Source organism: Ciconia boyciana, chromosome 1, assembly GCF_034638445.1.
Source record: "Ciconia boyciana chromosome 1, ASM3463844v1, whole genome shotgun sequence".
NCBI classification, from domain to species: domain Eukaryota; kingdom Metazoa; phylum Chordata; class Aves; order Ciconiiformes; family Ciconiidae; genus Ciconia; species Ciconia boyciana.
Window position 1 is genome coordinate 153,138,007 of NC_132934.1, and position 144,179 is coordinate 153,282,185.

General features: G+C 40.7%; 5 protein-coding genes across 9 annotated transcripts in view; 2 read left to right on the forward strand and 3 right to left on the reverse strand.

The window, feature by feature from the left end:
• The first annotated feature begins 15,751 nt into the window (after positions 1–15,751).
• GRTP1 (growth hormone regulated TBC protein 1) lies at positions 15,752–54,423 on the forward strand. Its single transcript, XM_072853504.1, has 8 exons — positions 15,752–15,935; positions 17,836–17,987; positions 24,275–24,433; positions 31,493–31,617; positions 34,853–34,949; positions 51,114–51,286; positions 51,406–51,591; positions 53,637–54,423. The coding sequence occupies exons 1-8, from the start codon at positions 15,898–15,900 to the stop codon at positions 53,724–53,726; spliced, it is 1,020 nt and encodes a 339-aa protein (XP_072709605.1). The 5' UTR covers positions 15,752–15,897; the 3' UTR covers positions 53,727–54,423.
• Positions 54,424–55,933: 1,510 nt separating this feature from the next.
• On the reverse strand, positions 55,934–76,324 carry LAMP1 (lysosomal associated membrane protein 1). Of its 2 annotated transcripts, XM_072849841.1 has the most exons (9): positions 76,126–76,324; positions 66,544–66,659; positions 64,974–65,187; positions 64,707–64,868; positions 60,783–61,000; positions 58,968–59,090; positions 57,939–58,008; positions 57,598–57,768; positions 55,934–56,944 (listed from the first exon to the last, which is right to left on the reverse strand). In XM_072849841.1, exons 1-9 carry the CDS (start codon positions 76,292–76,294, stop codon positions 56,805–56,807), a joined length of 1,383 nt encoding a protein of 460 aa, XP_072705942.1. In that variant the 5' UTR covers positions 76,295–76,324; the 3' UTR covers positions 55,934–56,804. The 2 variants fall into 2 exon arrangements, with proteins under 2 accessions (XP_072705942.1, XP_072705943.1); XM_072849842.1 differs by lacking the exons at positions 66,544–66,659; positions 76,126–76,324 and adding an exon at positions 65,741–65,870.
• Positions 76,325–80,937: 4,613 nt separating this feature from the next.
• CUL4A (cullin 4A) lies at positions 80,938–121,896 on the reverse strand. The gene is made up of 20 exons (XM_072849849.1): positions 121,645–121,896; positions 120,776–120,891; positions 116,707–116,810; positions 114,497–114,566; positions 112,629–112,702; positions 110,956–111,118; positions 108,363–108,452; positions 106,943–107,025; positions 103,671–103,738; positions 100,666–100,784; positions 97,837–98,029; positions 96,306–96,410; positions 94,468–94,578; positions 94,043–94,128; positions 92,908–93,015; positions 91,530–91,643; positions 90,242–90,347; positions 83,829–84,001; positions 82,801–82,953; positions 80,938–82,502 (listed from the first exon to the last, which is right to left on the reverse strand). Exons 1-20 carry the CDS (start codon positions 121,823–121,825, stop codon positions 82,407–82,409), a joined length of 2,313 nt encoding a protein of 770 aa, XP_072705950.1. The 5' UTR covers positions 121,826–121,896; the 3' UTR covers positions 80,938–82,406.
• Positions 121,897–122,270: 374 nt separating this feature from the next.
• On the forward strand, positions 122,271–139,395 carry PCID2 (PCI domain containing 2). 4 transcript variants are annotated; one of them, XM_072849847.1, is made up of 15 exons: positions 122,271–123,130; positions 123,582–123,672; positions 125,601–125,687; positions 126,122–126,195; positions 126,992–127,057; positions 127,600–127,641; positions 128,132–128,186; positions 129,899–130,002; positions 130,757–130,832; positions 130,953–131,094; positions 132,196–132,296; positions 134,339–134,412; positions 134,583–134,708; positions 134,918–135,041; positions 136,108–139,395. In XM_072849847.1, exons 4-15 carry the CDS (start codon positions 126,176–126,178, stop codon positions 136,195–136,197), a joined length of 1,020 nt encoding a protein of 339 aa, XP_072705948.1. In that variant the 5' UTR covers positions 122,271–123,130; positions 123,582–123,672; positions 125,601–125,687; positions 126,122–126,175; the 3' UTR covers positions 136,198–139,395. The 4 variants fall into 4 exon arrangements, with proteins under 4 accessions (XP_072705948.1, XP_072705945.1, XP_072705944.1 ...); XM_072849844.1 differs by lacking the exon at positions 125,601–125,687 and adding an exon at positions 125,470–125,559 and having other exon boundaries at positions 122,271–123,171; positions 136,108–139,394; XM_072849843.1 differs by lacking the exon at positions 125,601–125,687 and adding an exon at positions 125,470–125,559 and having other exon boundaries at positions 122,272–123,130; positions 136,108–139,394.
• PROZ (protein Z, vitamin K dependent plasma glycoprotein) overlaps positions 137,595–144,179 on the reverse strand; it is a 17,112-nt gene continuing 10,527 nt past the window's right edge. The window contains exon 8 of the mRNA XM_072849848.1: positions 137,595–138,106. Within this exon, the coding sequence (XP_072705949.1) occupies positions 137,595–138,106 (512 nt within the window). The remainder of the gene's footprint in view (positions 138,107–144,179) is intronic.

The following is a 144,179-nucleotide window of genomic DNA, read 5'->3' on the forward strand; positions in this document are numbered from 1 at the left end:
TGGGACCAACCTCCTCCTCCCACACTGCCCATAGAGTGGGGGTGGCCGGCCAGGGCTGCATGACCTGACGTGACTTCCTGTCTTGCTTTTGCTTGGTGATGGGAGTGATTAAATGCACTCCTGAAACAAACCTGGTGCCATGGCAGGGCTGGATCAGGTTTGGCTATCCGTGATCCACGGCTGGCAGGAGAAGCCAGCAACCTGGTGACCACATTAGTGTGTCAGAGCTGCAGAAAGGCCTCAGGCAGCTACTCCTTCATATATAACCTTTAGGCAAAACAGCATTTCTGTTGAGATTGCCAGATGCTGTCCCCTCCCGAACATGAAACTGGAGCAAATCTGAACCCTTGAATATGGAAATACGGTTACCCACAGAGCGGTCCAGGATGACCTGCGAGCGGTCCAGGATGACCTGCGAGTGCTCCAGCCCTGCCTGCTGCTTGACCGGAGTAGTCAGGCAAACCTGGGGCTAGCCTGTGGGAGCAAACCCTGGGGAGACCCCCAGCCCTTGCCTGAGCTAGGCATTTCTTCTGCTCTTGCAAACACTGGTGAAGGGAAGAGAGGGATCTTGCTGAGGGTTCACTCCTGAAACATCTGAAGATGTTTTGGAGGAGCCAAGTTCAGTTCTGTTCCTCCTTGTCACAAATTCTCTGTGCAATTGTCAGCACTTAATTCGTCTGCACGTCCCACCTGCAAAACAGAAGACATACTCTGCAGGCAGCGGGGAGCTCGGGTGCCAGCTGTGGCCAGGGTCCAGCAAGCACCCAGCCTGGATCCACCACCTGGATGTGAGCAGCACAGGGGAAACCAGGACAGAGGCTGCCCACCCACGTTCACCGTTGTCCTGTGCATCTGACTCCTCTTCCAAAATCACTGCTGCTGATCCTCACCTCCTCTTTGGCTCTTCCAGTGTTAATTCTCCAGGGGACATGTGTAGGTGAGATGGCCGCTGAGCAGAAGATGTACGGTGGAGAATGGGCAGAGCTGCAGTGGGAGACAACCCACATGAGCACGCAGATTATCAGAGTGATCCCATACACAGGCAATGTTTTTTCAGCTGTATATTTAGTCAAGTTGCAACTCCCCTCTTCTTACCCAAACCAATGCTAGCAGTTGCTTTGGGCCTTCTGATGTTCCTCTGGTGTTCTTCTTCACCAGCTCATACAACCCATGTTTGAAAAAGGCACAAAGGGTGCATGTAAAGTGTGTGGGAGCGCGATTCCCGGGAGGAGTGAGTATGAAGCTGAATGTCACTAAGAATTAGAAGAAACAGATTTATGCAACTACCACATGGAAGCAAGCACTTAAGCACAAGCTGTTCCTAAGAAAATACAATGAAAATATAGGTAAGTTTTGACACCCCCCCTGCATACAGTAAGTCTTTCTGATGTCAAAAGAATCAGCTTCTTTCTATGCCTTGCTTCTCCATCTGCGTAATGGGAATGAATGACTTTTTCCCTCACCTTGGTGCCTGTCTTTGTGTACATGATATATAAGGTCTTTGGGTAATGGCAGTCTGCAACAAGTGTATGTATGTGGATGTACCACCTATCTGACTGCAACTAAGAGCTCACTTGAAGTTTCCAGGCAATGTGAAAACTCAGACTGAAGATTACATTTATTATTTTCTATTAACTTCAGTCCCTCATTTTCATAATTCACTTGGAAGCAGACATACGGCACAGGCGCAACCTCTGTGTGTTCCTTTCAAACAAGCTAACACTGAGCCTTAGTTTTGTATTAAAAAATTGGGTCACTGATTTTTTTAAATATCTTTTTAAAATAAGTGGCCACTGCTCTCCAATGTACACCACTGCCGCCCAAGTCTAGGCAAACAGAAATGCAAAATCAGGTCTTTCTTTATGCTTTCTCCTTTAGAAACCAAGGTTTAAATGAAAAATCAGCTGTTTGCAAATCTCAGGGGCTAAACTACGATGAGATAATTGTCCACTTCCCAGGGGCTGAAGAACAGTTCAGCTTCACTTCTGAAGGCCATGAGATCATGACAGCCTCCGTGAAGATCGTTAAAATTCCTCTTTGAGTGCCCTGTGACTGATGAAGGATTGTAAGAGTGTATTAAGTCAACCAGCACCAACAGGACCCCGAAGCTTTGACGGGCTCACTGGGCAGCCCCTCGCCCGGTGGCTGCCCTCCTTGTAACCCTACGGCAGCCGAGCAGCTCCATCGACAGCAGAAGCTCCAGGTAGGACAAGACTACCACCAAACCTCTGATAAGAGCCAGAGGAGGCCATGGCAGACCAGCCTGGGTCTTGCTCACAGTTGCTAGGACCAGTGGGGCCAAATGCATGATGAATTATGGGCAGGAGGCATAGCAGTAACAAGGCACCGCTGTTTCTCATTAGTGTGCACCATGATGGTATTTAGGACACAGTTTCCAGGGCTGGCAAAGGCAGAGCTGCAGATTCTCTGGTTCCTCTGTAGTGCTCACAAACCCTTCTGTTGCTGGTGGAGCTGACTATGTGCCTTTTCCTTTTGGCAGCTTTGAGATATAGCTTTTATTCAAAATGGGGTGAGGCTGAGGTTGCCTCAGTCTCCTCTTGATTTTTTTTTTAAAGGGATGAATGGAAACAATATTACAAAAATGAAACATTTTCTTTTGGTTTTGACTTTTTACTGTTAATTGGATGTGACTGAGATTCCTGAGCACTACGAGACAGTCACTGAAATAAGGTAACTTTTCTCCTTAAAATTTATATCAAATAGAAAAATGCATTCCAATAATGAATTGGAATTCCTCCAGCCTGACAAAGAAAGCTCAAACTTCCTGAAACACCACGTTTTGGTATATTTCAAAAATAAAACATGTTCTTGTGGAAAAAAATATGCTTAAGAAACAGTATGTTCCAATCAAAACCTTGTTTCATGAGGAAGCCATTGCTGATTTCTAGTAGCGGGGGGAGGATGTTAAGACCTGGGCTGGGAAGCCGAAGGGGCAGGAGCCCTGCAGTGTGCTCTCTCCTTGCAGCTGAGACACTGACCAGGCATGAGGAGACTGCTAGCAAGGGTAGAAGCAGCCTGCTGCAGAACATCAAGTCTATTTTTTTTTTTTTTTACATTTTTTAAACAATCCACTGGGATAGGATTAAGCTCCAGAGACAGACACTCTAAACTGCTTTGGGATAACAGCCAAAGGGCAATTTCCTTTTGCTAACTGGTGCATAAAAGAAGAGGAAATCCTAAGACCACCATAAGCAAGGTGGCCCTGAGCTTGCGAGGCTGTTTTGTTCCCCGGTCCTTGTGAGTGGTCTTGCTGGCCTGCAGATGGCGAGTTTGCCATTTGGAGATGGGGAAAAGCCCTGCATCCTTAAGGGAGTCTGAAAAGCAAATACCGTGTGAAGATGATAGCTAAGAGTTAACTCTTTACCCTCCCTAATGCCTCTTCCATGATGCTTAATTTTGCGTGCATGACCAGCTGTTTACTAGGCATGAGGATATTGCCCTGAAGATGGTAACATCAGTACTTTGGCTGAACATTAAACATCATTATTATTTGCAATGGAAATGAGGAACTTCACCACCCACTTCAGCAGCAGTCGCAGTCCACAGCAGAAAATTATTAAGATTGCTCTTCCAGGAGGCAAAGTAAAGATATATGATGATCATGCTATCATTTTCTCGTTCCCCCTATGTTCTTTAGTAATACACTGACATGAATTAAGAGACACCCATATTGATTGATTGACTCCAAAGGTCCCACAGCAAGATCCAAGACTAAGACTCAAGCAATGACTTGCAGCGTTACTGATGTCTGTGCCACCATGAGCCAAAGTCTCCAAGGAGGTAAAAAATTTTGAGTCTGGGCCCCACAGAATCATCACATACTTTTAGGAAAATATGTTTCCCATATCTATTTTTCAAAATCCATATCTGTGTTTTAAACTCCTCTGGACTCCTTCACCAATTCACAAAAGCAAAAATATGAATACTTCACAAAAGTAAAAATATGACGTTGAAAAGAATACTTTTAATAGACACAAGAATACATGTTTTTCCCTGACTGCCCACATGGAAACTCCACTAAGCTCATCCTGTGACACACGCATTTCCTATTGCTGGCTTCCCTCTCTTCCTTTCCACTTTCCTACCTTTCCCCTCACATTTCTGTCCTGTCCAAGGGCTATAAAATGAGGCTGGAATATGAATCATGTGTTTCCAAGAAACATAGAGAACTTGCTCTGTGGGTCAAATTTCCCATTTATTTTTCAATAAAGATTTCTGAGCCCTCCTGAGAGCCATATGAGTAGAAATGTCTTTCCAACATGCAGCTGCTCATTAATTCCTGGGAAAACCCCTAAAACAAACAGAGTTTTCAGTAAGGTAGTAATCTTTCCATTTTGAAGCTTCATTGCTATTTTGTTAAAGCAAGCACTCACAGCCATTCAAAAAACCATTTTCAATGCGCTATTTTGATCAGCTACACAAATGCACACGCATACTGCATTCTGGCTGCAGATCTCAAATTTGCTGACAATTTGGTGCCCAAATAACTAAAACATCTGGGGGGGATTTTTCCACCCCTCCTGCTCTCCAGCGCAGTACCCACTCCTCCCTGGATAGCCTCTTGCCCTCTGCCACCACCCCAGCTGCAGGAGGAGCCTGGGGGGAGGAAGGCAGGGTGCTCTGCACCTTGGAGCCCTGGGCAGCACAAGGGACAGGCAGCTGCTGCTGCTGCCAGTATTGCTACCAAGCAGGTAGCAGCACCCCCTCCGACATTTCCAGCGTTGCAGGAGGGTGCTGTCTCAGCTATCGGACCATAAATGCACTGCAAACAAGCCAGGCCTGTTATATGCGCACCAGGGCTGAGCTCTGCCATCGTGTTCGGCCCTACGAGCCGCAAGACCAGATGAGCTGCCTGCTGTAACGCAGCGCTGATTCGAAACCTCATGTAAACACCAGCCTCCCCTTGCTCTGCCACCACCACTGCTGCCCCCACTCGCCCACAGGGAACGGGTGGGTTTTGCAAGAGCCTGGACACACATGTGAGTGTATTTGCCCACGGCTTTTCCGCTGCACACCCAACACCCAGCGCTGCAGGGCTGCTGCCGTGACTGGAGCTGTTTCAGTGCTGCTGCAGGGATGCTCTCTGAGCCGGCAAGGGGCTGTGGAGCGCAGAAGAGGGTGGAGGCTTCCTACAGTACCAGGAAAAGAGAAATGCACAGCAAAGGCTGAGTGGTAATAAAGAGGAAAACTCCTTGATTTTTGCTCAGGAGAGCATGTTGCTGGCAAAGAGCAGCACTTAGTACCTCATTCCTCCTGCTGCCCACAGACTCTACTTCATTTCTAGCTCGTAACAGCTTGCCTCTGACCCCACAACAGTTTGTGGGCCATGTGGGCTGAGCTAAGGGGACCAGAGGCAATACCTCACTAGCATATTTCACTAGCCTGGCGGCATTCCCTTTGCACGCACAGCGTTTTTTGGCTGAAAAAAGCAGCATTTTTGGCTGACTAAACCTCCTTGCCTTGCTGCAAGGCTCCCTATGCCATTACCTCTGCCTTTGCCAAAGCACACAGGGCTTCCAGGCTCAGCTGAGAGTGAAGTTGCTACAGAGTCCTTGGAGTATCGGAGCACTGGGGTCTTAAAGCCCCATTACCACTTGGCACAGAGCATCCTTTTATATCTTACAGGATGGAAACCATTCAACTGCTGCCCCAGATTACTGCTGACAAAAATAATCCCAGGGTTTGCTGTCACTTAGATGACGTGGTGGTGCAGGCCTGAGAGGAAGACTGCACCCCTGGCAATCCCTCTCTAGCAAGAGCACCAGCTCCTTCCACCCCACACAAGTAATTTTGCAGGGTCTGCCCCAGATCTCTGCAAAGTCCTGCCACTCCATGGCAAAGCATTTTGATGTCATGTCTGCAGTGGGCTCAGCAGCTGAGCTGAGCACAAACAAACAGCACAGTGGCTCTGCCTATCTGGAGCCCCTGCGCTGTATAGGATCTAGCTCTTTCTTTCCTTTTTCCAGACTTGAAAAGGTCTGGAGGGTGTTTTGCTGAATTCAACAATCAAATCCTCCATGATTTGCTTCAAGGCCCTTTTGACATTCCCCGATAATGTCTGCACAGTGATTTCTTTGGCTGTTTTTCTGCTGCAGGCGTAGATCGAAGTGCTCTCTCTGACCCCCCACCGCATGCCATTCAACTTGCATTCCCCAGCCACCACTGCTAGTCAGAAGCTTTTTTAACAAGGCTGCTTTATCACTTATGAATATTATCATTCGGCACTGCGGGTAAATCTGTGAGCCAACAGCTTGCTTATAGTAAATGGCGATAAGAAAGCTGCCCTTGGCAAAGGCAGAAGGAATATTGCCCTGCGGCAGCTCCCTTATTCTGGGCCAGCTCAGGACGCCCCTCTGACAGCTGAATGTGGGTTTATATGGCTGTTCTCAGGATTAAGTAATGAGGGAGACGAGTTTCTCAGTAGGGATTGTCTTGCTTCCCAAAATGTTAGAAGCACCACAGAACAGCAATAACAGAAGGCAACAGGAAAACACAGTAACCATCCATAAAACAAAAAACCCCAGAGTTTTGTAGAAAAGCTGTTCACTCCATGAAATAGTGTGAACAAAAGGCTGTAAAATTATGGAGGTAAAAGGTAATGATCAGAATTCAGGTAATTAAACTACTTCCACTTCACACTTTAAAGGCACCACCTAGGACTGCCTTTGAATATTCCAGTAGGGAATACTCATGGGGAAGCAGTGCTCTGACTGGTATCTTTGTGATACACCTTCCTACCCTCCTCGATCAGATTTAAATGTCAATAGTTGTAATTTCTCACCCGTTCTGTGCAGTCAGATCTCGTACTCAGTTGAACTGGCCCAGCCTAATGCCCCCTGAGCCACCCTTCCCCTTCCCCTTGCACTCCACACACCCTCGCTCTTGGGTTGGCTCCACATCACTCATAAAATCTCAGGCTAATTTTGCTCGTGGATACCTCTCAGGCCATACTTTGCAAATCTTTTGTTCCACACAGTTTTATTTTTAAAAATGGCAACCCGAAGGGAAAGAGAGATAAAAGAGAAGCATAATTCAATTTGATAGAAACAAAAAGAATTCATTACTTAATGCCTACTTGGCAAAAACATGCTTTAGCTAAATCCTGAGATGTGCACACGATGTCGCTGGCTCTAGGAATGTGGTTGTCTCTGCTGGCAGTCATTAGTGTTGTTGGTATGTACAACAGGTCCTCTAAAAATAGCCATGTTCAAATTAGAGCTGCAAGAACCCTGATGCAGTGATTCTTTGTGGTGTCTTGCCTCATCTCTTCTCACACTCATCAAAGATGGATTTTGCCTTACCTTCTTCTAAACTACTTTTACCCGTCTTTAATAGTACAGACCATCAACTCGATTACTGTATTGAGGTACGTACGTTCAGGGAGGAGATCCCAGATGCTTTTGGTCAGCATAGGTTTCTGGTTTAATTAAAAGTAAGTGCTAAAACAGAAGTGGCAAGATATGCATCTTGCATGTCCTTATTACCAACATTTCAGCATTCACAGCTTTGCTCTTTGCAATCACCTGCTGCAAATTTCTCAAATATTATTTGATGTTACTCCACTGGTTTTCGAAAGCATTTAGGGAGAAACCTTAAATGCAGTCCAGACCAGAACATCTGAAGATAGCTCTGTCGTCAGGGAAGTGCAAGTCCCGTTACGCAGAGGAGGATGTATTTACAAAAGATATTGAAGCATCCTCAAGCAGAAAAACAGACCATTGAAAAGCTAAAACCAACCATTGATTCTTATGTAAGAGTTACCTAATCGTTATTTCTTCCCAGAAAACAGTCCATCAGAGCTGTCTTGTTTCATCACAAGTGTCCCCTTTGTGAGGACCCTTGACAGCAACTGTGAGGTTTTTAAGTACTGTTTATTGTCACCACATAAGCTTGACTGCAAGGTTCAGTGTTAGCTTTCTCCCCTGGGAATATGAATGGTACTGCCAGCGACACACTATCATTGCTGTGGGAAATGCAACACCTTGCTAATCTGGCATTTGTTTCATACTAGAAACTACACTGTGAACACTAACCACCCCTTGTAGTAACCACACATCAGTACTCTGCAATGCAGCCACTGCCATCAAAAAAGCCACTAGTGTTTTTCCACACAGAGTAAGTCCCAGTCATGCTGACGAATACTGACGGTGCACTTTGAAAGGCTGAGTCCTCCCTAGAAGAGGACTTCTAAGAGTCTCCTTTAGAAACTCTCTGGTTTTTTTTTCTTTTCTGAAGCACTGGGTGGGTCTGAGGAAGTTCTCAGTAAGTTATCCATCTTCCTGGTATCCGACCATTCGATTCTCAGCTTGCATATAGGTGCTAGACTTGCAACTTTGCTGTGAGCTGTATTTGATCCTGTGATGTGCAGGGGGAAAACTCCCCTGTGTTCTGCGCATATCCAACACACCAGCATTTTCTCTACTAGATGGAAGGCTGAACTTGCTTTCTCTCTATTTGCAGCTCCTTCATGTTTGCTTTCCCCGACTACTCAAATGTGAAGTAAAACTGTGGCTGTACCTTCACATTTAAGAGCTGGCCTGCTTTAACGTACAGACCCCAGCCTCTATTTTTTTGTAACGCAAGCAAAGAAATGCCATGTGAGAGACCGAATAGCCATGTGTAATATATTTTGTGAGAGTCAGGTGGTTCCTTCAGGCAGAGACTGGATATTTCTGGCTAGAAGGAGTGCTAAAGCTTCCCAGCAGCATCTCTCCCAGCTCAGCAATCCCACATGGAGCACTGGAGAGAGAAATCATCTTTTTTGCTTGGGTGAAGGCCCGAGTGATAGTTTTTCACACTGGACGAGAATCATCTCCTCTCCTTGAGTGATTCGTACACTCTCTGGTCCTGCACTACCACAGCTGTTTGAACCCTGAGGACTGGGACAGGCTGAAAAAAAGAACTGAAAATGATTAAGAGAGGCACGATGAACACTCAGCCCCTTCCCCCCCATACTGGTGACTTCTGTGGGATTGAATCTGAGCTTTCTTTGCTGAAAGTTGTTTCATTTACGCAAACTAATCTGTTGCACACATATAAAGAACCATTAAATACTTGAAGTCTGTAACTCTCAGCAAATTTTATACAGGGCATTTATGCTGCCATCGAAATGCAAAAAGCTATGTCTGATAGATATTTACAGAACAGCGTAGTTAATAGAATTGCAGCTGGAATTACTTATAGACTCATTCTTTGGAATGCAAAATGGTTTCATCACATGTAGGTATCATGGGCTAAACTCTAACTGAGGGGGGCAGAGCACCAGGGCCCCTACAAGGCATGTCCACAGCAGGCAAGACTGTAATGGTCTAACATCTAAGTATTACTTACATATTTTGGCGGATTGATTTGCATCTACATACAGATTATGACTATGGTCAATTTTCCATCAACATCTAACAAGAAGACGCTTCCACTTCGGCAACCATGTGAAAAAATGACTTTGCATATAGCAGGAAAGATAATAATTATCATAAAGCTTACTTGACTGTGTTCAGAAATTTATCAATTGCTCATGAAGGGCTGGTGGTGACAAGATATCATGTAAAAGGAAATTATTATAAAAATAATACTATTGGAGTTTCTGAGGAGAAAATTATTGAAAAATGTGTTGTTGAGAAATATGAAAATACAGAAATAGAAGGTACCTGTTGCAGAAGCAATGTAAATGTGCAGCACTGGCATACACAATGATTGCTATGGCTCACTGGATAATAACGGCAAATTAAATTGCATAATTTTCATAAGTTCACACATAACAAAAATAAAATTTCTCAGTCAAAAAAATGTCTGGTGTATTGTAGACATGTGAGCTACACTTTCAATGCAAAAAAAGAATCAAACAGCTGGCTGAGAACATATTATTTTTGTAACCACTTACGCAGCAAACCATGGAAATACCAAAATGTTGCTGATAGTTTTCAGCGCTACACATCCCTCCTCAATTTACTTTAAGACAGGAAAGAACAGTGTCAGCAATACCTGAAATAAAAAAAGGAAATTTAAATTAAATAATTTAAATTTTGACAATGTATCAGCTAGTGAGAACATTAGTGTTTAGGGGACATTTATCTGCAAATTAACACAGAATTAGAATTGAATTTTTCCTCCAGTATTAGTTATGTGATATAATCTGTTACCTGACAAAGTAAGCCAGAGAGAAGTCATAATTTGATCCTAGATGTTGCAATCAAAGTTTCTTACCTTTCAAAGGAATTTTAAAATAACATGATACTTCATCTGATACCTTGATTACGTGTAAATACTGAGGCACATCTGTACAGATGGTTGTTGCTACAACCCTGGAGGTGAAAGAAGCGTCAGCCGCTCTTGCTGTCAAACCCAAGTTTGGGTTTTCACAAAACTTCTTGGTTTTCTTTCAGCCTGTGAGTTTGAAAAATGTGCAAGGAATAAACATGCAGAAAGCTACAGTGAAGAACAACCTCCTTGGGAGCACATTAACTTTGTGGAGTTCAATGCTCCAAAGCTGGGAACTTACAGAAAGGGAATTTGCTGAGCTGACCTAAACTCAATGCCCTTGTACCTATGCATTATGAAACAGTATTTAATTACACAAACTTAAGATTAGCTGTGCTCCTGGAAAACTCCTGCCTTATTCCATGTGAAGAATGGATGTATCTTCCTGAATGGGTAGCTATACCTTCTTCTTTTTATACCAAACTGTCATTACTTTAAGGATTTTTTTCCTTAATGTGTGATTTTCAGAGAAACCCTTAACTGCATAGAGACAATTAAGTGAAATAGATAATGTTATTCACAGCTAACACTATGTATTTACATGCAATGATTGTATTTAAATACCTGTAATGATAACTCTGCCTGCTCCTTATGGAATAGGATATGGCTTGAGATGATTGAAATGAGAGTCCTTGCAGGAGTCCTAACACAGAGGCAATCGAAGGCCAGGAGAAGGTTTGCCTTCACTTTTCCCAACTAGGCCCAAATGTAAAATCATAGTAGACAGCCAGAGAACATCCAGGTTAAACCTCATTCCTAATCAGTAGATCTTGGAGCTGCCAGATTTGCTAGGCATGATACCTTCACAAATAGGGACAAGAAAGAAAAAGGGGATGGGAGAAGTAAGGAGAAGTTAATATTCTCCAATCTTGTCTGTCATCTCTCACTGAGAAATTTCAAAGTTCAGTTACGCACCTTGTACTCATGCAGCCAGGAAAGTAAACATCATCAGCATAAATTTAAAGTGCTTTCAGCATACCCCTCATGATTATTCAAGTAGATAAGGAAAAACAAAACAAAAAAACCCCAAAACAAAGCCATTTAGAAAATACTTCATTTTGTCAGTTAAAATAATAAACACGTTTTACAAAGTTGCAGCCTGACCTAAGCTAGATTCATTGACTAATTAGACACTATGAACCTCTCTTTTGGTTTGCTCAATTCCACACCTTTGGGTTACTGGTCTGTGATAGCTACTGACCTTTTTCTAAGGACATCCTTGTCTTAGGAACTCTTCTGGCTAATAATGCTCGATATTTTTTCCATATCACTTCTGACATATAATTTTGCTGTGTTTTTCACACAGAGAGCACTACCATATAATTTCTCTTTCCCTGCTGTTTCCAGCATTGTCACTTACAGCCTTGAGCCTTCTTTTCTGATGCAGCTGGAGGATGGCAGCTGAGTGCAAAAACCTTTCTGCAGAGATTTCCATGGGTAATGTTGATTCTCCAGGCGGCTGCAGTGGTATGCAGCAAGCTTTAGAGCTCCTTTTTATAGTTGCTCATATCAGTATGCTTTGACTCCTGGGGCCACAGTCATACTGAGAGTAATCAAAATACTGGCACTTCCCAGACTACACGTGGGTTTGTAACTTGTCCTACCAGCTAGTAACCTTCATAGACGTGAAGCTATGAAGCCTTCAGGGAATAGAGGAAATTCATTTTTTTAAATATATTCTGTCCTTGCTATGCAGTCTGTTCTAAAGTTCAGTGACTGCTTTTGGTCTAATCAGGCCTGCAGACTACAATTATGTAAGCACGACACAATTTTCTGGGACAAAAATATGGAGCAAGTTCAGCATTTCATTACCTGTCCAGAGCCTCAATCCATACATAGGCGAAGGTTGACTGAACTTGGTAGGTAGCTGGTTGTAACGGGAACCAAAGGCGTCTGGATGTGATGGTGGCATTCCTCAACCTCGTTAGCTGGATGAGTTGTCTAGTCCTGGAGCACATTGGGCCTAGGTTAGAATATAGACTTGCAGTGATTAAAATATATCTATATATATACACACATATGTTTACTTCTTACTGGATATTTCTATACTGCCAAATCTGCTTAATCTAAACTGTTTTCCCCAAGTATGGAGTAGCAGGGTTTTTTCAGCTCATGGGAAAGCAGCTCAAGCCAAATGGATGCAGAGTAGAGCTCCAAGAAAGCAGGGTACGCTTGTGAGGCATGGTTTACTAAGTACAGACACAAAGATGAGTGGCTGTATGACAAACCACACAAGCTAGGGAAGCCACGTATGCTGTGGGAATTTCATCGCTTACTTGGGATACTACAACACCCAGTCACTAGCAAGAATTTTCTTTTTATCTCTTCTCCAATGCTGCTGCATTCACATTTTCTAAACAGGGGCTATTCACCGTTTTGTGAGTGGTTAGGAGTTTTTTAAAACTTACTGCCTGGATCTGGAAAAGCAGAGCTGCTAGCTTTGCTGGTAATGGTGTTTCTTACTGGTATTTCTCAATGAACAGACTCACTCGTGCTGTCTTAAAAATAGTAGGCACACTATATCTACACACACCTTCTATATCCACACACACCTTATCCCTTTCTTGGTCCTATTGCACTTTGCTTCCCCCTAACAATTTATTTTCATTGACCTCCCTGCAGCCAGCAAAAAGAACCTCAGGCAAGACAACTGACACATTTATGATACACAAAATAATGAAGATATTTCTTCTATTCTCAGATGGATAGAGAATCCTTATGGCCCTCACAGGCAGCCGAGGAAATACTTTCAGGCACAGATATTATCAAAGGCTTTCTCCTGATGCTCCTTCCCCAGTTCTGGCCTAAAAGTAACAACAGGCTTGGGGGTGGTATGTGAGAAGCTGGACCACGTTTCAGCGCTGTTGATACACCAAGCGCACATGGTGTAGCACACATTTCACAGCTCTGGGAGGCATAAAGGCACCCCAGACTAATTCCTGATAAGGCTGAAAATTTTGCTGGTATTGTTATTTAACAGCAACTGCTCTGCAAACACAAGTAGGGAAGCCTTCCTCACTAAAATACAGGATATAAGACAAGCGAAGCTTTGACTGCCTCAGCCTGTGAAACATTTGCCTGCTGTCTTCGTCTGCCTTTGCAGGGAACACACCTAAATGCCTACCCTTAAAGGGAAGTCACTATTTTAAGGACTTACTCTGGCAGCAGCGGGATGGGAATTTCTACCAAACACGTTCACCATAATGTAAAAACTTCAGGGATAAGGTTCAGATGCAAAAAGGGGGGGGGGGGGGGGGGGGAAGTTATATGAGATACATTTCCTTTGTGCCAGGAGGCAGGTAGGAAGGCTGTGAGCCTCACTGGTCTGAACGTCACCAAAGTCTGCCCTCCTGTGCACTGCCACTGCCACCAACTCCTTCAGAAGTAAAGGATCAAAAGTAAATAGTATTCTTTTCTGCTGATCACAACACCAAGCACATGCAGTTTTCAGATCCGAGGGTTTATGCACTAGTTTCTTTGAATGCCTTTAAAAGCAGCATGATATAATCTGCCCAGAAAAGAGCAGCATTGATACCCTGTGAAGGACAACCAAGGTATTATCTATTGCCAGACAGTAGGCTGGTTCATATTATCAGTCACTGTATGGGGATGCAATTATTGTTACAAATTAGCACTGAAATTTAGGAATTATTTCTATTAATCGATTAACATTCTAAGTAGCTTCCTTAACAGGAGTTACGTCAAGTTTCTTAATAGGAGCCTTTGTGTGAAACAGGCATAAATCTGAGTGAACCACAAAGTTATTATGCTTGTATTAGAGCAACAGAGACTGTATATAACATTTAAGGCTTGCTGACAGTAAAAATGCACTGTGGCATACACAGGCTACCCTTGATGCACTGCAGATGTACCCTTAATTAACCACAGAAACAATCTGCTGTTTGCAGGGAACTTTTGGTGGATCCATTTTAAAAGGAACATGCACCAAAGAGCCTGACCTTGTCAGGTGAAGTATAACCCTGTTACCAAAGAAGCCTGCGGCTTCAGGATTTGGGGGAGAAAGGGGTATTCTGCCTAACTGAGGCTTCCTTCTTCTCTTCCGTGGGACAGCATCACCTCCTTCTATTCATAGCTCTGCCAAGGATTTTCTATGCGACTTTGACCAAGTGACTGGGGCAGAGCTGTTTGCAGAGCGTGCTTCTGCCTACGCTCTGCCAAGGCAACGCTGGCGGGATGTCAAAGCACAGGCTTGGCACAGGCACCGGCTGGCTCTCCCCAGGCTGGTTTGTAATCAGGTTCCAGTCCTGCCAGTACCCGAGCGTGCTCGTGACGCCGCACAGTAATTTGAGCAGGACCACCCTCCTGCAAGAGAAGCCCTACTCCTGCTGAAGCACAGAATTTTCCCACAAAAAAAAAATATATTATATTTTACTGAACAATCACGAACTTTTACAACCCTGTGATGGTAGTTAAACCAAGTACAAATCTGTATTTTTTTCCCTGCCATTGGAGCTGAACTACTTCCACATTTCTGTGTGGGTGATTGCCTTTGATCCTGCAGAGAGGAGGTAGCTTTCTTGAGGAGTGTGCTGGAAGGGAACAACTGTTGATCTCCCTTGTGAAATCCCATCTGTTGTCTTCAGCAACTCTTGGTTGCTGGCTGAACGAGATAATGTTTCTCCGGCAGTAGCTGTCATTTTCCAAGCACTTTGCTGGGTGCAAAGTCAGAACTTGATTCAAAAAGGACAAGCAGGGGTATCATTTCGCCCTCTCCTTTCTGTTACACAGTGTGTTACAAATTAGGCTGTTGGCAGTCAGGTAGGGCAGAGTCCGTGTGGGTTTTGGGGCTTGTTTGACACCTCCAAAGACAAAGAGCCATGTGCTAATGTTTGAGGCAGGTTCTGGAAATAGGGAAGCCTTTTTGGGTATTATTACTCCACTTTTTGACAACATGCTATTTACTACTTAAATCATATTTAAATGATTGTTAGTTTATGGTGGAAACTAAGTCGGCAGAAGCTAAAGTTGGGAATATTTCAATGTAACAAAGCATTGACTTTAATGAATTATTTGGGGAAATTAAATGGAAGAGTGACAGGATTTGGGGGAAAAAAGCCCAAACCAACCAAGTGAACTTAAACACTAATACAGCCACCTCTTCTCGTGGGTTATGGGGAAATTCCTTTGTTTCGAAAGGCCATACCTGAAGCCACTCTCACCCTATGTTAGTGAGCCATTGCTCAAACTAAAATATTCGCATTTTTTCCAAGATGTGACAGAAATGCGAAATACACAAATCTAAAGCAGTATCAGAACAGATCAACATCTGTTTGCCGCCGAGGTGCCCGGGGACCCCTGAGGCCCCACGCCCGGCGGCGCGGAGCGGAGCGGGGCCGCGCAGGTTAGGCGGAGCCGCGGCGGGGATGGGGGGAGGCCGCCTCGCCACCGCCCGTCCCCGCGGCCGCGGAGCTGCCCTGCCCGGCCCCGGGCGCGGGAGGCGGGACCCGGCGGCCGCCCCCGCCCCTCGGAGGGCGGCAGGAGAGTTGAACTTGGGAGCCGCTCCGCATGGGGCCGCGGCGCTGCTCGGCCTGAGGAGAGCTCGCCCCGCGGCCCAGGCGCCACGCTCCCCGCCGGGGGGAGGCCGAGCGCGGACGGCCGATGGAGAGCCGACAGGACGGGCGGGACTGGGCGTACAGGTAGGGCTGCTGGCGGCGGCGCTTCGTTTCCCCCGCCCCGGGCCCGTGTGGCGGGCGCCGACTCTGAGGCGGGTGCCTGGCAGCGGCCCCCGAGGGTCCGGCGTGCCCGCCCCCCCTGCCGGGACCGACGGCGGCCGCCTGCCCGCTCCCCCCTCGGCTCTCCCGGGGCGGGTTCACGTGTAAAAACACCGCTTTTACAACTTTCCTGTGAATGTGCAGCACTCTGAGGGAGGGAGCGAGCCGGGAGCAGGAGCGGTGACTCGCAGCGCCTTGCAGGGAGTTTGGGTTTTTTGGTAGTCCCTTACAATAGCCGTTCCCCCTGCTGGTGTCTTGCCGAGAAACGTGAAGGGCTGGGGCAGAGAGGAGCCGTGCTGGAGGGTGAGTTTGGAGCTGGTTAACCCGGGGAGAGCGAAATGTTCCTCCCAGGGCGCTTGGGGTTATGAGGGGGCGGCCGCAGGTAACGGCCGGGGGCGGCAGGGGGCCGGCGGGAAATGGCCGAGGGGGCTCCGGGGGGGGAAGGCCTCCTCCCTGGGGGAAAGCCCCGGCACAGACCGGCAAACGATGCGGCTGTTAACGTAAGGGCACCTAGGAGTAATGATAACCTTCACTGCCTGGAGGCAGGTTAGGGAAGGTAACTTCCTTAAAACCGTACTTGCTGACTCTTTATTTTCCCTTTCTACCTCAGGAATGGAGTTGAGCGTGAAATTAATCTGTACTTGCTGCCTGGGCAGTCGCAGTCGTAAATATGTGTTTTCGTAGAGGTGTTAGGATTTTTTGAGCGTTCTCATGTTCTGTGTCTTCAGCGAAACCTGTATCGGGGGTTTTGGTGGTTTTTACACTTGTGTTTTTTGTGTCAAATTTGAGGATTACATCATTACAAAGGTGACTCTTCTAACTGCCGATTAGGTAATACCAATTTGAGGTCTGAATATTAAAACGTTCCTCTTCTGATTCATGCTTTACTACCCGTGATGATCCCGTGAGCTGGAGTTTACCCAAGGCTGTGCCAGTGCCACTCCATGAGCAAACTCTTTCTCCATGAATGAAATGGGCAATGTTTTTGGAGTTAAGCCTCGATGTCTGTCTTGCAGACTTTTTTGCGTGGACAGACTCCGCTGCCTGTTTAACTTCTACGAAGCCTATGAGTGCTCTGTACTCGAGTGATAATCAGCAGGTGTAAAGCATCCTGGGAAGTTGCCATCAATCTAGTTTAGCAAGGTGACTCGATATATCAAGCTAGAACAGAATCAGATGTGCAGTTCTGAAACTCTATCAAGTGCCATGCTGCCTGAGATAATGTGATGTAACGTTGAAAAATTGTTACAGATAATAAAATAAGCATTTTTGATACTACATATGAAGAAGGTTGACACAAGGATTTGTGTTTTTTTCCAAGCTGTATACTTTCATAAAGATAACTTCAGAAATAAGCCCTTCTAAAAATAATCTTTGTAACTTGTTCTTTTTGTTGTGATTTTTCTGTACAGAACTGTGTGGAAAGTGAGCTCAGGTCATATTTGAGCTGCTGCGCTATACCTTCATACTTTTCAACTGTTTGTATTAGGGAGAAAAATACCTCCCAGACTTCTGTGTGGTCATAATTTGGGTCAATTTTGCACACAATGGATCCTTTGCTCTAAAACCCCCTTACTTCTAAAAGTAGTGAAATCTGTAAAACTGATTGAACAGTGCATGTTTAAATTCATTTACTTAAACAGCTTTGATATGCTAAATGGAGTGTAACAGTTTGTGTAAAGTAGGTTTTTGTTGGGAGGAGGGAGTTTTGAGCTGCTTTTAGAAATAGCAACTGGAAGTTATTTAAAGCATACTTGCACTTTTTTTTTTTTCCAGCTGTAGGTATGTAGAAACATTTGTACAATAATTCTTTTTTATTTTGTAGGGTTGATCCATATGGGTTTGAAAGGCCAGAAGACTTTGATTATGCATCCTATGAAGCATTCTTTTCCAGATATCTAGTGGTACTCACTAGAAGAGCAATAAAATGGTCCAAGCTCCTAAAGGGGAATAAAAGTATACAGAAGAGTTTAAAAGGTGAGCTGTATGTCTCTTTATAGGTAAAAAAGTACATTATGTTGGAACCAATATAAATCGTATTAAAATGGTTTGCGCTTTTGAATGTTAAATACTATTTTTGTCTTCAAATGAAAAACAGTAGTATAAACAGTAATAACACATAAGCAAGTATGCTGTTAAGGGGATCGTTGATTTGATTTAAAGCTTACAAAGCAGTAATCCTTCTTTGGCATACGCTATAGTATTTTATTACATCTGTAACCCAAAGATTATGGCCGCTGGCACTTCAAGATGCCGTTTTACAGCTGTTTGTTGTATTGCACTTCAAGATGCCGTTTTACAGCTGTTTGTTGTATTGCACTCTGCTCTGTGCTCTCTTTAAAAAGACATGAGATTATGTAGAAGACACTGTCTTGAACCACAGAGATGAGGATTTTAGGGCTCTCAGTTGCTAACTCTTTGACAGTTTTTTAGGTGGCTGAGATTTTCTAACTCTCCTTATCCTCCTTTTGTAAAATGACATTCACCTCACAGCTAAAAAGGTGTGTGCTAAGAACTGATGCTAAATGCCTTACAAAGTGAAGAAAGTAAAATTAATGCAAGAGCTAATGCAGCATTGGATAGAATGCTCATGGAACTGTTAATGGCCACTTTGAAAAGCAAGAAAACCTCTAGTAATGTTTTATCTTGCAAGAGAGACAGGGAGAAATAAATGGTGGGAGTCAGAAGGTGGCAGGGAATCCTGTGAAACTAGAGGGTGGGGGGTTTTCCTCCCACTCTTTCTCTGGGTTATTTTTTTATATAAGCATCCAAATTTTCCTCTTTGCTCTTAATGATGCTGTTCAGCTCGATTTCTCTTGGGAGTCTTTTGGAGTTGGGTAGAGTTCTGTATGTTAAAGAAAAGGTGAGTAAAACTAAGCAAAAATTAATCAGGCACTGACTGTAACATAGCTGAATATTTAGAGCTGTGCTTCAGGTGCAGACTTCGACTGCTAATTCTGGTGGTTTTGTTGTTTTGGGGTCTTTTTTTTTTTTTTTCTTGGCACCAAGAATGGGATGGTAACTAGTGAAACATTTTAAGTATAACAGTGTATTTAGTGTACGGATGTCTGTTTTAAGGCTGAGGAATCCCAGAAAATGTAGGTTTGAGCTATAGCTGTTAGATCATATGCTGCTAATCAGAAAGTAGCTACTTCTACTCTCTTCTTTTTCTTCCAAATGTAAAGAAGCTTTTGTTTAGGGTGTCAAGTTTGAATATAGCGATAACTGTGTGGTATTTTGAATTAGTGAGGATTTTGAGATTCTGCAGAACTTAGTCTTCTGTTGTTCTGGAAAAATAGTCTCAGGTTTTGATTCATCTCTGTCTTCTCTTAAAATGTGTGAACTGTGGCAGTGGCAGCTTTTAGCAATTTCTGTGAGTTCGTTACATTTCTCTTCCCTTGTGTTCCCTGTTCCAGCATTGCAGATGCAGAATGCTACTGTGATACAAACAGTGTGAATGCCTTTGGTCTTATTTTGGAGCCAAAAATTTGACCAAATCTCTCAACTTGTCCACCAAGCTTCAGTACTGATCGTCATGCTGCCCCACTAGCCATGTAATGGCAGTAACCATTAACGTGGTTTTAATTGTCTCTAACAGGCTACTGTTTGTGAAAAATGGGATACTATAAATCCAATGAGTGGACACAGGCAATGGCTCTTGACTGTAGTAAGCCCTTGCAGGCTGGTGCATCATCTTTGACGTTACTAACTTTTGCTGAGCATACTTGGATTTGTACACTATGCATTCTCATGTATATATAAAATATGTAATTCTAAGGGAGTGACTGGAATAAATAATGTTGAGGAAATGTAGTCTGAGTGTAAATTCAAAGTTGTTACAATAAGCCTCCATCACTGTCCTCAACTGATACTTCAGAAGAGGAGAGCAACAGGTTAACCTGTACAATTACTGATTTTTAAATACTTCCCTTCTTATATCAGTATTAAGATTGAAGTCTGTGGCATATGCACTTAGAATTATGTAAGCAGTTGTTTAGGCATGTGCTTTATCCTGCAAGATGATCCTGCAGTGATTTCCTTGCAGGCAGTTAGAGAGCAGGTCTGCCTGCTGATGCATTGAATTTCTCTCCTCCAGGACCTGCATTCATTGCTCTGAAGCTTTGCTCAGGAGCCGCTGGTTCTGATTAACTTTCCCTCTGCTGCAAGTTGGCCATAAGCTAGAACCGAGAAGAATATTTGATTTGTCACTTCCCCACCAATCGCAATAGCTGTTATCTGCGAACCCATATCCTTATTTTGACTTCTACTGGGGCCTTTTCAAAATGCATCCTGCTATGAGTAGACATGAGGGAAGCATTGTACGTGTGGTATCTCAGTAGCTCCACACCCATTTGTCTGTACACATAGAGAAGCTCGTAATTCCTGTCCGAGTGAACAGGAAGAAGTGATGACTTGTGTTAATTTTCCAGTTTGGAAATGTGGTGTGTTCACATGCTACCGTGTTTGCCTCACATCCAGGGTGGTATGTATGTATATAATTCTGTTCTACTGTAAAGAAAAATAATTAGACTGCATTTTAACAACAGTAATTAAGCAGTGTATCCTGTTGTTCTGGATTATGGCCTTCCGGCAGGGTGGGTCATGGGAACTTTGGCTGATGGTTCCTTTTGCTCATTCTCCAGTCTCTTCCTTTTTGTTATTTTCTGGTATTTTGTTTCCCCCTCTGCCTTTGTTATCTTCACTGTCTCCTCTGCACATGTGAATTTTCAGTCAGTGTTCAGTCACTTGCCTCCTCTCTCTCTCTGCCACTACTGAGATCTTCTTAATTTTTGCTTTTCTCCATTCAGCTGCTATCTTTATGGGACCAAAAGACAGCTTTCTGCTCTGGCTTGTTTACAGGCGGGCAACAAACTGTCTGACATAATTGCCCAAAGTAGCTTATTTCTGACCAAAAGCATGCTACGTGAAAGAATTTGGCTGTAAGTGGATTAGTCAAAACCAACAAGTAGTAGAAGGTGCTTTCTAGTCTTTGAGGCTGATAAAATACAGTGAAAGGTGAAAGTAATGGTACTAAACAGTGGTTATAACAGGAGCGCTTATGTTCCAGCCCAGGAGTTGAAGGAAGGAAGGAACATCTTAGAAAGTCAGTTTTCGTGTTTGACTGTAACTTGAACATTTACAGCACAGATCTGCTTTATTTCTTCTGTGGTGTATTCATAAAATAAAACTTTCAATTCCTTGTTGTATGCTGTTTTCAGCTCTTTTGTAGAATTTTTCTTCCAGGGTCCAATTTAGTTTCCTCAGCATTCAACAGTAATTGCTAATAACTGAAAAAGTAACTGAAAAGTGCAGATGCTTCTCAAAATCACACTCTTCTAATATTTTAGATGAGAAAACTCTTGTTTTTAAATTAGGTTTTCCTACATAAACTTAGTCTATGGTGTAGAGTGAAACAATGTTAATGGGGAGGAAAAGGTAAATACAACTTTATCTAGAAGCAAAAACCTCCAAAATTCTCATATTCTACCATTAAACAAGGACAGGCAGGTTTAAAGTGATTTACTTATTTTTAAATCTTGTTACTATAAGTAGTGCACAGTACTGGAAAATGTTATTTTCTGCATATTTTTCCTCTTGAAGTTACTTTGGGTATTTACCAGCACTTCTAGGCTACTACCCTATCATGTAGCTGTTTTTTCTTGTAACAAGAAAAACATTAATAAAGTGTGACTCTAAACCTGCAGAAACTGGCACTGGGTGTCAGAGGTAATAGAATTATGAAGACTGCTTTTATTTGCTTAAAAATTGATGTTTCATATTTTGTTCATGAACAGAGACAAAGATTGCACATAAAGATATTTCTTTGCTACACATGTTTTAAAGCTTAGACTGTGTTGTGTACACTGTGGTTGTCCTGGGAGTGATTCTGCGTGCAGATACTCAGGGCTTGGTGGTATTCAGCAGTGCTACTTTTGAGATCAAGCCCTTGGTTTACAGTTGGAGTCAGATGTATGATTGGAGAGACGTGCACAATCCGGCTTCATCTGTGGAAGCTTCTTAAATGTTACAGTGGGAGGATATTCTGCAGTGTGGACTGTTGTGGGCTTTTTAGTTCCTGAGGATAACATGGAAGAGGACCTATAGAAAAAAAATAAATACATATTTGTATAAAACAATACAATTTGGTGTATAGAATATGACATATAAATAATATATGTATACATAAAACATTAAATTGCAACTGTCCTTATTTTCAAAACTACTTGGCTGTTTCTGTATGTGAGTTTGCAGATCCTGGCAAGTATGATAATGGTGTGAGGAAGAAAAGCACCATGTAAAGGGCTTTTCCATTTCTCAGGGAGTGGGGGAGCTGGGGTAGGTAGTCATTTGGGGTGATACAAGCCTCTGGCTGTCTATTACTATGAGAATGATGACACTGAGTAATAATGAGTGTATGCTGTGCTGCCAGGCTGCTTTCTCCTTGTGCGAGTGTCAAAGGCTTGTCCCTGCTTTTCTTGAAGTTAATGTGTGTTGCTGGATGTGGATGTTGGCTATGCTTTCAGAATTCACAATTTTTTCAGAAAAAATACCATTGGAATTATATGTTAGAATATGATAATCTGGTAATTTAGCCAGTAAGTTTGCTTCTAGAGACATTCACAGGCTCATCTGAACATCTCTTCTTGTTGACCTAATTGGGACTGGTTCCTCATACTAATTCCTGCATTTTCTATGTCCATCTATAGGATTTCTTGAACGTTAGAGTTCAAAATCTTGTAAAAAAGATGAAGTAGGGATTGTGAAGCAACCATGGAAACAAGTAAATTATTGCCAGTTTGTCTAAAAGAAGGTTGTAGTTACTTTACAGCTAGAACAGTAGAGACTGTAACCCATAGTATAAATCCTCATTGAAAAGCTAAACAAAAACCGTACCCTGAAGACCAGGTGTTTATTGGAAATGTTAAGGGTAGGAGTGTTTCTTTGAGAGAAAGTACCAGATTTTAGATTGGTGAAATGCCCATTAGAGATGCATGGATCTCTCTGTTGACACTGGGAAAGCAGCTTTGGCTCCTAAAGGATAGGCAGCTGCAATTAGGTGGTATGTATTTAGAAGGTGGCTGGCCGAGTTGTTGTAAAACCTTGTTTCACTCTGCTGTTTTTAAGGCCTTTAATTCAGGCAGTGTTTATCTTGAGTTACAGATCTTCGTGATTGGATAGAACCAGATTAAGTAATGATGTTTTGTGTGTGTCTATGTATGGGGGGGGGAATAAAAATCCCTGCTATCATTTGAGTCCCATAGAATTTAGGGAGGAGATGTTGTACTCTAATTGATACAGTCTCATTCATTTAGTAAGGAACATCTGGTTCCTTTGGCAGTTTCTTCTCTCTGGAAAAAGCAGAAGGATCTCAAACATTCAGCTGCCTTTTTGGGTCAGACAGGGTAATGCTGATTTAGGATTATATACCAATGAGCAGCATTGGCTCCTTATTAGTATTTTTTCATACCATTCCCAGGAGGAAGCTGCTTTGGCTGTCATTAGCCTGATGCTTCTTCCTGCAATCTTGCATCCTAGTTATTTACACTGAATCATCTGCTTAAAAAAACCCCCAAAGCACACCCTGATGATGAATATGATGCAGGAGGTAAGAGCTACTTTAGATTTGAAAAGACTTCCCCAGTTATTTTAGGAAAAATCATCTGCTGCTCACTCACATCTCCAGTTCTTCCAGAGGCTCATTTAGATGGTAGCCACGTGTTTCATATTTCTCAGTTTCTGCTGTGATTTCAGTGGTTAGGTGCTAAGCTGAAATCCTAGGGTTACACTAATATAGCCATTTATGCTAGAGCATAACCAAGCAGACGGAAAGGGCTATCGTGTCTGAGGCCATTAGTAATGTAGGGAAAGAAGTCAGTGCTCATCTGAATGAAAAAGGACGAGGATCGAGGGGAAACTTTGCTGTTCATATCTCCATCCGGAAAGGCGGGAAGAAGAGGAAAGGATTCAAAATCCTCATGGGGGAACAGAGCAGGGTAGAAAGCCTGGGTCTGGAGATCTGTGTGGGGAGTCTGAGTGGCAAGAACTTAAGAGTGAATCTAAAATATACTGTGTATCTGAGAAGGAAATGCTTATCCTAAATGATAGCATAGGAGAGAAAGCACAATAATCTCTAGTCAAGAGTTTTCCTATGACTTCTCAACTTTCTGTTGCTCATTTCCAAAAGAATAATACAGCTGGATTTAAAAAAAAAAAAAAACAAACAAAAACAAACAAAACCAAACACCAAACTTCTTGTTTTGCAGTGAAAAGATATATCAGGAAAGGCATCCCCAATGAACACCGTGCATTGATCTGGATGATTGTGAGTGGGGCCCAAACCAACATGGAACAAAACCCTGGATATTACCACAGACTGCTTGAAGGAGAGAAGAATGACAAGCTGGTTGAAGCAATCAAAACAGGTTATTGTCTTGATAACACTGTTTATCTGTGTTTATCCATCCTATATCCTTAAATGTTAGAGATCAAGTTATGTCATGGAAAACTTACGTTTCTGTAGTAGTGGTTTAAGTGCTGAATTAACATGTAAATTAGATTATCCATAAGCTCTTTAACAGCACAGATCTTTCCAGGTCCATCATGTGGTCAAAAGCATTAAGGAAGATTAGAAATTATTTGGGAAGAAACAGAGAACAAACTAGAAAACATTATTATGTTGTCTTCTAAGTGATTGGAGAGTTATAACTTTGTACCATGAGACCTGCCTTTGGGTCTGTTTCTCCTTACTTCTGTCCTAATAGGACCCTGGAAGAGCAGCAGGGATGGTTGAAGATGTGGTACAGTGTCTGTATGAGGCAGGTGAAGTATGCTAGGATTCCAGCTTGATGAAAAAGACTGCTAAAAAAAAGTTGCTGATAGAGCTATATGAATTATAAATGGTGTAGAGAATGGTAAATGGTGAATGGGGAGCAATTGTTATTTGTTTCTTGTAACATAAGAACCAAGGACACTGAATGAAATTTGCCATGCTGAGGGTTTAGAAGAGCATATCACTGAATTGTGGGACTTGTTACTGGAGGGTGCTGCTGAGGCCAGAAGCATGAACTGGTTTAAAAAGGAGTTTGTCAAACTGAGGGGTGGGGAAATCCACCTGATGCATGAAATCCTAAACACTAAATGTAAATCCCTGAAGGAAGGGAAGTGTAGGAGAAGAAATGCCCCTCCTCTACTACTCCAGTTTTGTATGTGCTGTCTGCAAACGTTCATCAGTGGCCAATATTGGTGACAGGGTATTAGGGCAACCAGACCTTAAGCTGGCCCACTGGGTGTTTAAAAGAGGCAGTAGGGGAGGACAAGCAAGTAGAAGTTTGATGTAACTGATATTTGTCCTGAAACCTTTCAACCTGCTGCAGGAGAGCTTTTGTAGAGAAGCTGATATTGGCTGAATTGCCTAATTAATGAGTCAAGAGGTCAGGGTGTGCTTTGGATAAGCACAATGCTGAGGTTGTTTTGTTAGAATGGCAGGTGCAGTTGTCATCTTTTTCCTCTTGAAAAAGCCAGGTAATTAAAGTTGGGGCTTTATGGATTTTTATTTGAGTTGGATAACTTTCTGAACACTTTCTGGTTTATGCTGAGTTTCTCCTCCGCCTCTCCCTGCAACAGCAGCAGCAGCACTGTGGGCTTTTGGGACTACACACCTTAGTAAGGCATTTTGGAGCATAAACTTTCATGTTCCTACAAATATGAAGACTAGCCAGAAATCTTCAGGCTAATATCCTGCTCAGAACTAGAAACAGGAGAGCTCTAACTATGAATACAGAGGGAACTACTAAAATGACTTTCCAAACCCAGCCTTGGTAGGCACCTGGAGAAGGATCAAAATGCATTCAGTTGGGGTACAATTGCTGCAAGAGGGAGTTGCAAACAATTTATTTTCCAGTACTAGACAATGACATGAAGGGTCATATCATGACAGTAGGTGGCTTTTCACACAGGTTATACCATGAAATAAAAATACTTCTGTGGGGGAGGAAAAATAATGGAAGAAGATAAAGATCTATTTGTGAATTATGGAGGAAATAAAGTTTTGGAAGAGCTACTGCATTGATTGGGAAATTGTAGAAGAGAAAACTAACAAGGAGCAAGTGAGGGAAGGGGTAAAGAAAAATGGCTTGGAGGGTTTTATTGGAGGGGGGAAAAAAATAAAAAGAGGACCTCAGACTCCAGAGTGATAGATTTCCCTTCAGAAAGGAAGAAGCAATGTGAACATATGAGGGATGGAAGGAGCAAAGTACTTAAGGTGAACAGAAATTTTGTGTTTAATAAACTTAGTGCTCCTGTTGACTGTGCAAATTTTATAGTGGGCTTTAGCTGAGGCCTGTTTCAGTGTGAATTGTTGTCTGACATTGTTTCTGCCTGTGTTGTTTTCCCATCGCTGTAGTTGTTTTTAACAGTAAACTGAAGTCAGATGTGGAATCTTGCTGCTGTTCACTTTTCATGTCTGCAGTTTCCAAAATTTTCAGGCAATTGTGCTTTGTTTAGTCCTGCAGTCTAGCTGTAAAGGTACAGCCTAGGATAATGCTGTGGTTTAAGAACAAGAGAACAGCAACCACGCTTTCTTTTTTTTCAGGGGGAGGGGCAGGAGGACAAGGCCAACCAAAGACTTTATTTCAAATTCTATTTAAAACATGTGTAAAAGTCAACGTGTCCTGTTTTCTTTTACATGCCCAGAAGCTCCAAACAATTTTCATGTATGTTTGGAACTTATTTTCAATATGCGAATGTCTTTAATGGGATATAATCAGGTTAAAAAGTGCACTTAGACTGTGTAGAGAAATGGTCTAATCTTTTAAGGAAAAATTTGATTAGTAATAGCAATAGAAGTCTTTCAGCTAAATAAATCTAAACTGTCCTTTCACGATTTTTGCACTTTAACTTGCTGATTCTTAACTGATGGGCTTTATTGCTGATTTTGTTATATATGATATTTGCTGCTTGAACACAGGTTTTGTAGTCTGTTTGGGGTTTTTTTAAGAAAAATGTAGGAGAGAGCAGGCTTCTTACTCTAAACATAAAAATAAGAGCTTAAAGAATGCAGGTCTCTAAATTTTGATGGAAATTTTCATGGCTTAGTTTATGTATGCATTTAGAAGGGCACATTCCTACTGAGCTCTGTTGTTCGTGCCCTATTATAGTAAAGTTTAGTAGGACAAATGATGTTGGCAGGATAAAATGTGGCTGTCCTCCTAATGCAAAGGCTACGTGCTGGTTACAAGAAAGCTAGGGTGTAAGTTGATGTAGCTTCCTTGCAGTAAGCCTCCCTTTGGCTGGACCATTGAATTTCAGAGTAAGTATGCTTGTGTTTGCAAGTTCTCTTGCATGCACATACAGCTAATATCCACATTTCCACTCTTGCGTTTCACAAAGAGGAATTGTAAGTACTGTGAAACCAAGGGTCGGATACTTATCAGTCAGGCCCCTGATCCTGCGCTGCACTGCATGACTGCTGGCATAAGGATCTGACTGCGTGGATCGGGCAGTAGTTGCAGGATCTTAGTTTGTGATGGGTTCAGAAAAGTAATTCATACAATAGCCATTGCCACTTCCCTGGAGACAGTGAATATTTTACTATCAAAGCACGAATAAGCTTCTCTGAATAGGGCTAAACTATTAGTGAAGGTTGGGAATTTTCATGTGAGTTTAGGGCATTTAACCATGCAAGAGCAAGGGGAACAGCTGTGTCAGCTCTTCTGGCTCTCTGTAAGAGAAGCCATATTGGGTCATATCCAAACGGCTACCTCATCTGCTCTTCTATCTACCAGAACAGCTAAAGGAAGAAATGGAGGAGTAAAGTGTGTAGTGATACTTCCTCAGAACGTTTTTCCTAGTCTCCAGTTATCTGTGGTTTGGGGAGTTCCAGAGTCGTATGCTGCATGTTTCTAGTTAATAACACTGGATGGGGAAAGAATTCACAAAAAACCTCTGGTTGCTCCTTTTTCATGTCATTTACGTTGCTCATGATTTTGGAGATTTGTGCTGTCTTGCTCATAAGCATGTCCCTCCAAACTAAGGAGCTCTAATCCACCTTGTTTTATACTATGTATGGTAGACATTTCATACCTGTGATCTTCCTTGTTGCCATTCTCTTCTGCAACTTCTCCAATTCTGATATCACCTTTTGGAGATGAAGGGGACTGGAATTTATGTGGGTGCATCTCAGATTTATACAGTGGCATTATTGTCCTTTTGTAGGGAATCCTAACCCTGTTTGCTTTCTTGATTGCTGCAAGCTGTTGAACCGTTACTTGTTGTTGGGGTGGGGTATGTCAGGCTCAGTTTCACTGGTTTTAGTTAATAGCAAACTTGACCTTAAGTTAAAAAAAACTAACAAAACCCCCCCCCAAACCTCCAAAACAATTTCTAGTTCCAGGTGTTGCAGGGCATGAAGTCCTAGAGAAGATGAATCCTAAATATCCAGTTATAACAAATGTAAAATACCCTTTAAGTATATTATTTTTACAAGTTGTAATTGATGACCTAACCTCATTATTCTGGAGGTTTGCAGTAGAGTTTTTGAATGCTTGTAGTTGGCAGTTGAGGTGAATTTTTGTTCTGCTCTTTAAGTAAAAAAAAAAAAAAAGAACCAAAACAACAACAACAAAAAACTCCCCCCAAAACCCCACATCGGCTCTTAATAGCTTCCAGGCAGGTAAAAGTTACAGATGTAGCAGTAGCAAAGAAGTGAAGACTGGTACAAAAGCTTTAGTTTTCTGGACTGCACATTTAAATCTCTTTGCTCCAGAAATAGCATCAACAATTGTGATTCCAGGTATCAAAATAGATGTCTGTTTTATAAACTGAGGCTAATGTGGCTTTCTGCCTGTGTTTGTATTACTGAATGAGAAGTAGAAATACTGCAGACCTGTGAAAGGGAAGAAACAAGCCAATGGTCTTCTCATGGTTGCTACACGGAGATAAATCAACAGGAAAGAAAAGCTGTTGTTTTTGTTTTACTGCAGCATAACACTGCCACCTCACAGCACTGAAAGATCATCTAAAAAAATGCTGTTGGGATTTAATCTGAATTTACTGCAAAGGAGTAGCTAGTCTTTTCTTCATGGCCTTCTTCCTGGTCCCATGGCCCTATGGCTAGTTTGGTTATAGCCAGCAGATCTGCATACAGCCACAAGATGGTCATAGTTTTGGTGTTTATCTAGCAATATAAAGTTCTAATGTTCATTTCCCTGCTTGAAAACAATTCTGATGTTTTTTTTTCCCCAAACTGGACTAGTTGGAGGCTGTGTTCCTTTGGATGCTAATGTTTGTCAAGAATGAAGTAGGTTAATGGATAGCAGCTCAGAGGGTGGGCTGCACGGAGTGGGAGAAGGTGTTTGGATGTCTCCTCTGGGACAGGTGTAGTAAAGTAGGGGCAAGTGCTCAAGCCAAATGAACAGCTCTTGCCTGCTCCTGCCATTTGCGTCAAGTCATCTCTGGCAGTCATCTTGTAGTACGGTAAAACATATCGGTTTGTGTGTGCTTGGGGAGCGGGTTGGGGACTTCCCTCACCTTGCAGTCAGAGGAGCCTCAGAGCAGAAAGGGGAGGATGAAGAGGAAGCAGGCCCCCCCTGCTTTTAGTGCACTCAAGATAATAATCTGGCACAAGGAGTCCTGTGAGACCATGCCCCACCTATTAAGGGTAGAGACTTCTATCTGTTGTATCTTGTTTTTGTCCCTGTCCCCCCGTCCCCCCCCAAACTAAAATACTGTTACTAAATATAAAGAAAAGTTTTAAATCCTTCATAAAATTAGGGAAGACTTCCCCTAGTCCATGTGGGAAAAACATACTCTGCAATCAGAAAGCAAATGGGAGCTGATTCTCTCAACTGCAGGCCTTCCTCAGGTTGTGAAATTAAAGATGAGTTCAGTTTGAGTAGTCTCTGCTCTGTATGTGATTGGACTTATCATACTCCCCCCTCACCCTTGTTCTGCATAGCTGAGGGGAAGAGCCATAACTGAAATGTCAGCATTAATCTCTTCTATAACATCCATCATATACTTTAATAAACAACAAATTTTGATTATGCAAATACTATGCTGCTCTTCCTACCAAGAAGAAACACAACAAATTTCTTTATCCTATAACTGGCTGTTGCTCAGGTCCTTTTAAAAATTGTCTTTTTCCTTGTGTTTGTCTTTTCAGCTACATGAGAGGTGAAGTGAAATATTTTCCTGCCCTCCCATTTCTGTAAATAATTTGTTCACTTTAAAAGGAAGAAATAGTGATTAGTGGGATAACTTTTTAATGCTTGTGACTTCCATTATGCTACTCGTGATTTTGGGGAGCTTTCTTCCTTTGATTGCTTACAGCTCAACTTTGTGTCAAAGCTGCAACAGACTTCTTCCTTTATGCAGGAAAAGGCTGATAAGAAGTGATAACTCTTAGGACATAGATACCTGTACAGTAGTGCTGTTACTGAATTTTTTTTTTTTAACTTTAACCCAATTTTTTTTTGTTGTTAAATATAACCAAAACAACTATTTATATTTTATTAATAAGTCTTGGGTTTTGAAAATCTTCAAAGTTACTTTTGAATAGGATTTTTCTCCCCAATTTAAACTTCTAAAAATCAGATGCACAAGTCTGGACTAGTGACCTTGGGTTCCCTCTTTATAGAGTGAAGCAGGCCAAAAAATAACTCTGCCTGTTTCTTTCCAACAACTAAAGGGAGTTTTGGGTGACTAGCTCAAACTTGCGTGTCTAATTTTTAGACCTTTGTAAGGAGAGATGAGTCCTAGTATTCATGTTTGGTCTGGAAGAAATGAATGTTTTGAAATGTCAGAAATTGCATAGTCCTTACTTGGTTGAGGATTGAGCTTGAAGCATGTGGGATGTGCTCTGCTGCTTGGATATCAAAAATCACTCTCCTTCTTGGTGATCTTGCACCAATGAAGAAACAACTTTTCTCACGGTCACATCATGGAGAAACTTAAAAAAAAAACTTTAAAAAGGTGATTTAAGTGGAAGTCACCAGCTGCAGGAACAGGACTTTTTTTTTTAGCTGTTCGGGACTGTTTGGTAGAAGTTCGCTAAGTCAATTGAAAGTTCATCTGATTTGTTATGAGACTATGCTTTCCTAGAGGTGCAGCTCATTTCATGCCACTTGGCTAGATAAATTTGGTATGTTGTTTCTGTCAGTCTAAGTGTCTGGTTTGCTTTAATTTAAGCCTTTGCAGTCAGACATTGAGAGAGTCCAATCTGCAGGAGAATTTCTTTAGTCCTGCTTGAAATTGTTTTCTGTACACTAATAGGATTAATCTTTCTAGGAATAGATTATCCTTGAATGCAGATGGCCTTTTACCCAAAATGGAGGTAAAGCTGTTTCTTAAAATTAATCCACCAAAACTGCAGTTTAGTGAACCGTAGTGAAGTTTCAGTTGTACTTCAGAAGAGCTGTAAAAGTTTGTTTACAAAGTGAAGGAGGGAATGGCTCTTAATTTTGGTCTTTTTCCCTTTTGTCTAGACATGAACAGAACATTTCCAGATAATGTAAAATTCCGCAAAACTGCTGATCCCTGTTTGCAGCATACTCTCTACAACGTATTGGTAGCATATGGGCATCATAATAAAGCAGTAGGATATTGTCAGGTATGTAATCACTGTTTTTTAAACAATGCTGCATTTCACCAATGGTAATTGTTCTTGTCCATTTGAATGTGCGTTTTTAGAAGCAGATCCACAAACTTCTGTTTTTAAAATGGCCCTGGGGGCGAATTAATCGCTTCAGGCAAGTTCAAATGTCCTTGTGAGTTTCTCTGTGGCCTTTTTTGTAGCTAGCTTGATCATGTTTGATTCCATTTGTTAGCTGCAAAATAAATGTTTTATCACACATGGTTGTATCAAGATTAGTTGCTTTGGAGAGGAAGAGAAAGTGAGCTTGCCTTTCCTTCTTCCTGCCTCCTGCTGTCTTTCCCAAAACAGTCCTTGGTATGTACGAGGCATCATGAGATTTCAATTTCCTTTTTTTTCACTGTCACATTTTTCAAAATACAGGAAGACCAGCATTCATGCGACATCATGTAGTTGGAGGGGTGGTAGCATTTATTTGGTGCCATCTCCCAGTATGGGCGGCAGGCAAGTAGGAAGAAAATTTGTTTGAAATTCAACCTGATACTGCTTAGAAGGCAGCTCAAAAAAGCTCCTGTCATCACTGCCAAGTACGGTAAAGTTTCCTGTGGGGCACAAAGAAGATAAAAGTTGATTCATGACAGTCAAGAAAAAAGTGGCCATCTTTAAGGATTATAAAGAAGCAGGAACTGTCATGAGCAAAATGTGTTTTCAGTTCACTTAAGTCCTCTCCTCTCTCCTCCCCTTCTTCACCAATGATATGTGTGCTAACCTATACCTCATGTTAGTTGAGAAAGTTAGTACAGTAAATACAACTGTTCCAAAGTTAAAAGAATATTAATTGTATTTATTGAAATCTGGAGAGGAGAAGACATAGAGGGACTTAAACCTAGACTGAAGTCACTAAAAAAAATTCTTTTTGTGTATCCCAAACAGTTTTAGTACAGAAATTATTTGAAGAAAGGGAGTAAAAGATGAATGATTTTTATTATTTTCAGTATTACGTATTTATTAAAATATAATTTTAATGTTTTGAGAATAACAGAAGGGCTAGAATTACGAATACTCTCTCTTGCAAGTGTCAGGCTCCAGAGGTAGTTATACCCACAAACATATGCAACTTCTAAACCATTGTAGCTTCTACCCAAAATATATGTCCAATTGTTACTAAAAAGTTTTGGTACATTAACTGTTTAATGGGCTAATCTTTGCATTTTAACTTGGCATTATGAACACTGGAGATGAAAGACGATGACTTAAAAAGCCTTATGCGATTTCTTTTCACCTCTGGTCTCCTCACAGGATCAATGTTATCTTTTCTGGCTAAATAATTAGAAAATAAACCAAAGGTCAACATGTGCTTTCCAAGGCATGTTGTAAATCAAGCAAAGTTTCAGGAAATCACCTTTTCTGCTAGTGAAGCAGCAGACTTCATTAAGATAGATATAGTGATACCCACTGCATGATAAGAGAAACCCTGTAAATGCTAGAAAACTCGGAGTGAAAAATGGAATTTTTTTTTTCAAGTGTTTTGCAGAGCTTTTACTGACTGAAGGCTCTTCAGGGGACGTTTCCATAATGCTAGTGCATTTGTGGTACTTACTGGCATTAAGTCTCCCATTTGGGAGTGTATTAGGCTTTGCATTGTCATGCTGTGACAGTGGTACAGTGTTGCCTACCCTGGTATAACCAGCAAAATTCAGTGTCCTGTGAACATACGCTCCAGAGTAGTTTTTTGTGCATGCCACGTTAAATGCCAAACAGTCTCTTGTCACCATAGATGCAATTACTAAGCTAACTGTCAGCATGGAAACAAATAGTTGCCTTCCTAACTAGAAGGCCAAGCACCATGTAAGGCCATGCAAGGTCTATCCAAGCCATTTGTGTACCAACTGCTGTAGTGACTCAAAGCTTGAAAATGAAACATTGGAGAGGATGCAGTGTTCTAATATTTCCATGTTCTGGGAGTGTTGCAAGGCCTTCTGAGGTGGGACAGGTGAGTCAAATCTGTTGAATGCAAGAAACGAGATCTCAGTTCAGAGAGAAATCTGTTGCTTCCGGAGGCTGCAAGGGATATTCTTTTTGGTAGCTGTCGTCTGGCTCACAGCCATAATTGGTAGCATTGCAGGATACCCAGAGACAGTGGTGCTGCCTGCAGTGATAGACGTGCTGGAGAAGTGCAGCTCGAAGGGAGGGAGAACAAGGAGAATGCCAAAGAAAGGGATGAAACCAAAGAAGGCAGTGTAACCAACACCAGCCTTCATAGCCTGTAAATATTTAAAGATAACTTTCTGTTAGCTTAGGAAGACTTTGGGGGGACTTGCACCTCAGAGGCAGCTTTTGTATATTGTCATACTGATGTGCTGTCTGTGTTATTACAGTCATCAGCTTGTTTACAATGGAAAACACATACTTAAAATGCTTAAGGAAGTGGACTACTGTGCATGTAAATCGGTAATAAGGCCATAACTTAGCAGCGTTATGGTGGATACAAGAAAAAAAGTGCCTGAGACAGAGCTAATGTGTTTACAGGGAATACCTGTTCATGACCTGTGTGTTCTGTATGCCACTTCTCCAGTCAGAGAGTGTCAGTAATGGTTATGAAAATTGCACAGTTGGCATTTGGCCAGTCATGACTTGACTACTTTTCACAATTTTTCTGGTAGGTCTTCCAATCCCCCCACCTCCCGATGTTTACCTTCTGTGTGCATGTTGAAAGGCAGGAGCTACAGTGGTCAGTTATTGACTAGCACGTGGAGTACTGGAGGTATTATGGAAGCAAATGAGTTGTATACAGTCATTTGAGTTAAGCAGCAACAGCTTGTAAAATCTGCTGGAGCTGCAACTTTTTGCTAAAGAGTGTTTGGGTCAGGCATTCTCCTTCTGCAGCTGCCCTGTCTACCTGCAGGGGTGTTGTGTTTGTTACTGCACATCTAATACAGCTGTGTTTTGGTTCTGGTCAAAGCAGTCTTCAGTTACATTGGGACAGGGTTTGGGGATTTAAAAAAAAAAAATTGAAGATAAATTATAGACTACTAAGCTTTTTCTTTTAATTTTCCTCTCCTTGATCTTTGTTAATAATTCTTCTTAGCTGTCATCATGCAGGTTTAACAGCTTACTCAACCGGTGGCCTTTATTACTAGATTTTACTTAATATGCCCACTTCGTAGGACTGTAGTAATTTAGCCCTTAATCAAAAGAAATAAACTAGAAACTCTTAAGTGTATGCATCTTAAACCCTTTCTTTCTATTTCAGGGCATGAACTTCATAGCTGGATACCTGATTCTTATTACAAAGAACGAAGAGGAGTCCTTTTGGTTGCTAGATGCTCTTATTGGAAGAATATTGCCTGGTATGCTAAAAACATGTATAGTTGTATTTGTATATTGGAGCTTGGCTTTTATTTTATCTTTGCATTCTTCTCTGTTTTTAGAGGTTTTAGATGTTAAAATGGACTTGCATGGACTGAAGACTTTCTAGGGTCCTGGAAACACAGGACAAAGACAGCACACAGGCAAAACTTGTCTGTTTTGTAGTCAGATTTTAGTCTTGATGCAGTGGTTTATGTGTATGTTAATTTGCAGTCTTACTTCTCACTCCCTACTTGTTTCTGTTGGGTAGATGTCTTCCTATATCAGTATGATGCTGGGGAACAGGACTTGCAAAGGTGTCTGGGATTTGGCACTTCTGATTGCAGGAATATATGAGACACAGATGAAGCAGTGATTGCAGAGCAGAGTGAAGATGGGAGATGTGCACAGTTCGAGCACTGAGCCTGAAGTAGAAATTCCCAGTGGCTTGGCTGGAGGCAGCGTGAGGTTTCTTCAGAGGTATTTGGCAAGCTGGTGGTAGTTTCTGCTAGGCACGGTAGTTTCTGCTGTGTCCCCCACTTCTGAGCGGGGATATTTTTGGCACTTAACACATTGTGATTTTGCAACAAAGCAAACAAATGTCAAAATCCCTGTCTGTGTCTGTATGTGAAGTTCTTGTCAAAGCTCTGTTATGATCAATGGTGATCTAGCCAGGCTGGTCAATAGAGTCCAGACGGAAATTCAACACACCCTGAGCTACAGACAATATCTACATCTGGTCAGTTCAGTAGGTCTCGAGGTTCCCTTACTTGGATCTCTGGGTTTGCAGGAGGTGTTTACACACTGAATTTTGCCCCATGTATAAGCTGAATTTCACCACATGTGTGAAGTAGTTTAAAACCAGCAGCAGACATCAAGCACAGCTACGTTTTATACTTCTATGAAATACATTTGTGAATGTTCTTTCTTGGGATTTAATTATAAAGGAAGAATGGTTTCATGGTGAATTCCCATTAGCATTGCACAGGACTGACTACAGCTACACCCTTAATGTAAAGCCATCTCAAAGTGAAAGACTAATTTTTCTATAAGGAGGCTTTGAAATTCCCTATTGTCCCAGTTTTGCTTTTGAACAGATATTTATCCCAAATGGTTAGAGGCTGAATTCAGTATTACGGTGTCAGTTAACTAAGTGCTGGTGAAGGACATCAAGGTTGATAGTTTCATTTCAGCTTCTTTCTGTTCTTGTTTGAGATTAAACAAAAAAAAGTGTATAATTTTTGGTTCCTTATTGAACAGAAGGGAGAGACTTTGAGAAAGAAGGAAAAAGAGCTGAGGGAGTCTTTTAGAGCTTTTGAATGACTGTAAGAAATTATCTTTTTCACTGAATACACCCTGTAGGAACTCAGGTTTTCCTTGCATATGAGCAGAGTTGTTGGACTTCATTTGCAGATTGAAAAAGACAGGCAGGGAGTGCTATGGCTTGTTGATTCAATCTGCAAATATTTGAGGGTTTGCAGCCTTGAAGTTTACCTTCAAGCTATAAAAATAGTCTAAAGAAATAACTGTGTCTGTTGCTTTTGTTCAGCCTTGAGAGCTATAAGCTGTGCAAACAGGTAGGAGACTTGAGGGCTGCTGTCTGCCATGTGACCTGCCACTGGCTGACATCAGTGGATGTCTTTCCATTGACATCACTGTGTGAGGGATAAGGCCCTCAGTAAAAGGCAAGTTTCACTGCAAAGTGATGTGTGGCAACTTTTGCTGTTAACCTTTTTGATAGTCTTACATGTCTTTATTTGGGGCAAGGGGGTAGATTCAGAATTTTTTATTCATTGTTTTTGGTAGGGAGCTTACTTTAGTTTGTCATAAAACCTTTAGTTCTTGTATATCCTTCTTCTACACTTTGCTGATACCTAAATGACAAAAGTTGCTCCTATTTTTCCCTCTTAGTTGTTGAATTTATCTTATGCCAGTAGCATTGGTGATGAGAAGAAATTTGTAATGTGAAAGGCAATTACTGTGTATAATGGAGATGTACATTTACTTAAGTTATATTTATGGATATATTTTTACTACCCTGTAACAAGAGTCTTGTTACAGACTTTGGCCTGGGCTCAGCATATCCAATACAGGCATCCATCTGTGGTGCTGAAGTTGGAAACATGCGTGCTTATGTTTCTTTGATAGTCAGTGGGGAAGGGGATATCTGATCAGAATTGCTGATCTGAGTGTGCCCCTTTCCCCTCCACAGTCAGTTTTCAGAGAGCTTGAGGTGTCCCTTCCAGCTTGGGTCCCTCAACAAGAGCCCAAGTTAGGTAGTATGAACCTTTTATGTAGTAAAAATATTTGTATAGAGTAATACAAGGCTTCATTGTCAGAAAACTTGTTGCTGATGCTTCCCTCCCCCCCCCATTTTTTTAATTCCCATTTATTCCCATTTTTATTCCCCTTTTATTCCCATTGCCCTCCTATATCATGCTTGAATTCTACACTTATAAAAGTCAAAGCAACATGGATAAAATAACTGGCATAATTTCAGTGAAATATTGTGTGTGTATGTGTGAGAGAGAATCAGACAGACAGGCAGACTGTATCCATAAACAAACTTACTCAGGTAAGTAAGTACTGCCCTTCTGTTAATAGTGCAAGGTACAGTGCATTTCCGTTTAAAGCCCTATAATTATTTGTTGGGGAAGCAAAGAAATATTTTATACTCTCCAGATCTTCAGAAGGAAAAGTAGCAATCATTTTTTGTCGGATGTTAACAGTTTGATAAGTCAACACTTCTCCTTTAGTTTTGTTGCTGATGCTCTTTTCTTGATCTGTTTGCATTATAATCTACATGTTTTCCCCTTCATAGCAACAGATACGCCTCCAGGTCATGTCCTCATTTTCGAGTGTGTCCTGTCACTGCTAGTTAAATCGGTGATGATTTAGGACAATTTAGAAATCCCTTCTCTGCCGTGTCCCTGTGAGCGCTTCCTTCCCCTGGCCCACACGCATTTAATTACATTAAACAGCTGCTGCAGTACCTTGATGCTGACAGCATTTTTTTGGTCAGCAGATGAACCAAGCCAGCCACAGATCAATGTCATTGATTGAAAAATGTAGAATGTGACAGAGGGGAGCATTAGTGGCAGCTTTCTGGGGAAGTGACAGAGAAGGGCTCCCTAAGCTATGGCTCACCTCCCCATTTGTACTGTTTTTTAGGTCTAGGTTGGGGTACGTACCACAGGATATGGTGAAGGTGTGACTGCTCCACCCACTGACAGGAGGAGGACAACTTGGGAATGGGACCCCATCAGTAGAGGTTTTCTGGCTGAATTGTTCTGTTACACTCAAATAGAGTTAGCACAGCTGGAAGATCGAGCCAGCAAAAATTACAGTTTGGTTTGTTGGTATGTGGGGTTGTGTGCGTGCCATTCGTCTGGCTGAACGTTAGCACTGCTGGGTACAGCTGAGTGAGGCCAGAAAGATCCTGCTTCTGCTGAAGGCAAGCTCATGGTCTACTGCCTGTTGTGTCTGTCAGCTGCTCAGCCAGGGATTTGGAGGGATTAGGAGCATATCTCACTTAAACACAGCAAGGGGGAAGAGAATTATTCGTTTAACTGAAGTTTTGGGTGTTACTGAGATCTTTTATTCCCAGGTTCATTCAAAACAGATGGCTGGAGCAGACAGTATTGCTCACAAGAAGCAGTGTGGATTCAGTTTGAGCTCAGAGTGGATATGTCTGCAATTTGTATTCAGCATAGCTCTAGTGTTTCTGTTCTGTCCATAGCTCTGGTTCTTGTTGAGAAAATTTTTTGTTCTGTTGAGGAAATATTGGGGAGGTTGCTTTAGAAAGCATCAGGTAGGTGGGAACTTTTTAACTGTGTACTTTGGTATGTAATTTAAGGAGCATACTTGTCATGTTTTACATACTTGTGATTAAATGGTGAGTTTAAGAGAAGAAAAACTTGACAACTTGGACTCACTTTAGCATGACAGTTATCCTTATATATAGCAGAGCAATTCTTCCCCCCCCAACTTCAGTGGTTCTCAGTCTGAAAGTGGCAGTGTTTATCAAGCTATACTCTAATTAGTCTACTGGACTATTATACTGGAGTTATTTACTCTTACTGAAAACTCCTCCAATGGTTAAGAGAGGTCTTATGATTTCTGCACTAGCCTGTTCATGGCCAATTTTATATCCTTTTATTCTTGTGCCAATGCTGATTTTTGAGGGTAAAAAAGTCCCCCTCTCTCTTGTGCTTACCTTTTATGTATTTGTAGGATACAGTCAATTCATTTTACAGTTCTTTTGTATTACTAAGCTGCTTCAGTCAAACTCTTCTCTTGCATGAAACTCTTCTCTGTTCCCATTTTAGCCTAATAATTATTTTGTGTGCTTGTTCCAGTTTGACTTGATTTTTTTTTCTTCTTTTTTTAACTTGATCACATTGGCACCCTTTTTTTTCCAGTGGGAACCTTGCTAGTGCCTTGTGCAGTGGCATTATTTTTCTCTTTTCACAGCTGTAAGTGTTTTATTTGAGAGAGAAAAACTGTAGGATCTCCCTTGCTTTTTTTTTCCTTGTGGTGCTCTGGTTTTGATTTGTGATCTCAGTAATAATGCATATGCTATTGCTCTTCTGTCATTGTCAGCAGATGTTTTTTCCACAGCTTATAGGAATTCATAACACCTTTTTGCTGAACTTTATTTGCACATTCTTGTCCTTGTTATTTTATATCTCATCATGTCTCTCTTACTCCAGTCTTTTCACTATGTTACTCTGTTGTGCCTTGTGTATTGACATGGGACAGTATCTCTCAGTTTAGGATTGTTAACAAATACCAGCTTTTTCTTTTTCTCCAGCGTTGTTAATAAAAAAATCTTATATTAGGTGTAGCCTACAAGCATTCTTCAAGGATCAGTCTAACAACCTTCCTTCTGCCTGGTACTTTTTAGCCTTCTGTGTTTTAAAATTTTTTTTACCCACATGTACTGCCTGGTGGTTTATCAATAATTAAAAATAAGAACGGAGTTTTGAATGATAGTCACAAAAGTAGTAGACTGCACTGAACTAACTGGCATTAGCTGCAAGGACACAAGGTGCAATGCAAGGTACCACTTTGGTGGGTAGTTTAGCGACTGCCGGTTAAGGCGGATGTCTGCATGTTGAGATAATAGGTATCTATCACATTTCTGTTTTGAGCTCTCTATGGTCCTCAGTTCTATCAGCCATAGACTTGCAGGTACTGTTGCATAAGAGATTAGGCATAGTAAGAGACGTGAATATTTGAACTGAATAATAACATAGTTACATATCAAACTCTTGTATATCCTTCTCTTTCGGGTGATTCATGTAATAACATTCTTTAAAGTCCCATCATACAGACTTCCAAGTTTGAAGGGAACGGCCACCTGAGAAACACAGAATGCTCTACTAACTTCACAGTATTTCTGTTTAGACTGCTTGCTTTTAATTGCAGTTAAGCATGTATTTATTTCATTCTCGTGGCTGAATTTATTAATACCCTGATTGGGTATTGCCAGGGAACCTCTGAATGCAGAACCAGCTAGGCAGCTGTGTCTTAAGACCTGCTTCTCCAAAGGGGAGTGGAACTTTGTTTCACATGAAGCATTTTATTCAGTTGTGCAGGTAAAAGACAGTGCTAGAGCTGAATAGTAGTAATGTTGAGCTGAATTTGCAGCCTGTGAAGGAGACTGTTGTGAGGAAAAGCGTGTCCTCTCAGAAGATTTGAGCACCACAAGCACGTGCCTTTGGTGTGGAAAGCTCCTTGCAAGACTATGCATAACACGCATGACCTCATGTTTGCAAAGTAGCTTTTGATAACCAAGCTTTTTTTTATAGCACCATCAACTCAGAAAATTTTAGCAGATTGATCTGGGCTGTTTGCTTATCTTCCTCCTCTGGCAGCACCCAGCTACACGGCCATGAGCTGGCAGAGTTCTCGCTCATCCTTAGAGAGTTCCTCTGTGATTGCATGTGAAGCCGTAGCATTGCACACCTCTGGAGTACAACATCATGTCTACCACTAGGAGAGAGGAATGCTTGGCTGGTAGGCTGAATAATTAGGAGTTTTGAAATACGGCATTCCAACATGTTTTACTGTTAACCAGCAGCCATGATGAAAGCATTAATCTTTGAACATTAGAGGTCAGTTGTATTTACCTAGGAATTAAGCATGCAGTGTCCTGTTAAGCTGAAGGTGGAATGTAGGAGTCATCCTGTGCCTGTATTTAGAAACTGTGATAAGCTTGAAATGCTTATTACTTACAAATCTGAACTGCTAGGGGATTTGGGAGACTTAAGCAAGCAGGAAATGAATAACTGATGTTCTTCTTTAAAATGATATGTATATTTATGCTTTTGGAATAACTTATTTCCTGCATGTATCGTATGCCCCCCTCCAAATCACAAACCTCATCAGTAAAAGAACAATCTCAGTATTTAGTAGGTATGCTTTAGGTAGCTGGGTAGAAATCTTAGTTCTGTCTAAAATAGAAGTTTCCTGTATATGACAAGAATATACATGTTGTCAGCCTTACTTTTGTGAGGAAACATGCTAAGTTTCAGCTATGCAGCAAAAGGATCCATAGTGTTTAAAAATGCTGAAGAATATAGTGTTCCTTGATATGGCTGTATTTACACTGGAAGCAGGACCTAAATGACTTATTCCACCCAAAAAAGTCAAGCATGCCTCTTTCCTTCTGGCAAGTAAGCCTTGTATTAACATAATTTCATTATGTTGAACTTGAGGTATCTTCAGTAGGCCTTCTGTGGTACTCCTCTGGATGGGACTGCAGCCTTTGGCTATCTGTGCAGACAGTGGTATTTGCTTGTTTATGTATCTCCCCAGTAAATCAAAGTTTCAGCCCTTTCAAAAGCCAGCAGCAAAATAAACTTTTCAAATTAAATCTTAGTTCAGTTAGGACTGATCAAAGGCAGAATCCCCTGGCTGCGTACAAAGGAGAAAGGTAGGTAAAGTGGTAGAAACACAGAAGTGTGGGTTTGGGGGAAGAGGTCCCTTTTCTTTTTTGGATGTGTAAAAACCAATTAGTGGCCAAGCCTTTAGCATGCAGCACAAGGCTTGCTTAGTTTGTGCTTTTTATTTTATTGGAATAGCCATGTTGGAGGGATGTTTTATGGGGGTTTTTTTTGGTTTTAGCTAATGGCTTTAGTTGTGAAAGCACTAATGTGCACATGTGGTATTGAAACTATAGTTTTGACAGAGCTGTCTTCATGTTAAAGAGATTGTGCTGTTTTAACTGTGGAATTAAAGCAGCAGAGATGCAAAGCCAAAGTGAGTCGCTTATTTCATTCCTCATAGCATATATATATATATTTTTATTTTTTTTTTTACCCTCTAATGGTCAGCCAGGGCTCTGCATGTTCAATTACAATTTTAATAATGCAACCTTCTTGAATATGTCACTTTGACAGCAAGAAGCATAATATAATTGCTGACAAATGTATAATGGGGTTATAGGTGCTCAATGCAGATCCTAATATACAGCTTTGTGTTTTAACTTGTAAATCCCCATAAGATGTATTCATATACTTGAAGTAAACCGTGTGTTAAATATCAAGACTCATAAAACTGGAAATGTAACTGGATTTGGTGTACAAGAAGCCAGCTGAGGAAACGCTAGTGTTTCCTCCCATTCCCTCTGCAGCAGACTTGTTTGGCTAGAGCTTGTCTTTGTGAAAGGTCCCAAACTTGGTCTGAAAGAGAGACCCTACCACCACTCTTAGTAGTGTATTGAAACTATAAATCACTCTTATTAAAAATGTTTGCTATACTTTTTATTGGAATTTGCCTTGTCCTAACTTGCAGCTATTGCTTATTTTTAAGACTTTCTCTTACTGTATTGAAAAGCCCATAAAGCCATAATGCCACCCAATGCTAGGGTGTTTTCTCTATGAAGTGGTCAAGTTTGCTTTTTACCTACCTTGCATAAATTTTACAAACGGAGAAGTTCCTTACAGAGCTCAATTTTTGTAAGTGGTGTTCATAACCCTTTCTTTCATGTCCTTCCCAGTTCAACTTCCTGCCTTAAATGTGAGTATGAGAGCTGGATGCAGTTTTCTAACCTCATTTTTGGTAATGTCATATACAGAGATGACATACTCTCTTCTTCAGCAGTGAATATATCCAAGGATTACTTTGGCTTTTCCTGAGCTAAGACATGCTTATTCTGGATTTATTCATATTTGCAACTTAAGATACTGCAAAATTGTTTATTTTAAATTGCTCAACTGTATTTTCAAGTTGTTTTTTTTAATATGACATAGTATGAAGAAGCACTGACAGCAGGCTTTGATATTGTTTAAAAACACAGTATAATGCATATGAAGCATAGGTGGCTACATAAAGAATGTGTTTGTGGAAGGAGATGTGCTTTGGGAATAAAGGAAATCATATGAAGAAAATCATGTGCAGTGCACAGTGGTAACTTTTTTTGCCTACCTAAAGGTACAAGAAGCGACTGTTTAGTTTGAGAGATGCTTGGGAAACACAACCTTGGCTGTTTCATGTGTTTTATGTTCAGAAGACTTGAATGCATTACTAAGCTTTCAATTTATGGATAGTGGAGAAGTCTCATTTGTTCCTCTTATAGTTTTAAAACCTGTTGCTTCAAGATTAAAATTAATTCTCTTGTTAGCTTCTTCAAGCTTGAAGTAAGAGGATTGTGGCTTTCATTCCCCTTCTCTTCAGACTGAAGGGTTGGATTGGTTTCCCTCTCCAAATATCAGGCTAGAACCGTATGTGTCTGTCCAGCTCTCTATTTTAAGCCTCCAGCTTCCGTCCCAGTTTTAAGTAATGTGCTCGGTAGTTCCCATGGTGTGACTGTAGTGTTCTTGTAAAGAGCTGAAGAAAATGTAATGGTGGGTGTGAGAGAATATAAATGCTGTGTTTTGTGCTAAGGTGTTAAGAATAATCTTGTCAGTGTGGTGAACTGATAAAATAGCTAGTCTTCCTAATCCCATAGAGGAATTAAAAAAGCCACAGATCCAGGAATCCTTATTCAGCTGAAGTCATCAGTCATTAAGACTCACTTGCAATTGTAAACTCATTTAAAAAAAAAAAAGTTTGTTTCCTCTACAGGCATGATAAGCAGTTGTGGTAATCTTCAATGCTTGTTCATGAATTTCCTTTCCATTTGAGGAAATGGGTGTTAAGTCTGTCACAGTGTTTTGTGAATTAAAAGCCTGGGCTCCTGGGACCATTGTCAACCCAGTAAGCTGCAGCCTTCTCCAAAGCATGCAACTCTTTAGACTGGCACAATTCATGGAGTTCAATGACTGGAGTCAGTCCAGGCCATTTGGAAACAGCCAAGTGGTGAATAACCCGCGTCCATCAGTGTCTATCAGCTCACCGATACTATGAAAAAAACACTATCCACAAAAGCAGCAATTCCAATGGTAGTGGATACGAAGAGGAGAATTGGCCAAAAACATTTTGCTCAGAGTTATATCTAGTCTGTATGAGGGTGCTTTGGTAACTATAACTTTAATCTAGACTAGTTTTTAATGATGCAAACATCTCTACTGAGCAGCACATAACAGAGAGTTAGTATTTAAAAAAACCCACAAAACCAAAAAAACCTAGCCATTTTCATTCTCTGTAACTAGAATGTCTGAAAGTTGCAGTTGTGCTTTCTAACATGCTGCTAACTTCACTGTTTCTCTGAGAGGTTACACATGGAGTCTTTGTTTCTCTGTGTTTCATCTCTGCCTTCTGTAATGTCTGGAAGGATATCATCTTTGCCTTTCTTTCCATTGTCTTTATAATTAAGAAGCATCCTTCTTCAATTTCCAGATGGTAGCTACTACATCTGCTCAGAATCCCACTGTGCTGTGTGAAATGCAAATAGGAAACCAAAGGGCTCTTTCTGCACCACAGGATACATTTTCCAAGTTTGGGATCAGAAGCAAAAGATGAATACAGGCAGATGGGATTATGTAGAGACAATCAAATACTGCCTTTTTGTGTTTGCTGAAAAGGTGTTAATAGTAAATAATTTCTCAAAATACTACTATTCTAAATTTTGTGTAATCTCAGTATCACACAACCAATAAGCATCAATAAAATTCTTGCATTCTCTATTTTGTTTTTTAAGGTAGTTCTGCCATCCAAAATGAATTGGGCTTGCTTATGGTTTTTTAAAGCTAATGTTCAATTGTGAATGATACAGCTATTGCTGGTTCTGGTGTGAGTTCAGTACCTCAGGACAGAAGTTCTGGTTCAGTTTGGTTCAATGAAGGAAAAATAAAATATGGCTTGAGCCTGTTTTGGGTTTGTTTGTTTGGATTTTTTTTTTCCCATTCCCTGGAGGATTAGGAACTTACATTTTAAAAATAACATAGTTAAGAGTTCAGCTTGCTGTTTAACCACATATCTGCAGCATATCGCTTTGGCCAGAACATCTGCAGGGGATCACTTTGGCCTGATACTGCAAAAAGAATTGGCAGTACTCTTGGTTTTCCTCCTTTTCCTGTTGTGACTTTCCAATTTCCTCCCAAACATGTCCAACTTTTTATGCCAGGCACATGATGTAGACTCTTAGAAGACCTATTGCACCTTTTTGGACTATCCCATGGTAGAAATAAAATGGCAGAACATTGCCCTGCCTTCTTGGACAAAGCAGGCTATGAGTTGCCAACAGGGAGAATGAGTGAATCAGTAAATTGTGTAGGAATAGCATAAATGGCATTTAGATGCTCTGAAGGTGAGAAGGGACTGCTATCATAATCTAGTTTGACCTCTCTGTAACTGAAGTGATGAAACTCATTCCGTGTGTGTTGCGTGACGTTCATAAACTCAGCTACGATAGCATATCTTTTTGGAAAGGAAAACTTTGCACTGCCAAGGTTTTTTTTAAAATAAGCCCTATGTTCAGTAACATGTAAACAGCTAAGTTTTTATAGTGAAGTATTACTGGAAAGGATTTTTTCCCACAAAGGCACGTGGTGGAATCTGTTTCTATTTTGACTTGAAATGTAGAACTGAGTGCTTTTCATGAAGTTGGCCAGTTCTGTTCATGGCAACCTCTGCTTTTGCCTGCCATCATTAAGGCCTGCTCTGTTTGTCTCTTGTGGATTCCAGTGAAGTCTGGTAGCAAATGGTAATGTGCATCTACAGCAAGAAGACCTTTTTGAATGTTGCATATTGGTATAAAAATTGAACCATTTTTGCTTGTTTCAGGGAGGAGAGAGAACACTATAAACATTCTTGTGAATAAAATACTTTACATTGCTTATGACTGTGAGAAAAGTTAAACCAGCTAATTTTTAACTTTTCAGTTCAGTTAAATAAACTGGATCGCCAAGACAAATCACTCGATTTGTCCCAGGCTGGGTTATATAGGCTCTTGAAATCATAGTTAGAAATGCTGGCAGATAAGCAGCAGAGCTGTCGTCTTGTCTTGGGTATTTCTATAACATGAAGAATTCATACCACGTTAGCTCCAGTAGGAGTATTTATATTTAACCTGACATATGCACAACAGACTTAAAAGGATTCTTTTTTAACTTCTGCAGCTCTGACTTGTAGAGGTAAATTAAGGCTATAAGAGTACTGCTTCTTAAACTTTTATTTTTGGAACCTCTTAATCTATTTGTAACAGAGAACAAGGTCATACAGTCCCTACAAGCTTTATCCTTATTTCCTGCAAATCTCATTACTGCTCTGAAGCACAAGACAAGTTATGTCTTAGTCCTGGACATCCTGGTAGCATTCGGAGAGGTGCTAATTATTGTGATAGGGAGACAGCAAAATGTAGTTTAAGGAACATCTCTGCCAGATGCTGAGCTAGAACAGGTTTCAAGCTAAGTGACAGCATGCCACAGTCAGTGCAGTGTTAGTAACAAAAAGCCCTTGTTTAAAAGGGAAAAAAAGTCCCTTCATCTAGTCACCTGTCTTATACAGTAGGAATAAAATACCTGGCAGTTGGTGAAGCTGGCTTTTGCTTTTTGCTGCTTAACTCCAAGAGGAAGAGAAGCTGATGATCCCAGCAGAGCCATGGGGCTGTGCTGCTTTTCGGGGTGAGGACTTTGATGAGGAAGGGGCACTCGGTGGGGCAAATTCCACATGGGGTGCTGCCTGCATTGCCCTCTGCTATGCTCTCAGGCACTCCTAAACTTAGAAAGGCATCCAAAATCGGTAGGCAGGCACCAGGAACAACAGACTAGACAAAGCAGGTGCCTGTGGGTAAGCAACAGACAAAGGGAAGCTGAGAAGAAAGTAAGGAAAGCCTAGGACCAGTTTACAAAAGAGCTTGGAAATGTGGAGTTTCATATTGGGAAACTTAGTTTTCATCTAGACATTTTTCTGGAATTTAATAATAATTTAATCGTAGAATATAGTAATGATTTATAATACTATATTTCATTTGTTGCCTTCCAGAAGAAGATGCGATGAAAAGTAATGTAGTGTGTCATCACCTAAATGTTAACATTATCACTTCTGTTTCACAATTTGAGGAATAAAAGGAAGCAATCTGGCTGTGTGTTTTTTCAGGGGGATGATATATTGTCAGGGGACATTCCTATAAACCAACTAGATCAATAGAGACACAATATAATTAGCCTACCTTTGATGAATATCTTTTTTTTTTTTTTTTTTTAAATTAGTAAGTGGCAGACTGTTATTGACTCAGGTCCGTTCTGGGTCATCAACTGCTCAGTATTTTGCCAGATCATTGAGAGGGAAAATAATTAATACACTCATTAAATGTGGATCATGCAAATCTAGAAATTTCAAATGATTTGTAAGATTAGCTTTATGTTCCTTCCATATCTTATGTATTTTGATGGTAGGTGAGTAAAAACAATTTGCTGCATGGTATCTTGTGAAAAACAGCTTTGTGGTGTGGGGGAGGTTAGGCTTGTGTAGACTTGTTTATAAACAAGGATATCTTGACTTTAGGGAGAGATTCTGGGCAGAGCAGCCAATAGGAAAATAGGGCACACAGTGAAACGTTTGCAGCATGGGAGAGCTCCAGGATTTTTGCTGAGGGGATGTTTCCAGAAGGCTTAGGGACTGGGCATCCCTAGCAAGTAAGAACAGAATAGAAGAGTAACGTAGGTTAAACGTTCGGTGCTGTGTTAGGCACTGAACCAAGTTACAAAATAATTTTCACTAGTGAGACCAGACATGGACCATGGAAAGGTGGCTCGAGCATGACGCTGGATCCTCTTCTGACTCGCCTGTGTAGTTTTGGCTAACCCTGCGTAGCCCTGATGACTTGGTGCGGGTCCCTTGAGCAGAGCGCAGGCGTGGGTGCTGCTGGCTCTGGGGCAGCTGTGCCTGGAGGCCTGGCACCGCTCTGGGGGTAACGCTACCCTCAGAAGATCCATGTTAGAGCCGTAGAGTTAGATCTGGGCCACTGCAATCCTGTTATGTTCATTCTAAATGATCTGTGGGTAAGTTTTGCACAAATACGGGGTCTTGCAGGAATGTTTCTGGAGGATTGGAAATGTGGCTTTCCTAATTTGAGGAGCTAATTTTATATACATACATTTATGTATACAAGCATACCTATATAGTAGAATTCTATATTAAATTATAATTACATATTAATTATGTGTAATAATTATAATTAATACCCACAGTAACTGTAACTAATAATTGCATATAAAAATGTCTTGGATGCAGATTCTTTTAATGTAACTTCTTTCTGTTGTGCACTGGCAGCTAATATCCTGGAAAAAACCTGCTCCTCAGTTATTGGCATTTGCATAAAATCATTAATTGCTCCTCCCACTTGTTTTGCAGCAGCGCTGGGCTGAACATTGCAGTGCTGCGAACCAGGGCACACGGGAGCGGCTCCTGCTCCAAGAGGAACAGCAGGAGCCTGCCCCAGATAAATGAAGAGTTCCTTTTTCCTTACTGTCCAGCAGTACAATCTAACAAACTTGAATGAAATTTTAATTTATGCCAAGGCTTCCCAGCTCCTTGCTGCTTCAGTAATTCAAGGAGTGATGTGTCCAAGTTGCGTGGCTGTTAACTTCTTACTTGCCAGCTCTCAAAAAGCTGGGTGGGTGTCCGGTTGCATTCTCACTGAGATCCTGACATTTACTTTGCTGTACAAATTAAAAATAGCAGCTGCTGTTGATTTCAGCATATCGGATGATTGCAGCAGTGCAGAGCAGAGAGCGTGTGGGCTGCTGTCCTTCCTCCTGAGGACACTTGCCGGCGGTAACTTGAAGTTTTAAGTACTCACATGTCTCAGGAACACAAAAAAGAAAAAAAAAAAGGTTTGTGGATGTATGAGAGGAGGAGGAGGAAGGGTAGGAAAGGGAAGAGGCTTGTTCTGTTATGTGAAATGTGATTCTTTTTTACTTACATTAAAGCAGCATTTTAAAAAATGATTACTCAGCCAGTTAATGTTACTTCACGTGCATTCCAATTCACAAATGAGCACAACACTAACACATAATATGGAGAAAGAGAGGCTTTTGTGTTGGCTTTGAGGCCATGGTGTGATTCCGTTTGGTTTTAGTACACTTCTTAATGGGAGGGATTACTTGTGCTTTAGCTCTCAGAGCTTTCCCTACAAGCAATTGAAAGGCAAATGGTTAAAGGAATGTATATTGTGCCAGTGACTCTTACGTCTGTAGAGGAGTTTTACCTATCATTCTTCAACAGGAACAAAGAAAATAAGGATCACAGACAAAAAGCTAGATTCCTAAAGGTTGAATGCAATGCTCCTTAGAACCATAAAAACTACTGGAGATGTTCTGCACTTTGAACAGGACAAATGGAGAGCAAATAGCTCTTGGAGGGGGAAGTCTATTCAAGAAAACCATTGACCCAGAAAAGAGTGGAATATTAAACTGTGCTTGTGATTTCATTAGAGAAATTAAAATGGTTATAAATGTACTGCATAATGTGGACATCTTTAACTTATTTGTGGCACGGGGAAGTTTGTTTTATTAAAATTATTTCAGACAAACAGACTTTGCTCTCTCTGATTCCTTCACCTTCATGAGAACCATCGGTCTATGCTGCATTGACTGGGAACCTTGGCAGAAATCAGCTAAGTTAGAGAAACCTGAATTGCAGCTTTCCAGAATCAGTGAAGGAAACACATAGAAACTGTGTTACCACTTATTTCTTTCAGTAAATAATGTTAATAACATAGGTCTTCTCAGCAAAGCACTAGTGAACCATTAACAGTTTCTTCCCAGGGCTGGAGCCATCAAGCCCAGCTTAAATGTTTCCGTCAACATCTAAACCCAAAATATGAACTCCTTAAACATCTGTGTAACTCTTGTCCCTTGCTGGGCCATCTGAACTCTTATGAACTAAAATAATCTTTTTCTTCCCTTAAGTATACCCAGAACTACTTGTTTATAGAACTGAGATGCTTGTTATTCAGCCTGCACCTTGGTAATGAAAATGCTGACCCTGTCAAACAGGCTGTGGAATAAGTCATAGCGTGCTCCATTTTTCTTAATTTTGGATTTAACAGTTTAGTGCAGTGACCAGCAGTGTAGGAGATGTAGGTCTAATTTCAACCCATCTCACAGGTAAATTAAGTAGGAAGAGATGTTGCCTGGGGGGCCTGTCATTCACTTCCTTTTTGAATTATTCTATGAAAAGTGGGATTTCCTTGGCTCAGAGAAAAGAGAAAAAAACTCTTAATGGCTTGGTCATACCCTAAAAGTGGTATCTGGCCTCCAGCACCCCTGCACAGCTGATGCTCTCAGAAATTCACATTTACAGTTTGACTGGGCCTACTCTAAAGGCTGTAGGTTGTTTTGGGGTTTTTTTTGTTACCTGTCTGGGTATTATGTGGACTGGGAGGTGTGCAGCCCCCACACATGGGAAGGAGGTGGTGGGAATTGAGCTGTTTAAATATTAGTAAGACTTTTGCAGTTTAAGCTAGTAGTTAAAAACTATGTAGGTCATCCTTCCTTGGGAAGGAAGAATGAATTGCCACAAAACATCAGAGAGAAAGAAGATACTTTGGTAGGCATGAATGAAGTGTTTGCGTAGAGGGATCGGCCTTGGCTGAAAGAGAAGCGCTGTACGACCACAATGCAGACATCTTCATTGCATGGTTTAATTTACTCCAACTTGGGATTCATAGGCTCAACACGCCTTTATATACTCAGCTGTACAGGACATTCTCTTCAATTCATGTGGAAAAATCATGTCCACAGATTCCTGAATTTTGGTTTCTTCTCTCCAAGATTATTACAGTCCTGCAATGTTGGGCCTGAAAACTGATCAGGAAGTCCTTGGAGAACTTGTGAAAATGAAAGTTCCGGCTGTGGCAGAGCTGATGGAAAGACATGGAGTCATGTGGACCCTAGTGGTATCACGCTGGTTTATATGCTTGTTCATTGACATTCTTCCAGTAGAGGTAATCGGTAACATAAAAGTTCTCTTAATATACACTCATAATTTCATTTGTAGTGCTTTAGTAATAATTACCTACTGGAAATCAAGAAGCTGTAACCTGAATTCTCTCCTTTCCTGCAGACTGTGCTCCGAATATGGGATTGTTTATTCTATGAAGGGTCAAAGATCATCTTCCGCGTGGCCTTAACTTTAATTAAGCAACACCAAGCTTTTATTTTGGAAGCCACGAATTTCCCTGACATTTGTGACAAATTTAAGCAGATCACCAAAGGAACATTTGTAACAGAGTGTCACAGCTTCATGCAGGTAAATTCTCTGGAGCTTTTAGTCGTTACAAATTAAAAACAGAAACATTTTGCTCAGTCAAAAAGATGGATACAGTTAGGAGAAATGTATCTGTAGGAATTGCCAAAAGGACAAAGAATGTTTTTATATAAGAAATGCAAACCTTTTAAAGAATTTTTTTAAAGAATTATCATCTAAATCCATATATATGGCTTCCAGACATTATCTGTCATACAGGGAAAAAAAATTTCTTTTTGCCCTTTTTACCAGTTAAGGCAGGAAGTCTAATGAGAAAATAACTTTAGTGCATTCTTTCAGTGAACTATGCATTGTGTTCCTGTGCTTTTTTTCAGATGAATAGAATATTTTAGAATAGACACAAAGTGAATTTTAAACTTGCATTGGTAAATCTTCATAGTGCTAGAATATAAAGCATTATGTTTAGTCAGAGAACAAAAAGGTAGCACCAAGTTCTTTTCTCCAGACAAAAAAACATGAAGTTGAATGCTCAAGTCTTACGACAACCTGCAAACTAATAATTATTCTTGTAAACTATTAATAGATTGGATGCCAAATCTGTATAAAACACTAGATTCAGAGCTTAACTCAGAAGATTGAAATGTGAAAGATGTTAATTGCAAAAAAAATAACAGGAGCACATCTGTCATAAATCACTTGGCCAATTCCGCTGTCATTGTTTGCTAAGTGTGCACAAAACTACATCCCAATAGGTGACTTTTACTCCCAGAGTTTTGTGCTCATGTCAGAGCTCTGTGCACAGGTCTGTCATAGTAGGATGGCATTTATGTTGTGTTTCATCTTTGCTGCTCATATAGAAGAAAAGTAAGCTTAGCTTACTAGTGTTTGTGAGCCTTGTGTTAAAGGAGCAAGGGAAAAATAAATTGCAGGTACAGCTTAATTTAGAAGGGAGATGTTTGACGGGTTTTCCCTTTCCATAAAGGGTTTAGAGTAAGAGTTTTGTTAATTGTTAACTGCTGTGAGAATACCAGTTCAGAGGCTGATACAAACACTTGTCCTTGAAGGTCTCCCCCTGCCCTTAATTACATTACATTTTACAGCAGCTGTTTTCAGAAAAATCAACTACCTTTTCCTTGCAGTTACTCTGAATAAAACATTTATTTTAACTGCATTGGTTACTGGTTATTTATTTAACCAAATAAACAATTTAGGTTAGATTCTTATGTAACTTTGAAACACATACTTTTGGGTTTGGTTTTGTTTTTTTTTTTTTCCCCAGCAATATAAATAGTGGTACCAGTGGAGTTTGATGACAGTTGAATATTTTATGTCCCCCTCCTCCTGAACAAAATCTTAGTTTTTAATTTAATGCAATGCAGACTTTACCAGAACGCTGTTCAAAACTGGCTCAATTATAATCTCATCTCCAGAGTTGTCAGTTACAGCTACAGAGAACTAAAGGGCCCACACAACTGTAGATTAAAGTGCATAAACTTGCAGCTTGCTGCATAGTTTTGTTCAGTCAGAAGTTTAGATGAAGTAGTGAAAACAAATGTATTGTTCTTGAGCAATGAGTCAAGGCAAGAAAATATTACAGATGTGTAATGCATTTGAAATGCCTCAAATTCTTACATCCATATACATTGCTACTTCAGAAAGCTTGGTAGAGAAGAGCAGCAAAGGTAGTAAAGCAAGGGATTAACAGTGATTTTGTTGTATGTATGTGTGCATTCCAGAGCCTGAACAACCTATGCTAGCACCACATGACAAGTGCACTGGTGCTTTGTAGCATTACCTAGGATAGCTTAATACCTTCTAAATATGCCTAAACATAACACAAAAATGCCTTCTAAAATAATTTTAACTGGACACTCATATTAAAACTAGCTTTTGTATTGTTGCTTTTGTGTAACTTACAGCACTTGTTATGAGCTGCAAGTTTACCATGTCTTTATTCCCTGTTACAAGGAGGCCAAAGAGGAGTAAGCGTTTTCACAGTATGGATATCAAAGCAGGGATTTCACAGTTCAGAGAATTACATGAGAATTCCAGCATTTTAACTAAGAATTTTCTCCTTTTGCCCCCAGAAAATATTCACAGACCCTGGAAGCTTGTCCATGGCAACAATCAACAAGCTCCGAGAAACTTGCAGAGAGAAGTTGCTTTCTCAGGGATAACTCAGATTGAACCAGGTGGTCAGATACTACAGCAATTGACACATTCCTCTATTTGCACTGACTAAAGCACACTTTAAGCTTTCCATGAGTTAACTGACACTTGACCAATTTTTCCTGCCTTTCAAGTATGTGTTGTTAACACTTTGTACTGTAACTGGAACCGGTGGTTCTGTTGGGATTGTTGGGGTTTTTTTTTTTAAAGGATTAAAGTGTTTTCAAGAGTAGAATGTGATCAGTGTCAGGATACTCCTTTTAAAAAAAAGCAGTCATGATCCTTGTCTTTTCAGGGCATTTTGTAATGTTAAAACAGGTGTATAAAATTACATATCCTTCCTACTGTATTAACTGTGACACTGCTATCATTTGTACAAAATAAATTAATTTAATTTGTCAGAACCTGTTTCTTGGTGTGAAAAAAATAAAATACCTGATCTCTTTCTTGACTGCCACTAGTTGGCTAGAATACAAGCATCTTCCTTTTTCCTCACTGCTGTCACTTAAGGAACTCAAATATAGCAAAGTGCAGGGCAAGACAGCAATGAGGAAGGTGATCTTTATCTTCCCTAACAGTTACTCTATGCAGTGTATAACAGCTCTTCAGGTAAGGGCAGCAGGGAACACATGCAAGTCCAGGCTACAGAAAGCAGCAGCAAAAACTCCTCTATAACCACTCTTAATGTTTTATATGCTTATTCAGGGTTTTCTAGTTCTAGCACAGTAGGTAACAAGTAATTTGACTCAAATCTGGAAGTAGCATTTCTCATTTTGTTGTAAGGGATGCTGAAAGTAGATGCTATACTTCTACTTTGTGCTGGTGTACAGGGGTTGCACTACAGGTGCTATATCCTCATATACCTGTGTCCCTAAAAATTTTGGGAGAAACACTTGTAAAGGTAGCCATAGACTTCTTCCTTGACAGGGTGAGACATCGGGCAGTTCCAAAGCTGTACCTTAATGCAAGTCCAAATATCCTACCCCTGGGCAGAACCAAGCAAAGCAGCAGCCCTGTCCCTGGCACTAGGCCACTTCCAGCCCTGCTGGGGCCAGGTGCCTTTGAATTGCTGTCTTGTCCTTACAGAGCCCTCTCGTGGCCAAATCCTTTCCCTCTCCTTCCTGCTGGGGAAGGGAGGGAAGACTGGAGAGGCCAGCAAATCGTGCTTTGTATTCTCCCTGGTGAACAGCTACCACAGAAAGCCTCAACTTTTGACACCACACTCCTTTTCAGACTCCAAGTTATTTTCATTCCTTCTCAAGGAAGGCTTATCTTTTTTTTCCCCGTGCAGATTGAGTTTCTTTTGTTCCTCAGCAAGGAAAAAAAACCAAACTAACAACATTTCAGAGGAAGTAGATGAGTGCTCTTCTAGACAAGTGAAGACCACTACTCAGCAGTATGATTCCAAGCTACCCCATCCTTTATGGTACCAGACAGACACCTTTTTCCTTGCATACTGAACTGTAAGGACATTAGCAGTACCATACTTCCAGTACATCAGCAGGTATTAGGAAATACTAGTTTATTCACCACTGGCAAAATCCATAGTTTCCAGGTACCTTGAAGGTAGCAGGACAGATGGTCCAAAGTATACTAGCCTTACTGCCATGCGTTCAGTTCTCCTTGTCAGAAGAATAGTGTTTGTGCAATGTTTCAGTGTGCCTTCGTTCCCACCCTGTGTAGCCAGTACTGTTAACACCAAAACATTACTGCAGGAAGGAGTCAGGGAAGCTTTAAACTCAAAGGTTCATTTCCAAGCACATTACAGCACACAGACCTCACCAGACATGCGTTTCCTACTCTGTGGTAAGACTCCAACTTTAAAATAAAACATAAAATGTCATTTACACAGTCCTTATACCAAGTATCTCAGCAGCACTTTCAGAAAGCAATGCTTAGCAGGGCAGACCACTATACTGACGTTTCTCAGCAAGCAGCAATTTAATGTAAGAGTTATCTTCTCCAGATTGCAGATTACTGATACACAGAAGCTTTACCTGTTTCCAAGCACAAAGTCCAAAACAAGGGACTGTTCTGAAGACACATACACCATTAAGCCTCACCTTTGTGCCACACAGAGAAAAAACCTTAAACATTTCTTTAACGTAACTCCACGCTAAGGATTGTTAGAAGGTCTCAAAGTAGAGCCAAACCAAGACTTTAGCACTTACCAAACAGTCAAGTGTTTGTAAGAGTGATCAGCAACACTAAGATATACAGAAAAAAAGTGTCTTTATTAGCATTGTTACAGGCAATGCATACATAAGAACGGATCCTTAAAGTGTACAACCCCCCAGCCGAGTTTAAAGCAAGAGAATCAGCAGATTGAGATCTATATTGTACACATGTGCAGTAACAGGATCTCTCTGGACCTTCCAACAGAAGAGACTGAAATCACTTTACAAAAAAACGTAAATAAAAATAACACCCATTTTAAAAAAGTACCAGCTCCTAACAAGCTGGCATAGCATCAAAAATACCAAACCGGGGAGTTGTCCAATCATAAAGAGTTCCTGTAAGGTTTGAGTATTGCGTTGTTCACACCCTGCATATGCCAGGCATTGAGTTTAAAGCTTAGTAAAACACACACCTAAAAGACAAGGTGGAGTTTAGATTTTAAACTTCAGTTTTGTCAGTTGTTACTGAATTTCTTTAAATGCATCATCAGTATAATTAACATCATCACTGGATGGCAGCAGTACAGAGAGTGAACTTTTTCCCTTTGTTATGAGTTCTGAAATTGAGTCAGTGTGAATTACCAACATCCCTCTCTGGAATCTTTAGCTGACATGACCTTATGCCAATTCCAAAAAAGCACCCTTAAAAACTTTTAGCTTGTTTCTAAGTGGGTAAATATTTAAACTAGTTAGCAAAATTAAACACCAGAATTTTCAGAAGTTATTTTGTGCATAGTTAAATGCTGCAAGATGATTTCACATTTAATAAAGCAGACTTTAAAGAAGCAATTTGCAAGAAAAGGTGTTCCCTTACAATATCAATCTTAGCTCAGGGGAAGTGTGTGGTGGGGGGGTTTTCCCAGCTTCTTGCAATTGCTTTTCATCTACACTGGATTTTAGTGCAAGTCATTAAATTGTTTGATATCCAGCATGGCTCCTCTTTCTGCCAATCAAGTAAGCAATCAAGACAATTAGAACAAGACCAGCAAGGGCTGCACCAACTATTATAGGGATCAGCATGTTATTTTCATCCAGTTGACATTCTTCCACTGAAGAGAGAGAAAAAGATCCACGTTAGGCACTAGTGCACCAACAGGTGGCTATATCCAGAACTTCAAGTTTCTACTCTCAGCACATAGATAAAACTGGCTATAGTTAACTTCTACCTTAGCTTGCCAACAACCAAAAGGAAGCCAAGTCCACTAACTATGATTGTTCAGGATGAAGTCTTTTAGTACTAGTTGTATGCACAATATAGAGATTTATAATAATTGTTTCCTTTGCAAGAGCTGTTACTGTTAGGCAAAGCTTAGCCATCATAAATAGATCCATGCGACTCCTCCCCTAGCTGTTTGCCTTTAACCATGTCACAAAGGACAGCATTAACTAAAAGAGTCAAGAACTTCCCAGAACTTTGCCCATTTCGTACACCTGTCTGCACGCAGTTAGGAGGGAAAGTTAACGCTCTCCCTTAACTCTTATCTGGACCACAAGAAGTCCTAATTACTTCAAAGCTTTTTACATACTTCTCACACTAGCCTCAACTCAGATATCTTATCAGCCCCTACAACATCTGTAATAGGGCACGCAGAGACAAAGCATAGCACCCACAAGCTGACACTTGACTACAGAATATTTTACATTTGTATCAAAGTGCACTTCACAAATCTTAGGTTTCCCCCCCCAAATGTAAACCTCTTACCTGCCCCAAATTTGTCTCCATCAATCTTGAAAACCTGGATCTGAACATTAAATACATTGACAAGGGCTTTGTCCGTGACCTGGAGATTCTCCTCTGCACTGCACTTGTAGGAATTCCCTACTGTAGCTCTCAGCTCACTCATGCTGTTGTTTGATGCTTCAAACTTTGGAACTGTGTAAGAGAAAGTCTTATTACAGAATCCTGAAGAGCAGGAGCTGTGAGCTCCTAGAGCTTAAATTCAATACATTCATCCCCAACCTTTCTAACAGGTTATTTAATGCAGGCAACCCTTAATATTTATAGAAGTAGTCATTGAAAGTAGACTTCTTAAAAGTCCCTACCTTTTGCTTCAGAAGGCAGAGTCGTGCTTATATTCACACCTTGCAGGAAGAATTTTTCAGTAGTTGCATTCTTTTAAAAAAAAACAAACCAGTAGTTGTCATTAAGGCTAATGATGTACAACATAAGCTGTTAAGATTTGGGTTCAATTCTGCATGCATTTTGAGAAAGGTTTTCAAAGGATAGTCCACAATTGGGATTAGCATTCAAAGGAAGAGCTTAGTTGCACTTTTAGAGAGAAAAGCTACAGAGAGTATGCACCTTAGGGAAGATTACTTTGGAGGATGGAAGGGGGGCAGAGAAAAGAGACTGTCACCCCTCAGACTGCTGACTTGACCTCCACACTAAAAGGTATAGTCCCACCCATGCCTTAACCTGGCTAGTACAATCTCACCTGTGCTACAGATACAGCTTTAAAGCAGCTCAGTGCCCCACAGAGATGTGGAGTCACTTAACAGCAACAGGTCTAGGTGATCACATTTGATCAATCCTGCAAGTATTAAACGCGGCATGAAGCTGACAAACACAGTGGATTCAGTCCTCAAGGGTACACAGCTCTAATACAGCACTGGAGTAGAGCTGTGGGAAGAGGATTTCCAACCATTGTAGGAGTCCATAAGACAAGCACACATGGCTCTTGGGCTGTACACAGAAAGTTAATGAGGACTTAAATCCAGTTCCAGACTTGTACGATTAGATGAGATGTCTATTTGTTACAGGCTATTCCTCTGCTATAGCAGAACTGTTCCCAGTTTGGGCAAGAAGCTTTAGAGAGTAGGCAATATAATCTTAAAAAATTCCCATTCCAAACAAAATAGATGTCCATCTATACATACATGTGTGTACATACACATATACATTCTTTCCTCACAACAGTTACCAAGTATTAAACCCTCTAAATCCTAGTATTAAAACCAAAGGAATTACTCCCCTTCCTGTAGTTGCATCTTTTTTCTCTTGTACTCGCCCCAATTAGTTTTCCCACATGAGAAGTCCTGCAGACCCTACACGCTTTGTCTAGAGATTCTTACCAATGCAAAGCGGAAGATAACCCTTGTTTTCTCAAAAGTCAGATTCAAGAAGGCAGACGTATTGTCGCACGTCCCAGAAGAAGTTGTATTATGTGGTACGAAATTCAGCAAATCCAATCCCATCTATGAGAGAAGAGGATCAGTTATGACATTTGAAGATACGAATACATCACCATACATTCAGTCGGCTTCTAGCTTGCTTGTACTCACATGCACACAATGCTGTGTTTGCCCACACATTTTACAGACAATTGGGCAGATACATGTGCAAGTTACAGGCTGGTGTAAGCTGCACCTGAGTTGCCAGGCTGGTACAGAGAACAAAGGGCATCTTTGCATGCCTAACAAAGCTTTCTGCGGCCCTGACTGGCTGCGACCAATAACCTGCTGCTTTCTCCACACTAAACTTCTTTGGCGCTAGGAAAAACATTAGTAACCACCACTACACAGGGGGCAACAAGCTATAAAATACTGCTTTGACATAGAGGGAACTGCCTGTAAGCATGATCATCTTGCATGTCACTTCAGTTCAAAATGCTTTAGCTTTGCTCATGGTACATGATTTTATACTGTCCTGTATCTGCAGAAAGCTGTGGGTTAAGTGCGCTTGCCGAACAATCCAATAGAAACCTTCAGTAGCTCTTAGTTGACCCTCATGTGACTTTGGAAAACCTATTTGCCACCTCCTCACTGGCCATTGCACTAGAAGTCAGCTGTTCTGGCAGAGCTAGAATGCCATGCTACAGGACACAGCTTAGCCACCTGAATTGGATTAAATTCCCTAAAACACAGTCCATCACACCCAGCTACTGTACAACCACACACCAACTATCGGTGCTCATGATTTTACCTCTCAGCCATCATCATCATAAATAAATGCAATAGATTCCTGTGCACCACCACATACAGCATTAAGCAGCTAAATCCTATACAGATACCACCCTCCTCACACCAGGTCACTGAGATCCAACTTAAACTACACAAAAGCAGCCATAATTTGTTTGCCTGCACTTGTCCTCATTACATCAGATTAAGCCACAGGACAGGAAAAAGCAGCTTGTGATCAAAGGTCCTTATAACAAAGCTTTACTGAACATAAAGGTTTGCTGACCTTTGGCCATGGTTTCCTATTAAGGGCCTTCAGCAGTCCCTTTGGGATTATGCTCACAGCTTTGCCTTACTGGTTAGTGGGTAACAGTTTGTCCATGGGGCTGACAAGCTGGGCTTTGCATCAACAATGGAGGGAAAGAACCTGTGCCAGGGCTGGATCTTACATAAACCATGTAGCATTTTTGCTGTTAAAAATCAACCATTAAGTAGCTCTTAAGCATTAAAGTCAAACCCAAGCCTCTTTGGTGCTGGCTGGAAGTCACAAGCCTGTCCGGTTTTACAGTAGTAATAGTTTTCTCTTCTAATAGTCACTCACTATTTTCATTCAGGTGCCTCAAGCCAAATTCCTGTATTTTATTTAACAGTTTAAAAATGTTGTTTAGATGGCATCTTTGACAATAGGATTCCCCCTACTCATATCTTGGTAATTTTTTACTGCTTCTGTGGAATGGCCATATACACTTACTGGATTTGACAGACCAGTTTAGTACTCTTACTAAATGGAAAAAATCTACTGAAAGTGGTCACTAAAGAAGAGAACTGTTTGAATCGCCACTAGTCTAGTCCAAGTTAAGCAATTTGAATAGAGGACAATCATGGATGAACACTAGAAAAGAACTGGGATTTTTAAAAGAAAAAAGTTAGCCTATAATAATTTTCCCCAAAGAAGGAATCTGAAGGCTTTGAAGAAAGAAAAAAATGTACCTTTTCATCTTTTTTTAGATAGGTGATATTAAGCTGTAACCCCATGTAGGCAAGTACACAGGTTCCATTTGGACCAGTCACATTGTATTTACCAACTGCAGGATTTGGGGGCAATGCAGTTGGTGCTGGGCTAGTTGTTGGAACCTGGCTAGTAGTCTGTTTAGGAGTTGTAGGCACTACAGCAGTAGTAGAGACCATATCTTCAGCACATTCTGTCTCTGGAGAGAAAGGAAAACAAACATTACCAAACAAAATGAAGTTGTGGGCTGCTCTACCTTTTTAATCCTCAAGGGAAAGACAGACAATTTCAAGTAGCTTTTCCTAATAGAAGATTATAAAGGCTGAGAAACACAACTGTAAAGCATTACCTAAACTCTTGTTGCAACATTTGAGACACTTTTAAAGCCTGGCATGTGAAAATGACACCTCTGCTGTTGTTTACAGAAGTTCATGGTGACCACATCTGCTTTTATTCATGTCTGTCATTTCACTTCACCATCAAGTCAGGATAAATAAGATACTGCTATGTTGACAGAGCCAGCACATTCCTGCTGTATGTTCACAGCAAGGCTGAGATGACTACCCCTCAGACACTGAGCACTCATATGCTAGAAGCAGAGGAACAGTTCTCCTACCCATTGTTAAAAGTGGTCTCCCAGGAGATTTGTTCTCCTTCCCCTTCCTCCCTCAGTTACACTACCAGGTTGTGAGGACCCTACGTTATTATTTTGGCAATACCCCCAGTAACATTAAAATACTACTGGACCTCTCAAGTCCTCATAGCAGCACTGTGGCTCTTCTATCCTTAACAAAGGGATTCTAAGACACTGCTTCTGATGGCAAATGTTTTGCTATATCCTCTCCCTTTGGGTCTCACATCTGTCCTTCCCTTTAGTTCTGCATTAGCCACCCGCCACTGGGGGTACAAGGCTGAGTGAAGATGTATAAGACTGCCTCCTCTTTTCATCCAGTTCAGCAGCAACTTCAACAGCAAAAGGAGAGAGAAAGAACAGTGACTGATTTATTTGCCAGAGTACTCAAACACCTGGCAGCAAGATCTTAACTTGATCTGGGAGCCAAGAAAGTTCCTGCATTGAACATCTAAGCCAAAACCAAAGGTCAGAGCAGAGACGTTACTGTAGTACAGGCTTCCATGTTCCAAGCCAAGGTCATCTCCATGTGTCAGGGATAACAGCTTGCAACTTTATAAGGATGACAGCAACTGCAGCAGCTGTCAATTCTGACTCAAAGGGCCTACTTCTAAAATTTAATCCATATATATCTTGCAGATACTAGATATCTAATAAATAGCCTCTGAACTCAAACAGCAACATAACTTGATTATGGCTCAGAAACGCTAATCACACCTTCTGAACTCACATAGACTTCAACATCACATGCTTTCCTATTTCTACTCCATTTCTGGCAAGTCAAAGAGCAGAGGGAAGGTGGATGAATGGAGGAGTGACCCCATCTTTTGTACACTTAGATACTGATTAGGCCCCAAAATGTGTTAATTTCCTAATAAATAAACCAAACAGCAGCTTTACTTGATACTTCGGTGAAGAATTTCCCTCCATCTGCAAGACCCCAACACATACAGCCTCTTACTCAAGTTAGCAGAAATAGAAACAACCAAATCACTTCAAGCAGAAGTTTGTCCTAGGTGGAGTCTTGGTGCAGTATTTTTACTGAACTGATTTATAGCATAGCTCCTAGTAACTCTTCAAGACAGATTTGGAGATGAGAAATTCTTCTGTCTTTCTCACAGTTATAGGAAAGCAGCTGACAAAACTACCAACAGATAAAATTACAGTCTCCTTTTCTTCAGAGCTGCAGATCATCACTACCATAACCTCAGTTACTAACTTCTAGGTACACTGACAGAAGTTACCATTACTAGGGATGCATAGATGCACTGAATACTGACTCTTCTTCCCTTCAGTAAGCCTTGCCCAGATCACCAGCAGAAATATCCACTAACGAAGGAGTTGCAGGGGAAAAAAGTTAAGGAGAATTCCAGATCTGAAGTTTATCAGTAACCAGCTGCCAAAAGTACAGGGGAAGTCTCAAGCCTACAAGAGTGGAAAGAAGGAACTCATCTGGAAAGAACAAGGTGATTTCAGGGTCAAGATTAAAAAAGGATAAAGTGAGAATTCTTTAACCATCTGAATTTAAAAAAAAGAGATAGCTCATTGTGCAGTAGGAATACAAAAAATATTTGGGTGCAGTCCCAAGACAGTAATAAAAACTTAGGGATGATGATAATTTAAAGAAAAAACTGATCATGGCAGTATGGATAACAGGAATGTGGAAACAAACAAAACAAATTAAAACCACCCAAAAAGCTTGAACTCAGACCAAACAGTGGCTACCCCAGGATCACAGGAAATCACGTGTTTTTTTCTGAGGATCAACAGTTTCATCAAGACAGTGATACCACAGGATAGAGAAAAGCAACTCTGGGGAAGTGATCCTGGCAAAAGTGTTTATATTAATCTAAAAAAGTAGTAATTAGGAATAGAAAAGAAAACAAATGCTGACAAACTTGTGTTGCATAAGGAACACCCTCCCAAAATAATGCAATATTGATTTTTTTTTTAACCAAAGGACTATGTAAGAACAGATAATATGTATCTATGTAAGAACAGATAATAGGTGGTGTTAAAAGGAAAGTTATTACACAATAGGGAGATTTTATTGAAGTTGTATAGAATTATAAAATAGCTTTTCCTGATATCATGGCTTGTGTTCAAGCCTGCTCATAACTGATCACTTATCATACTTATCCAGTATAATACTGGATCAAGATATCATATTAAAAAAATTAGATAGTTCTGAAGACTGGAGTAATAGAAATCAGGTTATTTTTTTAAAAGTTACAAATGTAGGCCCACATCTTTGCTGCAAACTAGTTCACTGAATGGAAAAGACTGATCAAGAGAATGATACACACCAAGATCTGAGCCAGTCATGTGAGGCAGCCATAAAAGAAGTCAACTCCAGTATTATCATGCATCAGGCAAGGTATTTTTCAGAGACACAGGACAAGGTATAGATACTCCTGTAGAAGGCACTTGTTCAATGCATCCATCACGTACCAGCACTGACTACCCTAGTTTTTAAGATTCATGTCAACAGGTGCATAAATGGGATTAACAGCATAAGAAAGAAAAGTTCTATATTTCCCAGAGAAGATCAGACTTCTTACTTGCCCAAAAAGTAAGGCAAAGATTTATCACTCCCTAAGATACCACAGGTGATCAAACATCAAGAGCCATGTAAACTGAAGAGCGTTGCCACAAATGCAAAGGACATGAACACACCATGAAGTGGTTTGTCTTCTAATCATTATAGCAGTGAAGTTCCAAAATGCTTTTCAATACAAGCAATCAGGACAAAAAGTCGTTTTGTGATTGAGCCTGACAGAGAAAGAACGTCACTGTTACAGCTTATGTAAGGCCTCCGTAGGAAGATGTATATATCTGCTCCCCACAGACCAGTTCTCTATTGTCTGCCATTGTATCACTAATTTTCCCCAGAGCACACGGTAACTAGTTCAAACTACTTTGATAGAGGCATAATACTTGGAAGATATCAGATACTTCTTAAACCAGGATTTCAGCCATGTGCTCAGTCAACCTACTGCAGCACGTGTTCAGACCCATATATACTCATGACCAGAAGGAATGCTCCCTCATACCTGTACAAAACCCAGGGGAACACAGTTCACTATCTTCTGGTCATGGATGCTGACACCCCTACGGAGAAAACCTGAAGCAGGCCTACGTTTCAAAAGATGCTGCTATCAAAACTTTAGATCCAGTTTGTAGCTGCCTAAATATGATTAGTCAGGACTTAAAAAGAAATAATCTATTGGAAATATTAGCTCACCAAGTACATTTTCTGCTACAAGATACCTACTGTTTGTACTGAAAGTGCCATTTGTGAGATAGGCTTCCAAAGTAACATTGCTAAAAGTAATGTTCACATTCTTCATATTGATGCGCTTGGAGTTGATGCATCTGTATTTTGTGCCCATATGTGCCTGAATATTTGTTTCATGTGATACTTTCTTCATTCCTCCTGTAAAAAGATTACATTGCATTAGTATGTAACAGTATTTACAGAAACAAAGGGGTATTACATCTGGAAGTGTTACACTTCCGGAGAAGAATGAGAACATTTTACCTGCAGTTGAATTATGGAATAAAGTTGCATCCGACAGATTGTAGTAGAAAACTAGTTGTTTGACTTGGTACTTGTCCTCATATTCTGAGAAATTCAGGCTTAATGAATGTCCTGCTCCAAAACCCAACATCAGAACTGGATGAGATGTGTTACCTTTACCACATGAGCTCTGTGGCTCTACTGTAGCATTTTGTGGAAGAAAAAAGTGTGCAAACTGTGGGGTAGAAAAACACATGTAAATGGGATTATATAACAGCTGTTCCTTACTGATTTTTAAATATCCTATGAAACTGTTATAAAACATACAGCTGACATTCATACATGCTATAAGATGTCTGCTTATATACCTGTATATAGCAAGTAGCATGTTACTGACACTTGGATTTCTAAGAATATTGTTCTCTGAAATGTGAGGACAAAACAGTACATACTCACAGCACCTCTTAGACTTTTTTCCCCTAAACTAGCATTATGAATTTGCAGGTACTTCTGTACTATGTGAATCAAATATGGCAAACTCTGGACATGTGAAAAATGGGAGAATTTAAGCTTTGCTTCTTGTAGTACAATTGAGTAAGAACAAAAGCAAATGGTACAGCCTAGATAGTTTGGCTGTAATACTTGGAGTTTATTACATATTGAGAAGTAAATTGATACCTGAAGACCAATACACTGTCTACTGGAAAGTTTTGAGCTTACTGCTTACAAGAAGAAACAGCCAAAAGCATGTTACGAAAGCAGTCACCTCTGAATGCAAACTTGCATACCTGTATCAGCAGGATTTCAAACCATCAGCACCACTGAAAGAGTGGACTATGCAATATAACTCTCAGCTCAAATCACACATAGCAAGTGCACCACTGGCGAAGTAGTAGGATTTTTTTTTTCCCCATCTCACATTACACTGATGGCTAGGAAAAAAACCAGCTTCAACAAGAGTGCCTCAAAACAAGCAACTACAATGAGATTATAAATAATCTACAATTCCTATTCAGTAGTAAAGATACCAAAAAAGTAAACTGAAAAGCAGAGTAGTTGTGAATAAAAATTCTTAACTTTCCATTAACAGGCATTTGTGTTAATATGGAACAACTTGCATGCACTGCATTAGTCTGTAGATACACTGAAAGCTAGAGATTTGTTCAGTGAGAATATCCCAGATTTCAGGGAAGTTTAAAAGCTACGTGCCAACGGCCATTTCAGTTCAGATTTAGTCCATGTAAGTATGACCAAGTTCACCAAAAGACAACTGGTAGCATTTTTGCCTTTACAGTTCCAATGAAAGCCATTTTAGTTACCAATAGGACTGGTGTAGAATTTCAGTCACAAAAGTAATTTCACATATGTACTGTTTGTGGTGGTTTCAGGCAGCCTTAACCCTGTTTAATTAGAAGAAGCATCAGTAATAAAGAAAAAAGTTGATGCAACATGACTGGGAGGGGGGAAATCTTTGCTGAAGCAGTTTTTCATGCTTAAATATTTGTTCAAAGTTTAAATACTGCTCACGTGCAGAAATACCACACATTTTATAAATACAAGTTAGATACAAGCAGTGGGATACCCCCCTTACCTCTTTTTGCCCATTGCTTTTGTATTCCACTGAGAAGGCTGCTGTCATATCAACGATTATGCAGACCTTACCACTTGAATCTTTCACCTCAAATGAAGAAGCAGCCTGTAAAAAGCCTGTTAAGAATGACAAGTGGTTAACCCGGTGTCACATAAGTTTCTTTTTGGTCCCAAAGAGACAAATACATACAACTGTACATTTTAGGAGTACATCCTAAACAGCAGTTGAGTTTGGAAACTTGGGCATTAACAGTCTCTATACTAGAGACTATAGTCTCTATACTAGCTATACTAGCTTCAACATCACTAACACACAGAGGACAAATTTAATACTCCATTTATAGAAAGACAAAGCCACCCAAACCAAAACTGTTGACATGCTGGGTCCTCAAAGGGTAAGAAAAATTTGCAACAAACACCAATCATACTGTTCAAGGCAGCTACTCAGTGTTCACCCTACACAGCAGCTATTTTGCAAGCTTCAGCCAGAATTGACTTAGCATATTTGATCCTGCATGCCTATAGCACTCAGCCTTCCCCCCACAGCACACCACACAGCCTTCATTCCTGCTGTACCAGGACACTCAGCTGTACATGCACTGAATGCAGCATTTAGAAAGCTTGGATTCACTGCAGATGTTTTGGAGGGACTGCCAAAAATAGCATGATGGAGCATGCCACCCTTGCCAGGGGAACTTCTCTTTAATGTCATCACGCTCTCTGCGCTTGAGAGGAGGATGGGGGCCAAGACCTTGACACAAACTGAGGTTATGTTTTCCTGACTGGTTTAAACTAACCTCAGACTGAGCTGCTGACAAAAGCACAGCTTTTCCCCCCACTCGCTCCATTCCAGCCACAGCACTCAGAGCACTAGTACAACTGACCACACTAGTACTGACTTAACAGAGCAAGAACATGTGGCGAGAGGAGCACAGGATCATCCTTCCTGACAGCAGCATGGACTTAGGCCACCATCCACTGACAACAAAGCTTCACCTAGGGGACATGTTGCAGCAGGCTGGATAACCAGATTTCTGGCTGTATCTCATACTTCATTTGCAGTAAGGGCTAACTGGACAGTGCTCCTGCACCTGAAATCATGCCAGGGTGTTATGAGTTCTTTATTGTAGAGCATTTTATTTTTCTGATTCTCAGTTTGTCACCACACACATCCAAAGCAAACCTCACTGCAAAAAGCCTGCACCCTTTTCATGCCAGCACTTTATCAGCTTGCATTTGCAACAACTTCAGTCTTGTAGAAAACCTGAAGAAAAGCAGCTGCAAGACAAACCGCCCCATTTGTCTCAAGCAAATAAGCTTTAAAGAGTCAAACATGCTAACTCATTCAACTGCTGATATAGCAAAAAGATCCAGCTGATCCATTAGCTAGCTTTCCTCCAAGAAATTTTCAAAAGGCAAACCCAAATTTTAAAACTTTTCACTACAAAACTGTGGCGCATACAAGTGTATTAAGACAATTACTAGGAAAAATTAGACTTATGTCAGCTCAAGTAGAAGGCACTTCAGTTGTAGGAACACATTGGAAACAATTTATCTGGCACTCAGCAAGCATTTCCCCTTGTTGCCTTCCCCTTAGCAACAATATATCCTCCCCCAGCACCAAAGGGGGCCAAAACTCAAGCTGGAATTCATACACTTTACCCAGTTGTTTAAAGAGTCTAGACTCGAAACCAGAGCCAGACAGAAGAAAGAAATTGCTTAAGAATGGTAGAAAACTGGTATTTCAAAGCAAAATTGTCCTACCTTTGACTATGTCCAGCTCATAATGTTCACTAAGGAACATATATTCACAAAAAAATAAGTTATTTATTGCAGTTCAGCACAGTGCTAGAAATAATCGATGCTCCTCTGCATGGAAGTTTCAATTTGCAAAGTTTCCTTCAATTAAATCTACATCTGGAACTTGTTTACATTTTACCTAAGCACTTATTTTCTCAAGAGCATGCTGCTTACACTTTCTTGAAGATTTCTAGCACAGCATAGAGGCAGGGAGTAAGAGTCCATGGCTACTTGAACTGACACTACCAGTGGAAAACCTGCTAGAATGAAAATATTCAGTGTGCATGCTGACTCCCTTGTTTGATAGCTATTACAAAAACTTGGCAACATTAGAGCTAAAAATAAACAGGTAATAGGCAGTGAAAGAATAAAGGAAGCAGGAAAAAAGTTTTAAAAAGAAATACAGGGGAAAGAAAAGACTGAAACACAATTAAGAAGATGTTGCTGACTTAAAGGAAAATGTGACAGACCTGCCCATTACAGATGATTCAGAGAACAACAAAAGACAACGCAGAGGGACCAGAAAGCACCAAATGGAAGACGGATTCTGGGAATGAAGAGCTGACAAATCACCCTCAGCAAGTTTAAGTAATAGAGAATAAGAGGTGTGAACAAACAGTAAAAAATACCACCTGCATAACTACTAGATTTTTGCAAGGTTAAATTCACACCATGATATGAACCTTGATTTCATTACTGTGGAACAAGCGCTATAAAACCCCATTCCTTCTTAAGAAATGTTCAGCAGCTGCTGGACTTGCAGTGTCAGTGATGAGACAGAAGCATTAGGCATGAGACACTGAGCTGTCCTCGATGAAGTGGCAAGAGGGCTGTTTCACTGCGAGTAAGCCGATGTGCACAAGGATGGTGATCAGAGAGATTGTGCTGCAGCATCATCTGCTCCTACGGTCTTGGGATGGAAAGGAATACAGATGGAACTGAGTGAAACATAAGGGATACAGGGGCAAAGAAAAATCAGGAAAAAAACACTGAAGAACAAATCAGGAGACTGAAGGAAAGAAGGTCCTGCCTACTCTTTGCTCCAGCCAGCTTAAGGCAGAGGAACAGCTCGCTGGTTTTGGCAGGAAAGCAGCTGTTGAGTTTGTGAAGGCAGTTTCAGTGTCGACTAGTGATTAATGCATGAATCATCATCATCCCACAAATAGCAAGAGCCTACAGTCAAAATGTCAAGAATACAGAAAAGCAAGCTGATGTTGAATCAATCTGTCCTGGGAATATTTCTAATGAAGTTACATAAAGTTTAGCTCAATTTTATCATGGCATATCTACAAGTTGAGAACATTGCTTGTACTTCTCATTACAATATCATTGTTTGCTATTTAACCCAAAAACTGATACAACCTCCAGTTTCTTAAATTCAGACTTTAAATAGTCTTCTTAAACTGCAGCACCCTATTTGAAAACTATCTGTGGTAGAGCAAGTGCAGTACCCCAGATTTACACAGCTGAACAGCTACTAGACTTTTCAATAGCAAAAAGTAAGTTTTGTAAAGTTCATTATTAATTTGGCCAGAAATACTACGTTATGGATATCTAGTAGAGGAATCACCAAAAATGTACTAGCAAAGAAATTTCACTTAGTTTGGATGCTTCATTTGTATTCCAATAGGTTCTAAAAAAGAGGGCTGCTTACATATTTATTCTAGCTGCATATTTTCAATTCAAAATCATAAGATAATCTCTGCCTTTATACCTCATTTCTGAAATTATAGTTTCATGCAAGAAAAGATGAAGGTAAAACTGTTGAAGCAAAGCTAGATATGTTACTTGAATTAAATCCAGCATCCTTCCTTATCTAACATACTTACATCAAAAACCCAAGCAGAGTGTATCAACACTGAGATACAATAAACAAGTCAAAACTAAGACTTGCTTGGTTATATAAAAATTTGTCTTAAAGAAATCTACCTCAAAAAGTTAAGTTTGTTTTAAACTGAAAACTACAAAGCTAACAAACAACCTAGCACATGTGAACAGTCTAGATCTGAGCCCTTTTGAATGTGGGTCTTAGAATGGCAGGATTCCCCATCTCTTGACAACACACAGATGCTTTCAGGTTTGAACCTTTTTATAATTGAAATCCTGTTAGCCAAGCACAGCTACCCTTGGGTTACTCTCTCATATAATGGAAACCTACTAAGGGAGAAAGATTAATGGTTGTTGTGCTCCAAAAAAGCAAGCATATATTAATGGCAACTGTTTACACTGTCTGCTTGCAAAAGAGGACTTCAGCTCCTATAGTTAATGATTTACTTTGTCTCCAATTTTTATTAGAAACATGGAACATTGACAATAAGGATCTCAAACACAAAAGCTACTTTTATATAATTTGGCATTTGTTACTATATTCATGTTTCCTACATAAACAAAAACTTCTTTGGTATTTTTCTGCCTCCCTCTCGGAATAAAGGACAGCAAGCCATCCTAATTCACCTGGACACATATTCCACATCATTAGTAGTTTAAGCAATACAGATATCTAGTGGATGGGACTGTTTGCAGTTACACTGAGTGATTATGGCTTAAGGAGGAAAACCATGGCTGCAGCACAGCCCAGCTAACACCCCACCCCCCCCCAAGCGCTGCGACAGTGGTTCAGAGTATCACACCCACAGCCTGGTCATACACACCAAAGACTCTGCTCTGCTCCAGCCTACCCTGTAATTACTGCACAGCAGTACTCTGAAGGTAAGGGATGCTTGCTAGAAGACACCAGCACCACACAATCATTCTGTACCTAAGCTACAGCACTGCTGTGTTGTCCTGCACATTTTCCCAGATGTCTTTTGGGTTCTTCGGGTATACACAGTGAATGCTATCTAGGGGGCATTAATCCAAGGAGATAAGAAATGCTGGTTCTTAGCTAAAGAAGGTTTATTTCCCATTGCCCATGTGAACAGAAGTGCCCAGTAATTTACTCATTCTGATGGTTCAGAAGGATCCTGTCATCTCAGTGCCATTTTATGAACAAAGTGGTGACCTTAGTCATCACTTCAGACTCCTAAGTCTATGCCAGAGAAGCGAATGGAAGAACCCCTGAGGAGTTACGCTCTCCTCTAATCACTCATCTTCTAATGTAAGCACCACTCCCAGACAGACACCTGGTACAAGTCCCTTTTCAGAAGACTGAGTCAAGATCACTTGCTTAGGATCCAGTATCTATACTACCTTGGGATAATACAGAAAAAACAAGAACTTAAAACATAACATATTTACCAAACCTAACATTTCTGGGGAACAAGTGAAAGCAGGAAAATCCCTTGACAGACTTGATGTATGAACCACTTTGCGTTAAGACAAGATGGTCTTCAAAATTATACTGACCTGTCATCAATGGACTCAGAAGACTGAACACTGGCTATCTGAAAAGCATAGCAGGAAAAGACAAGGCTGGACTCACTTCAGCTGCTGCTGGACATGCTTGAACACAAACACAGTGGTGGAAAGCGGAAACAGCTGAATTCATAGATGGATGACAGTACTTTAGGGGAGAAGAGAATCAGCTGCACTTGTGCAGGTGCAGCACCTGATGATATCAAGTTCCTGATCCAAGCCTAGAAGATGCATCCTTGCCAACTAGCAGGGACAAATACATGCAGTCTCAGATTATGTTTTTGATATTGTTGATTTCCATTAAGGCAGTAAACATTTTATTTCTAAATTCAAGTTTGTAGATGAATAACCTCTCTCTTTATAAACAAATTTACAAAAGTACAAAAGCATTATAAAGGAAAGGCTATGTAGCAGCTGTACACTTGCCATCTGGCCAGAGAATTGCACAATTGCATCAAGTTTAGTCACATGAAGCTTCTTTATGGTTTCCTATCTAGAGGAAGGAAGTCCTGGGATAGCTCTACAGCAGCTGATTACATGAGCCCACCAGGAGGTCTGGACTGAAAAGGGTCTAGCCATGGGAGCATTCACACAAGTTCATTTTGCACTTGCTCTGGTTAGTGCTGCTGTATCACACCACACAACTAACACACATCCTTCAAGGTAGCTAGCAGTCCCAAATGATGTTTTAGAGGAAGGAGCACTGTGTTGACAATTTAAAGAGAAAGCTTTTCCAGAGGAGAGGATGTTGGGGAAAAAAAGATAATAAACCAACTGCCTGAGTAAACCACTCTCCTAGTCCTATCAAGAAGAGAGTAGATCTCACCCCTGACAAGGAAAGCAAAGACATACTGGTGTTCCCATATTACACAAACTGAATTCTGCCTTGTTAGAAAATCAGAAGCCACTGAAGTTTAATACAAGAAAACTAAATGTATTAAATGGGGACTACCATGCTCAAGCCTGAACACTGGAGAGGGAACAGCTAGACAAACACCCACTGCTCAGAGCTGAACCACGTTTGAAATTCTGTAGTCTACTGCCAGGGCACTACTAACACTCTCACACTTTGAATTACAGTAGAAAAAGTAGTAGTGACAGCCAGTGGTGCTGTCAAGTGACAGAGAAGGTTAAAAAACTGTTACCCTTAGACTGAAAGGGGTACCAGTCCACCTTGAAGTCAGACGCACAAAAAACATGGAAGCCTGATTTACCAAAACATAAGATACATTTTAAAATAGTAGGCCTATAATTTAGAATTAAGATAATGCAACATAGTGTTCAAATAGGTGTTGTAGCTGCTGCCACTTACATACCCAAAAGGGTCTCCTGCCAAGCTTAAGAGAATAAATACCAAGAAATCCATTATGGCACCAAGTTTCCTCAAGGAATTTCCAAGTAACTTCTGACTTGAGAGAAAAGACAAACTGTTGCAGTTAAGCTGAAACCAGCAAAGGCGAGGCGTGCCTTCTTAGTGCTAAGTTATCTTTAAGACATATAAAAGGCTTGACAGAGATAACAGTAGTTAACTTCTCAAAAAGATATCCATCTTTTCTTTTAGTAGGGTTCCCCTGTACCTAGAGGTAGTTCTTCAGCTTATCATCTACTACTGATTAGAAATCATCCTATTCACTACAGAACAATCTAGAAGCAGGTTACACAAAAAAAGAAACTTCTAAGTCAGTCTGAACAGGAAACTTGGGAGCATCTCTCAACAGTGGCATGCCAGGGAGCCTGCAAAGTTCTTACTCGGCAAGTAAGAAGTTACCTTACAAGTCCGAAAAGCTGCCAAAGTCAAAGCTCAGTAACCTATCACATGACAACAGGCTTAGGACTAGCACACAAATTCAGATCCTTAGAGACTGTGTCAACACACTTGAAGCTACCAAGCAAACACCGTGTTAAGGGCAGCACTTGCTAAAGCAATGTTTCGAAAGTTGCACAATGTAAAAGCGGTTATATTTTGTGAAAACTACTTTATACTCGGTCTCAGTTTCATACAGCTAGCAGTGCCACAACTGAGAAAAACAATACAACATCAAATTACTCACTGGCTGGAATTTATTACCCAAGTTTCTCGCAACTATCCCTACATCGGTAGGAAGATTTGAAATTCCCATTCAGACTAGAGTTGTGCAATAGAAACACGTGGATTATGCGTCAATAACCCTGAAATGGCATCACGCTACCTTTTCAAACTCATTTTTCCTTCCCCAAATCTCAGACACTTCATTATTTACTCATTGATATTGAATCCATGTCTGACTCTAAACTTAGATTTTCAGAAATGTTTTCTCCAATGTGTTTGTGTTTCAGTAAGGAAAAAACTACAGGTGCTCTAGGACTCAAAGAGCACAAGCAGCTCCGTTGGGTTTGGCACACAACCCAACTGACCCATCATGCTCAACAGCAGACAAGCATCATCTTCCCTCATATTTCAAAAAGCAACAGCTAAGTTTGAGGGGAGGTACTTCATTTCCCATAGCCCCCTTTTCCTGTATTTATCACTGTTATTACCTAAATCTTTTTTCATTCCATATGCACATTTGATATGCTTGAGGAAATTCATCACAAAATACTTCATGCTGACATATGAAATATTCAGCTTAGTGCTTGCTGCTCAATGTGAATGGGAAAGTGAAACAGTAAGTAAGGTATGGTGAGATATTCTGGAGGAAAAAAATTTTCTATTGTCCCAAAGTCAAGGCATTGCCAAACAAGCTTTCACATCTGACCCACCCATGCTAATCCTTCAGCCTCCTGTGATCATTACCTTATCCTGATCAGTGTTCACTCAGGTGACTAAAAGGCTGCAAACGTCTAAAGAATTCAGCTCGTATCTTCTCATGATCTCATATTCTTCCCCCCTCACTACCGCCCAAGCCCCATACTCTGGCAAAAGATGGTGGAGGCTATCTGTAGTCCAAAGAGGGGTCTCTATTTCCACCACAAAGTTTTCCCCTGAGATTATAGGATAAAGTTATGTAGAAACACCCAGCTACTAGACACGGGTACAAAGCCCTATCTGTCAGTAAATAGTTACTCTGTAGTAAAATACACTAGTCTGTTGCCTCAGCTGCAGCAACCTAACACATTTTACATGCCAGAAAGTGACAAAGCTAAATGCACTGAATTATGTTTGTAACTGCTAATTAAGCAGGGGAAGACTACTACAGTCCCAGAAAATATTATCTCTGGTACCACTTAAGAACTACACAGGCTGCTTAGATGACAAACAGCAGCAATTCTTCATTTAAGCCATAACTATATTAAATAAGTTATACAAAGAATTCCCACTATAACATCAGTTCAACACCACTTAAGTTACAGGTGCCAGTCCTAAAAAGCAAGTCTGATAGCACTGTAAGTCACTGTGCTCACTAGACTGGCTGGCAAAGAGCTGGATATTTGAACTGCTCAGTGCCCCTTGTGAGTGACACCTTTCAGGCTCACTGTAACAGAGAAACTGAAGTACTGTCAACGACGATAAAGATATTTACTACCAAAGAAACGTTAGAAGAGTTTCAAAGGCTGTCATAATCTCCAAAATGAAGGCAGATAACCATTCTCAACTGCTGCTTTATTCAGGAAATATTTTTGCTAGCTGCTGAAGAAGTTTCCTTTGCTGCCAAAGCCACATTTCAGAAACTTGATAGTGTTGCACGATATGGTTTTCAAGGCAAGAAAGCTAAGGCAAGGTAGTTATCAGTAAACAAGCAAGTCACACTTCCTCATAAAACAGTCTTGCTGTACTAACAACCCTTCTCGACAAGGCACTAAAATCTCTCTATTCCAGCGACATTTCAGATGTCACTCAACATATGGCAGGATAAAAGACATCAAGTAAGGGAGCACTACAGGTCCTATAGAAAAGGGCTACTTCCTAGCAATGACATCAGTAGTTCCTGCCTTTCCATGCCTTGTGACAAGTTAAGGTGTATTTTCAGGTTCTTCCCGGAGCGCTGCCCCTCGATTCAGTGCAGATGCTGCGATGAGCGCACCCGGGCGATAAACGGTTTCCCCTCCCCAAGCACGGCGGCCGCCGCCGCCTTCCCTCCACCCTTTCCCTCCTACCTCCCGCAGCTGTCGGAGGTTCCCGGGCGCCGCAGGTGCCCGGTGCAGGGAGGAGGAGGGATGACCTCCCCACAGGACCCGCCGCCTCCCAGCAGCCGGGCGCTGCGGCCGGGGACCCCCGCGGGCGGACATGGCCCCCCGCCCTGGCCAGGCCGCGGCCCAGCTGGGTGCCGCGCCGCCGCCCCCAGGAGGCCCGGGACCCCCCGGGTCCGAGCTACCGCCCCGGAATGGCAACAGCAGGTGGGAGCCCGCGGCCGGGCTTCCAGTTACAGCCGGCGCGCAGGTGCCGCGTCCAGCGCCGCCGGCCCCAGGCCGCGGCCCCAGGCCGCAGCCCCCCCCGGGCCGCCCCCCTTACCGAGCAGGGCGGCCGCCGCGAGCAGCCCCCGGGCGCCTCGGACCCGAGCCATGGCGGGGGCAGGAGAGGGAGCGAGGCGGCACCAGCGGGAGCGCGGAGAGGGGCCGAGGGCGGCGGGGGGCGGCGGCGCACCGCGCTCGGGAGACTGGCGACGGCCCCGGCCGGTCATATGACCGCTGACGTCACCCGGCCCGCCCGCCCGCCGTCACGTGACCCACGCCCTCAGCGCAGCGGGCGCCCCGGCGAGGGAGGTGGGAGGGATCTCGCGAGAGCAGGGGGCGGGGCGGGGCGGGGCTCCCTCGCGCTCCAACGGCCGCCCCTGAGGCGGGCGGGCCCGGGGGCGGGGCTGTGGCGCCGCCGCTTTGCGGGGGGCGGGGGGCAGATACGCAGGCGGGTGTATGTACGCGTGCGCGAAAACATACCTGCGTGAACGCGCGCGGGGGGCGGGCCTGTGCCTCGGCGCGGGCGCGTGGATGCACCCTGCGTCCGGCGCGCGGGCAGCGCACAGCGGAGGGGCGGTGGGTGCCTGCACCCGCGCTGGGGGGGCAAGCTGCTGCGGTGCAGCCAGAGGCCCCTCTCGCCGCCAGCCCTAACCCGCGGGCCCAGGGCTTCTCGGGGCCCCCTTCCTCGGGGTCAGGGCCCACCATGGGCTGAAGACAGCCATGGCGTGGCCTTGGGCGCTGCGAGCCCCAGCAGGCCGGCTGCCCAGCCCTCGCCTCCGGCGCGGGTGTTTGGCAACGGGCGTGCGGAGGTTTGGGGTCTTTCTGCCAACTGTCATGCGTCCTACCCCTCTGACTCGTGTTGGGTGAGAGCCGCGAGGAACATCAGGGCCCAGGTCAGCCTTAGCAGCCCTAGGCATTTAACTGTGGCTCCCAGTGCGGAATGCAGCACGGGCACCCCTGTGTTAAAGGGGAGGTGATAGAGGAGGGTGAGAAATGGCTTCGGTGAGCAGTCAGCCCCCCTAAGTTCTGTATTGCCTCCAGAATGTTTCTTGCACTGAGTTTAAAGGCAGTCTGAGGTGAGTGCAGTCATCTTGCCTAGAATTAATCCAGTCCTTTTGGACGGGAAGTTAATCGTCTATTACCTCTGAAGTGATGCGTCTGTGTATACCTGTGTATACGTACAATCCACATATGCGTTCCAAGCCAAAAGAGGGACTGCTAATGACTTGTGATTGCATGGGTAAAATTAATTGCTTCTTCACATAGTTTCTGATGTTTTTATAAACAAGAGTTTTAAGAAATCCCCTTTTTCTTGGAGGTAACTAGAAAAAAAATAGGTGAAGTTCATCTATCGACATTGTCAGATGTTAGCATAGTAACGGAGATACAGAGCCCAGGCCATTTGATCACTTTGTAATTCAATGCTCTTTCTTATCTAAGCCTGTTAAGGATATGCTTTCTTCATCTGAAACCTCAGAAGTACTTATTTTGCTACTGAAATCCTATTTCAAGTACTATTGGAAAGTGTGCCAATAGCAGGGTGCTTCTGCTTTCTCAAAATGACTGCCATGTCATCCTTCTCCTCATTACAGTGTACTCCAGATTAATCAGCTCTGAGACAGAATCCTTTATGCTCCCAGGCTGCCTTCATACATTTTTACTGAGAACCAGTTTGAAATGCAGTTTAGCTACTACCACCTGCTAAAGTCAAGTCCAGCTACTCTGAACTTGATGACCTTTCCCTGATGTTTGTCTCAGTTCACTTGCTATTTCCCCAAAACATCCTAGAAAAGTTCATTTGCTTTTCAGGGTGGCTTGGGGATCTGCATTTCTTTTTCACTGCTGTTGCTACAAACAGACGTTTCGTTCTTAATGCTGCATTTTTATTTGTGCATTTTTAGAGACACAAATGTTTTATTTTAGTTTGTTTGCTTTTCCCTGCAGCACTTACGGCAATCTTTATTCTTGCCATGTATTGCCAAAAGCAGAAGTTAGTCAGGTTGAAAAAGGACATAAGGAACAGCACTGGTCAAGTGTTTGAATGAGTCATCTGCAGAAGCATTGAGGTTAATGGAGGTGGGACATCGGCTGTTGCCATTTTTTGATCACTGTTTTTGGAACCTGCCCCGGGAGTGGAGGAAGGTCTGTGGCCTACTTGAAGTCTGCCAGAAAACAAAATAGAGAGGGAGGCCCAATGTCAGGTTTAAACTTGCTGTGCAGTAGTCTGCCCCTCTACTGGAAAAGTGGTAGGTAGGCGTCTAGAACTGAAAAATGATAGATGCTTGGATTACTAGTAATTAATGTCAATATATAAGTTGCATGAAGCAAGAAATTGGTAAGTAAAGAAAGAACGTAAGGCTATCAGCAGAGAATGATGTCGATCTTACATGCTGTGGATCATTAGCTCACTAAGCCTTTTATAGTGGCATAGAGACTGCACAAAGCCCAATCTCTATGTCATTGTCAGCAGAAATATTACCAGGGTGTTTGTTAGCCTGCTTTCCTCGTGAAATAAGTCTTATGCAACTGTGTTGGCCATCAACCTCACTGCTCAATAACTTGTTGCCCAACATCCATCAAACTTGATAGCAGGTTAAGACATAAACAAACATAAAGGTCCAGCTTCTGTGAAAGCTGGTATATAGACAGCCCAGAGACCCAAATTAGTGCTGTCACTGATGGAAATGTAGTCCATATCCAGCCCTTACGCATTTGGTTTGACAGAGCTGCTAGCCAACAAACCCGCACAGAGTTCCAGATTAACCATGGTACACCTCCTGGCCCTTGAAGAGCCATGGATGCAGAACGGCTGCTTATGGGGAAGAACATGGGAAATACCCACAAGATCCAGGAGCTGTTACTACAACACAAACTGTTCTGCAAAGCCGAGGCAGAGTACTAGCATGAAAGACAAAGTACAGGTTAGGAATTTTTACCAGGAAAGAATTTCCACAAAACGTGACTCTGTCTTTCCTGTAGCCTTTTGCTGCATGTTATCTGACTGCACTGGGTTATTTTCTTTCTGAAAAGACTTGCTAGGAATAGATAACAAGGTTATAGTAGAGAGTCCACTCTCCCTAACACACCTGCCAAAGATCATAAACCTACAAATAGGTCTATCTGCATAACAAATCAATGCACTAAAGTCACCTGAAAGGTGTGTCATTTTTTTTTCAAAGATGCATAGCACAAAGGAAGAAAGAAGCTGCAGCAGACCAAGTGAGTTAAATTATAAACCCAGGTTCAGATAAAGGAATACAAGGGAAGCTAAAGTACAGAACTAGGAAAACAGGACACAAGGAGCAGGCAGGAAGGAGGCTGTTGGTGGCTGGTAAGGAGAGCTGTAATTGCTAGACTTGGGAAGCACCTGCAAGGCAGCCATCAGCCTGCATTCTCACACTTGCTTTCCCTCAGGAAATGTTGGGCTAGATGACAGGGTGTCACACTTAGGAAAACTGCTTTTTAAATACATGTATGTCTGGATGAGGTATCTGAATGTTTAAGTTAAACCAAGTTGAATTGGAACGTTTCTAGTTAAATGGGAAGGTTTTGGTAAGATTGGAGAGCCCTTACCCGTATCCCAGATTCCTGCTGTTACTGTTGTCATTCTGTAGAGGCTGCTGTACAATTTGTTCCAAGGATGCTGAATTGCCAAGATCAAGGCTTTCAAGACATCTTGAATGCAAGCGCAAGTGCATCTGCATAGATGCGCTACAAAGGAAATCTGTTACTTTGCTACAGCCTGATGTCTTCAACACTGGGTGATCATCCAGGAAGAAATGTAGCAACCTCTGCCCTGTGGGCACAAATACACTCGGGGGCGATGTGAACCAAATAGCCGACATCAAACCAACAACTGATTGAGACTGGATGCTTAGCCAAATTCTTATTGCCAGCTATCAAAAAGCAATCAAATGCAGCTCTTTTGCTATGAAGAAGTGATTACCATACTGACTAATAAACTAACTGCTTACCTGTTTTGTTCAGCACATATGAAATCCCAGGAAGAGAAATTTCAGGAAATAAAATTAAAAATGAGGACCTGAGAAAAAAGAGTGTCACTATCACCTGGCCTGTCTGTCTCTCCCATAGCTTTTGAACCTCTGAAGCCACTTTCAGACCAATTTGGAAGAGTAAAAAAAACTTCAGAGATTGTTACATTCTCTGTAGGTTTGGGGGGTAAGGGGATGGGTGGAGATCAGCTGGACAAAGGAGAAACAAAACCCACAAGCAGGAAGGCAGAACTAAGCAGAAAAACCCTCTGCAGTACTGCTGCTTGAGGTTATTTGGGGGGCATGATACAGCAGGGGACAAAGGGCATACATCACAGAAAGACAGGCTTCATTATTTCCACTGCTCGTGGAACAACTCATTTTTAATTGCTATACCAGCGTAATTTGGCCAAAGAGTTCTAGTCTATGGCAATTAAGAAAAACAGCACATCTCAGCACTTTTAATCAATTAACATTACTTCATAAGGCAGAACTGTTTCAGTCATCTTCAGGATAACACCGCTGCTTTTAATCTAGTGTTTAAAACCGTTGAACCGGGAGGTTGGGGTTCAGAAAGGGAAGGCAGTACACATTCACTGCTTGCTATCAGTTACTGCATACTACTGCCAACATTCTGTGTGGATAAAGCCTCTGCCCGTGATGTTCCTGTGAGGCACATACACCTTTTTGTTTTAAGTCTAGTAAGATGGATCTGATCGGCTTCCATATGCATAGAAAGTGAATTACAAGGTGAATGGTATAATTACCACTAAAGAACAAACTGCACAAATAAACTGAAGTGCCACATTCTCACAAAGGCTAAGAAATTAATATTTAATATGCATCAAAGATTTTATTTGCATTAACTGAAGATTCAAATATTAAAATAAGTCTACATTAAATTACAATATTAAATATGTTTTAAATACAATAAACTAAATGTGTTTAGCTTCTAAACACAAAGGGAACAAAAATAATTCAGAAGAATGCAATACAATTAATGACACCAGATGACAGAACAAGGACTTTAATATGTAAATCCACAAGATGTCAACTCTTAGCAATGTTTACTTTAAGAAGAGGTGGTAGCCTTTTAATTGATGCACAAAACCCATGTTACATAAACGTAGTAAGGTATCTCTCAAGAAAATATTGCTCAGTTCAATTCTCTTTTATGCCATGATCAAAACTCCTTTGGTAGCTCTTTTTCAGAATGAAACACACCAGTATGCAAATCCGGAAAATAAAGAGTCTTGTAAGTATTACCACAAAAAGGTGTCTTCCTTATAGTTGCAATTATCTAACAGATCTACAATGTCTTTCATTCTTTAATTCAAATCAACTTACATATATACAATATGTAACAAAGTACTCACAAAATCCTTAGTCTTTCAAGACAAAAAACTATGCTTTCACAATATCGAGACCGTAAAAGTATTTTTAAAAAAAAGTTTTTGTTTTTTAAAGTGGAGCACACTGTACAGTAGGTTCCCTGTATGTTATCTGAAAGGCAAAACTAAATGTTACGGCAATTACATAAACAGTGATAAACACCAGTTGCCCTAAAATGAGGTAGGGCCTCTTTGACTCAGATCTAGTCTTTGCCACCCAAGACAGCAGAAGTAGTAATAAAATAATAATCCATATTTTAGCTAAATAATCCAACAACTCACTACACACATGAATGCAGTTGTCCTCTTGGCACTTCAAGGATCTCACTTCAAAACCTGATTTATCCAAACCAGACTGAAGTTTATAATCATTTGAAAGAAAATTAATTGAACACAAGTTTAAGGGTTTTCATGGTGCATAATTTCAAAAACTCAGTGTATTTCAACAACACCGCTTATACATAAGTGTTCATCAATTAAGGGTTTTTAAAAAGTTACCCAAGTTGTCACTGTAGCTAAAGAATGCAGCATATAGGGTCTTTATAGATGCAGTTAGGAACACATAAATGAAGAAACCAGACTTGCATCCATCACAGAAGTATTTCTCACACAGGTAATTTTACCTTTCCATCCAACTTCAATGACAGTGTTAAACAAAACTGTAAAACTAAATTTTGAAGAACCCAAAAGAACAAAAGAGTAACTAAAAAAAATGAAAATACGACATTTAAAATTTGTAAGGACTCTTGACCAGGATGGTCAATTAACATGTCATTTTGCTTCTCTTCCACAGCAGTGCATGCAGCTGGTTGAATAATACACATCAACCTGAAATCTGCTAAAAGGAAAGTCTGGAACAGCATAGGTATTCGGTGTCCTGAAGATATATGTGGATGATTTTGGTTTTTATTTTTTGGGTTTGGGCTGTTTTTTTAAGTAAAAGTATTTCCCCTCCATTATGCAACATAGTGGTACTGATTGGGGTTGTCTTTGTCTCTCTCCATATAGTCTCTGTCAATGAGAGATTCAATCCTCTTTTTCAAGTCTCCAGGCTACAAGAAAAGGTGAGATTAGTAAAACAGTTAAAAATATATTTGCATTTATGTTACATTTAAAAAAATAGGATTGCTAATAGCTACATAAGAAAATGCGCCATAGTAAATATCTAAATATAATTTCCTACTGATACTCTGGCTTATTGCTGTTCACACACTCATTTTAATACCTTAATCTTTGGATTTGATTCAGACATATTTCCCATTTCTTACTCTTATGGACCAGCTGAATGGAAAAAATATATTACATATTTTTAGATAATCCTAGGATGGTTTGAAAAACAAAATCAGTTACCTTTACGGGAAATTTCAGTTGATTATACAATTCAGAAACAAGGAGATTATGACCAAGAGTCTTCCTCATCTTCATTATTCGTACAATAGCAGCATCAATCTGATATTGCCTGTCTTGAAATACTCTTTCAGTTGTGCTGACCTGTTCCTCGACCTAAAGAACAATACAACACCACAAATCATACCACCTTTTTTGCTATTTTTTTATCAATTATATTTCTGTAGTTAACCTTTCTAATGCAATGAAACTCATGTGTTCTTATTCCTCTCTGAGACAGATGCATGCATTACTGCATGCTAAGAACTAAGTGATTCTGAAGTGTACTGCTAAAGCAAGCCAAAGATAAAATTAAGGATAATATAAAGAAAAAACATAATGTATGCCTTATTTAAAATCTATTTGATAAATTAAACTAAATCTTAAAAACTCACTTCAGATTTTTGAGAGAACACATAATAGTTTGACAGCCCAAATACAGTAGTCTTCTGTATCAAACTGGTCAACTCCAATTTGACTTTTAGGGATTTTAATATGCAAAGGTGAAAAGGAAACAACTCAATGTTAATTAAAACATGTCACCTTGTGTCAAGAATTGGGATTCAAGTACAGCAAAGACATCCACTGCAAAAACAGGGACAACCCTGACTGTAATAACTCTCTTACCCACTAAATAAAGAAAATAAGTGACATTGTGACATACGATTCATGAGTTCAGTATAGTACCAACACTTCAGCCATACCATGAAAATTTCTAAGATGGACTGAAACATCTACAAAGTCCTATCAGTTTAATATATAGGCATTTAAATTTGCAAGCACAGGAAGGAACTCAAGTTGTTTTGATTTCAGTGAGTTTTAAAATCTTTATTGCCTCTGCGAGTTATCCTGACTACCAAAAAAATTAAATACTTGTTTCCTTTCTCCATATGCAAAAACTATGAGAGGAAATGCAGAGATTCTGTCTCTCCATGTAGGACGTGGATAAACAGTTAACATAAACAGAATGAATGCAAAAAATAAATACATACTGTTTCTTTCATTTGGATTTGGTTGATCTTTATTCTAAACAATTTATGCTTGAAATCACCATTAAAGATGAATTTATCTCCATCTTCTACATCCTTGCCCTTTGGGTTTTTAATCAGTACTCGTGCTTTTCCACAAGCTAAAGACTGCAAGGTTCTTCTTAATTCACTGTCCTCTGTGAAGCAGTTGGACGTATGGGAGAAAGCAAAACAAAACATTAACGTGAAGAGTTTCATGTGATTAATCTAGAAAGAAGATGTTTTGTGAGAAGGCAGAGCTGACAGTTATTATAGTCACAGACTTCCCCCACGATAGGAAAGTAGTAGCGACAAGTGGGTGAGGAAAATTTTATCTAGTAAGATTTAAAGCTAAAAGCATTGGAACAAGTGGATAAAATGAAGTCTAAAACATTCTAATAATTATGTTGCAAAGTCTTGTATCAAGATTTTGCATTAAAACAGCCTCTGCAGTCTCTAGAATACTTTTACTCACAATATAAAATTACCACCAAATGTGTTGGACCTCCTGAACAGAGTTTTAGTCTAAAAATTGAAAGAAAGGTTTTGCAATCTAGTGCTGAAGTACAGTGCAGCCGAGTAAAAGATTATTATTTCTAAAACACTTTAACTTTCACACAGAGTGACCTTTTCCTTTTTTTAAACTTCCAGCTGTTCTGTGATTACTAAAAAAACCTTTAAACCACACTGACTAAACAAGCATTTATGATGTTTCATACTTTTTGGGTGTTTCACCTTTAGTAAATGCAGATTGTTGAGTTGTGTTTTTGTCCAAACACAAGGATGCTGTTAAAAAACACTCAGTATACTCTGGAGCTTTGCTTCTGCCTTGCACGCTAAGTTGCAGGTTACAGTGTGCCAAAGGAAAGGAATCTGCAATTGCCTGTCAATCACTGAAGTAAACACTACAGCTCCTAGAGGCTTTCTTGATAATGAGAAAGGCAGGTAAAAACACGGAGTCTATTTGGACAACACATCTCAAAGAAGCGTGGTTACCAAAGAGAAGGTAACCATTCTTTCTCCGAGTGACAGTTTATGCATTTTCTAACTGCAGTAATGTACTGGAGACAGTCTCATCTCTTTAAAGAGACTGACGATAATTTATTGTAACCATGACTGGAAAACACAAGTTCCAACTATGGCCAGTTAATGCAGATGAAGACAGTGATATCCCAAAGGGGCAGAAATCCACATCATGTTTGGTTTGGCATTTGTTTTTTTTTTTTCTAGTACTGTGGTAATTGCCTACGAGGTACTCTTCTACTTAGCATGAGGAAAATTCATATGAGTATGCCTTTTTGACCCCCCAAAGTATATGTATTTTGTGTTAGATGGCAATGGAATATAGAGATACAATAGACAAAGTTGGAAATGCATGTAGAGACCTGTTGCCTGAACTGTTTCAATACCCTGGGGTTTGATATCCAGATACCCACTTACTTTAAGTGCAAGATGTTCACAAAACTAACTTGTAATACTGTAAACACAACAATGTAGCTAATACTGAAGCTGCATAAATGCATAAGTGTCTGGACAGCAGGACCACAGAATATATCATATTCGCCTCTGTAAAATATATATAGTAGATAATGAATGTACGAAAGATGTATTAAAGAACTGGAACTCTGGCCGTGGCCCTATCCCGTCAGGTGCAGCACTGAACACAAATTGCTAGGTTTTATTTTGTGAAAGCACTTGCTTAAGCAACTGAAAGGTTTAAGTCATACTGTCTTACTGGTTTCTGCCATACTGACTGGTCATTTCTTTATATTAACTGCAGTATGACTCTTGAGTGAAACAAACAAGTGTTTACCTGACTGGCACTATATTCTGCTGTAGTCAGCAGGGAGCTGGGGAGACATGACCGATAGACCTGATGAACTCCCATGGAAGCACTGCTAAAGCTGCTTCAACAGGAGAAGAAGGAGTACCAAATTGCCAAACAACTGGAAAAATAACACTGGAAAATCCCAAATGCTTCACACCTCATTCCAGTACATTATTCATGATGCTTATATACTAAGAGGTCCACAGGAACACATTAAATATCCAGAATATAACTTATGATCACCTTTATGGTGTTCTCAAAAATCAATGTACATGCAAGAAATTGGGGCCTGACTCAATTTGAGTTGATTTGATGTTTGAGAATTAGCGCTTTAAGGCCTGCTATTGATCTTAGGCAGCCAACTCACTTTAAGTTGAGAACAACTACATTATATGTTGTATCGGATCAAAATGTCTGACTCGCCCAACATGGGTTCTTTGACTTGGCTAGTAACAAATGGAGAAGCTAAAAGATCCCTGAATTCTTGTACTGTGAGGGCTAGTGAATTCACTATTCACTGTCTCTAAGCCATTCATAATTCTACAGACTATTTTATTTGCTCCTTTTCACCTCTCTCCAAACTATCATGCCCCAAGTTTAAGAGATGAACTCTCCATCCTCTGCATGGGAACTGTTCGATACGGTCCATATTTCTTCATCTTTCTTTGTCCTTATCTAATTCTATTATACACCTTTAGAGATGGGCTATCCTGAAATTTATGAAGTATCCAAACACAAGCACACAAAGCACAATGATGCTCTCTGCTTTGTTCTCAGTAACTTCCCCAGAAGTTAAGAGTATGCTTCTTGCCCTTCCAATCACTGATGAACTTTCAGTTGATGTTTTCAGGGGACACAATGACTGCACAACTTCATTCCTGAGCAGTCATATCTAGGAAAGCCAATCTCTGAAGTGTGGTTAAGGTTATTTCCCCACTACAGACATCCTGATATTCATCAACACTGGATGCAATTTGATGTCCTAAGTGTTCAACAGTGTGAGATGCTTTTTAAACTTTTTTTAGGAGTTTCAGATTTGAAATTCTGAAGGAACTGGCATCAAATTCTGTCACATCAGTATTCATCATCTTCATATCTTTACTGACTATGTTGAATAATACCTGGGGATTCCAAATAGGAGCTTCCTTTCACTGTGAAAGCTACCCATTCATTTCTACCTGTTGTTTTCTGTCTTTTAATCAATTATTCACCCCGAAGAGGAACTTCCCTCTTAAGCCATGAAAACTTAGTTTATTTTAGAGCTTGTGAGGAGGTCTTATCAAGAACTTGTTAAAACCCAAGTGTACAATTATGATTGTGCATATGCTTGCCGACTCCCTCAAAGAACCTGAAAGGGAAATTATGCATCACATAAATCATGCTGGCTCTTCCCTAATATACACTTATCCATGACCCTATCAGTTCTGTTCTTCCCAATACAGACCTGCTACCCTGCAGTAATCTGCAGAACTACTCCATGAACTTAAAAAATAAATTAAAAAAATAGCATTGCTCTTTTCACTTGCCATTCTTATCGCACCAAGGCTCACTTAAATTATAAACTATTTTCCAGTATTTATATTGGAAAGTTCCTGTAAAGCTTCTGGATGAACACTACCAGTTGGTGGTGGTTTAATTTACTGTCTGATTCACTGATCTGTTCTAAACCCTTTACTGACACTTCAACTTGCACTATTTTATTCTGCCCTATGACATGGGTGTGGCTGGCCACACTCTTCTGCAGTTAACACCAATGTGTGAAGACTGGGTAACACCTCATAATAGGGTCTCAACATAAATACATGTTAGTTAAATAAAAACTGCACAAGGCTTCCACCACCCCCTAGAACAAGCGAGCACATGTGAACACCCAAGTAAAGTAAGCGGTTAGATGCAATCCTTCAGAGTTAAGAGGTTCAGTATCCCTTTCAGTGTTCAGTTTAGAACTGAAGAACAGGCACCCTGGGTCAGAAGGTCCATCTAGCCCAGCATCCTGCCTCTGGCAGCAGCCATGAGCAGGTGAGCATAGGGCAGCATAAGAGCAAAGCTAATGCAACTCCACACTTCCCTGCTTTTCCTCCTCTCCTCATCTTACTGCCCTCTAAGTCTCCGATGACTTAGGGCTCAGAGACTTCCTTAGCCAGAGGTGGTTTCTATGCATTGAGAAACCCTCAGTGCTTTGCTCTTCCCTGAACCTGTCTCCTTGAATGCTGTAAACTTCCAGCTTTTATAACATGCTGTTTAGTTTTTGTTTTAAGCCCTCTAGCTTTTGAGTAAGAAAAATCTCTGTTCACCAATTTCTATTTACCTTTTGGTCTATTTAGTTTAGTCCTAACATTTAGCTAATTCCTTCTAAAGAAGCTGTCCCATGTCTTCCATCTTTATTCCCGTTCTGCCAACTCTTCTTGGACCTACTATGTTATTTTGAGATGGTGGAGGGAGAAGCCTAAAAAACCCTACAGACTTTCTAAAACATTTTAGTGTGCCAGCAGCTTCGCTCCCTTTGAATTTAAATGGAGCCCATCCTTCTTGTACAGGTTCCCCCTGTTTCAAAGACTTTCCTGCTTCCAAATACATCTAGACCCTCTTCCATACGTCATTTTTTCAAGCATACCTTGCAATTCTGCTTGCCTAGCCCTGCATGTGGTGTTTAGAACATTTAGAAATGGTTTCTATGGCAACCCTAATGCCCAGGTTTTGCCCTCCAGGATTTCTACCATGTCCTATGTTATTTGTATCCAGAAGCCAGGACCTCTGGTTCATCCAGATCAGTCTCTGAGAGTCTGGCCGTCAGGACCTCTGCCCTTAGTGGTCAATTCACCAAGCAGCTGCATCACAAATTCAGCTGCTTTTGCTAATAACTGAATCTCTGTTCTTTTCTGCTTCTATCAGGGATACCAGCCTTCAGCAGGGTACCAATGAGCGAAAGGATCATCCATGTAGCAGGAGGCAGGAAGGGTGCAGTGTGGGACCTATTTCCAAGATAATTTCTGTCCATAACGAGTTTCCTCTCCTTTAGAAGTTAGGGAGACGGCTAGATGGGAATGGGACCTCTCTCAAGCAGCTCCAAATGCCTTGTGTAGGTAGAGCCTGAGAAGACAGAGATTTTATGTCATCCATCCTGGCCCCATGGGAACCCCATGGACCATGAACTGTCCTCACTACCTGCATTCCTACACTAGTTTCCCACAGGGGAGAGAAACACTCTCTCCCCTGTGGGAAACACTCCCACAGGGGAGAGACGTGGCACTAGGTGCAATGACATAACAAGATATAGATAGCTCCCAACTATCAATCAGTTCTATCCAGCTGCCTTAAAAACAGTCTACTGAAATCCTTTTTATTGTGCTATAATGGAATGGATTTCCATGCAGCAGATTTTATCTGTTGCTGTCAGGCAGCCAGAATGTAAGCTCCAAGGTACAGCAATACAAGATGAGAAAGCAGGATCTGGGATCAGGCTTGTGTGGACTTATGTTTGTTCTGTAACCATTGTACTCTGAGCTAATGAGCCTCTCCGGACGATCCTGATGCTTATCATTCACACTGGCATGAGTTTTCTTCAGCTCCCTTAGCATTAATGCAGTGGATGACAAAGCAACCTGAAGCTTCGAGGCTGAGAAGTTGGAGCACCTGGGCTGCACTGCCTTCTGCAACGCATCATTCTGCCACAGCTATTCTTGATATGCCCATTTTACAGTACTTTAGTAAATATATTTACAATATTTTAGTACTTGTGTATGTTTATACACAAATACTTTTTCAGCACTTGCTGTATTGGGTTGATCTTAAGATTCAATATGTGGAGGGCTACTGGGTATGACCTGCTGGTTGATGCAGAAGTTCCAGAGAGTAAAGAGATGATAGCATTATCTTTTTTAATGCCAATGGCTGTAACTATTTCAAGGAAGTGTAAAAATTCGAAAGAAATCACCCAAGAGCATAAGAACGCAGAAGGTAGATACTGCGGATGGTTAAAAAGAAAACCTATACTTTTCCCCAGTTTTCTTTGTCCTTTCTGCCTTCAGCTTTCAAGTGCAGAGGGAGACAGCTACAAAGTATACGCCCTACAGGACACTGCTCTTAACAAATCAGACCTATTGTAAATTGGGCACTCCAGCAACAATAATGGAAAACAGGTGGGCAAGCTCTCAGTTCAATTTAAAATACTCTCTTGAATCACCCCAAAATGACAGTATTCTACAACAGATAATTTTCAAAATATAATATTTGAAACTGTAATGGAACAAAAATCTGTACACACAGCAGTCTTTATCACCTCTTGAATTTTAAGAATTGCAGTGATACATTGTTTAAGTCTAACAAGTTGTTAGTAGTACCATACGCTACACAGCTCTTACTATTAATTTTGTGAAGCATCTATTTTATCTACACTAGGAAGTACCAGCAGTGTGTTTTCCTCATCTCTTTTGATGTCTATATGCTATTGGCTCGTCAAGTTTGTCCTAATGATTGTGGCAAATTTCTTAAAATTAGGCCTTTACATACCACATCGTAATTGGCAATCACTCGATGAATAAATTTAAGAATAAAAAAGTATTCTTCCTACCTACTCCAGTAGCCATTTTAATTTCTTCAAAACTGAATTCATCTCCTTCATTAAACATAAGCAACACTAATGTCTGAAAGAGCGATACTTGAAATTCTTTCTTTCCCTAAAAAAAGAAATATCAAATAATTAGAAGTAACATTCAGAGCATTTTCTACTGTCTGACAAGTTACAGAAGCTATATATTCTTTTTTCTAGTTCTAGAAGAAGAGATGTGCATTTTAGAATGCCTAGCACACAGAAGAATCTGCCTGAATGCAGTATCAAGGAAACAAGATATTTTTAAAAACTTTTTTTGCTCCTCTAACAGTAGCAATGCAGCACACAGCAGAAGCTCATTAGAACGGGCTTGTATTTACTTCTCATCATTTACTTCATTTTAATTACAATACATGAAATTCTGGCTTTGCCGCCATCAATAGTGAATCTCTTCATACTTCACCCAAGTTTCATTTTATAGACATGAGTAAACTAATACAAAAGAATTCTTGGCGTTGGATCAAATATGAAAGAAACAAAAGATAATTTTGGTTTACTATGATACGGAGTGACAGCGTTATCAGTAGCAGAATGTTTGTACAAACGGGCAACGAAACAGCAATAACTCAAACTCTTCAGACAGCTGTAAACACTTCTGTCAGTCGACAACTACAAATCTATCCCATCTTACTGTTACATAATGCCTAAACCTCTAAGTTTCATATTCACAATTAGTTCGTAAAAGAGTTCAATTTCTTTTTTTTGGCCTTTGCTCTGGCTCAATTAAGCTGTGTTATTAGCAAGATATTCCATGAGATAAAACAAAACCACATTAAGAAACAATGTGGTTACTTAAGACTTAAATAATTCAACAAGCATTTAAATTTTAACCACAATCATTACATCAGTAACACTCTTCAGTCTCTTTTTGCATCAGTGAAGCATTCTGAAAGTGTCACCAGTATTTCCATGACCAAAACAATTCCATATTAAAAAGATGCTGCATTTTTTTCCTTTCATTAATTTCCTGCTTTATTACAACTTAACTTTATTTGAATGAGCAACAATTCCTATCAAACAAATACAAATGTTACCAAAAGACATCACATTGTTGTCTTCTGTTAGCTAGGTAGTATTTCAGTTTAATTACAAAAAGCCTACCTTCTATACAAAATAACAGTATTGAATTGTGATTGTTTCTCCACGAAAGTGTTACTACCTTTATAAAAAACTACAATACACGACTAGATTCCAAATACTTTACTTAAATTTTATCCCAACAGGCTAAGCACTAAACAAGCAAACTTACTTCCTTAAATTCCGCCTTTAGGACAGCATGCCCTAAAGTGGTCTGCCACTGAAGCTTTCGACCACTGTGCTTTCCCAGGTAAAAGGTTTTAAATACCTCTTGAAGCTTTATCATCTGTAAAGCAAACGGAGAAAAAAGTTTATTAGCGTTATACCAGTGCAGTGATGCCAGATGATTTCACACATGTCATTTCTTTGGTTCTCCCCAACACTGTTTCATAATAAGTGTTTTTGTGTGAAAACCTAAATCCAAAGAGCAAGATTCTGCTCTCAAGTACACTGGTACTATTATGCACAAAAGAAAGCCTCAATTCAAATATCACTTTTAATTCCCCCTCTCCTTTTTTTTGTCTGTTTGTTTGTTTGTTTTAAATAAAAATAAAATAAACCCTCTGTAAAGGGTTTTAAACCTCAAAAATAAATACTGGTTTGAATCTGACCAAGAAACCACAGGACAAAAAGCATACATCTCACACCTATACGCTATTACCATCTCCTCCCAAGTTCTTCCTTTAGTTTGTCCCATGCAGATGGAAGTCTGATTCCAGTACTTTATACCCTCTTATTTCCAAGTAAGGGGTTTTTACCCCTCCATTTTCATGACGTGTTGCTCAGGTTGGATCCTTCTGAAGTTGTCTGCTACTGAAGAAACGATGCCACAGGAGCAAGAGCACAAAAGCTTCCACATCATCTGAACTGAATGGGAACCTTGCTACCACCTTTGGCCTCTGAAGTGCTTCCCACATTTCAGATCAAGCAAGGTTATCGCAGGAAATAGTGTTATCCCACAAGCCGGGTAAAAAATGTCACACTTGTGGGATAACAATAGGACTCCAAATACATATTTCTACTTAAATCGCTACTGATAGGAGCTTTACAAAAATCTCCCAACTTGGAAGCAATCTTTTTTCAGGCAAATGCCATTTAAATGCAGGGGCTAGTTTTGTGAGACACATTGCAGGGAATAGAGGAAGGATCTTGCAGAAAAAAAGAATGTGCAGTAATATAACTGTTGGCTAGATCAAAATGCATAACCAATGTAGTTAGATTGACTAAATTAAGGTAAACTGTCCAGTTTTAAACTTTTAAGTGCTTGATGCCAATGTTAAATAGGACACTGATTTTAATACTAATTTTAGATTATTATTATTATTATTATTAAAAAGGTGAAAAAACCATATTAAGTTAAACCATCACCGCAAAAAAGTAGATTTTATCCACTACGTTTTATTTTTTTCAATTTTGGAATCATTAAAATGAGATAAACCTCTTAAATATCCAGCAGAAAAAACATTAAATGAAAGCATTAGTTCACCCAATGATAGTGATTATGATTCCACTCCATAAAGTGCATTTAGAAGGAGAATTCAAACACTAACCTCTGAATTTAAGTGGACTTCCATAGGTGTGTAAGTTGGCCAATACCCCATAGTCAATATATTTACTGTCAGGTCTATATTTCCTGGGTCACTTTGGTTCTGCATATACTAAAATACAAGACACAAAGAATCATTCAAGTATAGTGTTTGCATGCTAAATTAGAAAATATATACACTTAAATTAGAAATTTAAACTTGGTAGAATAACAATAAATTTCTACAGGCCACATCCTTGGTTAGACATGCTCTACCATGATTTTGAATTTCATGACTATTTATTGCTCCAGTCCCCAGTTTCAAAGCACAGCAAGTGGTTGGAAGTAAAAAGAAAAGTACAACGTGCCTTTAAATATCTTACACCACTGTCTTTACAGGGTATTAAGGTCAAAGGAACTTCAATCACACACAAATAAAGCAAAATAAAAGCTTTTGATCAGAAGCCAGGGCAAAAACTTAAGATAGAAAGGATCCCCTGGGACTTCCACACGTCTGTTAGACCACACATTTTCTTATAATTTGATCATAGCGTCAGTCAAGCCAGGCTGCAAAGTCTGGGACAGAAAAGTCACTAGAGTATTTTATTACAGGAGCAGGTGTCCTGGGTCAGATCTCTTCCCCAGCGTCCTGTCTTCAATAAGGCCCCAAAACAGGTATCCAGGGAGAAGTGCAATAACAGGGTGAGCATACACAGTATTTCCTCCAAGCACTCCCTTGGTCACCAACAGGTTGGAAGCTTTGGGGCTGAGACATACATGGTTTCCGAGCACTTAGCAACCTTCAGGGAGTTTCTCTGGTATGGGTCATTCACAAAGAATTCATGAGAGCAGCAACAGTTTACAGAATGAAGGGGTATGGACTTTAAAGGATGTCAGACAACTAAATTACTATGTGGTATTTAGACTGTAATTTACTTAAAAAGGAATCAAATAAAACTGTAAAATAAGATTATCTCTGAATAGATATACAATAAATAAATTCACTTCCATAAATAGAACTATAAATAGACTCTGTTACTATGATCAGGACCTGTTCAAAAGCTGTTTCATTTTATTTCAGCTTAATCCAAGGTATAACACCATTAAGTGCTTCCCCATCACTACTGAAGATTTAGCTCACAAACAGAAGCTAAATGTACCTGCTTAAACTGAACCATGACATCTTTTGACAGTTCCATGTCCTTGAACATGCCCTCCAGTTTGCTGGTAAAAGCAGCGCCACATTCTGTCACATGAATTAAAGCAAAGATCCCATGATTACAAAGAAGTGCAGAACAAGCAATGAAGGTTTAACCTGAGACAGCTGAGCCAGATTTGCCAGGGTCCAGAGCACCCACAACTAGGTACATGTTTTAAGGATTTTGCTCCTCTCTAGGTACATTAAATGAACCAGTCACATATCTAAGAGGTCAGCCCAATAGTTCCCACTGACCACAATGAAAGCTGTGATATGCTCAGCTATTACTTAAAATCTGGCTCGTCACTTCTTAAAGCATGAGAAAATAAGGATTCCAATTTACATGCCAAAAAGTAATAAAAATTTAACACATCTGAAGGTGCCTACCATGTTTAAGCTTTGACAGCATGGACTTCTCAGCATCTACTGATGCACTTTTCCCAACCAGTAGTCTTTTGGCCAAGTCTTTCTTATAAAATGCCTCAAACACATCTTTACCTGCACGAAAATTGAAACAAAAATAAAATACAACTGACATCATACATTCTATTTGTATCATTGCACTTCAGGTTTGTGACACAAGCCTTTCTCATGACGTGCTGATCAACAGAACAATATTCACTACACAACAGCGAAGAAAAATATGTAGACAACTTTTTCTTTTTATATTTTAATTATTTTCTTAACATATTTTGCAAAATTTTCACTTCTTTCTTTTTTCCCGCAAGAATATGGGCTGCCTTGTATTTCTCACTGGATCAGCTACAAATCACATGAAATTATTCTGGGGTCCAGAAGAACATTCTCCCTCAAGTGGTCTGATTTGTTAAAATTGAAAAAAGAAAAAGTGTTCCTATGTATTAAAGAAATAATCTTTAAAAGCCTGTGGTGAAAAAAAATTGACCTAAGTCTTCTCACTTGGTTTGCCAATAGCCTTTTGAAACAAAGAAGTCATACAGGCACCCACAAACTTTCACACCTTAAACCAGAGCTTCCGCAAATCTTTTCTATTGATAGCGCAAAGATATCAGCAAGTTGTTTCACTTTTAAGAGGAAGAAATTCACTGTAACTCAAGGCACTATTTGCGCTGACTACAGTAGCCCCTCCTAATTCCTCGCAAACACCTTCCGATGTAGCAATTCCTCTCATACTCTTCCTTCTTCATCCTGCCCTCTGGTAAAGTGCTGTTTCATGAAACAGCATCAAGATGCTATTGAAAAGCCCAATGCCCAGAACCTAACTACTAATTATCATCTGCTCTTACACTTACACTAGATAGCTCAAAATGAATTTGCACTTTTAGCTCAGTACTACAAAAAAATATTAAGAGAAAAAGAGTTGATCAAAGTTTCAGATTAACCGAAGTTAATCTCTTAGGCTGACAAGTTGCCAGTGATACTGTTTTCATTCACCAGTCATATTACTTTATGACTAGTTTCTTGTCTGCTTTCCCATTATATTGTACTTGTTTTGGATTTTATGAGGAAAGAACCCCACGGAAAGAACCCCACAGATCTCAGAACAAACTAATACAGAATTGGGTAGTTCCTGCTTATTCCACCCCAGCCCAGCATACACATCCCACTTCCCTCAAAACAGTGACCATGCATCTCTGTTAGACTCAACCACGTATTTTTTCTGATACCCAACCTAGCAAAAAAAAAAATTCTCCTATCACGTTAGGAGCACAGGGTTTTGCTCACATAGGGACATACATTAGGGAAGTGCATTTCAAAGGCAGTAAAACACAGCAATAACATTTTCTCCCATCATTCTGAGCGCTCCTCTGTGTCCATTCTCAGCCACAATGAGAAGAGACAAGTCATTAGTTGCTGGGTTTTCATGTACTTTGCACCGATGACATACTGAGGTGGCCAGGGAAGAGAAAATCTGTACTAACCTTTCTGTTCCCTGTCATTAGACGAGAGGTAGTGGTTACAGATATGGTTAATTTATGTGAAAAAAAACTTCCACCAACAGCTCTAACTCTTAGGTCTCCACTCACAGACTGTAAAAGGTCTGTAACTTGCCAGTCTCCATAGAACAAGTTTGTCCTCCCTGGTGTATTTATTGTGCTCCTTCAGATGTAAGGCAACCTGAATTTAAGACCAAGTCGGCCAGAAGTTCATGCTAAAAAAGATCTCTTACATTCAGAGGAATGCAATTCTGCTAGTAGCAAGGAAAACAGTTTTAATTGCATCAACTGTGAACCGGTATTTCTTACCATGAATGAATCTAAATATGATCATGATTTTATCAAGGATTCTTTCCAGCTCTTCATCTGTTGCTTCTTTATTACCAGCTCTTAACTTGGAATCCACATATTTTGCTACAAATAAATAAAACAGTTTAACAGCTTTAAAAAAAAAATATCTAAAATAACCAACGTGTCTCCCACTTGAAATATTACTATATGTTAAATGTTACTATATGTTAAGATTTAGGATAAGCGTTAAATTTTCTGTTTTCCCTTTTCCCATCCCTATGGTCAGTGGAATGATAGAGCCCTACTGTACTACTGCCATAATGGAAAAATATCACAAAAAGGAACCATCCAAGAAAAAAAAAATGAATACAGTATAATAATTAAAATTAACACATTAGAAATTCCCACATTTTGTGTTATAGTGATAGCAAGCACATTACTTGTTGAATGACAATGTTTTGAAAGTGTACAATGCATATGAATGTATTTTATGAGAAACAGAAACAAACAACACAGAGGACTATATTTTTGTAGACCTTTACCATGTCCCTCATGCTCCTGGGTAGGAGCACACCAAAATTTAAATAGAAGCAATGCTTTCAAGTTAGTAGCTTCAGAATGCCAGAAATAAGGTTAGCCATGAGTTTAGCTAAGTGTTTATTAAGACACATTATTATCCTTATAAAACCGTCTGTGTAAGAAGGAACCCTTTGCAGGAGCTGAAACACCACAGTTCACAAATGACAGCAGTCTGTATCATGCCTTTAACCTGTATCACCAGGTTGTACAATTTGTCCTACATAAAGCTGGTTTTAGAAGGAAGCCACAAAATACCTTGAATAAAGGCAAAAGAATGTACAGAGGAAAAACAAACAAGCAAGGAGCGGGATCCTCTCCTGGTGTAAAATGCCACGGCTCCAGTTTTGCTGCAGGCAAAACAGTCAGAACAGCTTTTGCCAGATCAGGGATAAACTCAATAATAGTATTTTTAAGATGTTTTTATTATTTTTCCCCTTAAGGAGCACTAGGTCCCCCTTCCAGGTAATAAAATTTTTTTCTCTATTAAAACTCCTTGTACCTGAAGGCTTTAAAATTGTTCTCCCAACTTCAGCCTTCAAGGCAGATAGATGGGCTGTACTTAGTCCTTTCTGAGAGATCCATAACATCCAAAGAACTCCTCTACTACCAATTAAAAACAGTTCCCTTTTTTTTGCACAGCTACTCTTCCCCCTAACCATTTAACTCCACTCGTAGCATCAGCATTACGCTCTCTGAGCAGTTGTTAGCACCAGGCACCGTGCAGGAAGCAGAGCGCAGGGACAGCAGAAGTTGGCATGCTCCGACAGGACACTGCGTGCACGCCTAACAGCACACCCAAGCTTTTTGAACCCGCAACGCTCCCAGGTTAACTTTTATCTCTTATCCCAAAACCAAGTCTCCCAAAGGAGAATGCATACTGCGTCACTATTGCACTAGCACACTCAGCAGCATTATCTTATCATGCTTTCTATAGATCTTTGAAATATTTTACAGAAAAATATTTGTGTACCTATCAATTCTGCAGGCTTATTTGGTCTCTTGTTGATAAATGTTTCAAAGGACTCCTTCATCAAGTTTATAAATTTTTCATTTTTCTGAAAGCACACTTCTATGATATGGTCCACTTTATCCTTAAAATCTAGTAGCTCTTGCACCATATCCTTGTCCTTTTCAGGATTAACCACTATTGTTGTCCCAAAGTTCTGTAAAACAAACACTTTTGATAATAAAATACTTTAGAGCACTACCTATCTCCCCCAACAGACACATTCACCCTTATAAAATTCATCATTAGAAAGAATATATATATTTTTTTTTTTTACAGAGCTACTTCTGTGACTTCAAGTTTTTTAAAAATGAGATGCATTGAAATTTAAAATAAAAACCCAGACACACATTAATGGATTTCAAACATTAGTGTTTGATTTAAAGATTATATACATTTAAGACAAAAGCTAAAAAAAACAAAACCAAAAAACAAAGAAACAAACCACAGTAGACATGACTGTATGATGTGCAAGTTTACAGTTAGATACAGAACTACATGATTCATGTAAAAGAAATTATATGGAAACTGCCTCAGAAATGTTAAGTGTAATGGGAAACTTTGCACTATTTTTCTTAAATCCACTAGAGAGCTCTATTGATGGAACAGGTGGCAAAAATTCAACCACTGTTCATCACTCCAAGGCTTCTCTTTCAGCAAGGGCTTAAAAGCAAAAAAACCTAGCTGATAATTACTTGCAATAAAACAAAGCTTTCCCATTCGCAAGAAGCAGACACAGACTTGACTTTCTTTTCTTGTTCCTACGTTTATTATCTTAAAGTTAGAGATACAATACCATTTGCCTAGTGAACCAAAATATCCTGTAAGGGAGGATTTTAAACTATCGGACAATTTCCAATTGCTTAGTAACACTGATCAGCACCCTAGACAGAGTGACCAGTCCAAGGTGAGAAAGAGGAACATCTGTGCAGTAACAGCAGAACAGTATTCAGTTGGTGTATTTTCATCAACTGAAGTATGTCAGCCACAACAACAGTCAAAAAGAGATGGGGAAATCCCTCTCAAACCTCAGAATTTCCACTTCAATATCTAATTATCCACTGATCTTTCATTAAGATCTTTCTCAAGTAACATTTCAGAGTGAAGCAAGACAAACACAAGGCTGCCCAAGGTCCTTATATTCAATATGTATATCACAGAATCACAGAACGGTTTGGGTTGGAAGGGACCTCTGAAGATCATCTAGTCCATCATATCTTACACTTAGCACAATTTCCCCTTATTAACACAGCATTTGGACATCTCACAGTCTCTACCAGTTACATTCATAAATTGCAGGCCATTCCCTCCATTCTGCAGATGGCAAACCGAGATACAGAAAGCTAAGTGGCACCTCTGAAATCATAAAAAGGTGACTACAGCAGAGCACAGACCTTCACCCCAGTAATTTGGCACACCCTCCATGCTTTTTCTTACACTGGCTCACAAGATAAAAGTTAAGTTCCTGAAGCCTCACTTTAATGCATTCTGTCATACAGAATGTTTGAAAGGAGGAGATTTACTGACACTATAGAAAATGGTTTCTAGCTTTTTGAGTCTGTAAAAAAATTTCTTAAAAACAAAGCCATAAAAGGTCTGATTCTGTGAGACATAAGGTATGATGCTGTCAAAGGAGAGGTTCTGGTCCTCCTTCCCTTATTTTCCTACCTGTCCCGAACTCCTGCTTCTTTCCTTGGGGCAGCACCAGGACTTTTCTGTAAGCCTCTTTAGCTTACTAAACCTGGCATAAAACTGACCTTGCCCAGGTACTGTTGTGTTAAAACAGATCACAAAAGAGTCTATAGAGTGGCAAGGCAGCACAAGGATTAAGTCAGGAGCGTCATCTGGGAGCAAGGAAGAAGAAAGGTATTCCTTCTCGGCCAAAGCAAGCTGTTCAATTGGCCCAGCTGCCTATGGATCCACGGACTGCACACGGGGACACTGGACAACAACCTGTGGAGCAAACTCCACCTCGGTGCTGGGGGCAGAGGGAAGACTATGTCCCACACGTGTAGGCTGGGCACTGGTGCGCCATGCAGAACTCCAGACATGGGTGTGCGGGAAAGGTACCTCTGGAATGAACTGATGTGGTGCACTTAGTCCTGAAGGTTGATGAACACATGGGCAATTTAGGAGAGAACTACCAGATTGGGAATTATCAGCTCTGGAGAGAAGTATCTTCTGTGAAGCCTTCCTCCTTTCATCTTGCAAGAGCACTAGAGTGCAAGTTCTCTGGGGCAGCGTACTACATGCATATTACACCTAGCAAAACAAACCTGAAGCATCTAAATATTACTTTGATGATGGACTGTTTTCAAGAGGAGTATTCTGTTCAAAATAGCTTAAACATTCATCAGCATTGCTGTAGGTTGGTTACATGTAGCACTGCGAACCTGCAGTACAGTAGCTACATTCTGATGTTCCACTGAGTTTGTAGATATGATAGCTGAGTGTATTTGTAGCAAAACACAACACGTAGTACAATCCAGCATATTCTAAACACATGTGCATGTGGCTCTATTTAAAAGCAAAACAAACCAAAATAACTTCTTGTATAATGTTCAAACCTATAAGGAAAGCAATTTCCAAGCAGAAATTTAAAACCAAAACTTAGGTGTTGCTGTTTCTCATCATGTCACTGTTACTGGGGGGGAAGCATTAACAGCCCTTCCCATATTTGCTTAAAACGTAATTTTGATGCATATGCCTACATGATATTATTCTTGGTTTTGATAGAAAAAAATACATGCTAGCAACATAAATTTTGACACTAGTAAGAGATCTTTGAAATACCTTGATGTATTCACTCCAATGCTGCAAAAGGATCTGCTGCCCACCTTTTACCCGGCTGAACAGCTGGTATGTCTGGGTCAAATCTGATATTCTATTTTCATCGAGCAGGTTATCAAGTCCTAAAAAAATAAAATTAGAAGAAAGCAAATTTGAACACAGTTGAATAAATACAGTTGGAAAGATATTAGAAAAATCTCTATGAAATACATCAAAAGACAAGACTCTCCATTGTGCTTAAAAAGTATGAACTTCTTAAGACTAAATTTCTGAAAGCGAGTGATATGTTCAGGGTTAACATGTCCCCTTGTTTAAACTGGCTGAAATGATTCATGGTATAATATTTTCAAACTATGTCAACTAAGTATTTTCCCAACAAGGTGTTGACTGTAAGCCTTTTGCAGAACATTTACGAACAGTGCTTGATATGAAGGGTACAGTTTTATCAAGAGATATCATAGAACCTCTAAAGACTGTCAGAAAACAGTAAGTTAAGTAAACTGCCCCAAATTTAAAGATAAATACTTTGCAAGATTTTTTTCTGTGGAGCATGGTGAGCCACCTTTATAGATTAAGAACGTGCTATGAATCAATTCACTCTACATGAGACTAGACCTTGGACTAATGAATAGAGAAGTGAAGCTCAAGGCAAAACATGAAGCATAATAACTACATACGCATTTTTACATTTGAGAATATGATGAATATATTCCCGGTGTAATCAGAGATACATTGTCTGGTGTTGGTGACAGAGGCTTTAGTAATATAGGAGGTTAGCATCAAAGATTTATGACATTTTTTAAAATCCAGAGAGCTTGATTTTACACAGGTTGACAATTCATAACATCAGTGTAGCTGACACTGTACAACTGTCCTACTTCACAAAATATACTTCATTAATTCCAATTTTTAAATGGTATTAGATAACAAAGGATTTTCAATCACTACTGAATTATCCCATTTCTACTATATTCTTCATCTTAAAAATACTTCCACTGTGTATTATAACTTACATGTTCAGAAAAGCAACCAATATTCAAGAATCATGTCAGGTAAACTTTTGCATGATATTTTGAGATTTCCTAAACTTTGAGATATGCCTAAACTTTTGAGATATCAGAAGAATGGACATACTTTAAAAGTATGTAAGATGACAGATTACAAAGTCTTGAATACATGTGACTGGTGTTCTTTTGGCACTGAAGAGGGAATTAAGAAATGCCCATTCCATCACATCCAAGCATCACCTCCTATTCATTTAGAGACACCAATACCCTAACTGCTTTATTATAACCTGGATTATAAAGATTAACCTTCCCTCTTCCTCTGGCATATGAGCTGTGTGACTGAAATAATTATTTTCTCACACACTTGACAAATGAAAAAAGACATCTAGGAAAGGCCTCTGAGACAAGGCTTCACACAACTTCCAGAAAGCACTACCACAGCCTTGGAAAAACTTATACTCACAATGAAAAAAAACCACCAATATCTAGTCAATGGCAGTTGTAATAATAGAAGAAAAAAAGCTTCTTACACATACCCTGCATCTGTAAGCTTCTTCCCCCCCTGTATCAAACTGACTACATTGCATGCCTTCTCCTAAGGAACAAAACCTACAAAAGGCAGTATCTTCTTCTACTTGCATGGAATACTAGGATGTTATACGAAAATTACAATGTGCCCTGGATCAAATGAATGCAGAAATTTATGTAAGTCAAGTGATGTTAGACTTACTTATTTTTTTTCTTTTTTTTTAAGTGCAGACATAGAATGGAAAAGCTGATGCAACAATACTACAGTCCAAAAACGTAGTAACTAGAAAAAATGTACAAATCTCTCCATATTTACATGGATGGTACATATACATTATAACCCAAGAAAAAGTTCAGGTTAAAACAAGACCACATACTTTCAGGTTAAGCTAACTGATAAACCAATGTGTGACTGGAAAAGTTACTTAAAAATAATACTTGAATTAAAGAGCAAGCAAAATTGACACATATCAACAAAAACCTAATTATTCTTACCTTCTGTTTATGATAAGCTTAAGAATAGCTAAGATGGAGTGACCACGCTTATTTTTATAAATGTGTTGAAAACAGTGAAATAACCTATTCCCAGAGTACTTCAACGAACACTGTGAACACGTCTGTCTTTGAAGGGGATGAAGCAAGAAGTGAAAGGGGTATGCGTAACAACCTGAAAGTATTAAAACACATGGATGGAACTCGAAGACACCAGACTACCAGGAACATCTGTTTTGCAGCAGCAAAGGAAACAAAGCTGTAAGGACAATTTGCTAGAAGATCTAAAACCTAAAATACAGCTACTGCAAGAAAAGGAAAGGATCATTTAAAGTATTAAGAGATCAAGGAATACTGACCAAACCCAGAAATTCAGTGAAAAAGGAGAGATTAAAAGTTAAGAGGAACAAAGAAATGGTGATTTGAAGACCCTAATGTCTGAATAAGGACTTCCTAAGAAGACTGCAGCTCTTATCTGAAATTGCCAGACAAAAGATAAAACACAGAAAAAAGCATATAAAAGTTCATTGCCTTGGAATGTTGTCAGTTCCAATAACTCATGATTCTTGAACTATACAATCACAAGAATATGTGAAGCTTTGCACTTGAGCTGTGTGATTATCACATAAAAGAAGGTATGACAGTAACTGCAGCTCTCATTTAGAAGTTTATATATATAATTCTAGGAAATAGGAATTAAACCTTTGGAACTGCTTAAGCCCACTGCTGAAAGTCAAAGGAGATTTAGGGGGTTTAGCAACCTTTACAAATATGGAATTATATTTTAGATATTTGGTTCCACATATACAATTTACTTGTCACAGTGGGTGTAACAGTCATAGGGTTGGCTTTCTGTATCTGTGGAAGTTCTTCCCATGTCTAATATACCTACTTAAATAAAGGCTGTGGAGTTTATAGTTAGTGCAGAGTATGAGAATCTGTTGCTTATCAGAGATTACATTAATTAAAAACAAAAAATACCTTTTTGCAAAATAGCTGATAAGTGTTCTCCTAGTAGCTGTTTCTCCACACAAGCAATCAGTGGTTTCCTAAATAAGGCAAGAAAAGTATATTAGAAGTATTAGAGTATAAGGGTATTGCCTCCTGCCACAGTGTATTTGTGAATAACTTACATTATAATACAAAAAAATCAACAATTTTCTACTTAAAACAGAGGCTACAAATTAAGACAAAAATGTCACATGTGATATAAGTCAAGAAAGAAAACAATAAACCATGTATGTAATTTAAAAAGAAATTCAGGTTTGAATACTAAAAAGCAAGTTCTTACACAGTAGAAGAGAGAAGCTCAGATACCAAAAATCAATAACAAAAACATTTCTGGAAAAAGTCAAATTGACCTTTTCTTGGAAACAAACAAGCAAACAAACAAAACAACAAAACAAAACAAAAACCTCCAAGGGTTTGAACTCCAAAACAACACAATACATGCTGGTGATGTTCAAAACTCAAACTTTTCATCTAATTGTGTTATGTACCTACATAAGCATAAATTGAGCTAGAACCACAAGACTCAAATTCACAAAATGTTTTAAATTTGTCCTTGAGTTTTCCCTACTTTTTACTATTAATGAAATATTTTTTGATACATTCACTTTAGACAGGACTGAAAAATAATGGCAAGTTTTCCTTTACATCTTTTATAGCCTAAAGGGAGGAAATGCCTGAAGTACAAAGGGATAATTCATGTCAACGTTTAAACTTCTACTGCTGCTTACAATATGACAGCAAAAGACCAACCATTTCTTTCTGAGTTAAGTTTTATAAACTGGTTCTCAGACCCTTAATTTAGATTTTTCTAGAAGAGAGGTGCTCAACTTGGATTGATGGAAGCCTTTTACGTAGCAGCATCCACTTTATGTCCCTACCTTTGCTAAAACACCACCTTTCCTGAAACACCCCACCAATGATTTGCCTGACCCTCCATACAATACACAGTTTTAGTCCCTTCATCTCAAAAAGATTAAATTAGAATTTGGAAAGGTTCAGAGAACGGAACAGGGATGATCAAAGTATGCATCGGCAGCTACAAGAGAAACAACTGCACGTGTTAGGACTCTTCTTTATGGGAAAGAGACGACTTAGCAGGGATACAGTGCATAGACAGGCAGGGAAAAGGTGGAAGGGAACTGACTGATCATTTTCCCTTCCAATACTGGGGGCATCAGAAGTGGGGGCAAGTAGAAGTGAGGCCATCAGTGATGGTAGGGGGAGCCAGACTTAAACAAAAGGAGGCAATTTATCATGTGGTGGCTAGTACACCAGTGGAACACTTTGCCAAAGGCTGGCACAGATGGACAAGCTTATGTGAATCCCAGTGAGACAGTACAAGTATTTGAAAGAGATCAAAACAGACAAACCACATCAGATTCAGAAAATACCCTGAGCTGAAAACTGTCAGATACAAGGAGAGTACCAGGGCATCACATATACTTACTCTATTCTTTCCCTTCAGTGGTCATAAGCAAACATGAAATAGCAGTTAGACAGACCCTTGGTCTTAACACATATGGCCATTTTTATGGTCACTTCCATATTCCCTGAAATTTCCAACTACTGCTACCTACAGCTGCGGACTGTCTCCAACAGTAGAAGTAGTCAAGGTTGTATAAAATACCATCCTTTGCCCCGGAAGACCTATTCTGCCCACAGGGGAAGTAAGGACAATTTGTCTGCTTGAGGCTGAGAGGCAGAGCACTATTTCCTAACAAACAGACAGACAGAATGAGTATTTATCTTGACTGCTAGTTGATGAATGAGCCTGAAGGTACTTTCTATATGGCCTCAAAGTCATCTACCTCGGTCATCTACTGACTGACCAGGAGACATGCTTTTTCTGGACAGCTGAGCAGAAAGAGGCATGTACTGATGGGCTGAATAAATCCCTCTATGGGCTGCAATAACACACTCTCCATGTGTTGCATAAATCTGGTCTGAAGTATTTTGAATCGTGTTTCTCATGACAGTTTTGTCCTGGAAGTATCATTTCCATCTCAAGATCAAACCCAGTAACTAAATTTAACATCTTTTCTGCTCTTTTCATGCACACCTGGAGAGACAGTATGACCTGAGGACAACTCAAGGGCACTAATTTTAAGAAGTGCTGTTTTGTAATGCAAAGAAAGGAAATTAGTGTGAAGCCTTCTAAAAGTAGGTTTCTAAGCCTTAACTAAGGACAAGATTCAAAGCAAGGACTTGATGTATATCTAGACTGAAAATATAACGATATCAACCTATTTTTTAACTTAACAGTAAATAAATACATATATGCTTTAACTTTATACATAGAAATAGTTCCATATATTTTAATGTGACTGATTTTGCCAAAAAAAGCTAGTCACACTGTAATCAGCATTTACAGGAAGAAGATTCAATTTCAAATATGTACCATGACACGCAACGCATGTGTGTGTGAGTATATATATAAAATAGGTCTGAAGAAAATAATAAGTTAAAAAGATAATTTTAATTCAGTTATTCTTTTAACACTCAATGAAATGCCAACCCGTCATCCAGACAACTAAAAAATAAAATAAGATGTTATGTGCTTTTATTAACTGTTACATTATTTAAAAAAAAAGAAAAAAAGCAACAGCTTACTGCAGGACAAATTATATATGGATTTATAGCATGTCAGTGACTCTGCAGTACTTCCTGAATGCACATTCTTACCCCAGCAAAACACACACTATTACTCAACACCTAAGTAAAAAAAGGACAAGCTACCCTGCACAATACATTGGCAGCAGCTGCACCAAAGCTGATCTACTGTGAGTTCACATCCTGTACTGCTCATGAGTGACGTTCATGTCCTCTACCCTATACCATAATTTAACCTTTTCTTCCTCCCCCCGCCCCCCAATGAGTCTTTCTTTCCCTTAAGGGATTTGTGGTTAATCTTGTTATCAGTACATGAATGGCTAAAATCAGCTGCTACTTTGGTAATGCAAATTTGAGTTCTTATATAATGTTTTGTTAACTTCAGTATACACTGATAAATCTTTCTGGATAAACTTCTCCCCTCTTACTCAAAGTATATCTTGATTTTAAAGAAATCAGTTTTGATAAAAATAAAGTCTTAAAAAAACCAAACTGTACCACAAGCACTGTCAACAAGATAACATCTGTAAGATAATGCAGAAATAATCTCTGTCTCTCTACAACCGCGGATAATCACACTGGTTTATGATGGATTCTTGACTTACACTAAAGATGACAAAATTCATACTCACTGTGTGCTGTGGTCTAAATATGTTATTACTCTGTCTCCTTCTTCTTCCAAACGTTTATTAACATGGTGAAGATATTCTGGGACCTAGTGAGACAAGAGAATGTCAAGTTTAACTACAAAAGTATAATTTTGTTCCATGACAATTATTTTAAACTACAAATTTAAAGAGAATACAAATTGGAAAGGACTATTCCACCACAATGTTATGTACTACGTAATTGATATTTTTATTAATCAATGTTACTTTATATTAGAAGTATTATAAATGCACCTGACAGAAAGGAAGAGAAAAACAGAAATCTGAGAATTTTTCAGAGGAAGTTAGTTAATTTTTCCTCAAAATCCTTCTGAGCTAAGCTAGCCCTTGAAATATCATGGAGCAGATTTTCAGTTGGTGTGAACCATATAGTACTATTATTTCAATGCCAGTTTCTCCAGTGGAATATCTCTCCCTATGGAGAGTTAACACATTTAGCATATATTACAACCCAAGTATGGAACTCAGGCTTCAAATTATCAAAAGTTATGCATACATGCATATATGTACAGGTATGCACACATGTATATGTATATATGTGTATGCATTATGTGCACATGCATACATATGTACATGTATACAATGGTTAAGTTAGGGCCTTACTCCTTTTGTGTTTTTCCACAGTTTTCCACTAGGTGTATAAAAGCAGTAAGACTCTTGGTCTCAAAATCTGTGTCAAAGCATTTCACCTTGGGTCCCAGTGGAACGTGAGGCAATGAGGTGAATGGAGCAGGATTAGACACAAGGATTCACCTCAGTGCAATGTAAACAGGTGTTTTCAAAATGTCTGTAGTGACTCGGTGTTAAAATGGAATTAATAAAGGTAGTCTTCTGTATTTTAGACCACCACAAAACTCGACTTTTGAAATACATTTTCAGAGATAACCACACATTTGCAGGCTGCACACTGCAGAGCATAATTTTATCTCAAGAGGACAGAAAACAAAAATGTCTTAAGTCTATTTAACTAATAAGGAAAAGAAACAAAACAACAAAATAAATGCAACAATAGGCTAAAAATGTAAACGGTTTACTTGGGTATTAAGCACACAGCAGAATGATGCCAGTGGATAGTTCACAGCTCTTGGGTAAAAATATTGGTGGCACACCTTTAAGCTTTACGTGGATATGACTTTCTAGTAGCTTGACTTCAGCTACACAAAATGTCACTGGGTTTCTTCACCCTTAATTATATATTTCAAACACCAAGGCAATCTGGATACTTCGATACAGTACTGTGGTGCCCATCAAAACCTGTGAACATATGCTTGCGTACCCGGGCACCAGTGAATTTCATTGAGCATTAATACACCATGGCACTACCAGAAGTTCTCACTAACAGATAAAACAAACATAAAAGCAATCGTCTACAGCATGCACCTACCTCTCTTTCTTGCATTAATCTTTGGCCCTCTGCAGCATATAAGCAATTTGTCTCTTCCAGAAACCTCTGTTCAAATGACTCCTTGTAAACCTGCTCAAGAAATTAATTTAGTTACTTACATTAAGCTGCCAATAAGGGTAGCATATTTTGGCTGTCAGGCATAGAGGGCAAGTAAAATCTCAAGAATACACACAGTTATGAGAAGTGTCAGAGTAACATTACATTAACACAGAAGTTCTGTTTGGCCACTGGTTTTAGAAAGACTAGGATCAGAGCTGACTTCCCAGTGCAGCAATAGCGTGTTTCAGTCACAGTACTCAAATCGTCTAAATTGACAGGCTTCTGTTTAAGGTACACAGACCAACACCAGTGCCCAACATAAGCACAGCAATGACATGCAATCTACCTGAGCTCAAGACTCCCACTGATATTTCTGTAGCAAAAAAATAAGATACTTCCAACTAGTGAAACATTGGCACAAAACAGGTAATTCCCATCAGTAAAGTAATAATAATATGCTTGCTGATGCATTGTCCGATCTGCCAGGTTTACCTCAGTGGCCCAAAAGCAGAAAAAATGAATTGTAGCGAACAAGGGGAACTCTCTTTCTCCAGGGAAGGAGCAAGGTGATGTGTAAAAAAGGGCACCAACAACAATCACAGACATCCAAAAATTTCTGCATAACGATTAGCAGTTTATTATAGAAAGGAGGTAAGTTAGAAAGGACAACTATATCAAATAGTTAAAACAATCTGGAGAAGGTAGCTAGGGAATAACGTAAACAGCAGGACAGTTAGCGAAAAGAAAAAGGAAAGATTCCTTGAGTGTGGTGGAAGAACAGAAGGAAATATTTATTCCAAAAATATAGCAGAGCTGTAAAATTCATTATTACATTCTGACCTTTTTTTTTTTCTTATGGACTTTTAAGAGTTTTATATTTTTCAATGCAAACTTAAATATGAAACCTCTGGCTCAACAAGCATTCAGAGCATAATAATTCACTAATTCAGCATCACAAGTAGACATCAACTCATTGCTTCAGCCTTCTTGTTACACTAGCTTCCAGTTCAACAGGATCAAATACTAGATTTCATTTCTTACCTTCCTCGCCTTCAGGATAACTGGAAAAACATTAACATAACAGTATATGGAACTATTTTCTGCATAAAACAAGTAAAGCTCTACAACAGGAAACAGCTATAGAATAGGATTTAGGCAAGCAGGATCAACTTTCAGCAGCTGGTTCTCAAATGCATAATTGCCTAAAAATCAGGCATGAGTAGGAGCTTAATTGTTTTCAAATTAAATATAAGATTTGCTTTATTAATTAATCTTTCTCCAGAAGCTAACTTCTATTGAAAGAGGGAGAAGCAGAGATCCTGGAGTAAAATTACATTATAAGCACATCTCTATCTCAATGAAGTGATGGATATTATACAAAACCCGATTAGATTAGGTTAGTTTCCCTAGTGAAAAAAGAAAACTACACTTTTAAGCCAATGAAGGAGAATGGAGACCTAAATCCAAGTCTGTAAGAAGGATCCAATAAAGGGGAATGTTTACCTTTAGCAGAGGACATTGCTAAAAAATAATGTGAAGAAGTCAACACCTCTAAGAATCTGATGCAGTTAGAGAAGGCAAATAACAATGGGAAGAAAAAAGTGGGAAAAGCACACAAACCAGATCTGCACCTTCAGGTTATATGATCTGAAAAATCATTGACAGAAGTTTGCCTTCTCTCTTGAACAGTTAATTTTTTCTGGTGCACTAGAGACAATTATGGATGAAAGTCAGGAAGGTTAACATGAAAGGCAGAAAAGAAGGTAACCTGCCTGACCAAAAAGGACTATTTAATAGTCTTTTATGAGTCTTCCTCTTCAAACACTTTTTTAAACCTTCAGCCAGTTTTGTAACACTGTACACCACTTGGGAATGGAGCAACCTCAACAATTTCTAAGAACGAAAGACAGGTCCTAAGTTTTATTGCACATCACACAAAGCTGCAGTGTTGACCAGAGAACATATGCCAGAGTCAGAAGCACAACATTTTTAATTCTATTTGGTTACTTAGTATCTATGCTAATAGAAAATTCTAGTAAGTTACAGATTGACCTTATCTATTTGAAAATGTTGGCCTTAACTTTGCATCTCATTCTATCCTTGGCATCTCTGCTAAGAAGTTGCCAATGCAGTGATGTTTTTGTGATATAGACCCAGGATCTGGACTCCAAAAAGCCTTTTTACAGTGACAGAGGTGGTCTTTTTTGGTTGCTACATTTAACCAGCTCTAGGATTAGAAAACTAGGGATTAAGACAGACGAAGTATTACACGTACTAAAAGACTTGCAAACCTATTATTTAAGACTCTGTAGGCCACTATGTCAGCTAAGAAAAACAGGCAAAGAGGTCTCATTTACAAACAGAGAGTGAAAGATTGTGCATAGGGTAAAGAAAAGGCAACCTTATCAGTCTAATAGCTAGATTTTGAAGCACATTTACTAGAAGAATAAAATTTTTTCTGAACAACACACAAATTTGAAGAGCCCAAACTCTGTTTCTAAATGTAGGTATTAGTAAAGCTTGCTGTACTCACCTGCAGATCAGAGAGCATGCTCAACAAGCTCCGCAGCAAACTTCTGTCCACAGCTTCACCATTCCGTTCTCGTTCAATTAGCAGGAGGATTCCATCAATAGTCTTGTTTTGAACTTGCCTGTCACTAATGACGTGATTTCTAAATAACTCTAGTCCCATATCCCTGTGTGAATATTGAAAATTAATAAATCATACTGTTGATTCTTTCCAAAAAATCTATATCCCAGTTTGAGAAAAATAAATACATATAAAATATATATAGTATATATATATAACACAGAAAGAAAATACATTAATGGTGTGTATATTCTTTTGGCGCTGTCCACTAAGGAAAGTATAATACAATAATTATCATAATACCAGGCCACACGCTACCAGTTGCATACACATCAGCTAAGAACTGTGACCAGCCTGACCATATTTCATATAATAGACTATAACATTCTCTGTTTATTAAAAAAATACTATTATAAAAATAATTTAAAAATCTGAACATAGACCTTAACGTAAGATTCCCTGGATCAGTCAATCTATGTGTAATTTATAAGTTTTGTTTAAAAGCATGAATTCTCTGTATGTTTAGGACTTATGATCACCTGTATCAGATCCTTGTTTCATTCTAAGAGGATGAGGAATGGTGCCTCTATGCCACGAAGAAGCCAATTATTAAACATTGTCTTGGCCAAGGAAAACAGAGGAATCTTAGGTAAACCTTATCTCCAATGTCCTCACATGCATCAAGATTTCAATAAGGGAAATTTTCCCAGTATGAGGAAGAAAGACACAAAGTATGAACAGACCCCTTCAATGACATTCAGTAAAAGGAAGCCTAACACAAACAGTTGGAAGAGAACTACTCCAGAGGTTGGGAAGAAAGATGTGCTCAGGACAAGCGAGGGGCGGGAGAAGGATGCCAGGTTTCTCAGACAGCCTAAGGAACTCCCAAAAGCACAGAAGCCAGGCAGGCAGGGAAAAGGCACGCTCTCACTTCAGTACTTCATCTACATCTTTTTTTGCTTTAGATGGAGCACTGATAGCAGAAATTTTTGGCAAAGCCTAGGTTTGTTTGCTCAGGCGATAATATAAAATGCCCCTCAGGAGGGATGCTGAAAAACAGAATGCCCAAAGACGTGACTGTGGTGTGCTGAAAGGACAGCAGCACCTAGGGGAGCTGGCTTTCATCTCAATGCTCTGAGCCACAGGTCTCGACTCTCAAGAGGCCAGTGCTGGAAAGATGATCTGTACCTTGTCAGTGTATCTGACATTTAAAAAACAACTGAGCAAGAAGTTGAGCATGGAACTTTGTCAAAACCAGGAGCGCCTAAAGTAACAATTGGCCCAGGGTTAAGGTGCAGAGGCATCAGCCCAAGGAGGTTCCCCACACAGCCAGCCTCACCCAGGCTGTGACAGCTACAGCTATATATATGCCTTGACTTCTAAGCATATGTTCACAGACCTTTTTCTTCTTTTACCCTCACTTTACAATGAATATTCCTGGGGAAGGAGGAAATGACACATGCATACACTGACACGTACTTCTGTAAACTAACACAAAATTTTAGATACCTATTACACAGATCAAATATAATGTGAAAAATTTATTTTCAACCTTTACAAATATAATAGCATGTTCAAACTCTAAAGAGTCGAGGAATACTTACATGGATACCTACCATATAGAAGGAAGCATTGAATTCTGAAGTACATATGTACGATCCAAAAACAAGAAAATGCTTCTGATCATGATCTGAAAGTATATAAAGAAAATGTTTCTCTTCACCATTATGTGGTGTTTTCAATTATAAAGTAACTTCTGAAAAACTACATCACATAGACATGCACCTTAATTGCTGATACATGCATTTTCAACTTTTGTGGCAACTTGTACAGCCACTGGTATGTAATCTATTGATGTTAATACTATTACTAAGTGGTATTACCAAGTACATCCAAGACAGTTTTCAAATTCATAACCATTAACTAAGTAGTTTTATTAGCCTGTAATGAGTTTTTAGTGCTACTGAGATACATAAGCCATTCAAGCAGTCCCACCAAGACATTCAGTAAACACCCTGAAATAGCGTGCTGCCATAGTTTTTGCTTTTTAAAAGAAGCTTTAAGCAGAGACAGTAATAAGCTGTGTAACAGATCTTTTCATAATAAAAGTTAGCTGCCAAAATTCATGTGAAAAATAGGTACACTTTAATTCTAACAGGGGAAAGAAGGTATAAATATATATATATTTTTTTAATTTAAAAAGTGGGAGAAGGAAGTGGTTTTTTTAGCTTATTACTCTTCCACATTCAAAACCCATTTTTAACTTTGCTCATAAAAAGGCTGCCCAGCTTTCAGTTTAGAGTAACTCAGGATGTCAGTAACTAACTCACCCCCAGGCCAGCTACAGAGAGTTCTATCCCCAGCTGTCCATCTACTCCTCCCCTAAAAGGTTTCATTGCTTCTGAAGGAATTCTCAAGCTGACACTGTTTCTGGCCAAGCATATTAAAGTAAAACAGCAGCAAGGCTGATTCTTTTTTCTTAAATACCACAAGTGCTAACTCAGCACATGGGCAAGAAAGCAACTTGCTACAGGTTGTTGCTTTGAGGAGAAAAAATTTAAAAAAAAGAATGCTCCAAAGTCATTAAAGTGAACAGAGTTCATAGTAAAAGCCTTTTTATAAAAACACAAGTCCAGTTTAATTACATTTTAAAGGCAATAAACTTCAACTCTGTTTCATCAGACTATTTGAATTTGTTTTGAATACTTTCCATAATGGTTTCCATTTTTATTTCAAATAAAAATCACATACCTCTGCCCATCCCCCACAGGGGAGGGGAGAGGGGTGGATTCGAGGAATGAGAATAGAAATTCAACCATTTTGGGCATCTGTAGCCAAAGCTAAGTGACAATGCAATGAAAACTCATTGTAAAATGCTGGTTTAGAATTATAATGATGCATTCTTAAAGGGATGATTCACACAATGTCTTTGAGAGATTTTTTTCTGTAACGTAATTCATTGTGGAGGTAGAGGACAAGGAGGGCAGAAAGAAAAAGAGAGAGAGAGTTTCAGTTCTTTAATCTTCCTGTTTCTTAGCCCTATAGTCAGGATAATCATCTCTGCTTTGCAAAAAAAAAAAAAAAGGAAAAAGGGAAAAAAAAAAAAAGAGTCACAAATTAACCTAGCTCTTGGAGCTATCTAAAAGCAAAGATTGTGTATTCTCCAATTACTTAAAATTACAAACAGCAAACAATTTCAGCATAGCCTGGTTAGTTTTTCTTTCCACCTATAGAAAACAGGTGTCAAGATATTTCTGAGTGATATGCCAACTTCATATGAAACCTATGAAAGCCAGAGTCAACATAGCAGAATATAAGTTTTCAACAACAAAACCACCCCCAGCTAGCAAAGGGGAAAGTGAAAAGCAATGCTGAAACTTGGAGGAGGAGGTGCAACGCAGTCCCAAGTTAAAACCATGACAAACTCCTTTTTGTCAGATTTCACACCTCAAGGATATGTATTCTGAACAAACATTCAACTTACCATTTGTCTGCAATGATCTTGCCAGCATTTATTTATCTTCTTTAAAAATAAAAGACTATCCAGAGAATCTGTACAGCACCTATTAAGGAAAACTAGCTTGTGGGTATATTTGAGGCCAGATTCTGCAGATGATCTTTGCCAGCCATTAAGCAAAGCTGCTCCATGGATATTCTGATGTTACTGGGACTGCCCAGGGATAAACAGTTAATTGCAGAGCTTCTGCCCAGCAGAGGGGCTGGCAGTTCTCCAAAAGGCCTCCCTATGTTTTCAAGGAATAACACTAGCTGTTCTTCAGTAATACCATCTAGTGGCTGTACTGTATAACTTTGATATAGTTTTAAACAAGAAATCCCACTACTTGTCACCAATTGAGGTGAGAGGGATAGAAAGGTTTATTTTTTTTGTTTAATGAGTTCACACTGTGCACAAGAGGAGTGACCCTAATCTCTTAAAAGCAGTTACAGTTCTAAATAATCCTCAACAAATCCAAATACCGCTCTTTTCATATACATCTCCAGGTCTCCCTAAGTAAACTATAGAGTTTTCTTCATTACATAACAGATCCAACTGTTATTTACAAATAGCAGAATTCTCATGTGTCGTATGAGTAAATCCAAATGTAGCTTTACCTTCCTCTCCTGCACAGTATCATCTCCAACTCCCTCTGGCCAAATCTGATTAATCTGATCTCATGTCCTTGGGATATAAAGTGGTATACCTGTGAAATATAAAATTCTCAACTCTCCAAAACACCAGCTCTGTCAGAGGGCGGGGAGAAAGCAAAGTTTTAAAACACCAGTTTTAAAACATCTCTTCAGAAGATCATCTGAAGTCTGAAAAGGCAGGGATGCAAAAAATGGTTGACTGTACTGCTTTAAAGCAGACTATAAGATTTGGTTCTCAGAGATCAGTTATGTTTAAGAGACTACTGTACTGACTAATGTACTTTTCAGTGAGATGTGATTTTAGATGCATCAAAGTAAATGTAATGAAAAAATCAGCTGCCATAAGAAGTGAATTCACAGTACTGATTTACGTACCTTGTTTCTTATATGCTATGTAGAAGCCAGACTCCTTAACTGGGACTCAAAAAAAAAAACCCCCCAAAACACACAACCTAAAACCATGTTGGGACTTAGCTAGATAACAGGGTGGGGGGGGGAGAAAAAAATTATCTTCTTTATGAGTGTAGGCACCTACCTGGGGAATGCAGTGAACTGAGAAACTGAGAGCCACAATCCAAAGCACATTTAAGGCATTCACCTGGAAAGAAGGTTCTTTCTGGACCCCAGTCCCTTGCTTCTTTCTATTTTAACCTACCATTTTCTGTATTAAATATCATTTTCACTCTCCAGCATCTGCTTGCTAAGGCAATCTCCAGGAACGTGGGGACAGACAGGTGGGCATAGACTCTATTTATCCTACTGCCTGAGCAAGTCAACCCCTAGGCTATTACACAAAAGGCAACTATCACATAAAGCACAGACTCAGCATGCAAAGCACAATGGGATTCAGAAAATTGGGCTGTCTGTGCCCAGGTGACCAGAGAAGATCTACAGGCACTTCTGTGACCAGCTCAGCCAGAAGAAAAGCCCGGCAATGTAACTTTAGAAAACTATGGGGAAATTTACCATAAAACTACAGGTGTCTGTGTGTCCCAAGACAGCCAAGTGATCTCCTGAACTTAGAGCTCTCTCCCAAGAACCTCCCAAGGTACACATAAGATACCTAAAGGGTTTGTTGAATGCCTCTGTGACACATCGCTGCTGACCAGTAGTTATTACTGGTCAAACAGGTGTACTTTATGTTTGAGAATTCTTTTACAGAAGATGCTGTTGTTGAAAAGTACTGTGGTGATTTTTTTTTTTTAAACTATTGCTACTGTAAGCATCTCCACTACTCACGTGCCATAAAAATCCATACCTGCTGTTAAATCTCATAGTGCTACTGAAATTTCTAGATTAAGTGTAAAATTTGCATTCCTATTAAAATGATAAGTAAATTGTTATTAGCTTGCTACTTATTGGTACACAAAAACTATTCACCCAGATGACTAAAGTTGCTTATGCCTGATTTGAAAATATGTAAGTGGTCAAAGAACCTCTTTAATACATTGGCAATTACTGGTGTCATTTTTACAAAGTGTTGTTATAAAAAATAATGATTTAAACTAACCATTCTAACCACTTCCGTGCACAAGAAAAGGATATTCTCTAAACTGAAGGATTTGTGCTTTCACATGATCTTCACAGACTTGTCGCAGCTGTTTGTACAGTGTAGCAGAGACTTTGTAAGAACAGAGATTTTCAACAGCCTAAAAACAAAAAAAAAGATTATGAATGAGACAAAAAAAAACCAAAATACCCCAAAACCTCAAATTTTTGTGCCTGTGCAATCGAGGCCAACAACAAAGAGAAAAAAAAATATCAGCATTATCTGTCCAAGCTGTGCACAAAAACGAAACATCAAAATTAAATTATCCAAACTACGTAGAAAAATTAAGACTTCATGATTCCTTTCTGACTTTGGTCCCTTCTTATACTGCTAGATTTCGTGTACAAACAAGGTCCACCATTACCATCTGGGTCATTTTTCAGATGTGCTGTTAAACATTACTAGAATTCCCCCCCCCCCACAATACTGCTCAGCAGCGGAACTCTTCCATTTTGTGGAAGGTCCATTTTGTGCATCCTCCAGCACACACACTTTTCTGGGGGGAACACCATTATACCAAATATTTTCATCTCTTAATAACGTTAAGGTAGGCGTTTCAACCACTCTCTCTAAATGGTAAATGAATACTGCTGCTTTCCTGTCATTTTATGAACTTACTTCTTTCAGAATATTTCCACTGATTCACACTCATGCTAAGTTATATAAACTGAGGGGGGGAAAAAGAATAATAATTAAAAAACCCAAAAAACCCCCACATTAACTGTTAAATAAAGACTTGAATTGATTTATTGGGACCTCATGGGATTTAGTTGAGTGTTTATCCATAGTTGACTAAGAAGACCGATTCTGCCCAAAGTCAAACGTTCTTGTGGTCACTACATTAATGTAAATCTATGCAGCTGACCTAGACTACACTGAGACAGCTCTGGCCATCTCTAGAATGCTGCTGTTCAGCTATTCAGTAATTACCTTGCCTTACACTAACATTTTTTCCTCACAAGAAACTCAATGAGAATGCCAAAGAGAAAACGTAGCCTTGCTTGATACCACTGCCTATATTTAGACTTCGTTCCAGGCACACTTTATTTTAACTTGTGTGCTGTATTTCAGTAAATTATCTTATTAATAGACCATAGCATCTGAAATGAATCACAATGAAGACAGCCAAATGTTCTGTGAGAACTGTAAAGTTTACAGTAAGTATTTTTGGCCATTCAGTGCTTCATACAAAATTATCCAAAGGAGTCGGACATGATTTTCAGAACTAAAAATCCAGCTGTCTTTTCCTTTAACTTCACCTCTCTTTCTGAAGAAATTTGATTTGACTCTTATTCGTCTTGCACACAATTAGTTTGGAAAAAAGCTACTGTAATTATCACATCTACAAGGATACAATAAAGACAACACTTTTCACCCACACAAATCTAGTAAAAGTTCTGTTTCAAATCAACTTTTTAATAGCTTGTTTTGAGCAGAGTCTTGTTTCAACATTTAGCATGCAAATTATTGCTACTTCTTGTATTATTTCCTCTACAGGTTCTAACATCCTGAAGAGTTTGTCTTCTAAAACACAAAGTGAATCTGCTCCCCAGAGATCTCCCCCTGGGGTAATTCTAATCTACCTGATGTCATTTTATTTAAATGCACATCAACTATGGCTTCCTCAATTTTGATACAATATTAAAGCAAGCAAACAAACAAAACTATCACACAGTGCCTATGCTACATTTTTCATCTGGTCTTAAAACAGGTAAGTAAAATGACATCTGCAACAAACAGTATTCATACATAATCATTTTGCAGATAGTTTGTTATGTTTCCTAAGACATAGCCCTTCCTATCCATCCATCCAAATAAAAGTCTGGTCAGGACTCTCATCATTTTTTTTCCTTCACTACTACACCGTCCTACTCTATGTCCTCCAGAAGGGCAGTGCTGCCCCATTTCAGGTTATTTAGGACCTTGCTGCAAAGGGAATTTTCTTTTTCCATTATTTTTATCACTCACTCCTCACTCGGCAATTCTTTGCACTGCCCCACTTTCTCTATCCCATCAAGTATAAGCTACTTCTATCAAAATCTGTGCAATCTACCACCAATGCCAGACATCATTTCTATTTTAGTCGCAAAAAATTGGCTGCCACCCTCCCATTGCTCACTGACTCCGTCTCTGCCAAGCACCTTCATGCCTGATCCCATGCTGCCTCTAATGCCTGGAAAGGAGTATCCTTCGGCCTTCCCACCAAGCCTTGTCATTGTTCTTCAGTTTTTCCTCAGCCACCGTGCCAAATTAAATAAATAAATCAGAAAGTTCAAAGGCAGGCTGGTACACCAGCCCGCTCACCGCACTGAACTCTAGTAGGCCTCTCACTTCCTCCCATAACGTCAGATAAAGACTCAAAAGAAAAAAGCCCTGACAGTAAGAACTGATACACACAGAGAAATTTTCCCCTGTGGATGACTCGCTGCTCACCAACAGGCAGTTAAAACGATCTGTAAGTACAGATCAGGTTTCCAACGGATGCTGAACTTCATCTTTTATTCCTTTGGCAGGAGAGTAAGTACCTATCTATGCATAGGCACACTGACTACCACTACCCACTGTGCAGAAATCTTGCTGATTTGCACCGCTGCCTTACAGATTATTGAACTGGCCTTGCGCAGTTTCTACAAATAAGCAGGCAAACAGAAAAAGCAAGAAGCGCAGTTGTCCCTTCACAGTTTATCTGAAATCTCTCTCCTCCTCTTCTGCCAAAACTCAAGCCTGTACCCTGGCGATTTCATAGCCATATTACTATAATCTCATTTCTGAGCCTCTGAAAACAAGTTAGGTAACGCTCAAAGCATCTGTGGGTTTTTTGGGTTTTTTTTAGATAGGCATGAAAAAGCAGGATTTTTCAAATGTTGAGTTTAAAACCATAAAATGTATTATGTAATTCGAACTCCAAAAACCTGCTAGTATTGAGATGAATATACCATATAGTCAAGTTATCTATTTAAAGAGAATAAATTATATTAAGTCAATATGCATTTACATAATCAGCATTTTAGACCCATACATTATAGACCCTAATCACAGAGACAAGTATAGTCAGCTCCCAAATTCATCCTGATTTTCTTGAGCACGCACCCAAAATGGACTGCTGCCTTTCTCCCCCTTCACAGTTCACACTTTGCAGACAACGTCAAACCTACCTTAGCTAAACATTTAGAATAATTCCGGTGAGCATAATAATGTCTTAACTCCTGATCTGGCAATGAGATCCACATCTGCAGATCAAACACCTGCACCCACAGAAAACTCGTAACTAACTTAAGCTATGTAGCACAACTTAGCGCATCAGTAATTTTTTATCACATGATAGCTTAGTAATAAATTACTATTTCAGTTACATATCTCAAAGCATATACATTTAAAATAATATAGAACTAAACCATATATAAACAGAGAAAGTAGAAAGGAAGAAATGGTTCATGAGTATCTCTTTTACCCTCCCTAGCCCGTGCTCCAGATGCTCCAGCAATACTTTTTCATCATTTTAATAAAAAAATTAAGATCCTGATTGTTACAAAAATGTATCAGTAATCTGAACCACAGGTAAACTGACAGTTTGTCACCTGCTTCCACCAAGATTCTTTTTTAATTCCACAAGGGATATTGATGGTGAAGTCTTATTGTTATTATCTAATAATAACAAACATTTCAACATTACTATTCACAAGAGACCAAAGCATGTACAAAAGCGAAATCATCATAAAATATGTATCTGCATAACCCAGCGAGAGTAACATCCCATTTTCAGCATCCTGAGTAGGCATTGTATTGAAGAGACCGAGACTTAAATCTCAGCCCTGCCCAGGCACAGGTTTCCATGCCTCCCAACATGAACTGCTTTTTCATGGGCCCAGATCCTGGTAGCTCTCCAAGGAACTGATATGTAAAACTGCAAACTGACTAGAAACAAGAGTATGGAGTGAACAGTTCAGAAAACATAATCAGCTTTTAACAAATAAAAATGCATTATGTTAAATGCGTAGCTCTGTGAAAGTCCCAAAGCAGTTAATTTTCGTTCTGTTAAACTGAAAAAAACCCTACACGCCTCACCTGGTAGAGCTCTTCAAGGTTGTATTTAATAGAAATGCTACTCTGTATCGCTCCCACCGCTTCATGAAGTTTTTGCCAGGTGTCCTGAGTATAATTATCTGGTAATTTGGGTCTTTCTGTGAAGGAAGATACGGGTAGTTGAAAACTAGCCGCCCAATGGGAGTCTGTAAGCAATCTTTCTCACCCTGCTTCATTAAGTTCTGGCAAACCATGTTGTGCTCGATCGTTTAAGCTTGGCCCAAGGAGAGGGTTAGTAACTACACCCGAGGCGACGAAACCTCTGCACGGTGGGTTTGACCCCGCAGCCGGCCGGCCCCCCACACGCAGGGGCGCCCGGGGCCGGAGCGCGGCCCCTGGCCGGCAAGGGCAGAGCCGGCACCGCGACCCCGCCGCCGGCCGCGGGGCCGCTCCGGGCGCAGGGCTGTTGCGTTTTACCCCCGCGTTACTTTCAGCAAGGTAACCCTCGCCTTGCTTTAATTCCTTTTGACACTAAGGTGGCTTTCTGCCCGCTTCCTCCCGCAAGTCGTCGCTGCGCTGCTCCTCCCGCTGCCCCCACGCACGGAGCCCCACGCGTGTCCCCATAAGCCCTTAAACCGGGATGGTGACGGCAGCGGGGAAGGGTTATCAGCCCGGCGGCAGCCTCCCCTCGCCCAGATAAGGCGGCGGGGCGGGTGACAGCGGCGGGGCCGCTCTGTCGCCGGCCCGGCCCGGCCCGGCCCGGCCCCGCCGCTGGCTGCCTGCCGCGGGGAAGGGGCGGGGAGCGGCCGGGCCCACGGTAAACAAAGGTCGGGCCGGGGCCGGGGCCGGGGCCGGGTGGCGGGGCAGGGCGCACCTGCCGGGGCAGAGGTCCCGGCCCGCCCCGCACCCACCTCTGAAGTTCTTGATCACGAGTTTCTTGGAGGAGGCGGTCGCGCCTCCCCCTCCTCCTCCGCCGCCTCCTCCTCCTCCCCCGGCGCGGGTGGCGGCGGCCAGCGAGGCGGGCTTGGTGAGCCCGTTGGTGTGCCCCACCAAGGCCGACAAGTGCGGCTTCTTCTGGGGCTCGTCCGCCATCTCCGCCCCGGGCGCCGAGTCCGGCCGGGGCACGGAGCTAGGCTGGGCTGGGCCGGGGCCGGCTGGTCCCCGCCTCCGCTCCGCTCCCCTCCTCCTCCGCCGCCGCCACCCAGCCGCCCTCCCCCACCGCGCCGGCTTCCCGGCCCTGCCCGCGGGTGGCTGCCAAGTGCCGCCGGGCCGGGAGGCACCGACAGCCGCCCGCCTCCACCCTCCCCGGCGCTCCCCGGCGGCCGGCTCGCCGTCCGCGCCGCACAGCCCCGGTGCGGGTCTGTGCCCGGGGCCGGGCCGCCCCCAGCGCTCGGGCGTGCGGGCAGCGCCAGCCCCGCTCACAAGATGGCTCCCGCGCCCGCTGGCGGCCGGGGCAGCCCCCCGCGGGGCCGAGCGGGCGGCGGCAGCGGCTTCCCGCCATCGCCTCGCACCCCCTCGGTTCCCCCGCTTCGCCTGGCTGTTGGTTGATACCTGGCACGAAGCGGCACCACGCCAGGGGACGGCCGGAGCGGAAGCCGAGCAGCAGCCGCCTTTCCCACCGCGATCTCGGCCTCCCGCACAGAACAGCAGCAGCCCCGGGAGGCAGCCTGCATCCTGGGCATCGGCGACCCCCATGGCGGGTGGGGCACGGCCGGGCCTCCCGCTGGTCCGAGCACAGCGTGCCCTTGTTTTGCACGCCTCACGTGAGTGCTTTTAAGAGCAACAGTTTCGAGAGTCAAGTTCAATACTGGATTTAACTTTTTGGACACAAATTCACAGACATTCCCCCGCGCTCCTCGTGGGCAGCGGGGCTCCAAAGAGGGCAACGGTAGCCGGCACGGAGGAGAGGCGGGTGATCAAATACCAGGCGCTCTCTCAGGGAAGCGACACGGAGCTCCTGTCAGCAGGGCCCCGGCACACGGTAACGCAGGGCCCGGAGCTGCTGTCAGCGGGGCCCCGACACACGGTAACGCAGGGCCCGGCGCTCCCGGAGGTCGCCGCCCGCCTCCTTCACGAGGTGACAAGACGCTGCCCCACCACCGCCGCCCGCGAACGTGCAGCACGCCCCGGCGCACGAGGTTTATCGCTGACGCACGCCCTCGGCCCCCGCCCATCCCGCTTCCCCATTGGCTACCGGCGCAAAGCCACTCCTCCCGGGCGCCGCTGTGGGCGGAGAAGAGGGGCGGCAGCAGCCGGGAGAGCGTCACGTGACTCGTCGGGTCGTTCCCACTGCTCCTCGGACGTGAGGCGCCCGTGCCTTGCTGGGTACCGGAAGTGCGGTGGAAGTTGCCGGAAGTGCTGTACCGATTGCCGGAAGTGCCGCGCCGTGGCTTGAGGGTGGGCTTGCGGTGGGGCAGGGCCAGCTAGGGCTGCCGAGGGTGAGGGGCGGAGGGGCCGCCGGTGGCATGCTGGGGGTGCGGGGGAAGCGCGGGCGGGTGTCGCTGTGCACAGTCGTGTGCGAGCGGGGCCGCGTCCCGCCGCCGCGCTCCTGCCGCGTCTAACGTCTGCCCTCTGCTTTCGGCACCCGCGGGCTTCCAGGGCGCTCCGCCCTCCTCGGGGCCTTCGTGCCACGGTTTCTCCTCCGCACGGAGTTTCCCCCGGCAGGCAGTGTGTGTTTGTACTCCGCTCTGCTTTCCTCGCGGCTGCGTTCCCGTAGCCGTAGGCTGGCAGCAGCTGCCCACCAGCGAGAGGTTTGATAAAGTCATCCCGTGTTTCCTCAGAGTGAAGAGGGGATCTGTGTGAGATGCTGTCGCTTTGCTGTTCTCCTAAACTCCTGTTCGTTTTGCAGAATGTGATACAACTGCGTTTTATTGGGGACACCTGCCTCTTCTGCTTTTATTTTAATGGCGCATATCACCATAAATCAGTATTTACAGCAAGTAAGCAAGTTTTTTCATTTGTGGGCTCTGTTAGAATAAGTGGATGTGTTTTACTTTGCTGGAAATATGTTACCTTGTCTAAGAAATAAATCAACCTAGAATGCGTGATGTGGTAAAGAAATATACTTCTTAAGCCTGTATTAAGTATACCGGCTGTGTGCCAAGGATGTATACCTGGCATTTCTGAAAACTGTGATGGTTACTGATGTAAAGGATAGTGAAGTAATTTATCTGTAAGAACTAATGTGGCGGGATTGTGTGTGCGTGCAGTAACAAGTGCAGCTCAGGGATTTAAGAAGTACAGAAATGCACGGTGTGTATGGCATGGAGGACGGAGAGACAGGAGCAGGGTCACAGGGATACCTGCTGGACTGAACGTTCAGTGTCAGGCTTTTAGTGCAGCCTCTCTTACTGCTTCTTTCTCAACCATCAAATTTTCCTCATTGCTATCATCTTACTCACCTCAGTCAAGTCAATTGAGTGAAGGGCACAAAAAGAGAGTAATTTTTTGGTTTTTAGTCTCAAAAATGGAGCAGCTGAGATGTCTCAGGACAGTGATCTGCTCTGAAGAGTCAGCATCTTCTCCAGTTGACAGTCCTCGTGATCCTCTGTCTCCACCCTCCATATCGCACTGTGTCTGTGCATTTAAACTGTTTGCATTTTCTTAAGTTTATGCACATCTCTCATCAATACCTTATCTCTTAAGAAAAAAACATTTCACTCTGTCAAACTCAGACACTTTAGTGATGGAATGGATGCCCGCTAGGTAAGGATGGAAATCCAAAGCAATGGGTAAGGAAGTGACAAATAGCAGGATGCGTAACGCTTAAAAATAAAGACAAGTCAATTAAACACGTAGCTATCATTCCAAAGGCAGTGTCTGATATTAGTCTAGAATAGTCTGTATAGAATACTTTTGAAATCTGTCAAGACTGTAAATGTTATATTCCATGGGAGAACAGTTTAATTCTGCTTCCTGCTAAAGATAACTCCTTGTAAAAAAATAGTCTGAGCCAGCTTATTGTGACATCAAGCTGGAAATTTCTTCTGTTGTAGAAGTAGTTTTAGATATTAATTCTTAAGAGTTCCTTTCCCACTGCTTGTGCTTTATTTGTCATATTTTTTTGTGTCCCGATAGGAAAAATAATTAAATCTTTTTGCTGTATGGAAAGCCCACGGGAAAAATCATAGACTAAAATAGCAAGGGAAGCCAAAGAGAGAAAAATCAACTGCTTAAACTCTTCAAGAGATTGGTGGTGGGTTTTTTTTCAAGTAAAGGAGAGCTAATTTTGTGGTTTGGAAGTAGTTTTTCTTCTTAAATGTTAAATTCATATGAAATATATTTGCGAGTCCTGATTCATGACATGCAAATTCCATTTGCAGCATTGCAAACAATAATACTCAAAGACTGTTTATGCCTTCACATACGTGTTTGATGCCCACAAGTCCAACTGGAATTTTAAAAAGCTTAACCAAATCTGGTTCACAACTGCTATTTTACAATGCTAAATCCATCTAAGTTGTTTGGAGGTTCTCTGGTTTGCTCGTATCCTACAAATAAGGAAAAAAACATAATAGTGTTCACCCCACCTTCTCCCTGATACCTTTTTGAAAAACAAGTGTATTGAAAGCACAATATTGATTCATTCAGTTTTAAACCTTTAAAAACTTACGTTTGGGTTGGTATTGATGTGGATGAACAGTGGTAACAAGAAGGTGGCTTCTGTAGTCATGTGTCAATACGTTGTATGGCTGTGGCTGGGTTTTATTTTGTAATGTGGCTGTTTTCTTTGGTAGGTACAAGAAGCCATTGATAGCAGAGATGGACAATTTTGTGCAGAATTGGTATCATTTAAACATCCACATGTTGCAAACCCAAGGCTACAGGTGAGAATCTGTTTTTGACCTTTCTTTTGTTTTTCTTTCAGTTTTCCTAGCTCTCTTTATGGGTTCCTTTCCATTGGAGATAAACCTCAGAAATCTGTTTCACAGGCCAAAGCAGGATCCCCTTGTAGGTTTGTTTCCCTTTTCTTCTTACAAGGATATTATATATTTCCATTTTTTTCTTGGATGGCTTTTTGTGTTCCATTTTGAATTGTTTTCTGGATAGATACAGTCTTGAAAGTCCCTTCTGGCCAGGTCTACATAAGTTAGTAATGTGGCACAGTGGAAGTGACTATAAAGAGAAAACCAGTGGGTAGCAGGGGTCCAGTGTGTGCTATATGCATGTTGGATGCTTTTATTTAAGGCTAGCGCTAATCAGGTTCTGGAGACAGAATGCACACTAGCAATTCATTACACTGGATGTGATTATTAATATAACTTCAGGTTCTGATTGATAGCAAAGGCATGTATGCATAAAATTGCTATGACAAAATACCCATATGATGTTCTGTTTCTGGTGCATTGGGTGTTCCTTTAATGTTTCATTGATTTATTCTATACGTAGCTTCCGTCTCCAGAGGAGAAGTGTCAACAAGTTTTGGAACCACCATATGATGAAATGTTTGCAGCCCACTTAAGGTAAAGATGGACCAGGAATGTAAAGTCAGTTGTGAGGCATCCAGCAGGGATGGGGAAGGAAGTTTACATAGTTATTTTAAAGGGCTTAAGTTTATGTAGTTATTTTAAAGGGCTTACATCTGAAAACTTGGTATTTATTACTCTTATAAATAATGCTAGAACTGCAGGAAATAAAGACCTTCTCTTTCCTCTCCACATAAAGTTTGCTTTATATACCTGGCAGTCATCTGCGTATAGCCATTGACACAGCTTTGGTTTCAGTGCTTGCTGTTTCCTTTGCTCTTCATTTACTAGCTACACAAGAATTTAGAGTGAAATAAGTAAGGGAAATAAATCTTTTTAAAAGGGAATTTTAGTCATAAAAATACTCTTAAAACAGCTTTAGGACCTAAGTAATTCTGTGAGGCTTTTATGTAAAAAAAAAAAAAAAAAAAAAAGTCTGCATTAACACTAAAGTGAACTAAAGTCTTTAGTTCACTTTCAGCAATCTTGGATTTTTTTTTTAATCTATGCTAATCTTGGTGACAGTTTCAATAAGCATTAGCATATTACAGTTGATACTGTAGATATTATACAAACAAATGCCTGTTCTGCTCTCAGATCAGTTTTCTACAATTATCAGGCTTAGTGCTGTGTTAAAATACTGGTGCCATTTTGTTAGGAACATTTCTAATCATATTTCTGTGTCTCTTTTAAATAAACCTGTAAAGCTCTATGCCTATTAAAAGGCAAAAAGAAATTTTTGTCTTATGTATATGATATTTTCTGATGCACTAATGCACTTTTTCTTTGACAGGTGTACTTACGCCGTTGGAAACCATGACTTCATAGAGGCGTACAAATGCCAAACAGTTATTGTCCAATATCCTTTTCCATAAATCTTGTATATTGTTTTCAGATTAACTATATGTCTTCTTGTAGAATAAGTTATCTTTACCCCTTTTAAAATCTAATAGAATATGATCTGCTTCCAAATACACTACAGCTATTTAGGTTCTTAAGCAAGGAAATCCAGATACGCTCTTCTTTCAACGTGCTATAGGACTAAGAAGGAATCTGTCACTTGCCTGTAAAATAGAAAATTAATTTCTTACAGAGTATAGGAGACCCTGAAATCATTAATATACATCCCAGTTTGTACTTGCCTGGAGGAGAAGATACTGATAAAGAAAGCTGCTATCTTAACTCTAAGTGGCCAATGTTTCTCACAGCTACTGCCGCACCAAGGAGTGCATGGCTGTGCTCACGTTCTTCCCTATTGCATCTTTGCATCCTGACTCCTCATCTACTTGCTGCTTGGTTGGTTTCTGCCCTTTCACGTAGTCATATGTGGTACCATACAACTGCTGTTTTTTACATCTGTGCTTCATTTAATAGCGTTTTAAATTCTCCTAAATACAATACATCTTTCCTGCGAGCGTTTCAGGCTCATAAAGAGGAAAACTGGTGAGTACATCATAGAGAGCTGCTAGAAACTAGACTCTCATCTTTCACTATCATAATACCATAGCAGTCAAACTAAAATTATGCCTATAGTTTTTATTCATCCCCAGCAATACTTAAATGCAGCCTAATTGTTTTTGCTGCCTGTTTGAGTTTTTAGATCCAAAAGTGTGAAAACTAAACATCTAAGCTTAATTACATAGAATGGTCCATAAGTAAACACGTGAAGAATTTGTTCAAGGTGAGATGGTATTTTATTAAAGCCACAGTAAAAAATGTTTCTGAATTAATTCTTCCTCCAGTGTAGGATTTCTGAAATGCTGAGATCTCGAAGACCTTTCCTTTTAAGAAGTGCATTGTTCTTTGTTTAAAGGTTAATGTATACTTTTATAGTTCTATGACCAACTGGCAAAAGAAAAATAATGCTTGTTTCTCATGTCTTACTTATTGCATGATTTGCAGGTACTAAGTATACTATGTTTTACTTTTCCAGGGCTTTACCTATTATGTATGCTGTAGCCCTCGATCTTCGAATTTTTGCTAATAATGTAAGTAGATCTGATTAACAGCCTCATTACTTTTATCTGTTAGGAGTTTCCATGGTGGAAATATTGTAGACTTTATTACATAGCCTAATTTTGCTCAGTACTGTTTAACTCCTTGTTTAGGATTTTCTTGACATACAAAATTCATCCAGTCCTATTGAAAAACTAGGTTGCTCAGTCTGCCCACCTCCCATTTGCAGCTTGAACTAGAGAGGTTCTGAGAACCTGCACGCAACTCGCAGCAGTTGCTCAGAGCATATGAAGTGATTAAGTATTGTCTTTATAGTGTAGCATGGTGGCACAACTCACTATTTCCATGTGCTAACCTTGGGATTTGGTGGAGTCTTTATAAAGGTGGAGATATCCCAGACAACTGAGCTAATCTAACCACTAACCACATCTGAAGAGGGAAGTTTCTGCCTCCTTTCCCTTCTTCCAGCTATGTGTACTGCTTTTGATGCTCGTTGGAGCCCTTGCTGAGCTCATACAACTGCTGACAAGCAAAAAAACACCCAAATTTACATTACTTTTCTCAGGCTAGTGAATTGAAGTAGCTTGTGTAGGGATCTAATGAGAACTGCTAGGCCAAGGTAAGTGGCAGGGTCGTGATCTTGCTTCTAGTCACTTTACCTGAAGAGGTGAAGCTAGAGTTCAAGTTGGGTTACAATTTGACAATATCCAGTATTTTCAGTGTTGGTCTCCTCAGCACTTTCTTGTGCCCACCTACCCACAAAGCAACACATTTGGCATGCTTGCACAGAGAATATTTTTGTGTGTGTGTGTGTCTGCTCTGTAACAAGTCTCGATTCTCAGTCTGAATGAGGCAAATTCGTATATTTGAGTTGCATGAGAAAGGCGAAAGTGGGATCAGTCACGTTGGAAGTGTTTGAACCCTGTCTTCTAACCTTAGTATATTCAAAGGATGTGGATACAGAGAAGACTTTGCAGCGAAGGATGCATTTCCATTTCTTTTCCTTATGTTTCAGCTAATGAGAATGCAAGTATTATAATAAAACTTTTTAGAAAGCACATAGTAAATATCTACTCGCTATTCCACCCCCACGCTCTTCTTTGTTGTTAAGTTCTGTGTTAATCAGTGCATAGATCTTTCCCATGTGTTGGCAACTCTTTTTTTTTTTTTCTCTTGCTGCTGTAACATATGTTTTCCATTTCTTCTGAAAATCCCAGGTCCTAGCAGTGTGTGTTACTACTAGAAAATGTTGAATATGGTTTGGAAATAAAATCTAGCCTTCGTGGCTGTGGAGAGACTCTTAATTATAAATTCTAAAACTCAAACTCCGTAACTGGGGAATAATTTTAGTTTGCTATTGTTCAAAAGACATTTTTTTGCCAGACTCTTGGTTTTTGAAAACTCGAGTTGAAGTGTAAATGCTCCAATTCATCTCTCAGATGATCCTGAATTTAGGTTTCTGAGAGCTGCATTAAGCTTAGTGGTGCTAAAGGTAATAGCCATCAGTGCTATTTTCAAAGGACTGTCTTCCTGTGCATTAGGTTTGGTACATGTTCAGGAGCCTCTCCCAAGTGTTTTCTTTTATTCTGTGAGCTTGACTACCTTCTAGATTTGGAGGATAGCAGGCATGACAAAATATATTGCTATAAGACTTTATGAAGTGCTGTATTAAGGAACTAAACTGTTTACAACCCAGTGAACCAGGATGTAAAATTGCACATTGTTTCTTGATGTGTAACGATAGGCAGATCAACAGCTAGTGAAGAAAGGGAAAAGCAAAGTTGGCGACATGTTGGAAAAAGCAGCAGAACTGCTGATGAGCTGTTTTCGAGTCTGTGCCAGTGACACGTAAGTGAAAGATCTTCTATAGAACTTGCTCTATTAAATTGTTAAGAACTTAATGAACTTTACATAATATTTTTCCACTTTCTAAGACCATATCTGGGTAAGAATGAACACTTCTGAGGCTGGTTTCCTCTCATTTACAGTCTGTTCTCTCTTGACTATTAACTACAGCTGGAGAGGCCTCCCTTCAGGTTTAACATTCCTAGCAGATGTTGTTGGGAGGGACTGATTATGTCCCTGTATCTCAAGAAAGATCATTAACACTTTTGTGCACTGTTCAGTTGTGAAGTTTGCTTCACTATGGTTGGATGGAAAAGAGGTGACTCTCTGGTTTCCAGTCTTAAGAATTTTAACACTTTGGAAGTGGATAAAATGCGCTTTTTTTTTTAATCTTTCTTTTACCTTGAATATTATAAGCAACTGCTATGCTAGTGTGTGTGGTGTATGCGTTACCTGCAGATTGGAGTGAGGACCCTGATGCAGATGAATAATATTTTACATGACATCTTTTCATTATGTTGAGAAGAAATGTACCAGAGCTGTTTAAAATTTAAGATGGGAACACATGTTCTGTTTTGACAGTGCTGGTATGGTTTAAGAGAAGAACTTTGGCCTTGACTTTTATTTCAGACACCTATTTTTACCCTAAAAATCCATAAAATATATATGGAGAGAATTTACCATAAGGACAAAGTCATCATTGTTGTACAATCTTCAGTACTAGTAATTTTTTTCTTTTTTTATTTTCTTATCTCAGTCGAGCAGGCATTGAAGATTCCAAAAAATGGGGCATGTTGTTTCTCGTGAATCAGCTGTTTAAAATTTATTTTAAGGTAAATTTCAAGTCTGGTAAGCTGTGTTTTGTATTTCATATTCTAAGTCAAACCCACCCTTTTTTATATGATACTATGTATCTACACTCTGAGTAAAATGCAATTAATTTTTTTTAACAGATCAACAAGCTCCATCTATGTAAGCCCTTAATTAGAGCAATTGACAGCTCAAATCTGAAGGATGAATATAGTATGGCACAGCGAGTTACATACAGATATTACGTTGGACGCAAAGCCATGTTTGATAGTGACTTTAAGCAAGGTACTGTGTGCCAGTAAGACGGATTTAAAGTCTTGCTGCTTGGTGTGAAACCTGGCTGATGTCGTTTGTGTGTGACTCAAAATGTGTGTAAAAGGTGCAGTTGTGTTTGCATTGATCAAAGGAAAAGTCATGCTGAAAGATCCAAGGCCCACAGTCTAAGTCAGATCAGAGATGAGATTACATGACACTTCTAACTGTAGTATATTCCCAGTTTTAAAATATTTGTGCTAGTGAAGTTCTGTAGTTTTATGCATTGTGTGCATGCATAATAAAATGTATGAGCATCCAAAAGAATAGGTTTGTAAAAGGTTTCACAAAGGAGGCTTTGCGACTGTCTTGTCCTCTTCAAGTTGCTGTATGCCATGTAGGAAATCTTCAGCAAACTGTACTGTAGAATTAGTTTCTCAGTGTATTGATTTTGGAAGATGTAGAAACCACATTTCTGAGATTTCTTATTCACTAATAGAAATGCTTCTAGAGCTAAGGTGTACAACTTTCATTGCTAACCTAAGCCCTGACCAAAATCTATTCTGGAGCTGGTTTTGTTACTCTAAACAGTGTCTTCTGCCTGTCAGGCTTGTCATTTTTCTCTCTTGGTGAAACCTGATGAGAGATCTTCACATTGTCATGCTGTGTGATCTCACTGGCACGTTTCTGCAGCTCAGCAGATGTGTGCATCGCATGCAGCTTACATCCTCTGAAGAGCCTAATCTGTGAATTTAGAAAAAGGAGTTCTGTTTCATCAGCAGTTCTTGAGATTCTCCCCTCCTGTAATAGTAGCACAATAATATTACTGAAATGAGCTGAAAATTCCAATATTGTTTGTAACTGTTACCTCTGACATCTAGACCTTGACAAGTTTTCTTTGACTTTCTGAAGGAGGACTTATTTTTCTGGTAATACTTTGTATTTTGTGTGAATTTCCAGTGATTCTTACAGCATTTTTCTTAATGTATTTTGATTGGTATGATTCTTTTTTATATAATTTCAAATGTCATGTGTTCAAGCTAGGGATGGACATTGAGCCCAGAATTTGGGTTACAGTTTTAATCCATTTTTGTTGTTGACTCATGTTACTAGCACTTTTATTTGTGTCTGCAGCTGAAGAGTATCTGTCATTTGCTTTTGAGCACTGTCACCGCTCAAGCCAGAAGAACAAAAGAATGATTTTGATCTACCTGCTGCCAGTAAAAATGTTGTTGGTGAGTAGATGTTACTCTTCTAATTTTTTTTTTTTTGGGGGGGGGGGCAGATAACCAAACTGATGCTTGATATTGTTCTTGTTTTTCCCTTACTGGAATTCAGAGCCTATCTGTGCCTGACCCCCATAAGAGCCAGCATGTGCACACTTTGTTGTGTGAGGACAAAAAATGTTGAATTGTCATTTATAGCAACACAGGAAAGGAGAAAGGGGGGGGGACACAACGACCCACCCTCCTTTCCCCCTGCCTTCCTTCCACTCCTCCTAAAGGTGCAACCTGAGGTTACTTCTGTAATAAAGATAACTTTGAGGTCTTTGGAGAAGCACTTAACAGTGTAACTTACATTGTGTAGCAGAGTTCCTGTCTGGTGATCAGCTGCACAGATGGGCCAGGGAATGTGTGGATTCACTAGTACAAATCTGTCTGCTCCTCTCACCTGGTGAAGGGAAGGAGGATGTGCAAACAGATGGCTGAAAACTGTTGAGGGACGGTTGCCACAGGAGAGAAGGGATTCCTACCTTTGGGTTTTCTATTTGCACCTTGTACATTTGCCCATTGGAAGCATGTCAGAAGGGTCATGGAGTAGAGCATTTTGGTTTTGAACAAATCAATGAAGACTGGTTACTATTTGATCCCTTCATCTTTCTGTTAAAAGAATTAAGCATGTCTCTTCTGCTTGTTCCTGTCCTTTCCCATGTGCTGTGCTGGCATTTGTGTATCGCTGAGTTAGTGGGATTATGCTAACAATTAGTTCAGTGTAACTGAGGGGCAAGAACTTGATTTTAGAGTTTCCTGTTCCTGGCCCTATTACCAAAGTTACCCATGGAGAATGTTGTTATCACCTGCTTCTGTGAGTTGCCATCTTTCACCTTTGCCCCAACCTGTTTATGGCCATTGTCCCTTTTCCATTCAGTGCTCCCTTTCCAGTCCCTTGCAGTGTCAAGTGGGTAAAGGGGAAGCATAGTGGGTATGATAATTGGCTTCTGGTTTTCATTTTTTATTTATTGACTTTCTTACTGGTTGTCTTCAGATCAATCAATGGTAGGGTTGATAATGGAAAACTAACAGTCTTCCTAAAAACTTTGTCACAGTCTTGACTGGGTGCCTTAAACTGGTGGGTCTGTTAGTGCCTCGAATTACTGTGGCTTTTCAGGAGCAGTTCGAGTGTACAAGAGACACTAAAGAAACTAGATAAAGGTCATTGTTTTTACAGTTGCTTTTTTTAATCAGAGCCCAAACATTAACACTAACCTTAAACTGTACTAAAATAGCTTGGATGGTTTTTTTTTATTCCTAACAGCTCTCAGTAACCATGCAGCTGAGTTCTGCTCTCAGCTAATCCTCCAACCAGGAAAGGAGTTACCAACAGCATAGCATGATGGTAACTAAATTTAAAGTCTGACCCAAGTCAATGTGCAACCTGATCTCTGCTGTGCAAGGGGGAAAAAAACAAAGTTTCTTTTTGATAGTGCAGGTGGTTCAGTCTTACCTGATCTAGCAATGAGAATTAATTTTGTTTCTTTAAATTTAAACTTTCTCTCTTTTTTTTGTTTTGTTTTTTTGAGAGGACATTTTTATTTCCGCATGGAGACATAGCGAAGAAAAAGTCTGGTACAGACTGAGCTAGCACTTGACAGTGCTGAGGCACTGCTTGTATTATTAGTGATGCTTGGGATTCCCGCAGTTCTTCTGTTTACAGATTAGATCATACAGCCATGACATAAAATTTGGATCTGCCTAGGCCTCATGTCACAGGATCTTGATTTTACAAGTTTGATAACTGTTCCCCAACATTAAGAAATACTAAGAGACTCCCTAAACCATGATAAATAGGTAGTTATAATGAGTTGAGCTACAAGGTGTTTGGCAGGGGTAAGGGGGTTGTCTTACAAATACTTTTATTCACCTCTTGTTCTGTAGCAAAAAAAAGTGGTTAAACACTTGTCTTTTTCTGTAACAAATGTTTTTATAGCTTACTAGATTACATATTTTAAATGCATTTTACTTTATCCTGGAAAACTTGGAAACCATTTCTTTTTCAGGGCCATATGCCAACAGTTCAGCTCTTAAAAAAGTATGACCTTATGCAGTTTGCTGAAGTAACAAAGGCTGTGAGGTATGATTATTATTTTATTGCGTTGTGCATTAGTTCAAAAAGTATTAAGTAACAGGTGTTTATTTGAGATGATTGAGGGAGGCAGGGGAGGGATATTCCTACCAAGTCAGACAATTTCTTTTCTTGTTTGGGAGAAACCTTCTCATGTTTTCATTTCTTCATCCTTGTAGTGAAGGCAATCTTCTACTACTCAATGACGCTCTGACAAAGCATGAGACTTTCTTTATTCGATGTGGAATCTTTCTTATCCTTGAGAAGCTGAAAATCATCACGTACAGAAATCTCTTTAAGAAAGTGTAAGCATAACAAAAACTACATTTTTTCAAAAGCAGATTTAATATGGTTTCATGTAGAACTGAGATGGAAACATATATGCTCCTTAGCACTCTCTGAGAGCTGAATTCCTGTTAAAGTTAATTCATTGTAGAAAGGCCATTTTTCTAAGGACCAGAATTTTTAAGTGATTGTTTCTCAATAACAGATTTTTTTCTGTTGTTTCTTTCAGATATTTACTACTCAAAACGCATCAGCTATCTCTAGATGCCTTTCTGTTTGCCCTGAAATTCATGCAAGTAGACGATGTTGATATTGATGAAGTCCAGTGCATTTTAGCTAACCTTATATATATGGTATGTGCTGACCACTTGTTGTTTGGTCCTTCCAGACTTCAGACAGTAAAAAATATTAGGTAGAGAATATTTAGAGAATAAAAGTAGAGAATAAAAGTTTATTACAAAAAACATACCAGTAATCCCAGGTTTTCTTGGGGAAAAAAAAAAAAATTGATTCACTTGTGCCCCAAGTGAAATGTTTTTATTTGCCTTGAGGAGTTCCTCTAGTTCCTGTCTCTTTTGCAGGAATCAGTTAAAACCGAAGTTGAATTTTATGTTACAAATCCAGTACTGACACTTCTATATATGCATAAATACTGATTTAAAAATACAAAAATTGTAACTGGGACCAAAAGGGATTTGTTCTTCTGCATTTGAAGTAGGAGACTCTTGACATTCTAACATTAGAAAAAATTAAAACCAGATTTCTTTGGTTTTGTTTCACATCTTGTCTTTTACTCTAAGTGGATCTCAACCACTCATGAACAGATAAAGGCTTGAAATCAAGAGATTTGTAATAAATCTGAGGTTTTGGAGCAGCATTGCAGTGTCAGCAAGAAAATGAACCACTTCTCTGTTTCTAAAACAGATTATTTGGTGTGGTCTTGGAGTAACAGAGGGTGGGATTAGGTGACTGGAAGATTTCTCATCTGAAAAAGATGTACTATGTATGTAGATGTACGTGTCTGAAAAAGAAGTATTATGTCATTTAGTTTATTAGGTTTGGAACAGTGATTAATTAAAATCCTCATTTTAAACTCAGCAAGAGTAGATTTAGAAACACTTCTGTAGAGCTCTGTCTCTTCAAGGAAATGTAAGCAGACCAGTAGGGTGCTCTGGCAACGGGCTCTCAGTCTGACAGCACCGTTAGTATTCAAACATGGTTACGGTTCCAACTTTCTGCTTACTCTGTGAGTTGACCCACTTACATAAGTTGGATCCTTACAGACACTAAGTACAGTAATGCAGTGGTGATCGAGTATATACACATAGCTTTGCTTGATGTAGTCTGAAGACAGCTGAGGTTATAGGCATTGTGTTACCAGCTTCCAGTACTAACACTGTCTTTTTCTCCTTCTGCCAGGGTCACATTAAAGGCTATATATCTCATCAGCATCAAAAACTTGTGGTCAGTAAGCAGAACCCATTTCCTCCTCTGTCAACAGTGTGTTGAGTATTGCGTCTTATCCATGCAAGTACTTTTCAGATACTTAGCTTGCCCAGTGGAGCTGCTCCTAATTGCCCCGAGAACATTGTAAATGACCTGGTTCATGTCCAGAACTGGAATACCAGGAACTGTCTGTGGCTCCTTTCCCAGAATGACCAAGGCTGCCAGTGTTAACAAAGTGTGTTGGAATGAAGTGCTGACTTTTCAGTGATAGTTTCTGCAGGCTTTCTAGATCGTCCAAAGTATTTCATGAGGAAATAAAGCAAAGCATTCCAAATTCCTTCCAAACTACTTAAAGCTTTTATAAAGTACTTTGTGTTACTATTTCTGCATTTATCTTTCAGAGAGGAGAAGTATCATCCTTTGTTACTTGTATTAATCCGTTCTTCAGAGTGTAAATGTTTTCTTTCATGGTTTCTGGGTTTTTTAAAGTCTCTTCAATAATCTTGCTGGTATTAAATACTCTCTTCAAGCCTTCTCTAAAAACTGGAGAAGTGCTTGACACAGAAAGCTTTACTGTGTCAGTGATACTTATGGGTTCAAGTAAATGGGGAATTTTTGTCTGTAGGTGCCCACAAGATGGGTTTGGGTTTTTTAAATTCTGGTCATATTTTGTTCCATTTTTGTTATGATGAACAAAAGCTTATCTAAGTAACTTATCCATACTTGGTTTTATTCTGCTTCTGGGGAAAACATTGCCACTGGATCCACTATTTTAAGTGTTACTACCTTGGGGGTTTTGTTTGTTTGTTTGTTTGAGGGTGGTACAACATAACTTTGTCCATAGCGATGGGATGGTAATTTGGGGGTTTTTAAATTATTTTTAAAGGAAATAAAACATTTTATTCCCCTGTTTGAGAGTTGGGTTTCATTTTACCCACTAACTGACGTGGACATGATTAATAAGGCAAAACACAGGTACCATGTATGAGGGGAAGCATTTTTTAGTGTGATGAGAGTGTCAAGTCCTACATCAACATAGGCATTTAAAGGCTTGGAGTTCCCCTGGTCTTCATAAGTTTTACTTGTATGGATGCTGAAATAAGAATACGAATTTGCTGAGTCAAACCTCAGGGTAACAAGAATTAAAAAGACTCATTTCCTTCTAGCAACACTAAAAATCCCAGAAAAACATCAACGCTTCTTTTGTTTTAGGATGAACAGTTCTAGGAAACTTAAAGTTCAGCCAGTTTTTAGTAAAATAACTAGGTTTACCACATCATGATTTTCACAGTACTGTGTGTCAACAGAAGGAGGAAAGAAACGGGCTTTTCTGTATGAATTGGAGGTATATACATATCGTTGTTGCAATTTCCATTGCTGCAAATCGTGATAGAGAGTCATATGTTTCCTTGCAGTGATTGGTAGGGGTTTGGTGCTGGAGGGTTGGTTGTGTTTGTGTCTTACTTCATTTTTTGTTTAAACCATATCTTATACCTCGCGGTGTTAGTGAATAGAAATGTTTCCCAGTCAGTGTCTTCTAGTGGCCAAGATCCTAGGATACCAGTCAGAAACCAAGTGCCCTTATATTCAGTAGCTAAAAAGCTTCCTCCAGCCAGTCGTTTGTCTACAGCCTCCTGGAGGTGTCCACAAAACTGCCTGTTTGTGAGGCTTATGTTGAGTATTTGTTTGCAGTCCTCGGCAGGAAGGTACGAAACCTGCAACTCATCACCTTGAAGTCCATCACCTTCCATTCTCCAGCCACTGACTGTACCAGGCAATTTTGGAATCAAAATGTGTTCTGCAAAGTCTCTTTCAGGGATGCATACAGGAAGATGGTGGTTGTTGCACTCAAAGTGCTCTTGGAGTTGTAGTAATGCAATGTTGTTCTCACCAGTGTCTTCATCATACCGGATGTGTATATGTTTCTCATTAACTTGCATTATCTTCTGAGTTCCACTTGTTCCATTATGCCCTGTGAAGCAATGACATTTCGCTGCTCTTAGGAATAATTTGTCAGGGACCTGAAAACTGCATGCAAACTGACAACAGCTGCCTAGTCATGCTGAGAAATACACGCAGTAGAGAAACTAAAGGCGCTCTTTCTTGAAACAATGCAGTAAAGGTAAACTAGTAACGATGTCTTGACAGCTTTTTAATGCTGTGTAGAAGCATGTGTAATTTCAGAGGGAAGGACAAATACCCAACAAGAGAAGTAAATTTTGGCATGAAACAAGTTTTTCTTTGGGGGGGAGCAGGGAAGCTACCTCTAAATCAACCTGGTTTAGCTTATCCCTAGGTGCTGAGTTGCGAAAGCAGAGAGGTAGTTGTCTCTCTGCTTGCCTTGTAGAGGGGTGTGGGACAGCTGTAGTTCTAGCTCAAGATACTTAACTGAGATGACAGCAGATTTGTTTCCTTTGACAATATTTTTATGCAGCAGCAATTTCAGTAAGTGTCCTGGTTTCAGCTGGGATAGAGTTAATTTTCTTCCTAGTAGCTGATATAGTGCTGTATTTTGGATTTAATATGAAAATAATGTTGATAACACACTGATGTTTTAGTTGTTGATAAGAAATGTTTGCACTAGTCAAGGACTTTTCAGCTTCCCATGCTCTGCCAGGTGCACAAGAAGCTGGGAGGGGGCACAGCCAGGACAGCTGACCCCAACTGGCCAAAGGGCTATTCCATACCATATGGCGTCAAGCTCACTATATACACTGGGGGGAGTTGGCCGGGGGGTAATGATCACTGCTTGGGGACGGGCTGGGCATTGGTCGGCGGGTGGTGAGTGGCTGCATCACTTGTTTTGTTTTTTTTTTCCCTGGGTTTTGTTCCTCTCTCTGTCTCTTGTTGTTTTCCTTTTCGTTACAATTTATTTTATTTCCATTATTAAACTGTTCTTATCTCAACCCATAGGTTTTCTTACTTTTGCTCTTCCAATTCTCTTCCCCATCCCACCAAGGGGGAGGGTGAGCAAGTGGCTGTGTGACTTGCCGACAAGCTAAACCACAACAGTCCTTTTTGGTGCCCAACATGGGGCACAAAGGGTTTGAGATAATAACAGATTAACCAGAGTGTTTTAAGGAATTTAGTTCTGTTAACAGTTGCGGGTCATGATATTGATTCATCTGTTCTCAATATTGGTTTATCTGATCTGCACCATGCTCATTGTTTTGCTGTACATGTTAAAGATCAGTGTTGGTTTTTGCAGTTTGCTGTGCTCTGCAGTGATTAGTGATGTTTTGCCTGGGAGATTTGTTATTAAAGCAGTGACCTTGAGCTTAATTTGGTATCTGAGTTTTGTACTGAAGCCATTACTGTACTTCGAGTACCACCTCGTGGAGACAATTAGCAAGTATACTTCTTCCTCCAAGAGGTTTTTTATAGAGGAAATACGGAATGGCACCTTCGCTACCTTCTTCCATGATGTTTCCTCCTTCATGACAATACTTTTCAGTATTTCAAACATCCTTGGGTAAAGATACTTCTATTGGTATTGCTTGGGAATATTGTTTTGGTTTTGTCTAAGGGTAGTAAGCAATTTAAGAATATCATCCAGAGATCTGCGCCAAGGCTGGATAGTTATGAGTGGCAGGGTGTGTGGGATAGTATGGGCAAGTGCCTAGGACAGTGGGCACCTGCAATGTTTTGGAAATTCACCCCTGAACAAGTGCAGGATCCTGAAAAACTAGTAAAATATTTGGAAAAAGTATGCTGTCACCCTGGCAATTCCAGAGAGACACAGATCACTAACGTGCTGGGGCCTGGCCCATGCATACCAAGCCCTGCTCAACGCTGTTCAGTACCCTCAAAGGGAAGAGAAGGTCTCTGGATCTGATGACAAAGTGATGGGCACCACGGCTACTCCAGCCCCTCCTGCGACAGGCACTGCGGCTACTCCAACCCCCGCGACAGGCACTGCGGCTGAACCAGGGAACCAACCCGTGCTGGTATCAGTCGCCCCTTTACACAAGAAGAAACCTTGGAGGTGAAAGTCAGCTCGTTTAGAAAAGGATGAAAGAGCAGGGCCATCACAAGGAGAGGTGGAGGAAGAGGAAGAACTCATAAACAAGACAGTAACCACCCGATCCCTCTCCGAGTGAGCTGCGAGATACGTGAAAAGATTTCAGACATCATCCAGGTGAGCACATCGTCACCTGGCTGCTCCGATGTTGGGATAATGGGGCCAGTAGCCTGGAATTAGAGGGTAAGGAAGCTGAACAGCTGGGATCCCTTTCTAGGGAAGGTGGCATTGACAAAGCGATTGGAAAAGGGGCACAAGCCCTCAGCCTCTGGAGGCGACTCCTGTCAGCTATGAAGGAAAGATCTCCCTTCAAGGAAGATGTTATATATCACCCAGGCAAATGGACCACCATGGAGAAAGGTATCCAGTACCTGAGGGAATTAGCTGTGCTGGAGGTGATTTGTGATGACCTGGACAATGAGTAGTTATCCAAAGATCCAGATGAAGTCAAGTGCACGCAACCCATGTGGCAGAAGTTGGTACAGAGCGTGCCAGCATCGTATGCCAAGTCATTGGCAATACTGACCTGGAAAGATGGAGAGGGTCCAACGGTGGATGAAGCAGCTAGCCAACTCCGGGAATACGAAGAAAGTCTCTCTTCCTCCCTCATCTCAGCTGTGGAGAAACTGGTCCAGCAACTCAAAGAGGATAGATCCTACTCCCCACCTGTACAGACCAGTATATCAGCTATTAGGAGTCAGTGTTCTTCTGCTCAAGAGAGAGGATATAGAGGGTAGACACCACGGGGCACCCTGTGGTTTTACCTGCGTGTCCACGGAGAGGATGTGAGGAAGTGGGATGGAAAACCTACCTCGACCCTAGAGGTGCGGGTATGTGAGTTGCAAGAAAAAACAATCACATGAGGGGCTTCTTCCAGGAAAATTGCTGCTCCAGTTTCCAGTGGACAGTTCCCCAGACAGAGTAGAAGGGCTGATCTTACTCCTGATTTTAATGAAGAAACTTCTGACTCATATTTACAAGAAGTGAGTAACAAATACTATGACCAGAATTAGAAGGGCCCTGCCTCCAGCCGCGTGGAGGAAAGGGACAACCGGGTTTACTGGACTGTGTGGATCCGATGGCCTGGCCCATCAGACCCACAGGAGTACAAGGCTCTAGCAGACACCGGTGCACAGTGTACCCTAATGCCATCAAGCTGTATAGGGGCAGAACCCCTCTGTATTTCTGGAGTGCAGGGGGATCCCAACAGCTGACTGTACTGGAGGCCGAAGTGAGTCTAACTGGGAATGAGTGGCCAAAGCACCCCATTGGGACTGGCCCAGAGGCTCCGTGCATCCTTGGCATAGATACCTCAGGAGAGGGTATTTCAAGGGCCCAGAAGGGTACCGGTGGGCTTTTGGTATAGCTGCCTTGGAGATCGAGGAAATTAAACAGCTGTCCACCCTGCCCGGTCTTTTGGAGGACCCTTCTGTTGTGGGGTTGCTGAGGGGCAAAGAACAACAGGTGCTGATTGCTACCACAACAGTGCACTGGTGGCAATATGGCACCAACTGAGACTCCCTGGTTCCCATCCATAAGCTGAGTTGTCGACTGGAGAGCCAAGGAGTGATCAGGAAGACTTGTTCACCTTTTAACAGTCCCATATGGCCAGTGCAAAAGTGGAGACTGACAGTAGACTATCGTGGCCTGAACAAAGTCACTCTGCCGCTGAGTGCTGCCGTGCCAGACACGCTGGAACTTCAATACGAACTGGAGTCAAAGGCAGCCAAGTCGTGTGCCACAGCTGATATCGCTAATGCGTTCTTCTCAATCCCTTTGGCAGCAGAGTGCAGGCACCAGTTTGCTTTCACTTGGAGGGGCGTCCAGTACACTTGGAATCGATTGCCCCGGGGGGGAAACAGCCCTACCATTTGCCATGGACTGATCCAGACGGCACGGGAACAGGGAGAAGCTCCAAACATCTGCAATACATTGATGACATCATTGTGTGGGGCAACACAGCAGGAGAAATTTTTGAGAAAGGGAAGAAAATAGTCCAAATCCTCCTGAAAGCCGGTCTTGCCATAAAATGAAGTAAGGTCAAGAGGCCTGCACAGGAGACCCAGGTTTTAGGAATAAAATGGCAAAGATGGATGTCATCAGATCCCAATGGATGTGATCAACAAAATAACAGCCATGTCCCCACCAACTGGCAAAAAGGAAACACAAGCTTTCTTGGCATTGTGGGTTTTTGGAGAATGCATATTCCAAATTACAGTCTGATCGTAAGCCCTCTCTATCAAGTGACCCAGAAGAAGAACGATTTCAAATGGGGCCCTGATCAACGACAAGCCTTTGAACAAATTAAACAGGAGATAGTTCATGCAGTAGCCCTTGGGCCAGTCCAGGCAGGGCAAGATGTAAAACGTGTGCTCTACACCAGGGAGCAGCCAGGGAGAACGGCCCTACCTGGAGCCTCTGGCAGAAAGCACCAGGGGAGACTCGAGGTCGACCCCTAGGGTTTTGGAGTTGGGGATACAGAGGACCTGAGCCCCGCTATACTCCAACTGACAAAGAGATATTGGCAGCATATGAAGGGGTTTGAGCTGCTTCAGAAGTGGTTGGTACTGAAGCACAGCTCCTCCTGGCGCCCCGACTGCCGGTGCTGGGCTGGATGTTCCAAGGGAGGGTCCCCTCTACACATCATGCAACTGGTGCTACATGGAGTAAGTGCGTCGCACTGATTACACAACGGGCTTGAACAGGAAACCCCAGTCGCCCAGGAATCTTGGAATTGATCATGGACTGGCCAGAAGGCAAAGATTTCAGAATATCACCAGAGGAGGAGGTGATGCGTGCTGAGGAGGCCCCACTATACAATAAACTATCAGAAAATGAGAAGCAATACACCCTGTTCACTGGTGGGTCCTGTCATATTGTGGGAAAGCATCAGAGATGGAAAGCTGCTGTACGGAGTTCTATACAACAAGTCGCAGAAACTGCTGAGGGAGAAGGTGAATCGAGCCAATTTGCAGAAGTGAAGGCCATCCAGCTGGCTTTAGACATTGCTGAACGAGAAAAGTGTCCAGTGCTCTGTCCCTGTACTGACTCATGGATGGTGGCCAATGCTCTGTGGGGGTGGTTACAGCAATGGAAGAAGAGCAATGGGCAGTGCACAGGCAAACCCATCGGGGCTGCTGCATTGTGGCAAGATATTGCTGCCTGGGCAGAGAACCTGGTTGTAAAAGCATGTCATGTAGATGCTCACGTACCCAAGAGTTGGGCCACTGAAGAACATCAAAACAACCAGCAGGTGGATCAGGCTGCTGAGATTGAAGTGTCTCAGGTGGATCTGGACTGGCAACATAAGGGTGAATTATTTATAGCTTGGTGGGCCCATGACACCTCAGGCCATCAAGAAAGAGATGCAACCTATAGATGGGCTCACGATCGAGGGGTGGACTTGACCATGGGCAGTTTATCCATGAATGCGAAACATGCGCTGCAATCAAACAAGCCGAGCAGTTAAAGCCTCTGTGCTATGGAGGACGATGGCTGAAACACAAATACGGGGAGGTCTGGCAGATCGATTATATCACACTCCCACAAACCCGCCCAGGCAAGCACCATGTGCTTACCATGGTGGAAGCAACCACCGGATGGTTGGAAACATATCCTGTGCCCCATGCCACTGCCCAGAACACTATCCTGGGCCTTGAAAAGCAAGTCCTGTGGCGACATGGCACCCCAGAAAGAATCAAGTCAGACAACGGGACTCAACTCATTTCTGAAACAACCTCATAGACACCTGGGCCAAAGAGCACGGCATTAAGTGGGTATATCACATCCCCTATCATGCACCAGCCTCTGGGAAAATCAAACGATCCAATGGATTGTTAGAGACTACACTGAGAGCAATGGGTGCTGGGACATTCAAACATTGGGATACACATTTAGCAAAAGCCACCTGGTTAGTGAACGCTAGGGGATCTGCCAATAGAGCTGGCCCTGCCCCATCAAAACTTTCACGTAGTGTAGAAGGGGATAAAGTCCCTGTAGTGCACATAAAAATTATGCTGGGGAA

Excerpts from the sequence above, each read along its gene's own strand:
- GRTP1 (XM_072853504.1), top strand. The coding sequence starts at position 15,898 with ATGGAGAGCCGACAGGACGGGCGGGACTGGGCGTACAG. Across the intron at positions 24,434-31,492 it reads GGTTGAAGCAATCAAAACAG|ACATGAACAGAACATTTCCA; the intron begins GTTATTGTCTTG and ends CCTTTTGTCTAG. Across the intron at positions 51,592-53,636 it reads AGTGTCACAGCTTCATGCAG|AAAATATTCACAGACCCTGG; the intron begins GTAAATTCTCTG and ends TTTTGCCCCCAG.
- LAMP1 (XM_072849841.1), bottom strand. The coding sequence starts at position 76,294 with ATGACCGGCCGGGGCCGTCGCCAGTCTCCCGAGCGCGGTGCGCCGCCG. Across the intron at positions 66,660-76,125 it reads CGCGGCGGCCGCCCTGCTCG|GCTTTTTACAGGCTGCTTCT; the intron begins GTAAGGGGGGCG and ends CATTCTTAACAG. Across the intron at positions 64,869-64,973 it reads ATTCCATAATTCAACTGCAG|GAGGAATGAAGAAAGTATCA; the intron begins GTAAAATGTTCT and ends ATCTTTTTACAG.
- CUL4A (XM_072849849.1), bottom strand. The coding sequence starts at position 121,825 with ATGGCGGACGAGCCCCAGAAGAAGCCGCACTTGTCGGCCTTGGTGGGG. Across the intron at positions 96,411-97,836 it reads TAAGCCTGCAGAATTGATAG|CAAAATATGTGGATTCCAAG; the intron begins GTACACAAATAT and ends ATTTATTTGTAG. Across the intron at positions 94,579-96,305 it reads CATATTTAGATTCATTCATG|GTAAAGATGTGTTTGAGGCA; the intron begins GTAAGAAATACC and ends ATTTTCGTGCAG.
- PCID2 (XM_072849844.1), top strand. The coding sequence starts at position 123,637 with ATGGCGCATATCACCATAAATCAGTATTTACAGCAA. Across the intron at positions 132,297-134,338 it reads TGCCAGTAAAAATGTTGTTG|GGCCATATGCCAACAGTTCA; the intron begins GTGAGTAGATGT and ends TTTCTTTTTCAG. Across the intron at positions 134,709-134,917 it reads AGAAATCTCTTTAAGAAAGT|ATATTTACTACTCAAAACGC; the intron begins GTAAGCATAACA and ends TGTTTCTTTCAG.